Source organism: Macrosteles quadrilineatus, unplaced genomic scaffold, assembly GCF_028750875.1.
Source record: "Macrosteles quadrilineatus isolate MER2022 unplaced genomic scaffold, UCM_ALF_1.0 Scaffold_2__2_contigs__length_208266976, whole genome shotgun sequence".
NCBI lineage: Eukaryota > Metazoa > Arthropoda > Insecta > Hemiptera > Cicadellidae > Macrosteles > Macrosteles quadrilineatus.
The window spans coordinates 32,556,919-32,686,506 of NW_026542595.1; the positions used below are offsets into that span (position 1 = coordinate 32,556,919).

Below are 129,588 nucleotides of genomic sequence, written 5' to 3' on the forward strand. Positions count from 1 at the left end.
TTTCTATGTCTGCTGATTAATGTGTCGATGATGTTAGGATTAAATCCATTATTGACAGCTATATATTTGATGACATTTCTCTCATTCTCAAAGTTTGCGGTACTAAGTGGTACTGATAGTAATCTATGTACCAAACTATTGTAAGCTGCTAATTTATGTGCTAGGGGGTGGTGGGAGGTTTCATGGATGGTTGTGTCTGTTGCTGTAGGCTTCCTGTATATGTTGAATGAAATATTTTCTTCGTTTTTTATTAAAGATAAATCTAAAAAATTAAGTTTGTTGTCAGCTTCTAATTCAGTGGTGAAACCTAGTTTAGGATGAAAGCTGTTCATGTAGTTGCTGAAAAGTTGAAATTGCCTGTTATTGCCATCGTACAAGGTCACAATGTCATCCACATATCTGTAGTAAAAAATTATTTTGCTTTTGTACTTATTTTTGTCATTTTTCCACAAATGTTTATTTTCAATGTGGTTTAGAAAAATTTCTGCAAGAATGCTTGATAGGGGTGACCCCATCGCAAGTCCTTCATTTTGAGAGTAATATCTATTGTCAAACTGGAAATAATTTTGGTTTAATACGGTTCTTAGTAATAACATTAGTTCATTGATTTCTTCTGTGTTTAAATTGGATTTATTTTTTAAATTGTCTTGTAGGATTTCTAGTGTTTCACTGACAGGAACGTTGGTGTATAGGCTACTTATATCTAATGAAGCTAACGTATATCTTGGGTTCAATTTGATGGTTCTTATTTTATTGATTAGATCTAAACTATTTTTCAGGCTGTGGCTGTTTTCTCGAACTACATGTGTTTTGACGATGCATTCTAGTTTTTTGGCTAATTTGTAAGCTGGAGCGGGCATGTAATTAACCAGGGGTCTAATTGGGTTGCCTTCTTTGTGTAGCTTTGGTAGGCCTTTTAGGCGGGGAGCTTGGGGGATCGACTGGCGGACACAGGTAATTTAACCTTTTATTGTATGTCTTACCGATCCGGAACAACAACAATATAAAATTGTGTTACACATTATATTTTCCCTAAAGTTACCATAAAACATATAAATAATTAGTTGTTCAAACTCTGTTCAACACTAAATGCAAATGATTCAGTTTGGATCAGTTTCTATGGTTGTCGATATTATGGAACCCACCCAAATATGGACAGTAGCTAGGACATAAAAATGTTCCTTTCATTTATGATAACCCAACCTAACATAACCGCCGCAAAGCGCTGTATAGCCTATCTGTAGCCTCCGGATAATACTTACCAAAGTACCGATTTGAACTTTGAATAACTTAGTTAACAAACATAGCCTAGAATCTATCACAAAGGGGAAAGAATGTTGACTCACCTCACTTAAGTTATGGTTAGACCAAGGAACATTATCACGGCAGTATGGTAATTGCCTCCAGGGTCCACAACTCTGGTCTCTCTTTCTCCCTCATCTGCAGTGATGTCGATGGCAATGTCGTCCAGAAAGGTTAGTCCTCTTAACTTATTGGTTCAAGACAATATTTAAAATAGAGACCAATTTGGGTTCAGGTCAAATTACAGCCTTTGCTCCAGGATCATCTATAAAATTAACATTGATGTCATGAGCAATGAATTATATAATCCAAGTCTAGTCTTACACCAAATACAAACAGCTCTAGAATATTTGACAGCACATAATTTTACGTCCTACACTCATTCCAATGAATATATTTCTTTAACCCTTCCAGGGCTAAATTAAATGAGGGGCTGGAGCTTAATTATTTTTGGCCAAAAATCAAAAACTAAAGTGGTTGTGTTTTGTATTTATGTCACATGAAATAATTCATGGATCATAGAAATATTTTCCTTAGGGCTGAACTAATTTTTGTACAAAAGTTATGAAGAAAATAATATTTGATTTGACGGATATATCCGTCTTTGACCCACAAAAAACATAAGGTGGACGGATATATCCGTCCGCCGCCCTCAGTGATAATCACAAAATATGAACACTGCCAATAATCTTGACTATTCTTGTGGGCGGCAGACGGATATATCCGTCAACCTTAGGCTATTCCTTCCCTTGTTTTATTTTTTATCCATAAAAATGTGTCTATAATTCTGAAGTAAATCTAAACCACTCAGTTCAACTCCTGTGTCCTCAATCCCATTCCCCGCTAAGACTTCCACTAGGCCTACGTAAAGGCTGTTCTTCAGGTTCATCATATCCATCACATTCCATATTATTATTTTCACTGCCAAGTATAAAACCCCCCTCAGACATACTTTTATTACCGGTAAGCATCTCAATTAGGTATATCTTCAAATTTCAGATGGTTTGCATTAGTAACTTTAGCTCAAAACATAAAAATAATGTACCAAACATAAAATGTAAACATCACTTACTATCAACCATGTGTGAAGTGACAGCAATATTTACTTACGCACACTGTATTGTGCAAAATAGCCGAAACTGCTGCGGCAATTATTATTGCCAACCACAAAAACAAAATAACCCATTTATAATGCAGTGTAATGTTTATTACCCTATTATAAACATTGTATATCAATTAGTTTTTTGGACGGATAACTTCCGTCTTTATCCCAGAAAAGAAATTTCTTGGGACGGATATATCTGTTTTCAGCCCGGAAAGTAAACAAAGATTGACGGATATATCCGTCCATAGCCCTGGAAGGGTTAATACTTTCTTTCTTATTACTTGGCGACCATACAAAGTAGGTACTGTACCGTATTTTAAGCCAAGTATGAATGGAAATGAGTGTAGGATCAGGATGAGTGGCACGATCTTGTAGTCTTGTTAGTGACTAAGGCCGACATTCCTTAGACACAGCTGTTAATTAATAGCCCATACAGCTAATGGCAACTAAGGGACCTACGGTTTATAGTGGAATCCGAACCACATTATTGCCTTGGTAGGCTATATACGAATTGGTCTAATTATCAGGATAGTACTGCGGATAGTCGTAGTACTCACTCGTGCGGACGTTAATCCACACCAGGGAGTATCGCATCCACAGTGCATGCATAAGCAATTTGTGATTTGTGATTCGTAGATATCCACAATTCGTGACCTCCTAGTAGCTGGATTACAGGACGACGCCACCCGTCCCAGTCATATTGATTATTTCATTCAATAAACTTAGGCCTAGGCCTATATCAATTTTGGGTAATGTTAGGGTAAAACCTAACCTAACTAACGGAATGAAATATTCAAAATAGTCTATGTATTAATATCTTTCATTTGAATGAATGTAGGACATAAACTAAAGTGCAGCCAAATATTTTTACATAAACAAATTCTTAAAGTTTACATTGGGTCAGTGGGAAAAAGAGACAATCCTAATAGCCTAGGGATAATGCCTATTCAAACATTTGCTATGTACAATATTGCTTGATGATCCAGAATTAGCCTACGAATAAGCTGTAAGGTAAGTTATCTTAGGTTCTTGTTGGTGACTTACCTAAGTTAGTGTCTGGTAGGACTACTTAATGTTATTAAGTTATCATGTTGATTAAGTTTTGTATCCTATAAAAATTAACTTATTTCACATTATTCCTTAAAAACTATTGTTTGTAACACTCGAGTCATCTATTTTCTTGTTAACAAGGAAAGAAATAAAAAAGATAAATATTTACAATATAAAAGTTTTTAGTCAATCCCAGCCAGCTTGAAGATGTCCGTCGGAATTCGCAATTCGGAATCAAATATTGCGACTCGTGAGTTGAGGAACTGAACGATGAATTAGAACAACTCCTTTTCAAGAGTAGCTCCGAAGAACGGGTGCTTGTCGATATACTGGGACTATTTCAGTGTCGACAAAATGAAACTATTTCATTGTCGACAATATGGGATGTCGACAATTTGTGGTGTCGATCATTTGCGACGTCGGTTATTTGGGATGTCGGTTAAGTGGGAATATTCCAGTGTCGACAAACTGGGAATAATTCAGTTTCGATCAATTTCTACGTTTGTCGATATTATGGAACCCACCCCTTCAAATTGGTACAGCCATCGATGTATATAACCTAACATGTCAGGTTATATCGGGTACAGCTGTAACGAACCATAACTTAATTCAAGGAATGAATAACAGTTACAGCTGAAAGCTGTGAGAATTTAATACACATCAGAAGTAACAGTTACCTCGGAAAGTGCTCCAAGAGCTTTCTGCGCATGCGCACCTCTGCCCGTGGGTACAGAACGTCGAGTGTAGTGTGTTCCTGTTCCTGTACCTGTTGATGTTGACTCAGACACTCGACGTTCTGTACCCACGAGCACCTTCGCCTCCACAGAGCTCTTGGAACACTTTCCGAGGTAACTGCTACTTCCTATGTGTATTAGCTTCTCACAGCTATCCGCTGTAACTGTTATTATTCCATGAATTTAAGTTGTGGTTACAGTTGACAGCGACAGCAGCAGCTGTACCAATTTGAAGTACGTCTACGCCTACGTGATTAAATAATAAATTCAACTTGGACAATGTAACTACGAAAATGGTTATTTTTATTGGGGAAAATAAAAATAGTAAATAGATCTATGAATATGTAAAATGTTTTATGCTAGAAATTATGTTTACATCACAGTGTTTTAGGCGAATTTCCCAATAGGGGAGTAAGTTAGCTATGTAGGTGGCACGGTAAGACCTAGACCCGGGACCGATTTCCTTTTTCATTTTGATGTCCCCAGAGGCCAAAAACACCAATTTTGATGACATTTCGGTTTGAAGTTGTAAAGGTGGGACAAACTTAAATGAGTTTACTAACCAGCATGATCGGATCATGGGAACGGGCTTTTATGGGATAAGTTTTTCTGATTTTTGACCCACAAAAGAAAAAATTCCGAATTTCTCTCTAGACCCTTTTAAAGAGCTTAAAAAAAATAAATAATTTACTTAGTAGCCTACATATATCAAAGTTGTTTTGTACGGTTAATGGTAACGGATAACATTCAAAAAATTGTAAACTTCCTGATTTTCTTCCTTGTTCACATGGGAAACTATATTCCCATGTGATTCTTATGGAGAATATTTTAAACTGTTGTTTGCTTGTTTATGGACATATTTTAATCAAACTTGGCAATTTCTTTTTTATTTTATACTAAGCTAAGTGTAGTGGCACCACACTATTAATATTTTACTAAAAAACACACTTTATTAGTTTCTTTGTAGCATCAAACCTAAGTACTCGAACCTAATGTTATAGATTTGATTGAAAATCAATCTAGACAAATGGAAATTCGCTTAGTCGGCAGGTTTGCTTGGTTGGCGGGGGGAGGTTTTCTTGAAGAGTAGGCCTATTTTAATAATTAATTGTTACTCCCATTAATTAAGGTAGTTAAATTATTAATTTATCGTCACTCTTTACAATCCACAATTGAATTAACTGTGACTAGTAATAAATATTTTAATTAAATATATAGGCCCTATACATTTTTTTTTTTTTTTTTTTTTTGGTAGGAAGGTGTGAATGCATTTACGCACACCCTTGCTCCTGCAAGGGTAGTGTGGGACTAACAGAAACAGACTACCCACTAAACACACCTCCCCCCTCCCTCTAAGATGGCTGGGGAGGGCGGTCACAGCGTAGCAGGATTTGGTCATGATTTTCCGCAGCCTTTGTGAGCTGACTCTGTGAACAAGAGAAATTTTACGAACAAATTCTTTCTTAAGCATTAAGAACAGTCAGTAATTGTTTACCTAGACTTTATCCTTTGCAATTTTTTCCTTTGAAACATATAAAATTATTTTTTTATAAAGATAGAAGACCAGAAAATATTTGTGAAGCAAGAGGTAATAAAATGGGGTTTTCTTTTCTTTTAGGCATTGTACAAATGCAGTGGGCATCGTCAATATATACAACTTAGCCTAAGGAAAACCATGCAAACAAAGCACTCAAAATAGGTCTGCCTCACTAATTGGAGATATAAACAATCAGGTCGCTAGGGCCTATCGTATTTCTTGAAGGAAATAATAATAAAGAAATTTGTCTATTGTCTATGTCACTTTTAAGCGTATTTCTAAGTAAAAGATAAAAGAGACATGTAGGGATAAAAGAGTGTCAGAAAAAGTAATATTGGGGTGAGGGGATGGTATAAAAACGGAAAGTAAATAAAAGATACATCTAATAACACTTATAACATATATTTACACTTATACTGTTAACTCACAAGACGGTAGATATACTGTACATAAAAGATGGTACGGTAAGTGCCGATCCATCTTTTATGTATATTTACCATCTTGTGAGTTAACAGTATAAGGGTAAATATATGTTTTAAGTGTTATTAAACGTAACTTTTATTTACTTTCCATAAATTTAATAACACGTACAAAGCTGATCAAGAAGTTATTTAGTATAACATCCAAAAAAATTACAAAATACAAGATCGGGTAAAGGGTGGGAGTAGCCAGGTAACAAGGTAGGTAAATAAATTAACGTTAGGTTAGATTATTGTTTATGTAAAAAATAACCTAGCCTACAACATAACATTACCTTATGTGGTCGTTATCACCTCTACAACAGAAGAGCACCTCTTTAATCTCAAATGCTTTTCCGAAGAAATTATTTAATCGTAATATATTCTTAGAAATTTGTTTTGAGTGACATATATCTTCCTAGAGGAAAAAATTGCAGGTCTAGGCAAACAATTAACGAACAGTCATAAGGCATTCCTGCCAGGATTCTCCATATCCTTCTGTAAACAAGATAGAGGAATTTCACATATATACATAAATTTCTTAAGCATTAAGAACAATCAACTAAAATAAAGAATACATGCATAAACTAGGCTCTACCACCTAATTTGAAAACTCAGCTATGCGTAACATAGGCATACATTCTTATCTATCGTTTCAAACTTTGAAACGAATTCCACTTCAACGCTTCCATTTATCATCGAAGTAGTAGCTTTCATTTTTGCAGGGCAGTAACTATTTATTTTCTTTGTTCCCTGAATTTTCATGGATCGTTTACGCTGACACTCAGAAGACAAGTGCGTTCGGTAATTACCCGAACGATGACACTGATAGTATGTCACTTTCTTGTCTTTACTTCGGTAGCTACCCCTCCTGTTAATGAACAGAGATTTTTCACTTTCTTCATGACACTTCTTCCACTTTAAAAATTCATTTTCACTAGTAAATGTAATTTTCTCTGATTCAACATTGATCTGATGTTTAGAAAGTAAGTGTTCATTTAAATTGGCTGTCTTACCAAGGTCTGAACTACATATCGCACACTGAACAGTTTGTGAACAATTGGGGTTTCCATCATTAGGGCTGTATCCGTTGTGAACATTATCATAATGTCTCTTCAGAGAAAACCTTTTAGTGAATGTCTTATCACACAGTTCACACACATGAGACGTCATTCTAAGTTATTAAAACTGAATCACTCAAAAGTTCATAACAAACTACTTACACTTAAAACTTCACAACAAAAATTCTACACACACATTCGACATTCCAGTTGACATTTAGAACCTAACTTAGGCCTACTCTTATAAATAGATAAGTTATTAATTTAACTATTTCAAAGGCAATAACTTCGACCTAAACTCAACTGAAAGGCCCAACTTACTTAAAATAAACCTAGACCTACCACTACAAAAACTGCAATCTAACAAATTCACACACAAACACAACTCAACCTAACCCTCTTTCTTGAGGAATCCGAAAAATATAGGTTAAGTGAACACTTAAAACTTAATAAATAATTCATGCACGTAAAACATTTAATTGTCAATACCTAATAACAAATCAGCTTCAGCACACTCACAGCACTTTAATTTTCATAATCATAAAACACCTTTTCAAGCAGCTCAAGTCAAAAGTAAATAAACAGTAAAGAATAAACACCTTTTCCTTTACAAAACCAAAACCACAATGCACAGTTTGACAGTTTGCTTGCAACTGCTGCAACTGTTGAATGAAACAACTATCTAATCAGGACCAATACAGAGTTACAGTGAAGCTATTACACAAATAGCTGTTATCCCAGGAACTGTTCCAAGGACTACTGTGCATGTGGAAGAGGAGGTGCTCGTGGGTACAGAACGTCGAGTGACTCAGACTGCTGTGCTGAGTTGATGTGTTTGAGTGTTTGTTATGTTTTGGGGTTTTGACCGTACCAAACATGGTGCGGTTACACCATAGTTACATGGTGTGATCTAACCATGTAACTCCTTCTGGTTGTCATTTTATAATAAATAAAAATAATAATTACAGTAAGTAAGCTATTCGTGGCTATTCACCCTTAATTGGAAGAATTTTGGGTTGGATTGGAAATTGTCTAAATTGCGTTGGTTTTACAATGGTTTTACTGTTTTACTTAGTGTTATTAGCGACGAGTAACTTATAGTGTTGTGTTGTGACATTTTGGAATAACTTACAACTTTGTTTAGTTGTAGACAGTTGTTAAAGTGTTAAAACTTACCTGCACTAGGCCTATACTTACTACTATGGTTAAGCACAAATTTACTTTCAAGGTATGTTAATGTTAAAATGTACGCAGAGGATACGCGTCCGGTAACCGGACGTGGATTAGGCGTCCGGCAGTTGCTGTCATAACCTAACCTAACCAACCAAACTTGCTGATAATTAACCCTCCAAGTGTCCATAGTTTAGGCCTTAATGTCCACCTATTTTTGGCGCATTTGCAAGGTTTTATTAAAACGGATCTGAGAAGCTTAAAACAATGTTAATTCTAATGTTCTATATACCATTTTGTTTGGAAAATCATGGGCTTCGATATTATATATAAAACATAAGGAACATTAAAAAAAAAAAAAAATTTTTAGGTAAAAAAAATATAATTTCGAAAATTTTCAAAAAAAAAATAAGTTTGCGCTCAATGAAATTGTATAAATTATAGGCCTATAAATATTTGAAAATAGCCACTTTGTTCTAAATTTTATGAGGATTACAAATATATAATAATATAAGGAAGTAGATTTGCAAATAAATAAGTTATGGGCAAAAAACTGATTTCAGTACATAGCGTTTAGCTAAGGCTAGGGCCACACTTGGCGACTTTGTCGCGGCGACAAAGTCGCGGCGTCAATAAATGAAAGTGCGTAGCATTAAATTAAATGGAGGCGGCCACACTAAGCGACTCGCGACCAGCGACCAACGGCGACAGAAAAACAAACGCGACCGGGAGCGTTTTTCGGTCTCGGCGACAAATACGCTCCCCGTGTTATCTTATGGCACCGGCCATACTAGGCGACAAGTCGCTCGCTCACACACCCTTTGCTGCTCTATTTTCATGTCTATATTGTACAGTTATGGACATGCAATTGTTAAATATGGTAAATATGCTTTTGTAATACCAATATTGTCATCGACAAAATAAGTGTTGACATGTTAACATGTGTGCTGTAGACTATATGAGATTTAACTCTTCTGGTATATCAGGCATCCAAAACCTCGTGTATTTTTCAAATGTTGTGTGTCGTCTTCAATGTCACTAGCTCGCCAAAGATATGTTCATCCAAAATATTAATATAAATTTACAAAATTAAAACATGCCAATCATAAACGATAGTTTTAGGGAATTCACTCCATACCTGTGTTTTCTCTTCCTTATGGCGAATTTTCGCTATAGGGAATAAGCTATTACCTTAGGTTGCATGGTAAGACCTAAACCCGGGACCGATTTGATTTTTCGTTTTGAGGTCCCCAGAGGCAAAAACACCCACCGTTCAAATTCATATATACGTATATATATATATAAGTACATATGTATGTATTTACATATACAGTGAATACGTTTAGGTCTATGTGCCAATTAGCGCGATAACTTGAGAAAAAATGATGAGATTTTAGTGGAATTTGGTGCAAATGTTAAAACCAACGTTAATTCAAACGTGCTCGCAAATCAAAATGATAGGACCATGGGAAAGGGAGGTTTAAGGGGCTTTAATGGTGTATAAAATTGTGTTTTCTAATTTTTGACTCTTAAACATAAATTTCACAATTTCCTTCCAAACTGTTTTGTTGAGCTAAAAAAATGATTTTGTTAATTGAAGCGTTGTTGTAAACCTAACGGTTACGGAGATAATTTAAACAATTGTAAATTTAAAATGCCCATTTTGATGAAGAATAAACTGCTTTAGTTTGCTTGTTTATGGATATATTTTCATAAATTATAACAATTTTTAATAAATATTTTTAATTTCATACTACCTTACTTTATTAAGGTTACCTTATTTGTCACAGTTAACCTAAGCATTCATTTAAATTCATCTTATTTAAATAGGAAATAAATCCAACAAGTTTAAAGTGAATATTTTAGTGGAAATCTAGCCAAACAAATGTAAATTCGCTTAGTCTGCAGGTTTGTTGCAGCGGGGGTATTTAGATATAAAATAAATAGCAATAGCAAGTATTAAACTGTGATTTGACGACGTAGACGTCCACATTGGTTTTCAAAACATAGTTTAACACATTAATTTAGTAAAATTTGTATTTCTTTTGTTGCAGGCAAATGGTTAAAAACTATAACGTGACCTAGTACGAAATATAAAGAGGCGCCGGTGCACGTATGAAAATACTATAACGATATGATTTAATTTGTAGAAGATTCACTTAAATCATATGGTACTGCAATTAATAGTAAAAACATCGATTTATTCTAAGGTGGTCAAAAAATATACAAAAACGGTCATAGATCCTAATTTATTTCCATAATCAATGACACGATTTTGAAAATATAATATGTATAACATCTCGAAACTCTATTTTACTGGTATGGTAAAAAAGTAAACTGAAAGGTCGAAATTGTCGCCTATTGTGGCCACCCCCAGCGACTTTGTCGTCGCGACAAAATCGTGGGAAAAAAAGTCGCCACGACAAAGTCGCCAAGTGTGGCCCTAGCCTAAGAATGCATAGCCTAACCATAGCTAGGAATCTGGCTGATAATTTACATCAATATCACTACCTACTTCTTCAGGATCATCAACCAGCACTTCAAAACCACTTAAATCTTCTTATAATGCACCACGTATATCACTACTTTTGATTTTTAACACTAAAACAATGATAAACGTAATAAAACACATCAGTCATCGGTCCGGGGGAACCTAGCTGTTTACAAATACACGCACGTCAGCTGTCTGCTACAATATTTTCGGAACTAAAATGAATAGCGCTTAGAGACAGACCTCTGGAGAAAGCTTAGAATATTACGGAAAGAACGATACCTAACTCGATCCAGTTCAATCCGATTCAGTCAGTCATAGAGCCTTCGCCGTAAACGATGTCTGCGTGTCGAAAAATCGACAAGTAACACTACACAAAGTGTGCTGCTTGTCGAATTTTCGTCAAGTAACACTGGGAGGGTTAAAAAATCAAATGAAGGATCAATTCTCTTCATAACATAAAATTATAAATGCCAAAAATTCTAACAAAAGATGAACAGTTAAGAAGAAATTACATTCAAAGCAAAATCTGCGACAAAAAGTTAAAGAAACCGATGAGTTTCGAACCAGGGACCTCTAGGATATCAGCCGAGCACTCTATCCACTACATCACGAACAATGCTGACCGAACATCGTATCGTTGTGGTAATGGCGTTCCGGGACCCCACAACCCGGTGACGTCACTACCGGACGCCTAATCCACGTCTGGTTACCGGACGCGTATCCTCTGTGTAAAACGCAACTAATTTTAAGGTTAACTTATAACTTTCTAAGTTAGGCTAGCCTAATCTTGAAAGAAAACAAAGCCTCTCACTAAAATGGGAAATTATTTAGATGGGGGTGACCAAGCGTTCTATAGTAAGTTATATATCATTGGAAACTAGATTTTTACCTGAAAATAATGGTGCAAAAATTTTTCTGCTGCCTCAAAAACTGAATTTTTACTACGATTTTTTGAAGTTTATTACTGTAATGCCTCTTGTCGGCTGGTCTCTGTCGCCATAGCTTTACTGTGAATTGACTGACCAACACACAAACATGAACAATTGAAAGGATCGTATAGGGAAGAAGAAGAAACCTAATATGACAAAGAGTAAGTAAGTTTATAAAGAGGACAAAGAGGTAGAGGCATTTATAAATTCAACTGAGCGTTGATTATGAACTACTTCAGTTCTTATTTAGACATGTGAGGTGGGTAGGTTGGGTGTTATGCGGACTCGTGACTGTATTAAGTGTTTTGAAGTTAGGTTAGATTAGGAAGGTAAAGTTTAGGTTATAGTGAATCGAGTTGTTGATTTATATTATCTCCAGACTGTTTGTGCACTTTGTTAAAAGTACTACAAACACAATAAATAATAATTTCAAAAATGCGCAGCAATTTAATAACTTCTAAAATGTGAAGAATCTTTCGAATGGTATATATATTATTCTCATCTGAGTTGATTATACGTGCTTTTTTTACCGCTAAAAAAATTTCGGCCCACATCGTCACCAGACGACTTTGGCCATTCTAAGCATCAACGTCAGATCGTCACCAGACGACGATCGGCCACTGCTAGGGTTAAATTGGGAATAAATATGTCTTAGTTATGGAAATATTTTAGTAAAAATGTAATCAGACAAGTTGAAATTGGCTTGGTCAGCAGGTTTGCTGCGGTGGGGGTATTTAAATTGATATCGTATTCCATCGAAGGCCTAGGCCTAACTTGTATTATCGAGCAAGAAGTAAGTTACTTAACAATTTAATCAATATCCAAATCTTAGCCAAACAAAAAACCAAACTTTGTTTTGTATTAATCTACACGGTTTTCCCGTCATTTTGAGTAGGCTTACCCGCACAACATATTTTAAATAACAATTTTTTTGCGTTTTTCCGTTTTTTTTGTTGTTATTTCCGGTCGCAAACATAAATTTTTTCATTTATTTTATAATTTTTGAAAAATGTTAACCCCACAAAAATTGTTGAACATTTTTTTGTAAATGTTTTATATGTTACATTGAAGCCCATAATTTTCCAAACAAAATGATGTATAAAACAGTATCCTTTACATTGTTTTTAAGTTTCTAAGATACATTTTAATAAAACTCTGCGATTGCGCAATAAATGGGCAAACATTAAGACCAAAACTAGAGACACTTGGAGGGTTAAAAAGCCAAGTAGTAAAATAATTTGCATATCCTTTTCTATTAAGATTCGTGTACAGAGCCTTGATTTGTATAGGCCTACAGCAATGGTCTTACTTATCTCTGCGGTCTAATTATCTCTACTTATCCTACTTATTTCCTATAATCAATGACAAAATTAGAGTGAATAAAATAACCTCATAGTTCTATAGAATATTTTTATATTTAACCAGCTGTTATTTAAAACAAATTATATTGCACTAAAACAAATCGAAGATTACAAAGATTGATTTAAAATATAATTTGAACATCCTAGTATTTTACTATGTATATTTAATTAATCTGTTATCTCACCCCTAGCCAAAATGGCAGGCATTCCAAAATTTGATTTACTGTATGTGAAGAAGCACCAATTTCACAAATAATGGAAAGAAATCTGTATTTTTAAAACCGAATTGATTGTTAACATAGGTTCCGCAATTTTTTACATCAACAATATTTTTTCAACCCCGTTAACAGGGTTGGGGGTAGGGGTGACTTATTTTTTTCAAATAGCAACCCATATTAAGTGACCCCTCATTTTGAAGGATTTGTCAAAAGAAACACAATGACGTAAATCCGAGGTGAATATCTGACCCCTAGCCAAAATGGCAGATATTCCAAAATTGGTGTTTTTTTACAAAAATTAAATTTTGGGATACACGCCATTTAGGTTAGGGGTAAAATATCTACCTCGGGTTTGTGTCATGGTTTTTTTTTTAACAAACCCTTCAAAATGAGGGGTCACTCAATAGGGGTTGTTATTGAAAAAAATAAGTCACCCCCACCCCCTACCCTGTTAACGGGGTTGAAAAAATATTGTTGATGTAAAAAAATGCGGAACCTATGTTAACAATCAATTCGGTTTTAAAAATACAGATTTCTTTCCATTATTTGTGAAATTGGTGCTTTTTCACATACAGTAAATCAAATTTTGGAATGCCTGCCATTTTGGCTAGGGGTGAGATATCCACCTCGGGGTTGCTTCATTGTGTTTCTTTTGACAAATCCTTCAAAATGAGGGTTCACTCAATAGGGGTTGCTATTTCAAAAAAATGAGTCACTCCCTACCCACTACCCTGTTAGGGGGTTAAAAAATATTTTTGATGTAAAAAATTGCGGAACCTTCCTTAACAATTATTGCAACGAACAGAATATTTCTATCTATTTCTGTTTTAAAAATACAGATCTGTTTCAATACTTAATTTACACACTGTATACGAGCTGTTGGCCCGTCCTACGTACGGGAATCGAGTAGTCCATTAAAACTGTATATAGTTATTTGCTTTTTAAATAATATAATATATAAGACTTACCGTCTTGAAGCAATCCAGTTTTAGCGAATTTCCCTATAGGGAAGTAGCTATTACCGTAGGTCTCATGGTAAGACTTAGGCCCGGGACCGGTTTACTTTTTCATTTTGATGTCCCCAGAGGCCAAAAACACCATTCGTTCAAATTTTTATATATGTATATATATATATATATATATAGATATATATATATATATATAGATTTATATATATATGTGTCCGTGAACACGATAACTTGAGTAATTTTTTTCCGATTTTGATGAAATTTGGTTTGAAGGTGTAAGGCGGGATAAACTTGAATGAGTTCGCGATCCAGCATGATCGGACCATGGGAACAGGGTTTTATGGGGGGTTTTATGGGGTAAAAATTGGTTTTTCTCACTTTTGACCCTCAAAACACAAAATTTCCCAATTTTTCTCTAAACCTTCTTAAAGAGCTTAAAAAAACAAACAATTCAGTATATCAAAGTGTTTTTGTACGGTTATTGGTTACGGAAAAAACTAAAAAAATTGTTAATTTAAAATTCCCATGTTATTCTTATGGAGAATATTGTAAAATGTTGTAGTTTGCTTGTTTATGGATATCTTTTGATCAAACTTGGCAAATATATTCATTTTCTACTAATCAATAATTATTTTACTTAAAACACACACTTTATTAGTTTCCTTGTAGGAGCAAACCTAGGTACTCGTTAAACCTAATGTTATTTAAATAGATCGATTGAAAATCAATTCAGCCAAATGGAAATTCGCTTAGACGGCAGGTTTGCTGCGGCGGGGGTATTTGTACTCAGTGTACAGCTGTTTCGGCTTTATAAAGCCATCTTCAGCACATTCTTCCAGAGGTCAATTCATTATAAATATGCGAACATTCTGGTTCTTGTCAACTTTTTACAACACATTTTACACAACATAAAAGATGAAAACATAAACTTTGGTAGGCCTACCCTACTTGTATGTCGCGACATAACCTCACTTTTGACATGTGCTCAACTGACAGACAACAGACTACAGGCAGTTTCGATTTTTTCTAGATGCTTTATGTTGTGTAAAATGTGTTGTAAAAAGTTGACAAGAACCAGAATGTTCGCATATTTATAATGAATTGACCTCTGGAAGAATGTGCTGAAGATGGCTTTATAAAGCCGAAACAGCTGTACACTGAGTACAAAAACTGGATTGCTTCAAGACGGTTAGTCTTATATATTATATTATGTGATCATTGTTATTTCCCAACCTTTCCTCAAAAATTTAAGTAGCAAAAAATATCTTCATAAGCTTTCTTTTGAAAACTGTAGCTTCGATTCGTATACAGCAATGGTTATAGAATCTTACTTATTCCTATAATCAATGACAAAATCACAGAGTAAATAAAATAACCTCATAGTTCTATAGAATATTTTTATATTCAACCAGCTGTTAGTTATAACAAATTATATTGCACAAAAAAAAAAAAACTAAAGATTTTAAAGACTGCTCAAAAAATAAATGAGAACATCTCATATTTTATTATCTATATTTAAATAATCTGTCATCCTCTTACCGAATAAATGAACGTATTAATGATTATAGCATTACACATAGTATGAATAAGTCAATCCTACGTATGTAATTTCATTTTTATCCAAATTCTGAATTTGTGTCGAAAACGCTGAATGTTTACAGATGTTACGTTAAGCAAATGGTATGATAGCAAAAGCTAGTCTAGAACGTTTACGTCAACTGCTAGACTTTAAAAAAATTAAAACTTAATTTCTAAAAACTGAAACCCTAAACTAAAATTATGGCTTTGACATTCCCTAGTTCTCAAAATTATCTTTCTTTCAACACAAAAATCGTGAAAATCCATCAAGTGGTTGATTCAGAATCGTGAAATAAAAAAAACCCTGTCACGTTTTAATATACATGACATGTATGACATGATACCATCATTAATCTAAGTTGTTTTTTTTCAGGTCAGAGAGAAAAAGTGTTAAAAATCAAGATGGTTGAGAATATAAGATTGAGGTCCAGGGAGTCAATAGAAAAGATTTACCTAAGATTTATGAATAAAACTAAAAGAAAAGCAAATGTAGTTTGGATTGACTATGAAGGAGTGCCAAAAAAGTATTGTACTCTTGATCCTGATCAATTTGTGGATGTGAACACTTTTGTCTCTCATCCCTGGATATTCGAAGATGACAGGACAGGGGATAAGTTGGCTGTCCACAACAACTTTGTTTTCTACCCTTCAAATTGGGCTGAAGTGATTCGACAGCAAGTTCCAAATGCCCCAGCAAACGTAACACCATGCAGAATAATTGTACCTATTCGAATACCTGTCTACAGTTTACGCAATCGCTGTTTACAAGTTGTAAGAGACAATATAAACAGAGATTTGATTGCTAACTTGGATGAGCTGCAGCTTCCCAAGTCTGTTAATGATGACTTGAACATAATGCTTTATAGAAAATTAACAATAACCTGAGAAACTGTCTAAAAAGTAAATTTATATAAATTTTGTTATTTGTACCCTACTATATTTTTATCTCCCCATATATGAATTTGTTATTTTATAGTGATGATATATATTTTATATTAAAAGTGAACTGACCAGTTTTATACAAATAAGTCTATCATTTTTATTCCTAACAAAATAATTCACATCAACACAAAATTTGTCAAAATAAACTGATTTTTTTATAATTCCTCTGCTTTTAAAGAAGATTCCTCAGACAGAAATCTTTTACTGGCTTTCAAACAAATAATAAATAAATAAATAAATAAACGGCATCAGCAATCTGACACATAATTTCTCCCAATAGCTTGTCTACAACCTTAATCATGGGTAAGTGATGAATGTAACTATCTATCTTCTAGGCAAGCATGTTTCTTTAAAACCTTTTTTCTCAGCTCGTGTGCATCACAGGGAAAATCTATGCATACTGTTAGAAAGATATTTTCCTGTAGATGTGCAGAATCTCTCTAAAAATTAAAATAGGCTCAATTATAAGCACAAAAAATGAATTTGAAATTTAAAAAAAATAACACGGGCTTTATGAGTTGCCATGCTGGTGACGAAATAACAACGAAATATAAACAGAAAATCAAAACAAAGGAAGAAATTACAATCACATGTTTTATTGAGCGGAGCAAGCGAAGCTCTTATACTACACTCCTGCTTTTGTTTTACAAATACTCCTCCTGAACGGCTGAAGCGATCTGCACCAAATTTAGCACAATCATAGTAACCAACCATGGGAAGGTATAAATCTGAAATGGTACAAATCGGACCACAGGGATTTTCCCTACGTGAATTTAAAATTTTTGAAATTTAACATGGGCCTTATGGGCTAATTGGTTGCCATGGCATTATTTGCGAGATAATAAAAAGGTAAACAAGAGTCGCAACATATGTTAGTCAACGAATCATCTAAATAGTACATTACAAATACCGTACAGAGAAAAAGGGAAGAATGATCGGATTAATATCATTGAGCATAATTTATTACAAAATGAATAACCAATAATTAATTAGTGTTGCCGGAATAAGGCTGATGCACCATAAACATGAATCCAATTAGCCATTCCATTTACGTGAACAAAATATATAGGCCTACAATTGAGTTTGTATACTGCAAGTATAGACATTCCATTGACGTGAACCAGACGTACCGTTGACTTATAGCAGTAGACCACTGAGCTAAAATTATAACTGGAGGTAGCACTGCGATGGCAGAAGTCTGTCAAAAGCGTGTCGCTGATTTTGTTAGGTTGGTATAGCAGCAGGTTTTTTCATCCAATAAGATGGCTTCTATAACTAGGTTTGCATAGCAGTGAGTTTTTTCATCCAATAACATGGCTTCTTTATAACTCACACCTCACGCAAACATGGCGGCTGGCGACACGCATCGTTGACATTCAGTGCTACCTCCAGTTAGAATTATAGCTCAGTGCAGTAGACATAGCAGTTAGGCACTTCATTTATGTGAATCAAATTAACCATTGCTTTGGATCCTGCAAGTAGACAATTCATTTACGTGAACCAAAATGCCATTGTGATTGGATACTGCAAATATACATTCCATTTAAGTAAACCTGAAGTAAGCCTATCATTGGCTTTGGATACAGCAAACAGGCATCTTATTTGTGTGAACCAAATGGACCATTGACTTTGGATACTGCAAGTAGATTTCTTATTTATGTGAAGCAGGTGTATCATTGATTTATGATACTGGAAGAAAACAATTTACGTGAACCAAATGTACTATTAAGTTGAGATATACTGCAAGTGCAAGTAAACAATTCGTTTACGTTAAACAGACGTACCATTGACTTTAGAACCTGTAAATAGACATTCACTTAAGTGAACCAGGCGTACCATTGACTTTGGATGCTGCAAATAGGCATTTTATTTATGCGAACCAAATGTATCATTGGCATTGGATTACTGCAAGTAGACATTTAATATATGAGAACCAGATGATACATAGACTTTCGTTCCTGTAAGTAGACAATTCATTTACGTGAACCAGACTTATAATTGACTTTGAATACTGCAAATAAATAGATTATTGACATTGGATACTGCAAGTATTTAATCTCATTTACGAGAAACAGATGTACTGTTGACTTTAGAAAAGTATTGGATTAATATGCTAGCTCCGCTCAATAATGCAAGCAGACAACTGCATTGTACACCTAGTTTACAGTGTGGGGTGAAAATAGAGAAGCCTGTACCTTTGACATGCTTTGACTTACAACTAGACATTCCATCCCTATGTTAAAGCTGTCGCCAGTTTGAATTAAATTTGTCGTAGTTGATGTGGGCTACCAACAGATTGTGCTGATCTAAGTGACTAATTTCTCTCGAATACACGATGATTTTTACCAAGTCAAACTAATGGAATCACTCATTAAGATCTATATCAACTAACTGCTATGAACCATCAACTTTGGCAGCAACAAAAAATAAGATATAATTTTAGACACGCATACTGTGACTGGTTCACACAACTACATGTTTTTAATAAAAAAAATGGCGACAACTGGTCCATATAGATGGAATGTCTACTTCAGTATCCAATATTCAATGCATACACACACACATTTTTGGTGGAGTTTTCGACCACTGGACGACCACTAGTCTATATAATAATAGGCAAGCATGTTTCTTTAAAATCTTTTTTCTCAGCTCGTGTGCATCGTAGGGAAAATCTAAGCATACCGTTAGAAAGATATTTTCCTGTAGATGTGCAGAACCACTTTATAAATTAAAATAGGCTCAAATATAAGCGCAAAAAATGAATTTGAAATTTTAAAATTTAACATGGGCTTTATGAGTTGCCATGCTAGTGACAAAATAACAATGAAATATAAACAGAAAATCAAAACAAATGGAAGATATTCCAATGTCATGTTTTATTTACAGCATGGGGTGAAAATAATTTGAACCATAATTTTTACAGGAATGAGGTTGAACAATTTCGCTTAGAATTATAAAGTCAATACATTAACTCCTGATTCCAATTTTTCTAATTTAAAAACTAATAGTTCATGATTAACGCTATCAAATGCCTTTGATAAATCCATGAACACTCCCAACACGAGCTCACCCTTGTCAATTGACTCAATGGCTGATTCGACAAAGCTAACAATCGCTGTAATAGTGGACTTATCTTTCCTAAATCCGTTTTGAATGTCTTCTAGGATTGAATTTTCTTCTAAGAAGGCAGTTAATTGATTAGAAACAATTTTCTCATAAATTTTAGATATTGAAATTAAATGAAAAAAAAAATTAAATGAAATGAAAAAACAAAATGAAATGGAAAAAAAATGAAATGGAAAAAAATGAAATTAAATGAAAAATTCTTTATTTTACCAGACAAAGCTAGGGCCACATGGCACTCTCTTACACTTAACCTGACAAACTTAAATATAAATAAATAAAAATACAATGAAATTTCTTAATCTAATATAAATATATATATTTAACACATCAAGAACACAAAAATTCAAAACAAAAATTCAATTTAAAAAATAGTAATTATTATAAATAGAACATACAAATGAAAACACGTTCACACTCCCATACGCACACGCACCAGTAATCGCGCAAAGACGCAGAAGCCCTAGGACACGCCAGCCGAGACCATTTGCTCAAAGTAGATATTTTTTAGTGCCGCCACAAACTGGGAACGTTTATCAAGGGATTTAATGTGTAGGGGTAGGCTGTTCCAAAGACGGCAAGCAGAGTGGCAAGTATTGGGTGTAGCAGTAACAACAAAAGCCCTGTCATAAGCGGTGGTCACATGATGAGGTATATGCAATGTGATCGAAGAAGAAGTAGGAAATTCATGAACTACCTTGAGACACAAATTTAAAATCTGATGTAAAATATTTCGGGGAGCCTGATTTCAAAATTAAAAAAGACCAATGACAAAATTTTGATGGATCTTTGATAATTTAATTTCAAGATGTTTGCCTCAAGGTTGTATGAAGTGATATGCTCCTCACGTCGCAGACCATAGACAAATCTCAAAGCGTAATTCTGAGACCGCTGGAGCATACCCGCCTGAATCACAGTCATGTCATTGATCAATGAGTTGCAGTAACTGAAGAGGGGCAGTACAAGTGATTTCATCAAATAAAGTTATGTGTGTTGTGACAAAAAGTTCTGCAATCTTTTCAGTGAATGTATGGAGGCAAAAACCTTTTTTCGTGCGTCCGTAACTGCAGTGTCCCAAGTAAGTAATGTCCTTGGGGCACACCGCATGTAACAGTCATCCAGTCTGATCCTGTGTCACCAACCTCCACACATTGCTGCCTATCTGACAGATAAGATCTCAGCCATTTAAGAGAATTCTGGGAAAACCCCATTGCCCTTAATTTCTGCACCAGCAAGTCATGATTAACACAGTCAAATGCTTTGGAAACATTAAACAGAGTTAGAATCGTTCCTTGTCGACGCTCCATAGCTAGTCTAATGTCTTCAGTCACTCGAAGGAGTGCTGTTTCTGTACTGTGCGCTGATCTGAAACCAGATTGATAGTCAGATAGAATGTTATTTTCAGTGATGAATTCAGTGATTTGATAGTGTACGATCCTTTCTAGGCCTTTAGATAGAGCGGGCAAAATACTTATCTGCCTGAAATCCCCAACCAGGGTTGGTGCTGAGATCTTTTTTAGGGGACGGACGATGGCAGACTTTCAAAATGAAGGGAAAGAACAGTGCCTCAAAGATGCATTACAAATGAACGTGATATTAGAAAGGATTGCAGAGTATGCTTTGATAAAGTGGATAGGTATCCCATCAGAACCGACAGCATTGCTTCGGATTCTGCGAATAGCCATCAAAATATTAGATTGAATAAGTGGTTTGAAATTAAACTCGGGATATCCCAGGTGCGGGGTTGGAGAGTTGACTAATTCATTCAAGTAACTATTGACTTTATGCTGATTGGTATTTTGACTGCTAGAAGAAAAGTAAACATTTAACTCATTTAGAGGGATGTGTACTGGTTGAGAATCAAATTGTTTCCCAAGCCCAAGACTTTTAACTTTACGTCATAAAACTCTTGATGGCTGTTTTTTATTTAAAAAAAGTGAATGAATGTATCTGAGTTTGGAGTTTAGCAAAAGCTGTTTAACTCGATTACAAAGATTGCAATATTGTTGTTTTAGTTTGCTATTGTTGGAGTGCCTACCTCTTCTACCTAAGCTATCACGTTTAACCATCAAACTTTTGATTTCAGGGGTCATCCATGGAACAGGTCTTCTTTTTGTCACGCGCTTTGTTAGGATGGGAGCATGTTTGTCAAAGAGATTTAATATGGAAGAATTTAGCTCCTGAACCATTTCATCGACAGAATTTAAATTTTGAATGAAGTGCCACGGAGTTTGTTGAACGTCTAACATGATTTGTGCCACATTCATATTTTTAAGATCCCGATATTTAATAAGCTTTGCTTTGGGTTTAGGAGATTTGATTGAGTACACACAGAAAATGAGGTCATGTTTGGATATTGAAGGGACTGGAAGCTGTCCATGGTGAATGATATCTTGATGATTGGACACTACGATTAGATCTAAGAGGGTATCAGAATTGGCTACATGATGTGTAGGATCGAGTGGAAGTACAGTTAGGTTACATGATTCAAACATAGTAGTCAGCTGTCTGTGTTCAAAGTTATGAGTCGACGATAGTAAGTCAGTGTTGAAATCACCCATGATCAAAACATGACTGTATCTGAACATTTCATTAAGCAAGGCATTTTCAAAATTGAGCAGATGCCCTGATGATCTTGGTGGGCGGTAGCACACTCCTAGTAACAGCGCATCTGCTCCAGATAAACTAATCTCAATTAATTGGAGTTCTGGCCCAGCCGAGTACTCCGATGGTGAAGAAAAGTTAGTTTTTAACTTTAAATCCTCCCGGATATACACCGCAACGCCACCGCCCTGTCTACCAAATCCTATCATTTCGCTGCAGCACATATCCAGGGAGAGACACCTCATTTGAATGAATACTTGGCTTAAGCTAGGATTCAGAAATGCTAATTAAATCAAAGTTTCCAGGATAAAAGATTTCTCTAACCTCATCAATGTGAGCACGCAAAGACTGGGCATTGATGTGCGCCGCTTTCAAGTGTTTGGGATATGGAGATAAGGAGCGAGAGAGACAATCAGCGGTGGACAATGTAGGGTGTAGGATGGGGGAGGGGGGAGAGATAAGCGGGTCGCTGTGGCGAGCACTATGCGGCTGTGGACTCGCTATCCCGGGTCGCAACGTCACGACAGGCGCACCCAAGACCACTGCACAAGCTGCGATCACTGATACATACTACTTACTTTCCGTGTCCGGAAATCAGACTTCGCTTTTCCAAAAATTAGCTACCGATATGGCTTTGTCATTTGCATGTAAAAGATCATCTAATGTGCAAGACTGGTCTAGGCGTGGGCAGATCAGCAGATGGCCAGGATCCTGAACAGCACCACACACGCACAAGATGTTTTCTTTGTCTGGTAAGAGGCCCAATTTCTGCATATTTGTCTTGCATTTTGGTACCTCGACCCTAATTCGATTTAGGGTCTTCCACACCGTGTAATGAAGGCCTCCACCAGGAGACTGATACACACTCACACGCACACATACATACATACATACTGAAACTAAAGAAAATCCCTATACAAAACAAAACAACACGCTTGTGTGGCTCCGCTAAAAAATAAACAGAAAAATATGATTTTGTGCAAAAATATAATAGAATATATACACACTCAAAACTAAATAACAGATAATTCAACAATGAAATATATTCAATTTCCATATAAAAAAAATATTCTCCAGTATAAGCACTAAATATGTATATATATATTTTTAATTACTATTAAATGCATTTCCGTTTTCTGTAAGTTGATGGGAAAATAATACATTATTGATAGATAATTTAACTGTGCCAAATAATATCCTCATCGCTAAAGTAATAAATATAAATAAATTATTAGCAATAAATTAAAAATATAAACCAAACATTGACTTTTAACTTTAGTTCATTAATATAACAAATAAACTACGTAGTACTACATATTGTCAGACTCAGAATATTTAAAAAATGAAAAATATATATAAGGAGTCCCGATAATCCGAACTTCGGTAATCCGAAAGTCCGCTTAATCCAAAACCAAAAAGTATATTTGTTATATATATAGCCTATATATTTTTATTACAATTTTTAAAATTTGAAAATTTTTTGAATTTTTTTTTAACTGTTTTTGTTAGCTGTACCTTGTCAAAGTATTCTGTAGCGGCCGGGCGAGATAGACTTTTTTTTTAGAGTATTTTAGTAAATATTTCACCATTTTTGTTATTAACATTTTTCATTTTCGTCCGCCAAATCACAAATGGATTTTACTAAGTGATAATGCTGCAGCCACTAGGTCTAGCCCTAAGTAATGTGAAAAACAATCCCGGGCTCGTGCCTGCGTCCTAAGACAAAAAAATTTGAATTTTTTTTCAAAATTTTCCAAAAAAAACAAAACGTTTAATCCAAAATATTCGGTAATCTGAAATGGGCCCGGTCCCAACCATTTCGGACTAACGGGACTCTACTGTATACATTCATACCCATGTTGCAGTTAGACAAAAATCATGCAATTCATTGCACTTCTACGGTGATTTAGGTATCAAATATCCAATCCAAAGATCTTGGTGATAGCAAAGATATTGGTCCATAATTACCAATATCTGTAGCCTTTTAGATTTAGGAATTGGAATTACTTTAGCAATTTTTAAATTGTCTGGAAAATGCCACTAACAAAAGAGGAGTTTATTCAATGTGAGAGAATTTTACTAAGCAGCTTTCTTACAAATGTTATGACTGATATTGTAATACCGTCGTCATGGCTGGAAGATAGTTTATTTTAGCATAGCTCACTCACTTCAACCTGGAGACGAGTTAGAGTAGCGAACGAGCTAACCTGAAGGCTCGAAGTTGAAGTTTCAGCCAGGTTGAAGTTCGTTTGCTACGCTCACTCACCTTTTGGTTGCAAATTAGCTGTTGTCATAAATTAAAAAAAATAATAGTGCTGCACCCTGTTGGTAATCCTTGTCACTTTAATGCTATTGAACATCATAGAACAGAACCAACTTGTTTAATTGAAACAGCTGTTAAGTTTCATTAATTCCTTTTAAATATGACAAAACCATAAGGTTAACATGGGAAACTCCAGAGCCACTGGGGCGGGAAAGCCCGATCAGAATAAAAAACTACTTAGTTTTCCTATTTAATGCCCAAAGAATCGGTGTACCGAATTTCAGCCTCCTATGTAAATGGGAAGTGGGAGAATTAGTGATGAGTGAGTGAGTGAGTCAGTGAGGGTTTTGCCTTTTATATATTTAGATACAATGAAAAAAATACTATTGAATAAGTACTACAGAAAGTATGGAAAAGATGTTTAAAACAAAAATGTTGAAAATAGAGAGTCTGTTACATTATTTTACTTTTAATTTTACTAAGTGGCGATATAGAAACAAATCCTAGACCTTCATACACAGTTGAAAATGATTCTATGAGAAAGGAACAGTGTCCTTAGTGCCTAAAATATTTCAATTGACTAAAGCCACACATTAAAGCTTTACACAAAGACTTATCGGATCTAAAAATCTTAAAATCAAATTTACCAAGCAAACGCTCAATCAGAAATCTAATAATCATAATAAGATCACTACAATAGCATGCCACTCTTCTGAAGCAGGACCATCTACTGATAACCCTTACAGATTGCAGGCTATATAATTCCAGCAACAAGAGATCCCCACTTATACGGCCTTACTACTCATATCTTGACGTAAGCAGTGAGATATTATTACCGGAGTGCAATGAAAATAAGTTAACTTTATAGTTTACAAATCATACTGTTCTAACAAAAGGTATTTCTGATAGCCTTACTATTAAAAGATCTCAACCTTATAATAAAAAAAGATTCACTGGGAATGACTCACAATTTAACACCTCCACCAATACCAGCAGTGTTAGCGTTGATAACTCAGATAAAGAAAAACTAAAATGTTTAATTAGTAAAAAATATCATTCAGTGAAGGGTCTTAAAATTTACATTAGCAAATCTCATCCAGAGAATAGAAGGAAATAAATAGTAGACAAAATAATCAACAACAGAAATAACAAAAATACCCCCGCCTCAGCAAACCTGCAGATTAAGCAAATTTTCATTTGCCTGATTGGATTTACATTAAAATGCCTCCTTAAATCATATTTATTCCCTATTTAAATAGGATTAGTTAAACAAGTACTTAGGTTTGCTGCAACAGGGAGGGTAAAAACATGTTTTGTGTTGTAAAGTGTTACCGTAATAGTTAAGTAAGAAATGAATGTATTTTACCAAATTCGATCAAAATATGTTCATAAACAAGTAAACTACAACAGTTTACTTATTCTCCATAAGAATAACATGGGAATTTTGAATTTACAATTTTTTGGAATTTTCTCCGTAACCATTAGGCGCACAATAACGCTTCAATATACTAAATTGTTTGTTTTTTTAAGGTCTACAAAATGGTTTGGAAATAAATTGTGAAATTGTGTTTTTAGGGTCAAAAATGGGAAAAACCTTTTTTTACCCCATAAAAACTCTATAAACCACCGTTCCCATAGTCCGATAATACTGGTTCGCGAACTCGTTTGAATAAATGTAGGTTTACACGTTTATACCAAATTTTCATCAAAATTGGATCATTTTTGCTCGAGTTATCTTGCTAAGGACACACACACATATATATAATCATTTTTGCTCAAGTTATCGTGCTAAGGACACACACACACATATATATATAAATATACACGAAATAATAAAAACCAGAGTACCCTGAAATTCATTTTGATTTCAACTTAAATATTTTTATTCAGTTTAAATAAAATTGAATTTCAGTGTACTCTAGTTTTTATTATTTCAATTATGTATTAAAAAAGTAGCCCTAAAAAGTGAACAGAACTATAATATATATATATATGAATTTGAACAGATGGTGGTTTTTGCCTCTTGGGACCTCAAAACGAAAAAGTAAATCGGTCCTGGATCAAGGTCTTACCATGAGTACTACAGTAATAGCTTATTCCGTATATGGGAAAGTCGCTAATAAAGTCAAAATATATATGTACATCTAATAGGACAAACAATTCTCTACAACATAACGAAGACAAAATAACAATGTCCAAGCCTTCAAGGAGTAAAAATATTCAAGATAAAATAGACACATTTGAAAATACATTTAATATAATTTTGAATAGTGAAAATGCACCGAACATTGAATATTTAAATTCAGTTGTAGTTGGGTTAGTATCGGAACTTTCTAAAACAAATAGAAATAATCATCTAAATGGACCAAAACATACTGCACAACAATTTTATGAGGCTAGGAAAAATAAAACAACATATGCACAAAAAGTATTCAGAAACATCAAATCCTCAAAGAAAATCCAAACGCGATCGAGCTAGAAGACGAGAAAAGTATAATCAACTGATTCAATATTTATACTAGCTACAATGAAAGGAAAAAATTTGTGAGAACTGTACCGGTACTTTCTGATGAACAGAAACTATGTAGTATTTAAATAAGAGAATTACAAGAAACCTTGTGAAATAGATGGTCAAAAGAAAATAATGGAATGTCAAATTCATCTTACTAATATTATAAATGTGAAAGTTTGAGTGTTTGTTTGTTTGTTTCAAGTTCAATCACGCATTAACTAATGGACGAATGGGGCTGAAATTTGTCATGATGATAGCTCACATTCCCGATTAACAAATAGGCATATTCTTATCTTATCTCAAAAATCCTTTCGGGCTCCGCACCAGTGGATCTGTAGTTCTCTATGTTAACCTTATGAGTTTTCATATTTGAAGGGAATTAAAGAATTTAGTCAGCTGTTTCAACGAAAAAAAGTTGGTTCTACGATATCATAAACAAAAATAATTAAATATAGACCGTCAGCTGTGCTGCGGTTACCATAGGCTCTGGCGCACACCCCTGGAAGCGCCATATTATTACGGTGTACACGCTACGTAACTACACGCTCCTATGGTAACCGCAGCATGGCTGACAGTCTATATTTAATTCTTTTTGTCTATGATGATATGCAAAAGAATCAAAAAGGTATAAGATTCACCAACAGGGTGCAGCACTATTATTATTTTTTTTGAATTTATGAAAACAACTAATTTGAACTAAGCAGCAACAAAAAAACTGTGATATTCAACCAGAACTGTCAAAGTAGGTATGTTTACAGTAATGTTTATGTTTTTAAATTCATGAATGATTTGTGATATTTTGCGAATTTTTCATGATTTATTTTTCTCTATTGTAAGGTAAAGTGGTAGAAAATTATGTCTGTGGTAGAATACTATAGTATACCGTAAATTTAAAGAAGCAAATTTTATAAAACTGTCCTCCCCCATTGAAAATGCAAAGCTTGAGTATAATAGCGATAAGCATTTTATACTTATATGCCAACCCCGTACGAAGAACGGGTGCTCTGTTAGTATAAAATAATTTATGAAACTTTACAAAGCTCATTGGACACAGAGGTTGAAGTCAAAATTACCTGCCAAGAACTTTCACAAGCCTTGAAAGGAATGAAGATTGACAGTTCTCCTGGCCCTGATCAAGTGCTAATAAGAACCTTAAAGACATACAATTGTATCCCAACAATATGTACCTAATCTTACAAATAATATGTTGAAATTTAATTTAGTCCCAGAAAGTTTTAGGGAAGCAAAAAAATTTAATATATAAAGGGCTTAAAGCTCCTGCTAATTGGAGACCAATTTCAGTCTGTTAAACTCTTAGAAGATTGATAGAGAGAGTGCTGGAGAAAAGAACAAGAAATTTCATAGAACTTAACGGCAACCAAAGAGGGCTTGTAGCTCAACCTGGAGGCTTCATTAACCTAGCCCTGGTCAATGGTTGTTTACAGGATGCAAAAACAAATAAAAAAGACTGTATGATTGCTATGTTAGATGTTTCAAAGGCATTTGATTTTATTGGTCCCGCACAATCTATATAACTATAAATGATATTTTAAATAGTATTTCTGAAAAATAAATATCTAAAAAATCTGGATACAACATTAATTCTAATTTAGACAATATTAGCCTTTGCAGATGTCAGATGACATAAGCCTCGTTTACACGTATCGACTTTCTGCCGTGCGCCGTGTACGGCACGACATCGTGTTTATTCAATAGCATTGCTGTAAATGCAACCGTTCACACGTATCGACCACGGCACCGCGCCGTCCACGGCGGCCGTGGACATCACGACCTTCTTCAAGCGACGACGCGGCGTCGCGCCGTACTCGACCTCTTGAACACCATGGTCTCTTATGGATGCGTTCACACAGGTCGACGCGGGGCCGTCCCGACTCGGTCTAGCGCATGTGCAGACATTGTTTATTTCAGTGTCTTCCTGGATTCGAGAGGTGTAGTACATCCATCACAAAAGGCGGAATCTTCCACTTTTATAAAAAATTGTAAAAATAACTTATGTGAACAGTTTACAAGTTCATAGTATTATTTGCTATAAAACATTAGTTTTTAAACAGTGAATTCATGCCTTATAAGATGGGCCACAAAGCTCGTTTGTAAAGATTAACCAGATTTAGTTGGAAATGAAGTCAGCTTACATAATTTGTATGATACATAAAATTCACCTTTTAACGCAAAAAGTGGGAGTAAGGCATCGGGTACGTTACGAGCGGTGAACGGCAAGCGGCGAGCGGCAACCTGAGCGGCGGTAGTGGCTACGATACAAATTTCCCCAGTTTTATGAGTCAGTTTAGTCGAAAATGGTAAATAATGCTTACCTGCAAGACGTATTGCAACTTTTTGTTGCTATCTGACAATTGTTTGTCTTTAAAGAAAAACTTAGTTTTTAGAAAAACCTCAACCCTATATTTGTTCCATTCTTTTATGGTGACTGAAGTGTTTTACAACTTCTGTACTGGTCATTCCACAAAAATTCCCTGGACTGCACCTCACGTATCGACCCGTATCGCATGTCTGCTGTTGTTTCTCTGTTATTGTAGGCCTAACTGAAGCAAGACTCACCTGAGTGGCGAGCGGCATTTTCGCGAAAATCGTTTTTGACTTGGAACCATCGAACCATGACCGGCACTGAGCGATGCCGCTCACCGCCGCTCGCCACATCGTGGCCACCCTCAACAAATTTACACGCAACTAAATGAGACCCGATGTCCGAGGTTTTTCTCAAACTGACTCATAAAACAGGGGAAATTTGATGAGCGTTGTAAATGTGCCGCTTGTATCGTAGCCACCACCACCGCTTACGTGTGCCGCTAAGGTTGCCGTTCGCTGCTTGCCGTTCACCACTCGCCACTCGTATCGTATCCGAGGCCTAAGTGTTCTGTTTCTTTAAGTAAGCCTCCTTGCACTTTTACTAACAGTTCATCGAATAAAGCAACTGACATTCGAAAAAAATAATTATAAAATTTACTTTTGTTCTTTCTTAGAAAAGAAAAGAACTGAAAAGAAGAACGAATGCTCCTATTACTGGCCTTTGCACGTTTATAGGGTGTACCCACTTTAGCTTATTACGCCTCCATTTGCTTTGACAATGTAGCAAGTATAAAAATAGTATACTTGTTTGGTTATCCATTTTGACAGACTGAAGAAATGTGGCAAGAAGTCATTTTCGCACGGCCCAAGTCGTGTTGTTCACGGCGCGAGTCGTGTGGTCCACGGCGCGGTTCAGGAATGCACGGCGCACGGCGAAAAGTCGATACGTGTGAACGAGGCGATAGTGTTATTCTCCAACACAGAAAATTCAATGTCTAAATTGATTAAGACAACAAAAGAACTACTTTCTCATATTGACCTCGATATTAATATAAATAAATAAAAAATTAATTAATCTTAAAAAAGGAAAACTTGTTGAAGAGGACATCTACATTGAAAATGAACTAAATCAAATTAAATTCAATTAGGTACTCTAAAACTGGGGTAAAAACTAAATATCTTGGAGTAAATTTTGAAAATGAAATAGTTTTTGATTGGTGTGAGGTTATACAAAACTTTCGAAAAGGTCTAGAAAGATTAGTGGGAACAAATGTTTTAGGTCCAAATCAGAAATTGAATATCATAAATCAGTACCTCTGGCCTAGACTAACATATATTTTGCAAGTAATGCCAAACAAATTAATAAGTATTACATTTCTTAAGGACATATATACATTAGAAGTGCAGTAAAAGAAATTCTCACTCTACCAAGTCACACACCCAATTCTTTCTCATATTGGAAGTAAATTATAGATTTTCATAGTCCACGACTCTGTGCATGTATTGTTTGTATATTTGACTACGGTAGCTGTACCCGCAGGCTTTGCCCCGTTTAACTTCTTAATTTTCAAGATGACCTCATTTGCATGGCTCAATCACGTCCTGGTTGAAGTTCGTTCGCTACGCTCACTCACCTTTTGGTTGAAAATTAGCTGTTGTCATAAATTAAAAAAAATAATAGTGCTGCACCCTGTTGGTAATCCTTGTAACTTTAACCCTTTGATGCCCAAACATAGATGTAGATAAGAAAATGTTTTTTATTGTTGATAACTACACTCTTTGGTGGCTAACAAATTAGAAAAATATAAGTTTTAATATTTTTGAGGTTTAATAAAAAAAATAATCATGAGGAAAATAATACTCATTGGGTAATAAAGGTCTTAAAATAAGCAAATTAAATCGACAAGAATTGTGTTTTTATTAAGATTTTATTTGTTATATCAAAATATAGAGTGATATTCATACCAAAAATTATATAGCAAATAATAATACAAATACTTGCTAATGTTAATACAAAATTTTTAAATTGCAAGGGAAAATTTTTTGTCCACAAGGGGATTTTTTAAAATACATTTTATAATATTTACTTCACATGTTCAAGCAAAAGTATGTAAAAATACAACTGTCCACTGTCCATATTGTTTAATAATCTAATCAAAAGAATATTATTTGTAATATACTTAACCCTCCAAATCTTCTAATTCCTCGATATCAGACAAATCCCCTCGCAGCAATTCTTCTATTTCAGAGTGTGTATGGTATTGTTTATCCATATTCACGATCTAAAACATAAATATAATACACTAAATTTAGTACGTTATAAAAATATAGGTTTTAATACAATATTATATTTTTTATATTGCTGGAAGTGAAAATATCAAAATATAAGACATCTTCATTAGACCTGAGCCGCAACTGCCCAATGAGTAAAATTTTACTCATGGGATTTTTACATCATAACATTTTTATAAACATTTATAACTTGTGGTAAATTACATTAAACTAATATCAATACCTATGAAATATTTAACAAGAAACATATTTTTTTATTTTAGTAAAAATGAAGGAAATTACCTAAAAAAATATCCAAAGTTGAGCTTCTGAAGAAAGCAGGCAGAACAGAGCATGGCACAAAACAAACAGACTTTTAGTTGAACCAGATAGTTGATCAGGAATTCCAGTGCTGCCAATACCATTTGAAAACATCATAGGGTATAGTGAAGGAAGTTAAAATATAAACAAGCAAACAGTTTATTTATTCTCAATATAAAAACATGGGAATTTTAAATTTCCAATTTTTTGTAACTATCTTTGTAACCATTGTGCATAGGTACAACAACGCTTCAATATACAAAATTATTTCTTTTTTTAAGCTCTACAAAATGGTTTGAAGAGAAATTATGAAATTTTGGTTTTTAGGGTCAAAAATGGGAAAAATCAATTTTTACTCCATGAAACTCCCATAAAGTAAAGTTCCCATAGTCTGATTATGATTGTTCGCAAACTCGTTTGAATAAAAGGTTGACATGTTTGTACCGAATTTCATCAAAATTGGATAATTTTTTTTGCCCGGGTCCAGGGCTTACCATTTTTTTTTTTTTTTTTTTTTTTTTTTTAAGGGAGAGGAGGGCAAATGCTTTTATGCACACAGGTAGCCAGCCTGTAGTGTGAGACTCCTGAATCTACCACAGACTACTCACTAAAAAACCCCCTCTACTCTGTTGGACACAGACCTGGAATTGTTTGTCACATAACTTCAAGTCAGGCCAACATGTGACCTAAGCCCTCAGGGCTCTCACCGTTTTTGGCATTTAGATACTTTATGACCTACACCGCATCCCGGTCAAGGTCGAGCTTCTTGGCGTGGAGAATACCCTGGATGTAATGTGACACACAGGTCCAATTGTCCTCACCCTCCATCATCATCGGTATGACCGTGTCCACTGACAGCAGTCCTATTAACTGTTGAGCCTCCAGGCGGGGCCTTTCCCAACGGTGGCAGTGGAAAAAGGTATGTTCTACGTCATTGGGAATGCCTGGGCAGTATATGCAATCGGGTGACACGGCTTTGGCTATCCTGAACAGGTACGACCGGAAAAATCCGTGACCCGTCAGAAATTGGGTGAGGTAGAAGTCCACCTCTCCGCACCGCCGATTAACCCAAGGTTCGACTTGCTGTATCAGTCGCCTGGTCCAGCGTCCCCGAGTCTCCTGTTCCCAGCTCTCCTGCCACAGCTGGTAGGTGCGGGTGCGTTCCTCTGTTCGTGCCTGGTCCTCCCCACGGCGCTGATAAATTGCCTTTCTCTCCGCTGCCAAAAGTTTGACGGGGATGACTCCAGCAACCACCAGGACGGCGGGTTCGGACACTGTTCGGTAGGCGGATGCAACTCTTAGTGCTGCCTGACGCTGCACTCGGGCGAGCCGCATCCTATATACCTCCTTATTGAGAGCGTCTGCCCACACCTCCGCACCGTACAAGAGTACGGACTGAACAGAAGACATCAACAGCCTTCTACGGCTGGACCGAGGCCCTCCGACATTGGCCATCAACTGGCTAAGAGAGGAAACCACCGTAGCGGCCTTGTCCGCCGTACGGAAAAAATCTGATCCTGCCAGCTAAGCTTGCTGTCCACCATAACCCCAAGGTACTTGACAGAACCAACGGTCTGGACTTCGACGGCCCCTACCCTCAACGGTTGGATCCGTGGTTTCAATCCGTTTTTTTGTTAATATTTTGATCTCAGTTTTGCTCAAAGCAAGCGGGAGACCTTGGTCTGCCTTCCATGCGTTTATGGTACGCATAACTCGGTTCAGCTTTAACTGAGCCAGCTCAACGCTACGTGCAGCTATCAAAACTGCAACGTCGTCTGCGTACCCAACCAAAACAGTTTCCTCAGGCATTTCAGACCACAGGAGGCTGTCATACGCGACATTCCAGGGGTCTGGGCCGAGTATGGAACCTTGGGCAGCACCGGAAGTGACACTAATTGTCCGTGGGCCTTCTGTAGTGTCATATATGAGGAGGCGGAACCGGAGATAATCCTCTATGATACGCATGAGGTATGCCGGAACGTGGAAGGTTGACGTCTGTCTACAGGTTCTCTGGCTCTGGTATCAAGTCTTCTGGCTCTCAATGCTGACCGACGCAATTCCGCAATCTCGGCAGTCCACCAGTACACAGGTCGCTTATTGCATCGGGATCTCCTGCGACCTGCGAGGCATGGACTCATCGCAAGCCGAGACGATCAGTCCCATCATGGATGTAACTACCGCCTCTGCGTGAGCCACGCTAGTTGCGGGAGGAACCACCGGCGTTCCTTGTAAGATGGCTTCATTGAATTTTTCCACGTCCATTTTTTTAAAATTCCATTGGACGGGCACTTGACGAAACGCGGCTACTTGTCTCTGATGACCATCTAGGACATCAAAAATTATGTGCTGTTGGTCACTGGCCATGTAATCCTCCAGGACTCTCCAGGCTCTGATCCTTGGGAAAAGAGACTCTGATGCAAGGGTAATGTCTGGGATCGTTCCCCGCATCCCAGGGCACCGGAAAGTTGGCTTGTTGCCCTCGTTGACGACAACGAGTCCGGCTCTGGCAGCAAAGTCCAGAATGTACTTGCCCCGGGACTTTGTGAGGGTCATTCCCCACTCGACAGCCCTAGCATTGAAATCCCCACCCACGACGACGTGTCCTGTGGTATTGCGCACGCTCTCTTCCAGGTGGTCTATCTTCTCACGAAAGTCACGGATGACCTCATTGGGAGTGAGGTAGACACTAAAGTAAGTGACATCCCGGCACCGAACCCAAACGAAACCTCGGCCCTTCGCGTGACCCCCACGCCCAGAATGCAGCAGTACCAAGGCTATCAGGGAACCAAAAAGATGGGTCCCTATCACGGTACTGGTACTGTTCGCTGACTAAGAGTGCGTCGACATCGTGTTTTAGGGCAAGCTGACATAGAAGTGCGTCAGATGTCCTGGATCGCTCAAGATTGCACTGAAGGATTCTTTTCTTCGTGGGAGGGCTTTCGCTTGCTGTAGTGCAGATTTAAATACACTACACTGTGAGCCACACCTTAAGAAAAGCCGTTTGCCCGCCAAGCTCGGGGATAGCTTTCTTCAGGGCTTCAACAACATCAACCTCCGTCGACACACAATCAATGTCTCGAACCTCGACTGATGTCTTTGGCTCAAGAGCACGGACGGTGCCCTGGCCTTCAACAGCTGCCTTCAGTTCGGCAGTAAAGGCTGCTTTGTCTTTCGACTTACCCAGTTCAAGGAGAACGTCCCTGTCCCAGATTCGTCTAATCGACCCTGCTCTGCCTTAGCCTTGGCCTTAATTGCACCCAAGACCTCGACATAAGATCTCCCCCCTGAGGGTTTGACCAGGATTGCCGCCGTCCTGGGCTTTTTTGGCCGGGACTTTTTCGGAGCAGAGACCGAGCCGGGCCCAGTTTGGGCCACGCCGGTCGGCTGTGCCTTCACTGCCACATTCTTAATAGAGGCGACCTCCGCCCGCCTCAATTGCCTCTTCTCCCTTCGGGAACGGCGTTTTTCCCACGCAGCCCCAGGTGTCTCTACAACTGACCCCTTTCGGGAACATCCCTGAAGGGATGCCTGTACTGGTCGTAGATAGCTGTGGCTGTTGGTTCTTCACAGGAGCCGCAGCTATGTCTGAAAATGATCTGGGCACAGCAGACAATAGGTCTGTCTGAGTCGCCAGGGCTTACCATGACACCTACGGTAATAGCTTAGGTAATAATAATATGGGAAATTCGCTTAAAATGGCCTTACTACAGGAGAATAGATAAATTCTCCTTAAAATAAAAATGATATCTGGTGTTGTACCAGTACGAAGCGTACCAGGGTGAAGCCAGGATGGAACCTTATGCAGACACTGCAAGGAGCCTGAAACGCTTCCGCATGTCGTAGGCTCTTGTCCCTTTAGTGCCTTACTGCGTAATGCAAGACACCATGCTGTAAGATCAATGATCGCAAAAGAACTACAAAAAAAGTCTGGCAAGTAGTAGAAGAAATACATTGCATTGAAGATGGTGGATCAAACAGAAGATTGGACATACATTTTAATATATGACACAAAATCTAATAGGAGGATTATAATTGATCCAAACTATAAGGTTTAAAATATAAAAAAAACCAACTTAGAAGTAGATGAAGAAAAGAGCAAAACTGATACTAAATGTGAAAGTTATTTAAGAAACAAATATAATCTAAATTCTATATCAGTATAAAACAATGGTGTTAAAGTGGTTCTGTTTGCTGATAAATAAGATTTCTGCAGTGATTGATTGACACTCAAACTTAACAATGTACTCATCCAAACTACTACTTTGCCTGAAGTCAAATTAGATTCACCCTGGTGCCAACACATAAATTTCACAGCATATTTTTTCATCGTTTTGCAAAATGAGGTAAACTTTGTGTTGGTTTATTTTATTTAAAATATACTATTGTATAATAATTAGATTCAACTCAAAAGATACATTATTTTACTCAATCCATTATATTTACAAAACTGGTAAACATAAACAATTAATTAATGAACACATACTTTAAAACTATACATCAACTCTCCCAAGATCACACTAAAAAAACAGGCCGTAATGCTCATCAAGCATGACGTCAAGATAGAAGACGGCAATGACGTAATTTTGCCGTTTGTGATCAGCTGCTTGTTTTAATCTTTCAGTGGAATATAAATAAATAAATACTTATACGTCATAGCCGTCTTCTATTGTGACGTCATGCTTGATGAGCATTACAGCCTGTTTTTTTAATGTAAGGGAAGTATTTGGTCTGAGTGACGAGTCCAAGTGAGTCCAGTGTCTGTCTTGACTTTAAACATAACATTTCCTGTTTTTGAAATTATTTTCCCTTCCTTCCATTTTTCTTTTGAAGAATAATTTCTCACCAGTCCAGTACTCTCTGCCCCACCTGAAAATTTCTTTTCAGCTTGTGTTCCGACGTAGTCTTTTTATTCCATTCTATTTTATCCGCCATCACATTAAGTTTCGTTCTTATATCCCTCCCAAACATTAACACATAAGCGGAGAGTCCTGTAGAGTTTGGAGCTTTGCGTAACTGAGTTACAAGTAGATCTATTTTATGCTGCAAGTCTCCCTTTTCTTCGCTCATGGCAGCCAATGATTTCTTAACAGTTTGGACGAATCGTTCTGCTTGGCCATTGCTTAAAGGGTGAAAAGGTGCACAAGTCCTATGGCAAATTCTATTATTGCTTAAAAACCTTTGAAAAAGTACACTAGTAAATTGGGAGCCGTTGTCTGTTACTATCATTACTGGCAGTCCAAAAGCTGTGAATATGTGACTTAAATTTTGAATGCACCAATCTGAAGAAGTGTTTTTTGTATGTATAACCTCCAACCATTTTGTATGGGCGTCAATAATTATGAAAAAATAATTTCCATTTACGGGTCCACAAAAATCCAAATGTAAGCGATGCCACAGAGCTGTAGGTTCTTCCCAAGGGTGGTGGTTTAATTTAGACGGTTCATTTCTTTTCTGTTTGCATTTGTCACAGTTATTAACCAAGTTCTCTACATCAGTATCCTAGTTTTTCCAATATAGCCTACTTAACTTCGTGCCATAGCTTCGACATGCCTAAATGCCCAATTTGTAGTTCCTTGAGAACTTCTTTCTGCAATGTGTTAGGTATTACAACTCGTCTACCTCTAAAGATGCAACCTTTATGTAAACTTAAGTCGTTATTTCGGAAACCAATATTTTCCAGATTTTCTCCATTTTCTAGTGCTGTAACTATTGTAGCTAGTGCAGGGTCTTTCTTTGTATGCTCTGCAAATGTACATTGAGTGAGAGGAAGTACTGCTATTTGATTAATTTGGAACTTGGAATATAAGTCTTCGTCATCTTGAGTTTGTTCAACTGGGAAACGAGACAATAAATCTGCGTTACAGTGGTCTGAAGTTCTTCTATACTCAATTGTGTAATCAAACCCAGCAAGGAAAAGTGAGTAGTTCAATAATCGAGTAGCTGACATTGCCGGTAAGCATTTTGATGGATGGAATATGGAAACAAGAGGTTTGTGGTCCGTCTGAAGAACAAACTTTCGTCCATAGCAATAAGCAAAGAATTTCTTTACCCCCCAGTAAATTGCTGTAGCTTCTTTGTCTATTTGACTGTACTGTTTTTTTCTTTTTGATAAAGATCGGGAAGCAAAAGCTATGGGTTGTTCCGACCCATCAGGGAACTTATGGGAAATTACTGCTCCCAATCCATAAGGAGAGGCTTCAGTTGAGAGTATTAGAGGAAGTTTTGGGTTGTAGTGTGCTAGAGTGTTTTCATTGGCTATGTGCTTTTTAACATTGATAAAGCTGTTTTCACATTCTTGTGACCATTCAAATCGCTATCCTGTCTGTAGCAACTTATTCAATGGATATAGTTTTTCGGCCAGTCTCAGTATAAATTTGTTGTAGTAATTAGCCATGCCAATGAAAGATCGTAGTTGATTCACATTTCTAGGTTTTTCTGCCTCTATAATTGCTTTAACCTTTTCTGAGTTTTTTTTCAGCCCGTTCTCATCAATCGTTTGTCCCAAGTATGTTATTCTTTGTTGAAAGAATCTACATTTGTCAAAATTTAATTTCAAGTTATGTGCTCTAAGTTTTTCTAGGACAGTTTTTAATCTCTCTATTGTACTCTTGTAATCTGTACCTTGAATGATTATATCATCGAAAAAGCATTTAACTCCATCAGTTCCTTGTAGTACCTTATCCATGAATCTTTGCCACAGTGCTGGTGCTACTTTCACTCCAAACATCAACCTGTTTACTTTATACAAACCTTTCTGAGTGCTTATTGTTTGTAGCATAGCACTATCAGAATGTGTAAGTAACTAACATCGAGAGTACAGAAAAATTTACCTCCATTCATCTCTGCAAAGATGTCCTCAATTCTTTGTATTGGATATTTCTCATCACGGATAACTTTATTTAATGTAGTCTTGTAATCTGCACATATTCGTACCGAAACATTAGGTTTTACTACTGGCACAATTGGCGTGCCCCATTCAGAGTTTTCGACCTTTGTAATAACAGCTCTTGTTCCAGTCGATCGAGTTCTTCTTCCACCTTTTGTTTAATAGCAGGGCACTTGCCTCGGCTTCACAAATATTGGACCACAGCCTTCTTTTACATTCAGGTGTCCTTTTTCAATTTGGAATGCAACCAATTTCCTTACTGAATATATCCGAATAACTGTCAAGAACCTGTGTCAACTCAGATGAGTTTTGATTCAACATTCTAATATCACCAATTTCTAAATTAACTTCTCTTCTGCAGTCTACCAAATATTGGTTCAACATCTTGGTCGATAACATATAGCTTTCCAAAATATATCTTTTCTTTGTACTGGAACCTAACATATACTACTCCCTTAGTTTGTATGATTTCACCTGTATATGTGCGAAGTTGTACATGTGATTTGAACATTCTCTTATTGATATCTATTTTCTTATAGTCCTGAAATGAGATTGAAGATAGCGCTGCTCCTGTAACAAGTTCCATAGATAATGGTTTTCCTTCAATTTCTATTTTTATAATAAACTTATCACTATTATTTACTTGGAGTTTATAAGATTCATAGGTAGTATGATCTAACTGTTTTTCATTCTCTCTGTCGTCTAGTTGGTTGATTGGTTGTTTTCTTGGTCCTCCCATACATACTTTTTCAATATGCCCTACTTTGTTACATTTATTGCAAAATTCATTTCTAAACTTGCATGTATTTGCTCTATGGTATTTATCTCCACACCGATAACACCGTCCTTGTAGAACTGAAAACTGTGAACGGGAAGGAGGATATTGGTCTTTGTTTGTTGCCTGTACAGTGTTCTTGCTCCCAGAGTATCTGTCCCATTTTCTTTGTCTGATTTTCTACAACCTTGAGCACTGGAACTTCTGGTGGTTCTGCTTGAGCAGTCATCATGTTGCTTTCAGTTCTCGAAGCTTCCAGTGATGTTGCAAGTTAAAGTGCTTCCTTAAAAGTAGTTACAATTTTCTTCTGTAAAAGTTGTCCTTTAATATCATGGTCGTGAAGTCATCTTACCAATTGCATGCGTAGTAACATATCAGTTACTGACTTTCCACAATCACAGTTAAACTGACAATCTTTGGACAGTTTCTTTAATTCCATAGCAAATTCAATCATTTGACTCATTCGGCTGTTGTACTCTACACACAAAGCAATGTTGTAATGTTAATACACTTGGTAATGGTTCTAAATGTTCTTTCAAAATAGAAATTACATTTTCATAGTTCATCTTGTAAGGGTCATCAGGGGCAACTATGTCTAGAAGTCGTTCATGTAGCTTAGGTGAAAGTGCATGTAGTAAACTACAAAGATTTGTTTTTCTCTTCATTTACATCTTTAAGTACAAGGAAATTTTCAAATCTTTTAATGAAATTCCTAAAAGATTCTTCTTCATCATAAAGAACAAAACTAATGTTTGATGTTGTGCTTGGTTCCTTGTTATGTGGATTTTCTGCTGTAGTCTCTTTATTATTGTGTCGAGTCTTTTCATGTCTCAAAGCTGCTTCTAAAACGATGTACATTTCTTCTGTCTCACATATATACGAGGGAGGCTAGATCATCTTGTTCTTCATCTTCAGTGGCTAGTTCAATTTTGGTTTGTGCTTCTTCAAATTGTTTCCAATACGATCTTAAACTGTCTAACCTCACATCTATCTCTTATCTCTGCACTTGTCATTTTATCAGTTGATTTATTTTCTACAATTAGATTAAAGGCTTTGGAAATTTGCCTTTTTGCAACTGATCTCAACTTTTTTATATTTCCTATTTCCGTCATCCTCGTTGCCATTTATTGTATAATAATTAGATTCAACTCAAAAGATACATTATTTTATTCAATCCATTATATTTACAAAACTGGTAAACATAAACAATTAATTAATGAACACATGTTTTAAAACTATACATTGTATACCTACTTAATTTTTTAAGCTTTTGATCATTAATAATAGCCAAGGCAAATTAGACATATGCTCCCCAAAAAATCGTCTAAAGCTGGAAAGTGTTTTAATACCTTTTGGGGGTCCCAAATAAGACTCCTGTGAGTTTGCGACGGATTCTGACGTCTGCTTAAGTCGAAAAGGGAGTCGAAAAACTATGAACATTTTGCACTTTTTTCAGTTTTTCAATTATAACTCCTAAATAACGAATCCTAAGGAAAATGTTGTTCAAAGGTGTCTTTTAGTGCATTTAATTTTGCGTCGATTGGTGTTAAATACGTCAAAATCGGCCGAGCCGTTTAGCCGCTGTAGCTTTTCAAAGTTGGGATATTTTCATCAACATGGCCAAAAGGTTGATTATTTGACCAGTTTTTGGCTTACAACTCCCAAACGACGCATGCTATACAAAAAAGCACTTGTAGTTAGTTTGGAAAACACAAAATTCGGCTTAGAATTATGATTATGAATTACTAGATAGTTTATTTCATGGTTATCATCATCCAGAGGTTTATCCAAGAATGTGTGAAGGGAAGGGTAGCAAGACCCCCTATGTAATTTTAAATCTAATATTGTTATCTGAGGTTACAAAAATTCTAGGATTCGTCCTAAGCTCCCATTTATACGATCCCATCTCTGGACACTCCAAAATGATGTTAAGCGATTATAATATATAAAAAGATATTACAACGATGGAATGACATATTATGAGCTATAGCAACTGTTATGACCCAATAACTATGTTAGAAACAAAAAACAAGGTATAAAATAGAGTTTTAGACACTAGAGCAATCTGTGACTGGCTTAGACAACTACATTAGTTTTTAGTAAAAAATTGTCAGCAGCTGATCCATATGTTTTCTTCTGAATCCAATAGTCAATGTTATTAGTTAAGGACGTGTTCAGACCATCGATCTCTATTAAATAGAGACCGATGGTTCAGCCAAGGCCCCACTAGAAAAATAGGCCATGCTGCAGGATCCATGACGTCACACTAGTGGATAGATTCATTGATAGATTCACTGCCATATTCCCTATGTTTTCGGTAATAGGCTGGTTGTTTGCCAGATTTCAAAGGTAAGATTTTAAGCTTCGGAAACTTGACAAGCATCCGATCTAGTGTTAACAATCAATAGCGGTTAAACAGTGAAGCCGATCTTAATGAATTGGAAAACATTCTACGCAGACGTTTATGATCTTCAAACTAACTACAGGTACATTTTTTCTATAACATGCGTTAGAAGATGTAAGCCAAAAACTGAAAGATGAATACAGGGATAGATCGTATATAATGGGAGGTTGGGATGAATCCTAGAATTTTCGGAACCTCAGACAACAATTTTAGACTTAAAATTACACAGGGGTTCTTACTCTCTTCACACCTTAGATAAACCTCTGGATGACCATCATGGAATAAACCACTATCAAATAATTCATAATCCATTTAAGGACAGGATCTACGTTGTAACCAATTTTAGAAAAATTTCCCAACTTTAACTTCAATACTTTTTTTAATGAAATGGCGACCATATAAAGTAGGTAACAATCAATTACCGTTATTGATTAATAAAAAAAAAAAACACTTTACGCAGAATTTTGTGTTTTCCAAACTAACTACAGGTGCATTTTTGTATAGCATGCGTCGTTTAGGAGTTGTAAGCCGAAAACTGGTCAAATAATCAACCTTTTGGCCATATTGATGAAAATATCCCAACTTTGAAAAGCTACAGCGGCTAAACGGCTCGGCCGATTTTGACGTATTTAACACCAATCGACGCAAAATTAAATGCACTAAAAGACACCTTTGAACAAAATTTTCCTTAGGATTCGTTATTTAGGAGTTATATAATGTTAAGTAGCCTCGTCCTGGGAGGTGAAATACCTAGCCCCCAGAGGGGAGGTAAATGCTCCGTGTTGGTATCGGCATTTCAAGTTGGCCACAGACATGGTCGACTGGGCATCGGGTCCCAGTGACATTCCTTTATCCAGGATGGAGGGGTGTTTAGCTCTAGGAGAGATGGAAGTACATCATAATCTCTAACCTACCTGTGTCTGTGGTACTTTGGGCTTCGGCCTGCTTGTGGTGTGCGACCAGCATTCAGTGGGCAAATCCTCGACTTTGGAAGTAACCTTTCCTGGAGGTGAAAACGGGCAAGTACCCGCAGCTCACGGGGACACTCAAGGGCAACGTAACTTTCCGCAGTGTGAGGGCAACGGTTTGTAGGTACTTATGCAAACCTATCCCTGTCTCTGAGCACGGACGGTATGGTTATCTTGAGTGTGGGGGGTTCTTCCCGGAACCTCAATTGAGTCAAGGGTGTCGCCACCTCTGGTGGATAGGTTCATCCGGGTGGGTCCCACTTCTATACCTGCCTCCTTTTGGGAAACCCTGATGGCCTGGCAGTGATGTTGGGTCTGACGGGCAAACGAAGTAGATCGGGTGCTGGGTCCGAGCCCGCCAGGGGTATCTGGGGATCTATCGCTCTGGATATCTCTGGTTCCCAGCAATGGGTCAGGCCTCGATCGGGCAGCGGTGTAAATGGGAGGTTGGGGTTCCCCCCGTCAGCGTGCTGATGGTCCCCTTCCTCCTGGCTATTGATGGCGGGTTCTGCCTGTCAGGGATGAGATAGGTCCCGAGTGTTGCTTGCACTAAATGCGTCGGGGCGCTCTACTATGGACCTCTAGGTTCCGACCTAGTGGAACCCAGGTGGAGTGACGCTTAAACAAGCAGCCGGAATCCCTGGTTAGGATTGAGGGGCAACCCTCTTTCCGAAGGGTCTGCTTCGGCAGCCGGCGAGCCTGATGACCTTAAGTCATCCGCCCATGATGTGCTAAAGGTTGATGCGTAAGCTTCGGCCTACATCATGGGGCCCGGGTATGTCCTGTAGGATAGGTACCGGGTAAGCAGTCAGGGGGCTTCGGCTCTCATGACAACAAATAATAATAATAATAATAATAATAATAATAATAATAATTTAGGAGTTATAATTGAAAAACTGAAAAAAGTGCAAAATGTTCATAGTTTTTCGACTCCTTTTTCGACTTAAGCAGACGTCAGAATCCGTCGCAAACTCACAGTAGTCTTATTTGGGACCCCCAAAAGGTATTAAAACACTTTCCAGCTTTAGACGATTTTTTGGGGAGCATATGTCTAATTTGCCTGGGCTATTATTAATGATCAAAAGCTTAAAAAATTAAGTAGGTATACGATGTATAGTTTTAAAACATGTGTTCATTAATTAATTGTTTATATTTACCAGTTTTGTAAATATAATGGATTGAATAAAATAATGTATCTTTTGAGTTGAATCTAATTATTATACAATAAATGGCGACGAGGATGACGGAAATAGGAATTATAAAAAAGTTGAGATCAGTTGCAAAAAGGCAAATTTCCAAAGCCTTTAATCTAATTGTAGAAAATAAATCAACTGATAAAATGACAAGTGCAGAGATAAGAGATAGATGTGAGGTTAGACAGTTTAAGATCGTATTGGAAACAATTTGAAGAAGCACAAACCAAAATTGAACTAGCCACTGAAGATGAAGAACAAGATGATCTAGCCTCCCTCGTATATATGTGAGACAGAAGAAATGTACATCGTTTTAGAAGCAGCTTTGAGACATGAAAAGACTCGACACAATAATAAAGAGACTACAGCAGAAAATCCACATAACAAGGAACCAAGCACAACATCAAACATTAGTTTTGTTCTTTATGATGAAGAAGAATCTTTTAGGAATTTCATTAAAAGATTTGAAAATTTCCTTGTACTTAAAGGTGTAAATGAAGAGAAAAACAAATCTTTGTAGTTTACTACATGCACTTTCACCTAAGCTACATGAACGACTTCTAGACATAGTTGCCCCTGATGACCCTTACAAGATGAACTATGAAAATGTAATTTCTATTTTGAAAGAACATTTAGAACCATTACCAAGTGTATTAACATTACAACATTGCTTTGTGTGTAGAGTATAACAGCCGAATGAGTCAAATGATTGAATTTGCTATGGAATTAAAGAAACTGTCCAAAGATTGTCAGTTTAACTGTGATTGTGGAAAGTCAGTAACTGATATGTTACTACGCATGCAATTGGTAAGATGACGAAATTAAATGCACTAAAAGACACCTTTGAACAACATTTTCCTTATGATTTTTTATTTAGGAGTTATAAGCGAAAAACTAAAAAAAGTGCAAAATTTTCATAGTTTTTCGACTCCCAAAACTCAAGCAGACGTCAGAATCCGTCCCAAACTCACAGGAGTCTTATTTGGGACCCCCAAAAGGTATTAAAACACTTTCCAGCTTTCCTTAGTAGTCACTGGTCCTGTTTATAGTTCTTCCGGTGCTGAAAACAATCTTAAATCTACACTGACTGTACTTTGCACACTACCACTGATTGAATATACAGGGTGTCCCGTAACTCTCTGGACACATGTATATAGCGTTATTGCTTAGATCAAGACAAACACATTTCACCATAGGAACATGGGTCTGTGGTGTCTAGTTTACCGAATGTCGGCATTTATGTGTTTTTTACAAAAACATTAATAACTTCTAAACGGTTTGAGATACAGCGTTGGGATTTTGCAGAAATGTTAATTTTATTAAGGCTTATCTTTGTTTAAAATTATACTAAAAAATCAATAACCGTTTTTAAATGGCAGCCATTTAAAATATTTGATGCGAAATTTCACGAAAACCGTTAACGAAAAAATTGCAAGGTACAAAAAAGTTAGTAAATTTTATGTAGTTTTAAATGATACCTTATTTGTTAAGATTGGATAAATAGTAACAGAGAAATGTCTTCTTTTCCAAATGCATGACCACTTTTCTCCATTTAAACAACGCTAATACTCCTTTTACATTGTTTAGCATTGTTTAAATGGAGAAAAGTAAAATTGCATATATGTATTAAAATTGCAAGGGTATAAAATATTGTTTACCTATATAAAATAGTGCCATATAAAAGGAAATTTCATGTAGATCAATTTAAACACAAAAGTTAGGCATTTATTTCATAAATTACATTTTCTATGAGTGGCCCTTTTTTACTCAGTTATAATTGCATGATACTTGTTAAATAACTCAAACTTAAATAAATACTTGGAATGGTTTAATTGTAAGCCGAAGAACTTTTATTTATTTCCTATTTCGTCAATATGTTCATTCAATAAACCTTTTTGTAGTAAACTTCAGAATTATGGATTCATCATTTCACACCAGGAAACTATATTGTAGGACTATAACTATTATTGTTATGTTGAGCTAGTTTCTAATAATATAAGTTATTTTATTCTGTGCAGGCCTATTTGTTCCCAGTGAAAAGAAAAACTACTACAGTACATTTTAAAGCCAGCGTTTACTTTTTACAGGTCTTTTATTTGGTATCTGCCATTGACACTCATGATTCACTCATGTGCAGCCACAGAAAATATTGGGCATGACTATTTTAAAACTGTTATTGAGTTTGTTAACTCTGGGAATCACTCATGGAAGGTAGTTGATTATTATTATTTTTGAATATAAGAAAGAATTGGGTGTGTCACTTGGTAGAGTGAGAATTTCTTTTACTGCACTTCTAATAATTTTATCTATACCCTCAAGATATGTTAATATTAATTTGTTTGGTGTTACTAGCAAAATATATGTTAGTCTAGGCCAGAGGTACGGTACTGATTTATGATAAGAATGGTCCTCTTCCATAGTCTTCTTAAGTGTGCTATTACCTAAAATGGTTTATCTCGCATATGTAAAATCCATCTTGAGGAATCAAGATTCAAGAATTTATTGCAACAAATTACAAAAAGAATATTTTGTATAGTTGAGGTCAATATGAGAGTAACTTAGGCTAAGAAGTCTCAGTAATCTGCAAGGATAAAATGTCCAGTGGTTAGCATATCAATTCATGCTATTTTCTCTGAGGTACTGGTATAATGTGATTTTGTGGGGACCAAAGATGTAAATAACTACTGGATTGCGCTCTCAGTGGCGTAGCGGGCGCTGTTTTTGGTCTCACTTCCCCCACTCTCTACTGGCAAGATAGCGGCGGGGCGGCGTACCTCACGTGCATGCTAGCTGTCACCCATTTCAACACTTGTTTGACGTAACAACAGTGTGCGGTTTTTTAAAACTATGATTAAAATTTATCAATCCTTATATATAATACGTGAAGGCGATTTCTACGAAACACTACTCCTCCGTTAATAATGGACGGATTTTTACAAACGACGTGTCAAAATAAAGTATTTTTTGTGTAGACGCCCCCTTTCACCATTTCCTGTAATAAAAATCCTCGGTCTTTGCCCCACAGGCCATCAAAGTTGGAGTTTCTCCCATAAGATTAACATGGGGGAATCTAAATATTTAAATGGAAATTTTGTCCCCACTAATTTGAGAGAACGGCTGGGCGTAGAAACTTAGTAGAGGTGTCCAAAGAAAGGTATTGGTCTGTAGATGAGTTATCAAAAGAAAAACTAAGTAAAATCCCTTAGGACTCTGCCCCAGAAGCCTTTAAAGATCCCTCCACAGAGTTGTTTACATGTTGGGCATGTGAATAATACTTTGAAACAGCTGTAAATTGTATCTCAAACAACACACATTTATTGGGAGTACTGAATTCTACCAAATAAGTATTTGAATGTTATTATCTGGATTTTAAAATTGATTTTATTCTTTATCATGTCATGTTTTGCAATATAAAGCTCCATTACGAAATCAGTGGAAAATCCTTCTATCGCAGGAATTTTAAAATCATTTCTTATTGAACTATCTTATATCTGTTGAACGGGTTGGTGTCTGCCTTTTTCACCGCCTTTGCCTAAACATTTTATCATATTATTCCACACATATCAAATATTTATGTAGAAATATCTGCTCTTATCGTGTCTAATAAAATCCAAACATAGAAACCTTGCCTAAAATGGTCCCTATTTTGACAAATTATTTGCAACTGCCTATATGGCGCACTGGGTTGGTAACATTATTGAAAATAACACGACATTTTGGCTGTAAAATATGGTACAAAAAGAAAATACTATTTAAGCAGCTACTGACATGACATAAAGGTATATTCCTTTAAACTAGATCACATAATCCTTTATAAGACGTTGATTAACAATATGTAAACGTCAATATATACGTTACAGCCAATTTATAGTATTTTTGTTTTTTGGAAATGTCCCATTGCTATGTCATTTGCATTATTTGTTGCCAATGAAGCCGCAAGGCCGTATGAACTAGGAGGCACCTAACAGTTCAAGAATAAAATCCAACTTCACTTCATTCCACTACACCTAACATTCCGTAGAGAGATTATATTGACAACTTTATGTTATTGATAAGGCTGAGACAACTAACTGCCATCCCCCATGTCAAGGAATTCAAGCTTTAACAGTAACCCCACAATCAATTTTTCAAAACTATGCTAGAGGGTTCATTCATTGGCACAGAAGTTCGATATGAACTGACGTGACGTGACGAAGGAAAAATCAAACTTACACTGTAACGGATATACCTCCCTTTGAAATTAGAATATGTCTTCCCCAAAAATAATCTCTTTTCAAATAAAATCATATTACACTGATGAAATCACGGAAGTGTTTAACTACAAAAGATCCACCAAATACGATTTTAATACTATTTAAAGGTTCTTCCAAAGGAAGAGATACCAGATAATATAATAATAACTCCGATGATGGTATTGGGAATATTTTATTCATTGAATGATCAACCAAATTGGCAACTAACGCAATTAATATCATTGTTTCTTTACACTTATTACTCTTTAAACAATGCTAAATGCTCAATATATATATATATTTAATCCAATTTATCGCAGTTAGTTAGATGAATTAACGTAAGCCTTGAAAATAAACCGTCGATTTTGACGGGTTTCACCTAGTATCTTTAATTATACGCTAAGTATGTGTTTAGAATGGTTGTGTCTTGTTCCGATTGCAACTTACTTAAACTTGGTGAGTCGGTGGCTCAGTTGGTAGCGTCACGGACTTTGGTCCCAAGGCAGTGATGTCGTGGGTTCGGATCCTGATCACTGCCACTAAAATAACAGAAAGACAGTGGCATTTTGTTTTACGAGTAAAGTACCAAATCTAATAGATTCTAAACAAGGTGTCTGAGTACCTAAGTGATTCCTTAACTTGTTACAGCATGTTTAACTTAACTGAATTTTGTTTTTATTTTGTTGATAGGGCTAAACTAAAACTGTACATTGTAAAACATGCACAATGAAATAAATGCGTCCGGGCTTATTTTCTCAGAGGTCAGTCAACACTATATTTTATGATGGTAGGTCGGGTTGATATTCATTAGGTATAATGTACCTTATTCATATCATGTGCGATGAATAAAAAAAAAAGAAGACAATTTGAGTTAATTACTATACACAACTGACTGATTATGTAACTAAATTTTAGCTCATTAGGGCACACGAAGAAGTTTTTACGGCAGTTAAGTACGTTTACAATGTATTAACTTGTTAGCTTCAGCATAAAGGATACTTTAATACAAAAAGACTATTTGTAGCCGCGCGTGTTCCCATTTTGCGGGCACTATTTTTAAGGGGCACGTCAAGAATATTTCTTTTGAGAAAGACACCCACGAGGTCTGCGACAGACGCTCACCAAAATGATTTTATTCAAAAATATTTAATGTTGTTTTCATTAATAAATCGAATGTGAAATGACAAATGTTGTACTTACTATCCTTTCTTTGCAATTACATATTATTTTACCATGTATAGTTTTTAACTAGTCGTCATGTCGGTTGTGTGAAAAAACATCTAAAATCAAGTTTAGTGAATGTGTAGTTTTAAAGAGTTCAAATGGGTAATTCTATTCAAGAAACAAAACATACATTAAGTTTTTAATTGTAAAAAGAGTTTGACATGCATTACCAATTTTTAATCTCTACATATTTAAACAGAGCAGCATCTAAAAAGGTGTGTTTTATACGGTGAGTGTATGGGCTGCGCCGGCTTCTGCCAGTAGAGAGTGGGGGAGCACCAGACCGCGCGGCCAACACTGAGCCAGCGATCCATGAGTTGTTTATATCGTTGGTGGGGACAGGCAACTGATACAAAAACTATTTTCAGACTTTAGAAAAGAATCCTCTGAATTATGACTAACCCCAGAAGTCCTTATAAGCTTTTTCAGAATTTAAAAATCCAAACACTCACGTGACTATACTGTACATGTATGAATTAATAAATTACATACACAATATAAAAAATAAACTCCTGGATTTATTCACATTCACACACAAGTAAAGTACAATAAATGAAACGATTTTTATATGCCAAATCACCGTTTGACCTTATTTGAAAAAAGTCCTTTGTACACAGGTTTAAAAATGTATAATAAACTACCGGTATATTATAACAAAATTTTGGCTAGGTTTTTTTCTGTTACTTTGTACTTTGCATTTTTCTAGTCTAGGCTCAATTTTGTCAATGCACACATTTTCTATATGTTATCACATGTAAAAGAATGTTATGTGCAAATAAATAATGTCTAAATTAAATGGTTACAAGTTACAAAAAGGTTAAAAATTGACATTTTTCAAACATTAAAAGGTAGAGCAACAAAACTTGGAATGTGGTCACTGGACATAGAAATCATTTAAAACATTATTCAGTGATATGCTATGTCCTCAGGGGGACGGCCCGCTAGGAGTAAGAAGAAAATCTTTAAGTGTAACATAGGTTAATATGCACATCAACTTAAAGATATTTGTAAGTAAAATACAATGCCGTAAACTCCAACGGAAGGCAGAGTTAAAAATGGAAGCCTATGAAAGATTTCTTCAATTTTCAATATTGGAGCGCCCGCTAGAAGTCAAAAGAAAATCATAAATGTAAGCATAGCTTGATATGCATGTCAAATTAAAGATCTTTATTGGTGGAATAAATACTGTATCACAAACCCAAACTCAAACGGACAACTGAGTCAAAAATAGAAGCCGTTCAAAGATTTAAAATTACAAATTCCAGAAATCTTTCAATGGCTTCCATTTTTGACTAGGTCTTCTGTTTGAGTTTGGATCGTTTTAAACATAATATGTTTGCAGCACTTTTAAACTTGAGTTCACAACAAAATGTTTAAGACTTGCTGACAACACCTGATGTCAAAATCAACATATCTCTTGAACATTTTTGTTGGGTACAAAACAAACTACGCTGTAGGTTGAGTATACTTTGTTAAATACTTTGATTCTAATTTCTCCCAATGACTGTCTGGTTGGTTCTACAGGCGGGACACAATTTAGTGACAGCCCTTGGTCAAGAAGCACATATGCTGGCAGGGTCACATCTATCCCGAGGACTACCAGTAAGGCATCCTGTCACATCTCCCATCCCAAGCAAATTTGATGCTAGACAACAATGGTCACATTGTAAAAGCATCTGGAGTATCAAGGACCAGGGCAACTGCGGCTCATGTTGGGTATGTACTTTAATCACCAGGACAACTGTGGCTCATGTTCGGTATGTATTTCCTGCCAGGGCAACTGTGGCTCGATCATTTTAAGTATGTATTTTATAACCAAGGCAACTGCTGCTCATGTTGAGTATGTACTTTAATCACCAGGACAACTGTGGCTCATGTTGGATATGTACTTCCTGACCAGGGCAACTGTGGCTTGATCATGTTAAGTATGTACGTCATGACCAAGGCAACTGCTGCTCATGTTGAGTATGTAGCCTTCTTAATCACCATGACAACTGTGACTCATGTTAGGTATGTACTTCCTGATCCGGGCAACTGTGGGTCGATCATGTTAAGTATGTAGGCCTTCGTCAAGAACAAGGCAACTGCTGCTCATGTTGGGTATGTACTTAATCACCAGGACAACTGTGGCTCATGTTGGGTATGTTCTTAATCACCAGAACAATTGTGACTCATGTTGGGTATGGTCTTAATCACCAGAACAACTGTGGCTAATGTTGCCAATGTTGGGTAGGTTCTTAATCACCAGGACAATTGCGGCTCATGTAGGGCCTACTTCCTGACCAGGGCAACTGTGTGACTCGATCATGTTAAGTAAGTATGTACCAAGGCAATCTGCTGCTCATGTTGGGTATGTACTTAATCACCAGGACAATTGCGGCTCATGTTGAGTATGTACTTCCTGACCATGGCAACTGTGACTCGATCATGTTAGTAAGTATGTACCAAGGCAATCTGCTGCTCATGTTGGGTATGTACTTAATCACCAGGACAATTGCGGCTCATGTTGAGTATGTACTTCCTGACCAGGGCAACTGTGACTCGATCATGTTAAGTAAGTATGTACCAAGGCAATCTGCTGCTCATGTTGGGTATGTACTTAATCAACAGTGGCTCACTTTGGGTCTTCAAGACCAATGAAACTGTGAGTGAGGGAACTCAAATGACTTACATAATCAAATTGATCACTTTAGTTCACAGTTTCACAACAGCCTAATAAGAGTTTGTACATGTACGTCATTATGTTTAACTATAAAATACTGTTTTAAATTTAAAGTTTATTTTATGTGTTACTTCAATTAATTAACAACAGACTTGGAAAAAAACAAAAGGTGCCAAAAGAAACAGTGCCAACTCCATGTTGGTCTACCTTATGCCCTTTTATAAACTAGTTAAAAAATAAAAAAAAATTTTAACAGCTAAGCTTGTTACTTGTTAAGATTGCTACACGGACATCGCTATTAAATATTTTACTTTAATCTATGTATATTGTTAGTTTTATTTGCTTTTATTAGCAAAGTTGTTAAATAACAAATTTTGTCTTTGGCTTTTGACTAATGATTTTACCCAGAACGGCATTTGGTTCTAGACCCATCAGATGTTTATTAATTGGGCTATCAATTAGTTATGCTGTCTAACAAAAGTGTTTTGTTCGATAGTAACAAGACCAGGGTGTTAACCCTTACAAAAAAAAAAAAAAAAAAAAGTATCAGAGACTTTAAACACTTTAAAAGTTTTTTTTTACTGTCCATCTCCGCATTTTAAATCAGTTATTTCATTGAAAATTCACCTTTCTTTGTAATTTCCAGGAAAGAAGTAAATATTTTTGTAATAAAATTTGATATATAAATGGTTATTTTTAGGCTGTATCAACATCTTCTGTAATGTCGGATCGAGTATGCATTTCTTCCAAAGGTCAGGTTCAGGTGAACATTTCCGCTGAGCAGTTGACAGCTTGTTGCACAGATTGTGGGACTGGTTGTAATGGTGGCTACCCTGACAAGGCGTGGCCGTACTTCTGCCACCACGGCTTAGTGACCGGGGGAGATTACTTGTCTCAAGAGGTAGGTAATAGTACATATTTAAAAAAGTAACATTTCAACAGTTACTAATTACATAAAAATACCCTTACAACAGGAACCCTGAAAGACTAGGCGAATTTCCATTTACCTGGCTTGATTCAGTGGCGTAAGACAATGAGCGGCGCCCCGCGTCGCCCCCCCCCCCCCCCAACTAAGTACATGTGGATGGTACCCCCCCCCTATCAAAACACCACCACTTATGTTTTACTCGTTTATCTCAGCAAAAGCTGTGATCAAGGCAAATTCCAAAAACTCTCGCAGACGATTATTGATCGCCTCCATTGGTCATTGAAACTTGTCATCGTTTAACATGATTGTGGCAACATCTTGTACATCATCCGCAGTGTTGTAGACATCATGATTGTCTCCCGCGGTCTCAAAATAACGTAATATTTTTTTGCGATTGCGGCAATATCATGAATACATTCTTTGGTCTTGAAGACATCATCTTTGCCTCCCGCAGTTACAGAAACATCACCATTTTTCACGATTGCAGTGACAATCGGATCTTAGCGCCCCCCCTGGACCTCAGCCCCCCCCCCCCCCGCACTGCGGGGGTGTTATTTACGCCAGTGGCTGGATTACCGCTATAAGGTTTCTTTAAAGTTGTTAGATTTATTTTCTATTTAATTTCCAGCATCTATCTATACTTATTTAATACGCAAGCAGGTTTTTTGTGACAATTACTTCTCCGAAACTACTAAACCGATTGACATGTTTTTGGTGTCATTGGAAAGAGCGTAACGTGAAGTTGTGCATGAAACTTTCTTTTTAGGGAAATAATTAGAGATAAAAGGCCCTGGGGCCTTTTAAAGTTTTGTATTTCTCCATAAGATTAACATGGGAAACATACATTGTTATGAAACTCCAGCTGTTGTCATAAATTAAAAGTGAGAAGAACATATGTTAATTGTAAACAGTCAATAAGATGCTAATTTAACAGTTTGCTACAAACATTTAATGACTTGGTTGAATGAAGAAACATTTACTATTTGAATTCGGGTTGGCGTAAATATTACAATGGAAAAAAGTGAGAGAGCCTGGATAATTTTATACACCTACTAAAAAGAAAACTTAATTAACACTGTGCTGCTAAGTTATCATTGAAAGAGCCGATTTGCAAACTGCGGAAACATAAGAAAGTCATAGAACACCACCAAGGAGAAGAAATAGAAATAGTGTCGTTTTTTTTTAGAATTTATAATCGTTATTATGGACAACCTAATGCCGCTATGAGTAAGGCTATTTGTAGAAAACACTAAAAACCAGATCAGCTTTTGAAAAATGATAAGATATTTACAAGAAATGTTGATTAAATCGATCTGTTATGTGCATCTTAAGTATTTCCATAATCTTTGAGTCAAATCTTTTAGTCATCAGAAATTATGACTGTTATTCGTTTTAAAATAACACTTGTAATACTTGGCAATTGCTCGAATTCGAGCAACAAGGACACATTTAATTTCCAGCATTAATTTTAATGATTGGATTTGTTTGCTGCTGCAGGGAAGGTAATAAGGTGTGTTTTTTTAAAGTTTTGATAGCTTAGTATGAAACAAACAAATCTACCATATTTGATGAAAGTACATCCATAATCAACTAAATCACAACAGTTTATTAATTATCCATAAGAATAACATGGTAATTTTAAATTAACACTTTTTTTGGAATTTTTCTGTAACTGTTCGTTAGATATACAACAACGCTTCATGATACTAAATCATTTGTTTTTGTGCTCTACAAAATGGTTTGGAAAGAAATTGCAGTAGCCCCAGAAATTTAATAATGACTAATTGGTTTCATATTACCTGTTGTCAGTTACAAATTGTAACTTTTGCCAATGCTACATGTATCAACGAGCTGTCATTTTCAAGCACACAGATTAGGAATAAACATTGAAAAATCCGCTTGTATAGCTTCGTTGTCGGTTTTAATTGAACGGCATTACACCTAAGCTAAAATTCACACAAGAGATAGAAAAAAAAACAACAAAATTAACTTCTTAGATTTGACAATAGAAAAAATGACAACAAATTACCATACAACATCTTTTGGAAACCCACCACTTCCAACTCAGACAATTCATGCAACCTCCTACCATCCTTACTCACAAAAAAAGCCACTTGCAATAGTATGATTTGTTAGAGAAGATAAATTTATATTCTTGTCATATAGTACATGCTCCAATCTTTAGGCTATCAAGCGTCTATGTAACTTAGGCCTAAATGACTTCTTCTTTTTCTAAGAATGAAAGTATTATTCTTCCTATGTCCGGAGCCGGCTGTGAGGTTATGTAATGTCCTCGTTTCTACTTCATGTGTGTGTGTTGTGTAGTAACTATAGAAGACAATAAAATGTTCCATATCCACACCATTGCGCGTTATTAAATAACCCTAAAATGATTCACAGATTGTTAATGTCCCACTAAACACTGAAAATTACAAGATAGAATTGGATACAATCAAATTCATCGTCGCTTAAAAAATGTAATCTAATTGATAAGCTCATCGCCAAACAGATCAAACGAAAAAGTGAAGTAATGTATGTGTTGAATTTAACAAAAACATTGAGCACAGTCTCAAGAGACACCTGAAAAACCATAACATCACTTTATCCTTTAGAACAACAAACAAAGCCAATCAAATCTTAAAGGACAATAGCCACCTCAAACAATTAGATAAAACCAGCTCAACACAGGGTTGGTACTGATTTTGGAAAATGAAATTCCCTGACTTTTCCAGGTTTTCCAGACTGATATTATACTTTTTCCAGGTATACCGTAAGACAATATCGAATAGTCAGAATCAAGAATTATTAGAAAAAATGTAGTCCTAAATAGTTTACTCATAAAACCAATAAGAAAAGAATTAAACATCTGGAATCTGGAAAAGTAAGAGTACCAACTAACATAACCTCGCACTTTATGTTCTACTTGGCCTTGACTTGACACTGGCAGATAGACGATATGGTGCTTCTGATACTGATATATATCGATATTTTGCTTGCGATATCATCGGTTTATATCGGAAGAAACATGTGATATTGGAAAAATAACTACCATGCTTGTACCGGAGACAAAAAGTAGTACCAAACTAAACTATTAAATGTTTCAACTAACAGGATAAATATTTTTCTATAAACTCCTGCAAGTGCAGTTTTTTTTTAGTTTATTAAAGGTTGAATCAGTATTGGTATAAATTGTACAATGAGGCAGTATCGTATTGAAATTGAAACGATGAATGTCCTTCCACGCATCACGGTACTAACTAGCTCGGTTCGTTCTTTTAAAGCCAGTAATCAGAGGGTGAAGATAGAATGTCTGTCTATGTTCGATGTTTTTTATATCGATGGTAGGTTCACGATGTTTTTGTTACATCGATGTTTTCGCCAAACTTTGATGTTTTTGACCAAGTATTGAGACATAGATGCAAAATGTAGCATATCTGTAAAAAATGAAGTCTTTCAAGAGAAATTCCAGATTTTTTCCAAAATTCCCTGACTTTTCCAGACCAACAAAATTCCCTGACCGTACCAACCCTGTCAACAGGAATCTACAAAATAAATTGTGCCAAATGCCCGAGTTTTTACGTTGGACAAACGGGGCGAGCATTTAAAACCCGTTATATAGAACACCACCCAGACCCAAGGACAGACACACTGAAGTCAACATTTGCACAACACCTAATTGACAGTTATCACAATATGAATGACATCAACACCGGTCTAGATGTCCTAACTGTCATAAGGGAAGTAAAATGGATGTCTTCTAAATTTATAAATCCATAAAAACCCACATTAAACAGTCTGTTCCCGATTGTGTAAGGGCAATGTTTTGTACTCTTGATAGGCCTATCCAACTAAAAGTATTACCTATTTATTTATGTGTTTTGTGTTAAGTGTCATGTGTGTAAACCAACAATGTACAAGCAGATTTTTTAATGTTTATTCCTGGACTGTGTGCTTGAAAATGGCAGCTCGCCGAAAAATATAGCAATGACGAATGTTAATATTTGGAACTGACGACAGTTAATATGAAACCAAATTAGTCAAACTACAACAGTTAATATTTTCTCCATAAGAATTATTAAATATACCGTTTTTGTTCTCTGCTACCTTTGGTTTTTTTGTACAATAGACAGCAGCACAAAATAATTTGCATTTTTTAACTCTACACAATGTTTGTAATGAAAGTTGGGCATTATCTTATTGGTTCAAGTTGAAGAGGAACAACTCCTAAACAAGTCCAGCAATTTTGTAAGAAATTAAATCTGGAAAATAAAGTGTCATATTTAATATCTTTGACAGCCATAAAATTGTGTACTGTATTAACATTATAAAATAACACCTTTATAATAATCTATATAATTAATACGCTACATGAAACTTTGTCGGTTAACCTCCTCCGCCATTTCTTAACCGATTTTATCCATTGACGTCTCATTGGAAAGAGCGTGTCACGTAGATTTGCAAACTGGCCTTACATTTTTGAAAAAGTCCCTTGGCATCTGCCCCATTGGCTTTGAAAGTTCCCATGTTATCCTTATGGAGAACACAATTGTTTACATTTTGATCAGCTGTATAATTTAGTTGCTGTTATTTATTTTTCAATTCAATGAAACGCATTGAGTACATTTATTTACTACAGTATTTGAGTTTGTGTAAACATAACCCCCAAGACGGATCGTGTTAGTATGATTGTATCTTAAATTTGTGCATTTATCGTTGTTTTGTGTAGCTATAATTTGTTTATTTGTTGTTTTTTCTTTTAAATTCCTAAGACGTGACGCCAACGAAACATAGACAGGAGGCGTAATCGTGATAACGACCGCAGCTACAGAACAGTGACGCGTAATAGGCTTAACTCATCAAGTCAGCACCTGACCCTGGACAATCTCAACTATTAAGTTATAAATGCACCCTAACACTACCCCAAAACGACTTTTTGTTCTCAATTGGCCCTCTATCAATGACCTGTGTTGCCTGTACAGCGATGCATTATGAGAAGGAGAAAACCGGCCAGAATGCTTTAGGTTTATCAATAACGAAGATAAACATGGTCTGAGTTACACACCGGCAATCTTTGAGGTGACTATTTTAAACTCATTAAATATGACTGTTATTCATTTTCGTTTTGAAATAACTCCTGTAATACTTTGCAATTGCTCGAATTCGAGCAACATGTACACTAGTAATCATAATTAGGTTTGAACAAACTTGTAAAGTTTTTGTCGTATTATTCTTTGTTCTACAGCAGACTGCAATGTGTAGTAAGATGTCAATTTTTATAATAAATTTTAATTTATATAGCAGAATTCGCTAATAGACACAGAAATAATTTTATAATCCTAACAAACTAGGTGAAACTGTATTGCTTTGCAGGGTTGTCAGCCATATGAAGTGCCACCCACTGGTGTTGAATCTGACATTTACCTTGTATGCAGTCCTCACAAATGTACAAACAAGAACTATTCAGTCCCGTATAAAAAAGACCTGCATTTTGGTGAGTAAAGGAGTTGTGAAGTGCAGTACCTATGCTTACTTTTATTCTTGTTTATTTAGTTGCAAATCAACCTTTTTTTTAGATAGATACTATTTAAATTCAAGTACTATTTTAAATAATATTGTACTAGGATAATAACATAATGAAGATTGAAGTGATATTGGTAATGTTTTACTTGATGGATGATAAAGCCAATAGATAAATAAGATAGCTCAAAGAAATAAAAACTAACATTTTTCAATAATTTGCTTTCAGTTAATGAAAATGAATGAATAAAATACTAAAAGCAGAATGATACCCTGATTTTTTCTTATTCTTATTATTACAGTACTACAGGGTGTCCACAGAAATTTTGTCATCAATTTCCCTGACTTTACATGACTATCCATGACCATTAACCATTGATTTCCATGACTCACGAACTTAACTCAAAAATTATAATATACCATACACACACAAATAATACTGCCTAGACAAGTTATTTCACAGAAAATATTGAAATATGTATTAACAGATAACAATGGAGTACAATAGGTACAACAATGAACTAATACAAACTCAAAACCCATAAACTAAGACAACTGTATAAATTGAAATTGAGGTACATTTGTGAAAAATTCGGAAAAATGCTAAAATAGTCGCGGTTACGGCCGACTAAAGCATTGAAAGGTCCCCTGAAACCCATCCATCATTGGGGATTTCCATGACTTTCCATGACTTTTTGCCTATTTCCATGACTTTCAATGACCATAATTTTTTTCCATGACTTTCCATGACTATCCCTGACTTTCCAGAATGTGGACACCGTGAGTACAGTATAAGTGGTCTAAGACCTTGTCAAGAAGGGGGGCTACCGGGGAGGTGTGGAACAAAAGGAGAGGGGTCCAGGGTTCCCCTAGTGAGAATTTGGTATTTAAAAAGCCATGTTTTTAGGAAGAAATATATTATATGTTTATATTCATTTTTTCAAGATTCAATAAGGGAGGCTCCCCCCTCCTTAGAAACGCCACTGTAAAGTATTATTATTATTATTTGGACTGGATAAAGAAAGAACAATCAATAGTAGCTGAATTATCTGTTTAAGTTTTATATTGAATCTATTCGGGTTCAAAAATAAAAGTGGGTACCATTTTAGGAAAAACTGCATATGCCTTGCCTAATGACGAAAGGACAATTCAAGCTGAGATAATGACTAATGGACCTGTAGTTGCGGGATTTACTGTGTATGATGATTTCTTCAGTTATACTTCAGGTACAGTAAGTTTTACTTGTTTGTAATTTTGTACTTATATTTTTACCTCGGAGAATAGAGGGTTGTAGTTGTTTTACAAGAGGTTGGGCAATATGTAGGATAATGCAATGTTTGCTATTCAATACATGGTGATTCACATGAGGTGTACACTTTCTATAGCATATACAAAGTTACAAATATTTCTTACTTAATCAAAGATAGAGAATGCATTAAAAATGTTCTTAAATCCAGAAAATCAATTCATAGCTACTGATTTTACATGTACTGTAGTTTGTAATTTGTTGACAGGAGTGTATAGATATGTGAGAGGTTCAGAGGTGGGGAGTCATGCGGTGAGGGTGCTTGGCTGGGGAGTTGAGCATGGCACTAAATAATGGAACCGAACCTGGGGTGACAATGGTTATGTCAAGTTTGTAATTTGTTGACAGAAGTGTATAGATATGTGAGAGGTTCAGAGGTTGGTGGTCATGCGGTGAGGGTGCTTGGCTGGGGAGATGAGCATGGCACTAAATACTGGTTCATCGCAAACTCCTGGAACCGAACCTGGGGTGACAACGGTTATGTCATGTTTATAATTTGTTGACAGGAGTGTATAGGCATGTGAGAGGTTCGGAGGTTGGTGGTCATGCGGTGAGGGTGCTTGGCTGGGGAGATGAGCATGGCACTAAATACTGGCTCATCGCAAACTCCTGGAACCGAACCTGGGGTGACAACGGTTATGTCATGTTTATAATTTGTTGACAGGAGTGTATAGGCATGTGAGAGGTTCGGAGGTTGGTGGTCATGCGGTGAGGGTGCTTGGCTGGGGAGATGAGCATGGCACTAAATACTGGCTCATCGCCAACTCCTGGAACCGAACCTGGGGTGACAACGGTTATGTCAAGTTTGTCCGAGGCATAAACAACTGTGGTATCGAAGAATTTGTTACTGCTGGATTAGTAGCACCACTCTAATCATTGGACAGTTCTACTACATTGATTCTAAAACTTGATCAATAGTGTTTATTTAGAGAGAGAGTTCAACTCAGTATTCGTGTATCTTTGTTGTTACCCTGCTGAATGGAGTAAATGGTTACTACGGCAAAAAATAAAGGGTTGTTTCATAACGTGAGCCAGTGGATTGTTGTCATACTCGTTCACAAATTTTCCCCTAACTCTTAAATTGCAATATGTAAACATGCACACCTGAATTTGACTGCTGATTTGTATGTAATCAACAGTTTTTGGAAACTCTAATATGTCATGTAAATTGCCGACAGTTGCAACAAAGAATGATTACTAACTATCTAGTAAAGTACCGTGCTGTACCTAAGAATCGATTTAAGTCAAAAACCAGTACTAATACCAACTTTATAAAAGGATTACGACACACCACTTATTTTAACTCTTTGAGAAATCATTCTTGTTAAAATATTTCTTTATTATTAATTAATATAAATGCAGGAAAAGCAATGGACAAGAAAATGACGAATAAAGTTGTATAAATGTATGTATGTAGTTCAATAACATTGAATTAGAATTTACAAGAAATTATTGTATAAACCCATTCAATTCAAGGTTATGTTTTGTCTGATTATTGCAGATTTGGCATCTCAATTCCCTTAAATGTTCATTTTACTCTAATAAATAGCATAAATAAAATCAATATATCGCTATTTCTCTAACAAAAAGGAAAATACCTCCATCGCAGCAAATCTACAGACCAATTTAATATGTAGTAACTTACCTTTATTGAAACAGGTTCATAATTTTAAGAAGTGTACACTTAGCCTATATCCACTCTCTATATAAATAACATTGGCACAATGAGTGCTTTGGTTTGTAGTTACTAAAACACAGTGTTTTTAATTACATTTTTAAAATGCTACAATGACATTGAGAAATTTGCCAAATATGATTAAATACACCCATAAAACAAGCAATATACAGGAACTGATTTATTCTATTTAGGCCGTCGACACACGGGAAGACTGTTTTCCAACTGAAATCGGCAACCAGTTGGACAAACTAGTCGCCTTCGTCCCGACCAATGTAGTTAGGTGGGACAGTACACACGGTGCGACTGCGATGCGACCAGTTGAGGACCAGTCGGCGATCAGTCGTTAAGCAACCGGACCTGCCGGTTGCTAGGTGATTTCAGTCGCCTGGTTTGAACAACTTTTCGCATATTTGTATTGCGCTTTTCAAGGATCAGATATACCAACTGCGATAACTCTTCGTAAGCACTTTTTGACATCCTGTGTACATAGACTGAAATTTTGCGTCTGTTTCTTGTAATGCAGCAGCAGCTACAAAGAGCCTACATTAAATATTTGTTTTAACATAAGGATGTACCCAACACCTTCTACTCTACGCTTTCTTGATTGTTTACAAAACACCAGGGCTTCTTCATCACTATTACTCATTTCAAACACCATACACAGTACACAGTATCGTTATAACAAAATTAGAACTCATTCACTGTCTCAACTCAATCATAGTTGCGCCCGTGTGCAGATTTAACCAACGCAACTGCAACCGTAATCGCGTCACAAAACAGTTGGTTCAACTTTAGTTGGGTTTCAGACTTCCCGTGTGTCGACCGCCTTAGGGATAGCAAACAGAAGAGACAACATACTGTTTTTGCACCTTAACCCATTGGCGCCGACTTACAAGCGTTACTCATACAGCCGCTGCAGGCCCGGCGGCTGGCTTACAAGTGCCGCTTGTGTCACCGCTACGCAGCACCACTACTGTAGTTATTTTATTATTATTTTCCCCTTTTTGTTTCTTCTTACATTTATGATGTTTATATCTTGCTTATTGTTTTATGTAGTTACTCATTTATTTTTGCGAATAACAAACAAGATTGTGTAGCCATGGAAACCAGATATCACCCACAATCAGCTGCAGTAAGGTAAAACAAACTATTGTTTTCTATGTTATTCCTTATAAAAGTAAACAACTTGTAATTTTTCAATTGGGGGGAAAATATCCAAATCATAATACAATTGTAATTCACTACACATAATACTAACACTTCTTCACTCTTGCTAATCCATCTTCTAATAAACCTCCAGTTACTTACATAAGCAAAAAACCACAAATAAAGGTTAACCATAACAATAAACAACAACAAAAAATACGTAAATAACAGCTGGTCATGTCGGCAATGAAGTCTTAGGTTGTGAAGACATTCGCTGGGCTTCGCACGGAAATTGATATCACAAAAATGGCTTGGCTGCAATATCTATTTTGCATAGCATATGTAATCTTTGATAGTAGTATCATTTGGTGTTTGGAGCAATCTTGGAATTTATAAATCAAGTTTACTTTAAAAAAATTGTTTTTAAAATTTGTATTTTTGTTATCTTTATAATTTGATTTTTTTTTTAGTTTTACACTCTGATTATTCAGTTACCAATTTTTTTGTAGGCCGATACAATTTTACTGTGAACAAAATGGCGAATGAATTATTAATTTATTACCTAAGGTTTTCTATCTTTAACAATTAGAGTAAAAGTCTACAAACTCGGTAAAATTAATTGCCGACAGAGGGTGCTGCAGGCAGCGCATTAATTCCTTTCTAATGGGTTGGTAACTAAAATATGTGGGATAAAACAAATTGAATTGTGTTTTAACAGAAGTGTTGTTAAACATCCCTATTTTGTAATATTAAATTTAAAAAAGTGAGCTGCAATTGAAAATCCTGCTACTTGTGGAGTTTAATCTACAATACGATTTTCTGCCTATAAACTAAATAAAACTAGTGATGACTCGGTTACTGATTTTACATCACGTTTGATTTTAGTTTGGTTTTGGTTCGGTTTTTTTCTGTTCCCCCATACTATTATTATTAGCGAATTTCCCAAATAAGGAATAAGCTATTACCGTAGTACTCATGGTAAGACCTGGACCCGGGACCAGTTTACTTTTTCGTTTTGAGGTCCCTAGAGGCCAAAAACACCATCCTTTAAAATTTATATATATATATATATATATATACAATTCCACCATAAAACCATGGTCTGATCATGCTGAGCTGGTTTGCGAACTCGTTTAAATAAATGTAGGTTTATACATTTGTACTAAATTTCATCAAAATCGGATGATTTTTGCTCGAGTAATCGTGCTAACAGACAGGCACATAAATAATATACAGTATGTGAATTTTAATGGATGGTGTTTTTGGCCTCTGGGGAAACAAAACAAAAAAGAAAATCGGTGGGTCCAGGTCTTACCTATAAGTGAAATTCTCTAAAATGCAAACAATAATGCTTGAGGGTTTTTCATTTTAAAGATAAAATATCTACAATATCATATTTCAAGTTTACGGAAAGTAAATAAATGAAACCTCTTATAACACTTAAAACATATATTTACGCTTATACTGTTATTCACAAAGTGTTATAAGACGTTTCATTTATTTACTTTCCGTAAATTTAATAACACGTACAATGCTGATCAAGAAGATATGTATATTTCAAGTTATAATATGACTGGTGATTAGTTACAAGTTTAATATGAAGCCATAAACAGTTTTGTGGCAAAGGTCTATGGCCAGCGGCAAATTGAATGTTCACAACAAAAATACTGCATGAGTGAGATTTAATAGACAATAGACAAATAGACAGACATCTTTATTAGTAATTAGGTACTTCAAGAAATACATTAGCGACAAAATACAAAAATAGGAAATTTCTCTTGCTTTACAATAATTATTTAGGTAGTTTCTTTGGTTTGCCATGCCTATGTTCTTTGGTCAAAAACTCCTCCTTGATTGAGCACACTGGTTCATTTACAAACCAGTACCAAGGTTCCCTTTTCATGATAGGTTTGTCATGTGCAGAGAGAGGGAATTTAGAATTTTGCAGCCAATATACGATGGTTTCTAACTGAACTGTGTAGTGTGGTGGATGGGAAGGCTGTAAATGCTTTAACTCAATAGCCCATTATTTATATAGAACTATTTTATAACTATTATTATAGAACTAATTTCCATGATAAAATTGTTTTGGGATTTGTTTATAATTATCGTAGTAATAAATAATGGAAGTCTTAAAGAATTAAAAGAATGAGAATGAGTTTTGGACTGATAATGGGTTTGTTATAATTAAACATCTGATAAACCTTTTATTTGCTCCTAACTAGGGGTGTGCGAAGCAGCAACAAATTTTTTATTCGAAGCAATGATTCAATTCAAAATGTTTTCGATTCGAATCTATGCAACTCGGTTCGAAGCAATACGGCATTTTTCTATTCATACTTGTCAATGGAGTAAGAAACTTAGACAAAGAAAAGAGAAAAATTTATAGTTAACCCCTTAACCGCCGTCTAACTAGCCTAGTCAAAATCCGCCATTGCCACTTATTTTTGCCGTTTTTTGACGATTTTTACTTGTGATTTAAAAAATTGTACCAGTTGTTTTTTTTTAAAGAAAATAGTTATCAATGTTGTTTGTAGACATCTTCAAAAACATTAAGCTTTAACAATACTAAAATTTGAGATTGGGGGGGGGGGGTTCGGGGGTTTCTTGAGTCAGGCCTATAATAAAAATTAGGCCTACAATAAAGTCTACAACTCTAATAAATCGTCATCCTCAAGCATGTCACCAGCCATTACGACTAATATTTACTACTTATTCAACACTACCAAGAAAATAACCACCAAAAATCACAATTATAATGACACGCATAATGTACGTGAGCATTACGTAAGCTTCCGCAAGCACGAGTTTTACTGAAACTACGAACGGAACTGATCGGGACCATTACTGACCTATAATACCACTAAAATCCACCAGATTGCAGCACTAGTCAAGCAGCACTGTCAACAACTTGTTTACGTACGTATATCAGAGATAAGGCGGGAAGTGAGCTGTTAAAAATAAAACACAACAGCTGATTACGTCAACACGAGATAACTCGTACGTGGCGGTTGCTCTGAAAACTAGTATCGCCCGGCATATCTCGTGCGTGGCGGTTAAGGGGTTAATGTAAAAATTATTTAAAAAACAAATATGTTCTAAATTCTGTATCAGTAATTGGCATAATGATTTGTGCAAGAGGGACTATTACAACAATTTTTGTTGCATTGTGATTTAGCCTCCGGATAACCAATATTTCAATAAAGTGGTTTAAATACCTGCATAAAAGTTATCCAAAATGTTGCTCACGGCAACCGGTTTCAACCCGCAATAGGGATCTTCAGCTCAATGAAACAGCTGATAAGGATTGGACGACTGGATTCCACTGACCACCGGCAGTCTAAACTATACCTTCGCCGGGGATGAGTCGTAGCAATAATTTCGGCCGTGTCTTCAATGTTAAATGTCCGTGTTTTGTGTTTGTGACTATGTGTGCATGTTTTTTACGCCTTTTGACGACCTTCCCAAGAAGAGAAAAAATGTTTTGACATCCTGATCGGCCTGATGAAGATCCCTATTGCGGATTGAAACCGGTTGCCGTAAGCAACATTTTGGATAATTTTTGTTGAATAAAAAAAATCTTCCATCAAAATTTAAAAATTAAATAATCATTAAAGTGTTAAAAGGATAATGTAAAATCATTCAAAATCATTTATATGGACAACATTATTAATCTAAGTAACTTATTATTTAGATCATAAATATAAGTTTATTATTACTGCGTCTAATAGGCAAAGTTTATTATAATAATTAATTTTATCAAAATAAAATAGGCTAATTAAAATTTACCACATTTGTGTAATGCAATTTTTGTTGATGTGGTTTTAGGCCTATTCATTCATCTTACTTATATTATAAATGTGAAAGTTTGCGTGATTGTTTGTTTGTTTGTTTGAAGTTCAATCACGCATTAACTACTGGACGGATTGGGCTGAAATTTGGCATGATGATAGCTCACATTCCCGATTAACATATAGGCATATTTTTATCTCAAAATCCTTTCGGGCTCCGCCCCGGTGGCTCTGTAGTTCCCCTTGTTAACTTTGTGAGTATTCATATTTAAAGGGACTAGTGTACATGTTGCTCGAATTCGAGCAATTGCAAAGTATTACAGGAGTTATTTCAAAACGAAAATGAATAACAGTCATATTTAATGAGTTTAAAATAGTCACCTCAAAGATTGCCGGTGTGTAACTCAGACCATGTTTATCTTCGTTATTGATAAACCTAAAGCATTCTGGCCGGTTTTCTCCTTCTCATAATGCATCGCTGTACAGGCAACACAGGTCATTGATAGAGGGCCAATTGAGAACAAAAAGTCGTTTTGGGGTAGTGTTAGGGTGCATTTATAACTTAATAGTTGAGATTGTCCAGGGTCAGGTGCTGACTTGATGAGTTAAGCCTATTACGCGTCACTGTTCTGTAGCTGCGGTCGTTATCACGATTACGCCTCCTGTCTATGTTTCGTTGGCGTCACGTCTTAGGAATTTAAAAGAAAAAACAACAAATAAACAAATTATAGCTACACAAAACAACGATAAATGCACAAATTTAAGATACAATCATACTAACACGATCCGTCTTGGGGGTTATGTTTACACAAACTCAAATACTGTAGTAAATAAATGTACTCAATGCGTTTCATTGAATTGAAAAATAAATAACAGCAACTAAATTATACAGCTGATCAAAATGTAAACAATTGTGTTCTCCATAAGGATAACATGGGAACTTTCAAAGCCAATGGGGCAGATGCCAAGGGACTTTTTCAAAAATGTAAGGCCAGTTTGCAAATCTACGTGACACGCTCTTTCCAATGAGACGTCAATGGATAAAATCGGTTAAGAAATGGCGGAGGAGGTTAACCGACAAAGTTTCATGTAGCGTATTAATTATATAGATTATTATAAAGGTGTTATTTTATAATGTTAATACAGTACACAATTTTATGGCTGTCAAAGATATTAAATATGACACTTTATTTTCCAGATTTAATTTCTTACAAAATTGCTGGACTTGTTTAGGAGTTGTTCCTCTTCAACTTGAACCAATAAGATAATGCCCAACTTTCATTACAAACATTGTGTAGAGTTAAAAAATGCAAATTATTTTGTGCTGCTGTCTATTGTACAAAAAAACCAAAGGTAGCAGAGAACAAAAACGGTATATTTAATAATTCTTATGGAGAAAATATTAACTGTTGTAGTTTGACTAATTTGGTTTCATATTAACTGTCGTCAGTTCCAAATATTAACATTCGTCATTGCTATATTTTTCGGCGAGCTGCCATTTTCAAGCACACAGTCCAGGAATAAACATTAAAAAATCTGCTTGTACATTGTTGGTTTACACACATGACACTTAACACAAAACACATAAATAAATAGGTAATACTTTTAGTTGGATAGGCCTATCAAGAGTACAAAACATTGCCCTTACACAATCGGGAACAGACTGTTTAATGTGGGTTTTTATGGATTTATAAATTTAGAAGACATCCATTTTACTTCCCTTATGACAGTTAGGACATCTAGACCGGTGTTGATGTCATTCATATTGTGATAACTGTCAATTAGGTGTTGTGCAAATGTTGACTTCAGTGTGTCTGTCCTTGGGTCTGGGTGGTGTTCTATATAACGGGTTTTAAATGCTCGCCCCGTTTGTCCAACGTAAAAACTCGGGCATTTGGCACAATTTATTTTGTAGATTCCTGTTGACAGGGTTGGTACGGTCAGGGAATTTTGTTGGTCTGGAAAAGTCAGGGAATTTTGGAAAAAATCTGGAATTTCTCTTGAAAGACTTCATTTTTTACAGATATGCTACATTTTGCATCTATGTCTCAATACTTGGTCAAAAACATCAAAGTTTGGCGAAAACATCGATGTAACAAAAACATCGTGAACCTACCATCGATATAAAAAACATCGAACATAGACAGACATTCTATCTTCACCCTCTGATTACTGGCTTTAAAAGAACGAACCGAGCTAGTTAGTACCGTGATGCGTGGAAGGACATTCATCGTTTCAATTTCAATACGATACTGCCTCATTGTACAATTTATACCAATACTGATTCAACCTTTAATAAACTAAAAAAAAACTGCACTTGCAGGAGTTTATAGAAAAATATTTATCCTGTTAGTTGAAACATTTAATAGTTTAGTTTGGTACTACTTTTTGTCTCCGGTACAAGCATGGTAGTTATTTTTCCAATATCACATGTTTCTTCCGATATAAACCGATGATATCGCAAGCAAAATATCGATATATATCAGTATCAGAAGCACCATATCGTCTATCTGCCAGTGTCAAGTCAAGGCCAAGTAGAACATAAAGTGCGAGGTTATGTTAGTTGGTACTCTTACTTTTCCAGATTCCAGATGTTTAATTCTTTTCTTATTGGTTTTATGAGTAAACTATTTAGGACTACATTTTTTCTAATAATTCTTGATTCTGACTATTCGATATTGTCTTACGGTATACCTGGAAAAAGTATAATATCAGTCTGGAAAACCTGGAAAAGTCAGGGAATTTCATTTTCCAAAATCAGTACCAACCCTGTGTTGAGCTGGTTTTATCTAATTGTTTGAGGTGGCTATTGTCCTTTAAGATTTGATTGGCTTTGTTTGTTGTTCTAAAGGATAAAGTGATGTTATGGTTTTTCAGGTGTCTCTTGAGACTGTGCTCAATGTTTTTGTTAAATTCAACACATACATTACTTCACTTTTTCGTTTGATCTGTTTGGCGATGAGCTTATCAATTAGATTACATTTTTTAAGCGACGATGAATTTGATTGTATCCAATTCTATCTTGTAATTTTCAGTGTTTAGTGGGACATTAACAATCTGTGAATCATTTTAGGGTTATTTAATAACGCGCAATGGTGTGGATATGGAACATTTTATTGTCTTCTATAGTTACTACACAACACACACACATGAAGTAGAAACGAGGACATTACATAACCTCACAGCCGGCTCCGGACATAGGAAGAATAATACTTTCATTCTTAGAAAAAGAAGAAGTCATTTAGGCCTAAGTTACATAGACGCTTGATAGCCTAAAGATTGGAGCATGTACTATATGACAAGAATATAAATTTATCTTCTCTAACAAATCATACTATTGCAAGTGGCTTTTTTTGTGAGTAAGGATGGTAGGAGGTTGCATGAATTGTCTGAGTTGGAAGTGGTGGGTTTCCAAAAGATGTTGTATGGTAATTTGTTGTCATTTTTTCTATTGTCAAATCTAAGAAGTTAATTTTGTTGTTTTTTTTTCTATCTCTTGTGTGAATTTTAGCTTAGGTGTAATGCCGTTCAATTAAAACCGACAACGAAGCTATACAAGCGGATTTTTCAATGTTTATTCCTAATCTGTGTGCTTGAAAATGACAGCTCGTTGATACATGTAGCATTGGCAAAAGTTACAATTTGTAACTGACAACAGGTAATATGAAACCAATTAGTCATTATTAAATTTCTGGGGCTACTGCAATTTCTTTCCAAACCATTTTGTAGAGCACAAAAACAAATGATTTAGTATCATGAAGCGTTGTTGTATATCTAACGAACAGTTACAGAAAAATTCCAAAAAAAGTGTTAATTTAAAATTACCATGTTATTCTTATGGATAATTAATAAACTGTTGTGATTTAGTTGATTATGGATGTACTTTCATCAAATATGGTAGATTTGTTTGTTTCATACTAAGCTATCAAAACTTTAAAAAAACACACCTTATTACCTTCCCTGCAGCAGCAAACAAATCCAATCATTAAAATTAATGCTGGAAATTAAATGTGTCCTTGTTGCTCGAATTCGAGCAATTGCCAAGTATTACAAGTGTTATTTTAAAACGAATAACAGTCATAATTTCTGATGACTAAAAGATTTGACTCAAAGATTATGGAAATACTTAAGATGCACATAACAGATCGATTTAATCAACATTTCTTGTAAATATCTTATCATTTTTCAAAAGCTGATCTGGTTTTTAGTGTTTTCTACAAATAGCCTTACTCATAGCGGCATTAGGTTGTCCATAATAACGATTATAAATTCTAAAAAAAAACGACACTATTTCTATTTCTTCTCCTTGGTGGTGTTCTATGACTTTCTTATGTTTCCGCAGTTTGCAAATCGGCTCTTTCAATGATAACTTAGCAGCACAGTGTTAATTAAGTTTTCTTTTTAGTAGGTGTATAAAATTATCCAGGCTCTCTCACTTTTTTCCATTGTAATATTTACGCCAACCCGAATTCAAATAGTAAATGTTTCTTCATTCAACCAAGTCATTAAATGTTTGTAGCAAACTGTTAAATTAGCATCTTATTGACTGTTTACAATTAACATATGTTCTTCTCACTTTTAATTTATGACAACAGCTGGAGTTTCATAACAATGTATGTTTCCCATGTTAATCTTATGGAGAAATACAAAACTTTAAAAGGCCCCAGGGCCTTTTATCTCTAATTATTTCCCTAAAAAGAAAGTTTCATGCACAACTTCACGTTACGCTCTTTCCAATGACACCAAAAACATGTCAATCGGTTTAGTAGTTTCGGAGAAGTAATTGTCACAAAAAACCTGCTTGCGTATTAAATAAGTATAGATTAAAGAATTTAGTCAGCTGTTTCAACTAAAAAAGTTGGTTCTATGATATGCAAAAGCATTAACAAGTTAAAAGATTTACCAACAGGGTGCAGCACCATTATCTTTTTGCATTTATGTCAACAGCTAATTTGAACTAAGCAGTAACAAAAAACTGCGATACGCGATGAAAACTGTCACAGTGTAGGATTGTATACAGTTATGTTTATGTTTTTAATTTTGTGAATAATTTGTGATATTTTGCGAATTTTTGATAATTGATTTTTATCTATTGTTTAGGTGAAGTTAGTGGTAAAACATTATGGCTATGATAGATGTCTAATACTATATATAGTATACCGTAAATTTAAAGAAGCAAATTTTATCAAACTGTGTCCTCCCCCTTGCAAACGCAAAGCTTGAGTATAACTGCAATATCTGAAACTTTCAATTGGTTCAAAATGATGAAATGAGAGGATAGAATCAGACCTAAATACCCCCGCCGCAGCAAACCTGCAGACTAAGCGAATTTCCATTTGCCTGAATGGATTTACACTAAAATGTCTACTTAAAAATTTTACATTTATTTCCTAATTAAATAGAATTAGTTTAACAGGTACTTAAGTTTGCTGCATCAGGGAGGGTAAAACTGCTTTTTTTGTAAAATGTTAATAGTTAGTAATAAATAAAAACATTTTCCAAATTTGATCAAAATATGTTCATAAACAAGCAAACTACAACAGTTTACTTGTTCTCCATAAGAATAACATTAGAATTTAAAATTTACATTTTTTTTTATTTTCTCCGTAACCATTAGGCGCATAGTAACACTTCAATATACTAAATTATTTGTTTTTTTAAGCACTACAAAATGGTTTGGAAAGAAATTGCTAAATTTTATGTTTTTTGGGTCATAAATTGGAAAAACCTATTTTTACCCCATAAAACCCCCCGTAAACTCCCGTTCCCATAGTCCGATCATGCTGGTTCGCGAACTCGTTCAAGTTTATCCCGCCTTACACCTTCAAATCAAATTTTATCAAAATCGGACAAAAATTACTCATGTTATCGTGCGGATGGACACATATATATATATATGTATATATCTCTATATATAGATGTATAAAAAATTGAACGAATGGTGTTTTTGGCCTCTGGGGACATCAAAATGAAAAAGTAAATAGGTCCCGGGCTTAGGTCTTACCATGAGACCTACGGTAATAGCTACCTATAGGGAAATTCGCTAAAACTACAAGGAATACATAGCAGAAAATAAAATACAAAATTTATCAGTCTGAAACATCAATTATTACTAGTTAAGTAGGTATCAAGTAACAATTTTTCAGACCTGTGTTATTTTTAGGATGATTTTAGAGTGACTTGCTTTGGCTATTACAGTAGTAAAACATGTCCCACACTGCTTACACTTAACAAAAATTCTTATCATTTGCAATGTCAAAACAAAAAATTATAAAACAAAGCAATATTTACAAGTAAAGAATTAATTAAATAAGGCCTTCACAAAGGAAACGCAACATCAATGCGCCCCTGTATTGCGGGTATTGTGTTGACTTTCAGCAGGCGTTTTTCCTGTATGGATACTGACTCCCTCATAAATCAAATAGTTTTTTGATCACTACTGAATCGAATCGCGATTTGATTCATCAAATCGAATCGGAATTTCGATGCATCGCACACCCCTTCTAACTCAAGGCTAATAAAAAAAGGTTGCCTAAGACGTGCATGACGCCAAATCATGTCAATGCATTTTTTGTAATGTCCAATGACAAATAAATGATTCTGATTCTGATCACCTGCCAACCTGGCAGAGCTGCTTTTAATTCACACAGCTGACAACTGTCAAATTCAATGCTATTGTTGTTTGTTTTGTATACGTTCAGTGTGGATGAGTAAATTTCTTTCTGGTTTTTTTTCTTCCGTTTTATATTATTTTACTTTTTCAGTTTTATTTTTCATTCTTGTTTTATTTTGCTCTGTCTTATATTCTTTTCCTGTTTATAATTTTTGGTTTAACTAGCTTGGTTGAAATGCATGGTGAGCGATGTGCTGTTGCAGTGTCAATAGTCAAATGTAAACATAGTGTTTAGAGTTACATAGTGACAGACCTAAAATAGTTTATTATTGGTTTCCCAAGGACGAAGAACAATGCAAACAACAGGGCAACAGGCCTACTGCTGCAAAAAGGCAGATCAATAATTTAATCCTCGTATTCCTTAATTTGTTCTGAACATTTTACTGATGACAATTATGAACGAGATTTGAAAGCAGAACTGTTAAATTTAGCCCAAATAGGATTCTTCAGCCAGGTGCATTTCTATCTGTCTACCTATGTTTAAAGTTTCAACAACAAGAATAACTTGTCAAAATTTTAAGATAGTAAATGAAAGTTTTAATGAAAATGACATGTATCAAGTACTTTATTTAGTTGTGCTAAATTATCTCTTTGCTTGAAAACAAGGTTGACAGATGGAAATACACTTAGCTACAGAACCCTCATCTCTAGGACTATAAATCAAACAGTTAAGTTATAAAATCTTGTTTGTAATCATCAACAGTAAAATTTGTCAAACTAATCACGGAATTACGAGGATCAAATTATTTACTCAACTCTTTTGCAGCAGTTGGCCCATCGTTTGCATAGTTCTTTATCCTTACATTAGAGAATCTATGATAAAATATTTTAAGCATGTCATGAGTTTTTATTTGGCTATTATTGATACAGAATGTACCAAAACATCACTCACAAGGCATTCAATCACTTTATTTGACTTAAAGTATAACACTAAACAAGAAAAGTTTACTCCATCGCACAGACACAAAAACAAACAATGAGAACAAAATATTTAACAGGTGTCAGCTGAGTGAATTAAAAGCAGCACTGTCCGGTTCGGCGGGTGACGTCATGCATGCAACTTAGGCAACCTCTTTCATTAGCTTTGCTCCCAACCAACTAGGCAAAATGTTTGTAAAATAACCAATAAACCGACTTTTTATGTCATTTTTAATTTTTAGGTCAATTCTGGTTTTTTGTGGAGAGCCTGTACACAGATAACCTACTGAGATCCCTACTTAAAAATTAAAGACATTTATCATCAAGTGTGTGAAGTATGTTAAAATACCGTAGTAAATTAAAGTTCTGTTTGGAAATGGTGCATTCAGTTTTAAAAAGTCCAAACTAAAGCTTACCGAGGCAATGTTAGTGAGGGGAGCGGAGTGCAGTGCTACATTTTTAGTAGGCCGCATGGAAGGCTAGTGCTCAGGTACTACAATTATAGTAGCCCGCAGCAAACATGTTAAACACATCCATCATATCTCTAAGCCACAAGGCTTAGGCATTGGTACTTACATTCATGAAAATTTTAAAATTGTAGGTCCTAATTAAAAACACATCACAAAACCAAACTTAAAATGAACATTTTTGTACCCCGTGATTAGGACAGATTAACATTTGTGTACTGAGTGCAAAAATCCCATCTAGTCAAATGAATCTCAAAACAAACCTCTAGAAATATAATCTGTATCCAAGCCAAACTTTATCTGATCCCTTACATGGGATGCCTACATATATTATAACCAACAGATATGTACTACCTGTAATCTATATTAAAGTTGTTTAAACAAACAGTAATTTGGTTTCAGTGGACATTACTCTGAATTTTGGTATAACCGAACTTACTTATAGTACATGGGAATGCTGATAACTTACACCCTTTGTACTTATACTACTACATTAATAAATCCTTATCACTGACTTTTTTCTTGGAAAATACTGACACAAGAGGAAAACAATAGGAACTGTTGAGAAAACTATAGACAAGAGCAGACTACGGATCACTGTACCGTCCCTGCACCAGGGCTCGTAACAGAGGCCCCACCTCGTTGGGGTCGTGAAGAGCTTCTACAAGCATTTTCTCCACATTCCTCATTATGGCTACCTTCTGATTTCCTTTCAATGGGTATACTATCTGGCCCGTTGGTCCTGCCTGTTAACAGCAAGATGAACTATCAAACATATTGAAATGTCTACAAGATATTTTCAGGGCACACTGTCCTCTTACATCAGTGGTAGCAGTCAGCTTGTATTAATGTTAACTTACCTTGTACCAGAAGTTGACTGATACAGTGTAGCCGTTGTGCCTGAGACACTCAACGTGATGCCACCAATATATTGGTATATAGAGTACGTCCCCAGGACCCACAACTGCTTCTTGTCCACTCACCTCGGCAAACTTGGGGAATCTTGTCAAATCTGGTTTATCAAAATCAACCTGAAATGTAACATACAGTAAGTTACTTAAAAGTAAAATAATTTATGAATAAAAATACTTTTAAAACGTGGCATTTTTAAAAAGTATTTTTATTTATAAATTATTTTCTACTTTTTAAAACGTTTTTATTAGCTCGCTTTCTTGTTCGGTACAAATTTTGCAATCAATTTTATACTAACTTCCCGATGAGCTAGAGACTTGAAACTTGAAACATAGCTCACAATTGGATGACAATGCAATATTAAATCATTTAATTTTCATATTTCCCTTGTAGTCCAGGAGCTGAGGGGGTTTGAGCATGCATAAAAGTAGTACGTAATGTTATTGCTGATTATTGTAATATGGACTGTGGTGATCAAAATTACGTATGTCGCCTATTTCAAAAGTGGTCGATAAGGTGGGGGGGAGGGGGCAAACATGGCGGTTTGCGCTATGCGTTAAAACGCTGATATTTCGAAAACGGTAAAAGATAGAACATTGGTTAAAACGTCGTTGTAATTCTAAAAATGTGGACTACAATAATGGTTATTGAGTCCGAGGTCGTATCTCTATAAATAAACAAGTTATTGTATAAAATATGTAAAAATGGACTTTTCGTGTAGTTTTTTTTACCGAAAGTAGAATTAATTTGTGAGTGTCGCAAAGAAGTAATATCAAATATATTTGCTGATAGTTGTAATATGGACTGTGGTGATAAAAAATACGCATGTCGCCTACTTTTCAGGTGGTCGAGAACTTGGGGGGAGGGGGGCAAAGATGGCGGAACGCGCTATGCATTGAAACGACTGTAGCTCGATAACGGTACGAGATAGGACATCGGTTAAAACGTAGTTTTAATCCAAAAAATATGGCCAATAGAAAATGTTGTGGAGTAAAAAGTTGTATTTTAACTAATAAAAAAGTTATAACAATAATAAGTTTAACAAAATCCACATTATACAGCTATTTTCTTCAAAAATCATATGGATTGTTGATAAAAAATAGTGTAATTACTCAATTATTCGGCTAAATATTAACTAGATGCATTTTCTTATAAGAAAAAATATATTATTACGAATACATATGGTTTAAAATGTAAAACACGGCCTCCAAACGCTTTGGGGTTCGTCCGATAGGTTGCGTCATAATTGCTGCGCAGTGGCACAACTGTTAATCCTCCCAAAGTTCATTGCCTTAAAACTCAGTGATATCGGGGTTGTGAAAGTATTTGTACAGTTTAAGACTACTGACATTTATTGTGTTTTATTTATACAAATAACATTATTTTATAACTTTTAATAGTTATTTAAATATTTTAAATTTCAATACATTTTATTTTAAGTTGCTTACGTTTTTTTAAATTGTGTGTGGCTGGTTTTTATATACGTTTGTTCTTAGTGACTAGTGGATTAGGCAATTTTAAAGTAAAATTTCACCAACTTACAAAAGTTAGGTACCTATTTCAATTCAACAAATAATATGAACAACCAGTGTAATTGTTATGGACAGAATGAAGAAATTTACCGTATTTTTTATTATAAGGTATTTACTTTTGTAGTTATGTTTTTTATTTCATATAACTGTATTTAATAAGAATCTGTTACATAATCATATTGTAATAACCTATAACATTATAATTAAAATTGGATTTGTAGTAGTAATCTATATTATGCATTTGATTGCGGCGAAACCCCAAGTATTATACGTAGTTTGGAGGCCGTGTTTTACATTTTAAACCATATTTATTCGTAATAATATTTTTTTTTCTCATAAGAAAATGCATCTGGTTAATATTTAGCCGAGTAATTAAGTAATTACACTATTTTTTATCAACAATCCATATGATTTTTGAGGAAAATAGCTGTATAATGTAGATTTTGTTAAAAACTTATTATTGTTATAACTTTTTTATTAGTTAAGATACAACTTTTTACTCCACAACATTTTCTATTGGCCATATTTTTTGGATTAAAACTACGTTTTAACCGATGTCCTATCTCGTACCGTTATCGAGCTACAGTCGTTTCAATGCATAGCGCGTTCCGCCATCTTTGCCCCCCTCCCCCCAAGTTCTCGACCACCTGAAAAGTAGGCGACATGCGTATTTTTTATCACCACAGTCCATATTACAACTATCAGCAAATATATTTGATATTACTTCTTTGCGACACTCACAAATTAATTCTACTTTCGGTAAAAAAAACTACACGAAAAGTCCATTTTTACATATTTTATACAATAACTTGTTTATTTATAGAGATACGACCTCGGACTCAATAACCATTATTGTAGTCCACATTTTTAGAATTACAACGACGTTTTAACCAATGTTCTATCTTTTACCGTTTTCGAAATATCAGCGTTTTAACGCATAGCGCAAACCGCCATGTTTGCCCCCTCCCCCCCCACCTTATCGACCACTTTTGAAATAGGCGACATACGTAATTTGGATCACCACAGTCCATATTACAATAATCAGCAATAACATTGCGTACTACTTTCATGCATGCTCAAACCCCCTCAGCTCCTGGACTATTGGGCTACGCCCCATGGGCTTGTTTTTATTAGCTAGCTAGTCGCTTTCCTACAAATTTTGATATCAATTTTAAACGAAGTTCCAGATGAGCTAGAGACTTGAAACATAGCTCACAAATGGATGACAATACAATATTATATAATTTAATTTTAATATTTCCCTTGGGCTACGCCCCATGGGCTTTCAAATTTTCCATGTTTACATTTTGAAAGAATGTAATATATCAATTAATTTGAGTCAGCTGTAAATACTTAAATTTGACAGTTAGAAGAGCAGAGGTTAAGAGGTACAGGTTCTGATCCCGAGATATTCTAAAAATATAAAACAAGCATTTCAATGTAAAGATAAACATCTGATTACAGATAGGCTAATAAGGTTTTGGTTATGTATTAACAGGCCATATAAAATAGATTTAACATATTTACACATTAAAGACTAAAAATTATAAAATTATTTATAAATAAAAATACTTTTTAAAAATGCCACGTTTTTAAACGCACTAAAAAGTATAAAATAATTTATAGATATGTTGAGAGAATAAATACTTGTAAGATTTAAAAGGAAAAACGTGGGTGCATGCAATATATCATAATAGTTCAATAGGTGAAGTTAATTGTAAATTAGCATGCCCCCACGTTTTTCCTTTTAAATCTTACAAGTATTTATTCTCTCAACATATTTATAAATTACTAGTGGTCATCCAGTGGTCGAAAACTCGACCAAATATATGTAGGCCTAATGTACACGCATTGACTATTGGATACTGAAGTAGACATCCCATCTATATGTACCAGCTATCGTCATTTTTTTAAATTATAAAACATTGTAATTGTGTCAGCCATATAGAATGTGTGTCTCAAATTTTAATTTCTACCTTATTTTTTGTTGCTGACAAAGTTAATGGGTCATAACAGTTGCTATAGCTCATAATAAGTCATTCCAAAAGTTGACTTTTTTTTCTTTTTTTTTTAAATAGGTTGGCGGCCTCTTTTAACCTTGCATTTGCCCGTCCACATAGACTACAGATCTGTGCGTGGAACGTATCCAGCAAAGCAAGGGGAGAGCCGGTACAGTACAAAGGTGAACTGTACTGATAAAAGTTAGTGGCAGTGACCAGGATCCGAACCCACGACACTTCTGCCTTGGGCCCGAAGTCCGCGACGCTACCGACTGAGCCACCGACTCACCAACTTGATAAAAAAAACATAGTTTATTCAACAGAAATTAGTAATTATTTAGATCAGCGCAATCTGTTGATGTGGCTCACATCATCTACGACGAATTTAATTTAAAAACTGGTAACAACTTTAACATGGGAATAGAATGTCTATTTAAGTCCGTACTGCAGTAAGTGAAATGTACAGGCTTCGCCTCTATTTTCACCCCGAGCTGTAAATAAAACATGTGATTGGAACTTCTTCCATTTGTTTTGGATTTATGTTTATATGTATTTCGTTGTTACTTCGTCACCAGCATGGCAACCCATAAGACCCATGTTAATTTTTAAAAATTTCGAATTCATTTTTTGTGCTTATTTTTTAGCATATTTTAATTTATAAAGGGATTCTGCACACCTACAGAACAATATCTTTCTAACAGTATGCGTAGATTTTCCTGACGATGCGCACGAGCTGAGAAAAAAGGTTTTAAAGAAACATGCTTGCCTATTAATATATAGAAGATTTTATACTTTTTAGTGCGTTTAAAAACGTGGCATTTTTAAAAAGTATTTTTATTTTTAAATTATTAGCCTTTAATGTGTAAATATGTTAAATTTATTTTATATGGCCTGTTAATACATAAACAAAACCTTACTGTAATCAGATGTTTTTATCTTTAATTTTAAATGCTTGTTTTATATTTTTAGAATATCTCGGGAGCAGAACCTGTACCTCTTAATCTCTACTCTCCGAACTGTCAAATTTAAGTATTTACAGCTGACTTAAATCAACTGATATGATTACATACTTTCAAAATGTAAACATAGAAAATTTGGATGCCCATGGGGCGTAGCCCAAGGGAGAAATGAAAATTAAATGACATAATAATATTGCATTGTCATCCATTTCTGAGCTATGTTTCAAGTTTCAAGTCTCTAGCTCATCGGGAACTTCATTTAAAATTATTGATATCAAAATTGGTAAGAAAGCGAGCTAATAAAAACAAGCCCATGGGGCGTAGCCCAAGGGAAATATGAAAGTTAAATGATATAATATTGCATTGTCATCCATTTGTGAGCTATGTTTCAAGTTTCAAGTCTCTAGCTTATCGGTAAGTTAGTATAAAATTGATTGCAAAATTTTTACTGGACAAGAAAGCGAGCTAATAAAAAGGTTTTAAAAAAGACTATAACAGTCAAAATTTTTTAATAATTATTATTGATTAACATTGATAGTAACATAACAGTCAGGTGATCTGATCTTTATTGAACAGAGGCTTCAAAATGTGCTTTAACCAGGCATGAACCCAGAATTTTTAAAAAGTCCTCCAAAGCTTCTAAACGTAGCACTTTCAATATTCATCACTTATTCAATTTGATTTATTCCAGCTGTGAGGCTGTGTAAAAAAAGAGGTGTTCAAGAAACGTAAAATAAATAAAAAATTATTATTTTGGGTTTTCAAACAATACAAAATAGAAAATATATTTACCTCCAAACCCTGCCTCAAATTTACAAAGCATTGAGGCAAAGACCTGGACCAAGTACAAACACAAATACAGGACTATGAAATTGGTAAGAAGGATGCCTGTGATTTGTGCATGATAAAATGCCGGACATGTAATTTTAGAATAGGAAAAGTAGCATTTACCCATACTACACCCATAACAGGATATGATCACAGCATAAAAATATTTCCTTCGATGAAGTTAAGCAAATCTCCTCTCAAACGTTAGATTACTAGTCACCAGAATGCTAATGCTAAATACTTGGGACAAAAATTATTTTCACTTGTATTTGAATAAAAATTGAAATTGTCAGAAGAGTTTTCTACAGAATTTTTTATAACAGAACATAAACAAAACTGGCGTTGGAATGTCTTTTTTGCTTTGTGGTATAGTTTTGGCCATTTAATAACTAGCAATAACAAACATGCTACTACTGTTTAGCAGAATAGAAAACTGTAGTTTTTTATAAATACTCCAACTTAGTTTATTTATTACACTCAGCCTGGGGGCCTCCTTGGGGCCGCCTTATCACTGCATAGGTATAACCAAAGACAGTCCTATAAGATATCCTACTAATATTATAAATGAGAAAGTTTGGATGTATGGATGTATGGATGTATGTTTGTGACAAGTGAACGCGAAAAATACTGGTCGGATTGGGCTGAAATTTGGCATGATGATAGCTCACATTCCCGATTAACATATAGGCATATTCTTATTTCAAAAATCCTTTCGGGCTCCGCCCCAGTGGCTCTGGAGTTTCCCATGTTAACCTTATGAGAAATGGAATTATTGAATCTTAACAGCTGTTTCAATTAAACAAGTTGGTTCTGTTCTATGATGTTCAATAGCATTAAAGTTACAAGGATTACCAACAGGGTGCAGCACTATTATTTCTTTTACATTTACATAATTTATGACAACAGCTAATTTGCAACCAAAAGGTGAGTGAGCGTAGCGAACGAACTTCAACCTGGAGGCGAGTTAGCGTAGCGAACGAGCTAACCTGAAGGCAAGTGAGCGCAGCGAACGAGCTCCAACCTAAAGGTGAGTGAGCGTAGCGAACGAGCTCCAACCCAAAGGTGAGTGAGCGTAGCGAACGAGCTCCAACCTAAAGGGGAGTGAGCGTAGCGAACAAACTTCAACCAGAACGTGATTGAGCCATGCGAACGAGATAATCTTGAAAATTAAGAAGTTAAACGGGGCAAAGCCCCGCGGGTTACAGCTAGTTAATAATATTTATTTAAAATGCCACTAACAAATGTGATGATCTAACCTACTTGAAATTAAGTACTGGTACTAATGGCATTCTTTACCTGACTTTGTCTGTCATACGGATGATAAACAGGATATGGATAAAAACATTCAAACTGATCTGGAGGAAAGAGGATGAACCTTTTGAGTCCTCGGATCTGAGCAAACATGTTTTGTTGTTCATCATAATGACAGGGTGTCACATTTCCTGAAATAAATAAAGATATTACTTTCAAGGGCAGTAAGCACTATTTCTATTGAACACATTGACGAGGTCCACAATAAAAACAGTATTAAGAAACTAACAAAGCCTGACAAGATGTTATGAGTGGGGCAACTCCACCCCAGCTGTCCACTGTTTATATCTGCCACCAAGCTCGAGGAGACATCACCTTAAACTAGGGTAAACCCATCATCCTAGCATTGCAGTTCTAATTTCTGACTCCCAGCACATATCAAGTACAATTTTAAACCGTATTTATTTAATGTTTTGTTTTCACTACACATAAATAAATAACTGTAACAAAGGAGCCAAACTTGGTGAGTCGGTGTCTCAGTTGGTAGCGTCACGGACTTCGGGCCCAAGGCAGCGATGTCGTGGGTTTGGATCCTGGTCACTGCCGCAAACATTTTATCAGTACAGTTCACCTTCGTACTGTACCGGCTCACCCCTTGCTTTGCTGGATATGTTCCAAGTACGGGCAGTTAGTCTATATGGATGGGCAAATGCAAGGTTAAAAGAGGCCGCGAACCTCTTAATAATAAAAAAAAAATTATTAAGCTCACCTAAATCCCTATTACTATGAATGCAATACCAAGATTTGGATTTGTATTATAACTCTTAATAAACATTTTTGGGCCTATGTGAGAATTAATTTCACTTAACCAAAGAATGTCGACAAAACTTAAAAATAATTCAAATGTGTAGTTCTATTTGTAGCTAAGGGAATTATATTTTAAACTTCTTTTCAATGGAATGGCAACGAAGCTAATGCATATTTTTTACTTGATAATAAATGACAGGTAGGCCTAAATGTGATAATATGGGTTGTAAATTACTAACTCTGGCTGACGATTGGGCCATTAACTAAATAAAAAGTCAAGCAATTCATAACATGATAATGATAAAAATCTTAACATTTAATAATTGTGTTGACATGATTTTTGTGTGAAGTAAAACCTCAATAACAAGACTTTCAATAGCTTACCACCCCTGATAATACAGTGGAACCTTGATAAGAAGACCCTCGATAACAAGTGTCATTTTCAAATCCCCTTAAAATTATTTGACCCCTAATCACATGTTATTACAAATCTCGATAAGAAGTCAACCTTGTTAACAAGTCTTATTTTACAATCCCCATGAGCGTCTTGTTATCAAGGTTCTACTGTAAGTGTAATTTTGTAGGATACACCACTTGGTAACCCCCTTGATTTTGTAATACCCTTAATCACTTGTTATTGCAAGCCTCGATAACAAAACTGAATTGGTAACCAAAGCAGTTATATTTGATAATCCCATGAGAGACTTCCTATTGAGGTTCAACTGTATATGCATGTCTCATATGCTATTCATTTTAACATTTTGAAATATAGTAAAGAGCCTTTGGCTGGTGATAACATATCTTTAAACTGTGATTAGAAAACTCTTCACAAAAATTATTGAAAAGGTAAACTGTATGCAGGCAATTGCCCTATGGGACCCCATAAGCATGTATTTAAAGTGAATGAATTATAAAGTGAGAATGTTTCAATATAATTATTGGTACCTTCCATTCCAATAAGGAGCAAATTATACGTTAGAGGACCCCATCCATGTTTCTTTTGCTTTTCATTGATCCAGTCCCAACGAAACCCTAGAAAATCCTTTACAATCTCAGGTCCCATTGTGTTGTCTAGCATTTGCTGTAAATATAACCTGTAAATTTAAAATGCCAATTGTTACAAAATTGCTTTATTTTTTCAATTCCTAGTTCATTTACTGGGTTGTCAAATAAGCCTGTATACACAGGGTGTTACTTAACTCTCTACTGACCTTTTAAGGGATTATAGCTGGGTTCATAAGAAATTTAAATATCACATGTTCAAATAGTTGTAAGTCAATAATGGTTACCCATAGAGCCACTAATTTGTATTTTTTAAACATTGTCTTTTGTTCACTACTACATTTTGTGACAAACAAATCAAAATTTTCCAAATTAAAAATGTGACATTCTAATTCTTTGAACAAGAATAACTTTAAAATTGTAAATCTAATTAAATAAATAGAAGAATGGGTTCTGTTTTATTGGCATTTAAAGACAAATGTAAAAATCCCCACCCTAGCACTGAAAACCCAATAAAAAAACTGAGATATTTTGTGGTGCACGAGTATTACTGTAGGTCAATGTATGCTGGCTAAATCGTATACAATGTGGCATAATAGTTTCATAAGCACTAATAGGCTTACACCACAAAATGGTCATATCGATAATTTTGTATTGAATTTTCAATGTTCACACATCATTACATTTGTCTTCAAATTTCCAAGAAAAACAGTAGGCCTATTCTGGTGTTTTTTAATAAGATCCATGTTTTTCTGGATATTCTTGTTCAAAGAATTAAAATATCAGCCATTTTGAATTTGACATTTTGGAAAATTTAGATTTTTTACTTTTTTTAGTGATACAAGTATTAAAACCCTTTGAGCGCCATAAACCAATAGGCCTATATCGGCTTTTGTCGCAGTCGCGTCAAGAGCCGATATATCGGCTTTTGCCGTGGATGCGAATATGGCTGAGCGGCTATATATCCTGAGGTGAATAATATCGCCATATGTATCAAATGAAAGCTTATGAAATTAGGAAAAAGAATATATATTTCTTATATAGTATTGCATATAGTTTAGTAATACAACACAAGCGATAAGTCACACAGTTTAGAAGGCAGTGGCAGGACTGGCGCGCTGAGTTGCCAAATCACATGTTTTGGCACCATGCTGTCACTAGCGGCTAGTCCCTGCCCAACAAATCTGTTCGGGAGCGAAACTTCTACCCTCCCTCCAGCCCAGCTGTTATTTGGAGGCTTCTGATTGGCTGAGGGAACACCATTACTGCAACGATACGGCAGGATACCATCGGCCTCGGTGGTATAGTGAATAGAGTGCTGGGCTGATGAACTGAAAGAGCCGGGTTCGAATCTCACCCGTGGCCAGGGCTGCGTTAAGGGTCAGTGGAGCCCTGGGCAAACCCAAGAGCAGCGCCCCCCTTTTTTCCTAGTGCTGGCAGGTGGTGGTTTGGGGGCTCCCAGTGGGCGCCCCCAAACCACCAGCGCCCCTGGGCATATGCCCAGTCTGCCCGTTTATAAAAGTGGGCCTGCCCGTGGCACTATTATTTTGTCTCAGATTTTTTCATTATCAGCAAGTTTGGTTAGGTTAGGGCAGTTCCTGCAGGGGGCCCATGCTTGCGTGGGTACGTGGCCTGGCGACCACGCGGACCCTAGCTCTTGACCCCCAGAGGGGAGGTAACTGCCCGGTGTTGGAACCAGCACTCAGGTAGACCACAGTTATGGACGACTGGATGTGCCAGCCCCTTCGGGGGAGCCCCCAGTGACATTCCATCATCCAGGTTGGTGGGGTGTTCAGCTCTCAGTGATGCCGCTTTTTGCCGCCTCTCCTCATCTGCCTGTGGCTGTGGTTCTTGGGCTTAAGGCCTTTTCACACCGGGGTACTAACATTATGACGTGACTAACATTATGTGTGGCATATCCTCGGCTCTGGAAGTAGCCTTTCCTGGAGGTGAAATCGGGCAAGTACCCGTAAGCTCACGGGGACACTCTAGGGGAACGTAACTTTGCGCAGTGTGAGGGTAACGGCTGGGCGCACTCCATCAGCCAATCCCTGTCTCTGAGCCCGGAAGGTATGGTTATCTAGAGTGTGGGGGGTTTTCTCTGGAACCTCAATTGAGTTAAGGGTGTCGCCACCTTTGGTGGATAGGTTCATCCGGGTGGGTCCCACTTCTAAACCCGCCTCCTTTTGGGAAACCCTGAGGGCCTGGCAGTGATGATGGGCTTGATGGGCAAACAAAGTAGATCGGGTGTTGGGATCAAGCCCGCTAGGGGTATCTGGGGATCTATCGCCCTGGGTATCCCTGGTTTCCCAGCAATGGGATGGCCTCGATTAGGTAGTGGTGGAAATGGGGGGTCCCCTTCCTCCTGGCTTTGATGGCGGGTTTTGGCCTGTCAGGTATTGGATAGGTCCCGAGTGTTGCTTGCACTAAATGCGTCAGGGCATTTCATTATGGGCCTTCAGGTTTTGTACCTGCTGGTTCCAGGTGGAGTGATGCTTAACCAAGTAGCCGGTATCCCTGGTTAGGATTGAGGGGCAACCCTCTTTCCAAAGGGTTGCTTCGGCAGCCGGTGAGCCTGATGACCTTAAGTCATCCGCCTATGGTGTGCCAAGGTTGGTGCGTATGCTCCGGCCTACACCGTGGGGCCCGGGTATGTTTAATTATAGGTACCGGGTTTGTAGTTGAGGGGCTTCGGCTCTTTCAACAAAACAAAATGGAATGGAGGTTATGGCAGTTTAATTTTATAACTAAAACATTATAAAATTGAATTTGAACCATTTATAGTTCTATTTTATGAACAGAATTATTTTTTCGATTAAACCTTCATTTGATTTTTCATTATCAGCAAGTCTGGTTAGTTTAGTTAGGTTATGACAGTTTAATTTCATAATAAAAAATTATAAAATTGAATTTGAAGCATTTATAATTCTATTTTATGAATTAAACTAATTTTTCAATTAGTAAACCTCCATTATAGTCAATCAGAAGCCTCCAAATGACACTGTTGGCAAAACTAATCCTGGAATTAAAATTCAGCTGGAGGGAGGGTAGAAGTTTCGCTTCCGAACGGATTTGGTGGGCAGGGACTAGCCGCTAGTCCACGCTGTCTGGCAGTGTTTTGTTATGTACACAGTGAAGGGTTAAAACATCTGTTTAGTAGTTGTAGTAAACTTTTCACATGAATACAGTAGTCTTTTGTTGTTGAAGTGAGTAATAATGAGTCGTTTCATTGTAACGTAATGCGGGCGTGCACCCTGAGTGCTACATCAGTCACAAGTGTGCATAAGAAACAAAAACTAAGTTGTAAATATGTAAATACCCCCTTTTTCAATTTTTAATTCAAATTGTGTGTTCCTTTTAATTTTTTCAAGACTTGGTTCATTTTTAATTCTATAGTTATGATTTGCCATCTCCAGGACAATTTGGGATCCAGGTAAATGTTTAAAACTTATCATATTTTTAAAATGTTTTGTGTTTTGTAAAAATTCTATATAACGGACTGGTTTTTATATATAGATAAAAAAATTTATTTTATTTTTTAGGAAGGTGTAGAATGTGAAAATATAATATGTAAATAAGTGAAGAGTTTTGAAATTTCATCATACTGTTCAAAAATAGTTTATATATACTGTATATAAGTTAATTATTTGTATTAGGTACTATTTTATTTACAAGAGTTTATATATACTAGTGTACATGTTGCTCGAATTCGAGCAATTGTTAAGTATTACAGGATTTGCAAACCAATAAAATCATACTTAGCTACCAACATTTCAACAAAAACACGACCTACCTTCCCTGTAGCAGCAAACCTAAGTACTCATATTAAAATTAACTTAATGTTATTTAAATAGGGAAAAAATGACCATTTTCAGGGAATATCTTTGTATAAATTAAGCCAGGTAAATGGAAATTTGCTTAGTCTGAAGGTTTGCTGCGGATACACAATTTTAATAACAGCAAAGATTGAAGAATCTGAATTATTACTTATATCCATGAATTTATCTAACAATTATTTCCTGTAAAATATTATTACAGCAGTTCAAAAATATTGAAACAAACTCGATCAACAAATGATGTAACTGAAAGAATTCCATACTAATGACATTAACATATAGTTTGACAGTTCCATTTAATCAATGTTAAATGTTTACATTCGGGCATAGACAAAAATGATTCGGGCGAGTGACATATTTTATTAATGTTTATGATCCCTACCGTTCCTGTTCTAATAATCATGCAGTATTTAATATGTTTGAACCAGCTGTGTGGAATTGTGAAATCAAAATTAATTTGACAGTTAGTTCTGCTTGTTTACATTTTTAAATTTAATCAGCTTGAGCTACGTTTAGCAAAACTAAAATTCTTTTTGAAATTTTTTAACTTTTGGTCTATATATGGAGCATCAACCTCAGAAATAAATGATTCTAAAATAAAAACAATATCATACAAATTAATGAACTCTATAAAACTTAAATCATTCACCTTGGACTTTAACCCGCATAAATTGTAGGCCACTAATTTTAAACTACCTATCTTACTTAAAGTACTTGTTGAGTCCGTCCGACGTACTTCTGTGGCTGGATTGGCGTACACCCCTCAACCCCGCACTGCCTGGGAGTAGCTCGCTGTCCCTGGCCTCTGATGGCTGCTGTCGCTGGTCGCTGTCACAGCATCCCTTGGAGTCTCGCGCTGCCTCGTGGTCGGCCCCTCGTCCTCGGCTGCACGCTCCATGTCCAAAGGGGGATTTGCTAGGCGATTTATGAACTCCGAGAAGTCGTGGCGAAACATGGAATTCAGCTTTGCAACTCCGTCCTGCCTCCCTGCCATTAGCCTACCCTCCTCCCACGTGAACCTACACTTGTCTATGGTTAGGTGATCATATACCAAGGGCATCCGCCGGGTCCCCGCTACCCTCTCGACCTCATTTCGCACTGACACTCAAGGTTTACGCTTTACTCGCACCTCCTTTGGGAAATCACGGAAAACTGAATAACCCGTGTTTTTCAATTGTTTCACCCGAGTCATAATATAGTCAATGTCAGAGTCATAAGGCAAGTGAGCGATTATTGTATCTTTTAGGTTTCCTAGAGGGTGGGTCCTGTTAATACATACTTGATTGTGACCGAACATATCACCACAGAATTTGCCTACTATATACTTAAAGTCCGTTGTTCTTTCACCCCACTTCAGTCCCTTGAATATCAGATTGTTCCTTCTGGATCGACTTTCTAAATCTAAAAGTTTATCCATAATGACTTTATTTTGTCGCTTAAGGTCCCTTATCTGTTCATTTTGTGAAACGTTTTCTTCTTCCAAATGTGACACTTTTTGTGAGAGGTTAACCAAGTCAGATTTTGTGGCCAAATTAGACAATTTAGAGTCCAGGAGATCGGACATAACATCTCTGAGAGAAGATCTTAACTGTCCATTAGTTAACTCACCAACTTTCTCGTCGTCGTTCTCCATTATTCCCATCATCAAACCTGTAGAAGAATCCTCCGGTGATGCTGGCGAGGAACGCGATCTCGGACGTTTGACAGGTCTTCCCGAAGGCGAGAATTAATTGATTATCTTATTGTTTGTCATTAACACAACACTATGTTCGCTTAAATATCACTTTTGATGCCGCAAACACGAACCAGCGACGAGAATCACCGTAATGTTCACGACACGAACCCACGACAACTTTTCTGCCACTGACCACGTCGGCGATTTACCGATAACCTGTGGGACAGTGAATGTTACAAACACTGTGAGCCACGCAGGCGCAGACCTAGTAGTTCCCGATTTATATGCAGCAACGGTTAGTACTGCTAGTTCGCAAACATGTGCCTCGGTTACCTACAGACTGGCGCGTGAGCTTGTGATGATGCTTGTAGGTCTGGCTGCAGGCACCAGGCACCTTGCATGTGCGTCGCAAACATGGGCACATTTACCCACACATTGAGGCGCTTCCACGTCGAGCTGTTCGCGCGTCACATGTGCGCGCACAAACGCCCCAGTGTGTGGTCCGCTTGAAGTTGGTTGATTTAATAAATTGGCGTGCTTTTATCACAGGGGCGGCTCCAGAGGGCAGGCCAGGTAGGCCCGGGCCTACCAAAAATTTTGGTAGATATTTCAAAACTATAAATAAATTTTATTATATGTAAATAAAGGAAAATCATTCAAACTAATCATTTTTCATTTAATTTTAAAATTCCTCCTTTTTGTGGGGAAAGCCCTTCAAACCTCTTGTTCCCAATCAAACTCGTTCTTGATCCTTGTCAGCCCTACCCAAAAAATTATTCCTCGAGCCGCCCCTGTTATCACAGGCTAAAATATTACATTTTTTAATTATTTAGGTATGGATTTCAAGTACATTTTTCTACATTACAAAAAATATTATTTGTCTTTTTGTATTGATGAATTTTGAGGTAAAATAAGATATAGGCTAACAAACAAAGTTTCAAGTAGAGTAGCAAAATTAATAACCATAGACAATTAATATTAGGGCAAAGCTAAAATCCTACTAATAAAAAAAAATAAAGTTTCGATGTAGAGATGGATGTTTGTGACAAGTAAACGTGAAAAATACTAAACCACCCTCCATATATCCAAGTAGTAGTTGGTTGGAAGGGTTGAAATTTGGTATGATGATAGCTCACATTCCCACTATTAATTATTTTTGCATTTATGACATAACCAAATTTTCTTAAACCGTGTCCTTTCCCATTGCAATCGCAAAGCACAAGTATAACTGCAATTTAAGCATTTTATAACTATACGCCAACCCCGTACGAAGGACGGGTACCCTGCTAGTATAAAATAATCATTTTCTTATAGAAAATTGTTAACAATGTACTATAAAAATTCATTAATTCTTCGACTTACAACTCTTATTGCTTGAACTGGCAATTGTAAATTGCCAGGTTAAAATTCCCATCATAAATTGAAATTCCACTGAAACTTAAATAATAACAGCCAAAATTAGTTGTAAATAAAAGTGAGTTTCCTTTATATTGCTTTTAAAATGGAAACTACACCAGGCATGGCTTGGTCCCCAGGTGCTAATGGCACAATAAAAAGGCCAAAAGTGTCTTTTTGACCCTCGCTCATTTTCCAGCCTCGGCTTCTTTTTGATTTTAATAACTTAAGCTTGCGTGGAAAAGTGTAGAGATGAAATACACTATTATGAGGTCTAGTGAGTAATTTAATAACCCATAGCACGCCTACCATTCATCTCCTTCTCTCCAGTCTTGTAATCTTCTGTGAAACTCTGACATTTTCAAGTTAACTCTTTTTGATACAGGTTTGAAGTCAGCTAAAACTTGAGGAGACACTTTATTTGTATCAAAATACTTGAACTTGTGGTTACGTGAGACAATAACTGTGCAACTGCTGGATCCAATACTTTCTTCTAAGTAGTCAAGATCCCACTTTAGAGCACTCTTCACTAATTCTGATCCAGTGATGACAACAGGTTTCTGAAATTAAAAATTAGGTTAGGTAGTCTGTGTGATATTCAAATACTTTAGGGTGTTGGAAATGCCTGCCTTTTGTTATTTGTAATAGTCATACTACGGACGATGTGAATGTATAGTCCAATTTTGTTCCATGTCTTGTAAACATTGATGAGAAATACAGTTGCTTGTTTTATAGTTTAAATTAGTTGTTCATCGTAGTTTTAACTTGGATTTTCCCTAAACACCTCCACTTGCAAGAATAATTCAAGAGGTTATGGTCGCCAGCATCGTTTTATGTACATAACAGTGTTGGGAAATCTAGTCTACTACGTACAGTAGACTCCCTCTTATCCGGACTCCTCGGGACCAAGGCCAGTCCGGATAACGGTTTTTCCGGTTAAACCGATGTCCCCAAAGACTCGTTAAAACGGACCATCTAAATGCATACTGTATACAGTATTTGACTTATTAGGAGAGCATCGTATTTAGACTTGTGATCACCGGTCTCAAATCTTTCCCACGAGAACAGTCGTTTCAATACCACCCACTTCCTGCCGATCTAGTGAGGTTTTAAACCGATGTGCTGATAAAAATTGTCAAGTTAAAGAGATGTCATTTCCGCCGAGTGTAGTCCGGTTAAACCGATGTCCGGTTAAAAGGTGTCCAGATAATAGGGAGTCTACTGCACATGGTAAGAACAATTTATTCTGACACGATTTTCTGTACATTCATCAGGTGAAATATATAACCCTCCGTGAAAGAAGACTATCAACAACAAGTGGGTCTACCAAATAAAGCGCAATCCTGATGGAAGTGTTGACAAATTTTGGGCGAGATTGGTCATCAAAGGATGTGCGCAAAGACCCGGTATTGATTATGCTTAAACCTTCAGCCCGGTTGCGTGTCTGGAGGTCGTTCGATCAATATTGTCCATCGCAGCTGTTGAGAAAATGGTTCTACGGCAGTTTTGACGTCTCAACTGCGTTCTTGTACGGAGAAGTAGAAGAAGAGATTTTTATGAAGCAGCCTGAAGATTCAAATGGGACAAATCGTGTTTGTTGTCTTAAACGCAGATTATACGGCCTGAAACAGGCAACTCGATGTTGGAATAAACGGTTTGATGACTTCATGAAAGGCTTAGGATTTCGACAGAGCCGTGAAGATCCCTACGTATACATTTGTACTACCCCTGCTGGAAAAATCATTGTTGCACTCTATGTCGATGACGGATTAGTCGCAGCGACTACTCAGAATGAAATGGACTCATTTATTGGGCAACTTTGTTTACAATTTGAAATTGTTGCTAAAGAAGTGTCATTCTTTCTCGGACTCGAAATTATTCAAAGTGATGGTGATATATTGGTCTGCCAATCAGCGTATATCAAGAAGATAATTTCTCGATTCAACATGGAAGGATGCAAGCCAGTTACTCCCATAGAGAAGCTCACTGCTCAAACACCAGGGAAAGTCTCCGATTTTCCATACCGATCGGCAGTTGGAGCCCTACTTTATGTTGCTCCTGGTACTCGTTTTGACATTGCATTTAGTGTAAATATAGGTACCTAAATACAGGATAAATATAGGTATGCTGACAGTAAAGCACATCGGTACAGAATATAAACTAGCAGATATCTGACGAAGCCTATACAGTACCTCGACCTAGACTTCAATCCCTTGTGAGAAAATCTTGGACCCTCGGCATGACTATGCAAATAAGTGTTGAAAATGCATGTCTTTAGAAATTTGTAATAGCCTAAGTTACCTACTTTAAATTATGTGAATTTTTAGGGCCTAAATACTATCAGCTGTCTGTTTTGTTAGTCAAATTTTGTTCCATGTCTAGTAAAAATTGATGAGTAATACACTCGCTTGTTTTATAGTTTAAAATAAACTTAGTTTTTCATCGTAGTTTCAACTTAGATTTTTCCCTAAACACCTCCACTTAGGAGAATAATTCAAGACAGAGAAGACATCAACTAAGTCTATTTATTTAATTGTTAACTGTATATATTCACCCTAACTTACCAAACTTATTTAGGCCCTAACTTAGGCCTAATGTTGTCCGGGTAAATATCCAGTGAGCAAATGTTTATAAAAAATGGTTATTCGACCCAAATCTGGGTATTATTTACTAGCAGTGCTTATTTTATTTATTTATTTTAGCTTCCAATGGTCTAGAACCAAAATCGTGTACAATGATGACATCTTTAAGTTATTCTAACTTAACTTAGGCCTAATCATTACAAGTGACATGAGGCTATACAAATAAACTAGATAAGTCAGGGTGCACACAGAGAAAACCTCTACAACCTAGGGGAAGGGTGGGTTTAGCCTAATTTTTTTTAATTAGGGTGGAGTGGGGTAAGTGTAACCACGTTTTGGCATAGTTCAGCTTTGACCTCAAATTGCCATCTTGTTATACATGATATAGTTCTGAAAATTTGAATGCATAAACTTTGACTAATGGGCTTTAAAACAATATGCATTGTTATTGTTATATCTTTTTTGGTAAAAAAAATGACTAAAAATTTTGTGTTTTGTACACTTTCCCAGGGTTCGGGGCAAGTGTAACCCCTGCCTGTTAAAAATATATAAAGCATTGAAAAAGAGACATGGGGCAAGTGGCCAGATTCCAAATCTTTTGCTGATTCCAAGACTTTTTGACTTAGGCCTATTAAAATATCTTAATTTTTACTCAAGTTACGAACTTTTTCGTGAACCTCTTCTAGCGTTTTGTGAAAAACACAAAATATGCAAAACGGAAAGATTACTTACTGTTAAACATAAAAAACACAACATTAAATGGTACTTAAGATACATGGTTTTTAATGTTGTTTAACACTTAAAGTGCCGTTGACATGTTTGAACATGAAAATTGCATTTATTTCAATGTTAAGCAATGGCGGGAATTCCCGTCATCAGCACCCAACGTGTTAACATGTGTAGAATAAATCTCACAGTACGGTAATTTTTTTTTTTTATTTACAGTTGGGCTAGAAAATCCTAAATTATAAAACGGGGTAAGTTTAACGTAAAAGTTATATAATCACTGAAGCAGTTCACTCACAAACAATTATGTTTTTCTTCTCAAACCAACTTACATTAACTCAGTAACAATATATGTAAAATATTACCTTATCTTCTAAATTCCTAACTTTATATTTACAACAAAGTTGTTTTTTCTTTACTGGATATTATATGAGTTACACCCTGGTTACACTTGCCCCAAATCAAAAAAGCCACTTGCCCCGACTGCAAAATTTCAGGGGTAAGTGTAACCACGCTTGTAAAATCTAAACAATAGGAAATAGCACAGATCTGAAATTATATTCAGATTCTACATGCAAAAATTAGTTTGTAAACAAAAAACTGTCAAATTTACATTAAAAATGTGAGTATGAAAAATTGTCAAAGTTTGAGGTCGGCAATTGCTGATGGAGTGGAAATGTAAGCATTTTTTAAACATTCTAAAACTATTACTTGCACATATTTTATATGCATCTTATGGCTAAATATAAGTTAACAAAGGAAGGTCCAAGTAACAAGATATGATAGTATTTTGGTCCAAAATTATCTTATCAGTTGAGTGATAAGTTTAGCCGTGGTTACACTAGCCCCCCGGTTACTCTTACCCCACTTCACCCTAGGCATAGTAAAGGGTAGACTTCCGTATCTGTTGGCACAAACAGCCGAATGAAAATATTGATTGGTTAGTAAGGTAAGGGGGTAACCTAACCTAACTAACCAAATGATATATCGAATGAAACAATCTAATAATCGATATTTATTCGTTTGTTTTGGACAGATATGGAAGTCTACCCATTGTAAAAAGATAGGTTAATCTATGATCCCTAGTCTTAGTAGTCCTAATAATAGAATAGGCTAGGCACTTGGATAGAGGAATGTGAGGAAATGTTTATTTGGTTCTGATGTAGAGGGAAAAAATAAGTTACTCACATTTTGGGCAATCAGCTCATCGACTTTGGGGTCATCGTGAGATAACCTAGGTATGGGTTCTAAATTCATGTTGTAATAATCACGAAATTGACTTTGATCCCAAGTGTTTGTTAAGACTTTCCATGTCAATGACAGTGCTGAAGAAAAAGAGTAGCTCCACACATTAAATTCGGAATCTATTTATTTTTGCTGCCCATATTCACTTAACAACCCAACTAAAATCGTTGCTTATTATTCAACGGTACTAATTACTACACCTAACCCAATATTCCAACCCTGCCCACGTAAGAGTAATGCTCTTCCTTTCATCTCGTCAGGACGCATTAAACATAAAAAGTGTGGATAAGTTACGATGAACAATGACAACTACTACTGATACTGTACTTTATTTTTAAAATCAAAATCACTCATTTACCGGGAACCGGGAGGGCCTATTCCAATCACATAAAACGTCGTCGTCAAATCAAAACAAAAGCTCCATTAACCTAAACCCTGTTACTTTTACAAGTACACCAACACACTCGACGTTCTGTACCCACGGACAACTCTGCTTCCACATGCACATTGGAACAGTTCCTGGGATAACAGCTATTTGTTTGATAACTTCACTGTTTAAATTTCTTGGGGGGCCTGTTTCATAATAATTAACTACAAGTTACAAATTATTGTAATTTGTAATTTCCATTAGTAGATTTGCATTGGGCGATCAGCTGATTTACTAATAATATTGCAGTTAGTAGTTTGTATTTTCTTATGAAACAGGCCCCGGGTTAGATAGTCATTTCGGTACTTTCCTAGGGAACATTCATTACTATCGACATAGATAAAACATACTCCCTCGATGATTTTTAATCGAAATATCGATGATTTTTAACCAATATTTTTGTTTCCCTTTACGATCCATTAGAAATTTACAGCTGATCTTTAAGTTTATTTTTATTTTAAATAAGATTTATTTTAAAGAGTGACGATAAATTAAGTTAATTACCTTAATTAATGACGGAGTATTCATTTAAGAATTTAAGATGAAAATCATTTCATTTCATTTCATTTCATTTCATTTCAATTAATTATTAAAATACTTTTCAAGAAAACGAACTCTGGTGTAAAAAATGATCTTTAACATAAAACATCCTACTAATATTATAAATGAGAAAGTTTGGATGTTTGTGACAAGTGAACGCGACAAATACTGGTCGGATTGGGCTGAAATTTGGCATGATGATAGCCCACATTCCCGATTAACATATAGGCATATTCTTATTTCAAAAATCCTTTCGGGCTCCGCCCCAGTGGCTCTGGAGATTCCCATGTTAACCTTATGAGAAATGGAATTATTGAATCTTAACAGCTGTTTCAACTAAACAAGTTGGTTCTGTTCTATGATGTTCAATAGCATTAAAGTTACAAGGATTACCAACAGGGTGCAGCACTATTATTTCTTTTACATTTATGACAACAGCTAATTTAAATTTAAATTTAAATTAGTTTTTTAATTTAAATTTAAATTAAATTTAAATTAGCTGTTGTCATAAATGTAAAAGAAATAATAGTGCTGCACCCTGTTGGTAATCCTTGTAACTTTAATGCTATTGAACATCATAGAACAGAACCAACTTGTTTAGTTGAAACAGCTGTTAAGATTCAATTAATAATTCCATTTCTCATAAGGTTAACATGGGAAACCCCAGAGCCACTGGGGCGGAGCCCGAAAGGATTTTTGAAATAAGAATATGCCTATATGTTAATCGGGAATGTGAGCTATCATCATGCCAAATTTCAGCCCAATCCGACCAGTATTTGTCGCGATCTCTTGTCACAAACATCCAAACTTTCTCATTTATAATATTAGTAGGATGTTTTATGTTAAAGATAATTTTTTACACCAGAGTTCGTTTTCTTGAAAAGTATTTTAATAATTAATTGATTACTCCGTCATTAATTAAGGTAATTAACTTAATTTATCGTCACTCTTTAAAATAAATCTAATTTAAAATAAAATAAACTTAAAGATCAGCTGTAAATTTCTAATGGATCGTAAAGGGAAACAAAAATATTGATTAAAAATCATCGATATATCGATTAAAAATCATCGATAGTAATGAATGTTCCCTAGGAAAGTACCGAAATGACTATCTAACCCGGGGCCTGTTTCATAAGAAAATACAAACTACTAACTGCAATATATTAGTCAAATTGTACAAATAAGTAGGGTTATATATTTAGATGAAACTCTTAATCTCAGGGTTCTAGGAATGTGCCGGCTTAAAGTAGGCTTATGTGATGTTGGATAGGCATAAGCCTAATGTTCATCACAAGTTATGTACAGTTCAATTTACACTTTTGAAAAGAAGAAAGTTCAAATTTTGAATTTAGTAAAATGATAATTTAGGTTAAAGTTCAAAACGGCAAAAGTCAATAGAAATTTTGGAATGTGAGTATTTAGCAAAGTACTAGTTCAGTTTGATCTCACCCAAAAGTTTATAGTAGTCTTCTCCACAAATATATTTCTTGAGGTAGAAATGATATGTATTAAATAATTGAGAAAAATCTTGATATTTTAAATACTGTAAAGTTAAATCACCAATTAAAATTTTTAAATCATCTTCCTGTCTTGCTTCTTCATTACTTATTCTCAATTGAAAAAAAATCTTGATTCTTGATGTTCAATTTCATACATCTGTTTCAACAATTAGTTCACTGGTTTCTTGATGTCAATATTCACTGTTACTTTTATGATTGGTTGGTATTATATGAAGAGTATTTTAATTACATTTTTGAAAGTGAAAGAGAAGAATAATTTTGTAAAATAGTTCAAACTGTATAAATAACTTCCAGTGATTATAAATTTAGCTTATTAAATAAATGACAGTGTTTGATGAGAATGTGAAATATGGAAATATATTTAGAGAATTTAGATAATTTAGAGGTATGAATTTAGCTAATAGTAGGCCCAGGTATTTGGATACACAACACATGGTTTATTAACATTCAACTTATATACAAATTCAAAAGTAAACAATGAGGATAATTTTGGAACATCTCAAAGTACAATTGCCTCACTCGAGAAACCATTCCTCACTCGCCTACAGCTCGTGAGTAAGTATTTCTCTCGAGTGAGTCAATTGCTCACTTTTCTCACTAGTTGCACAAATAACTATTGCCGTACGGTTTATACTTTGCCGCACATCAGGACTCCAACGAAACAACACAAAACAGCGTGGTTCTATTATGCATGTAATCCGTGTACGCTTGGAAATAGGTTGGCAACGCTTAAAGATATTAATACTATGAGCAGCTGATTGACTATTATAACTACGATTTAACCTGTCATTTCGTGTTTATAGTTTCGGTATTTCTGAACTTTCTGGACTTTTCTTTTAGACGTTTTTAAAACATTCCTACGATCTTAATAAACAAGAAAATACCTTTAAAGCATTTTTTTAGGCGCGAAAACCACTTCAAATTACAAAAACATATGGAACTATATTCTCAAAACGTGGAGCATATTTCTTGCCGAGGAAAAATAGCGGAGTGATACGGACCGCGGGTACTACTTTCTCTAGGGCACGATTTCATTTGTGTCGCCAGCTGAACCTAAAAACGTGTTGTATAGTGTTTGAAAGACTAATTATTTATATGCTTTATAGTCACTGTAGGAAAAATATAATGTGTAACACGAGTGAAAAAGGTCTTTGCTGCACTCGAGATCATTCCGCCGCGTGCCTTTTCACCACTAGTTACACAAATAACTAATTAAGTAGCAGAGAACCCGTCCTTCGTACGGGATTGGTACTTAAGCTTTCCGTTTGCAATAGGGGAGGACAAAATTTGACAAAAGTTGCTTCTTTAAATTGTTCTTTAAATTGTGTTCTTTAAATTGACGGTACTATAATACTACATCTACCATAGCCATAATGTTCTACCACTTCACCTAAACAATAGAGAAACATAAATTATTAAAGTGTCGCAAAATATCAGAAATTATTCATAAAATTAAAAAAATAAACATAACTGTAAAGAATCCTATTTTGATAGTTTTCATTGTATATCACAGTTTTTTGGTACTGATTAGTTCAAATTAGCTGTTTTCATAAATGAAAAAAATACCAATAGTGCTGCATCCTGTTTGTAAATTTTATAATTTTTAATGCTTTTGCATATCATAGAAGGTCCGTGAAGTTGGCGTACCCATTATTAGTGTATCCACTTTTGATCATACCAATCGTTAGTTCATCGTTAGTTCTCGATAGTTCCCAAATTTTTTCGTTAGTTCTCAAAAAATAAAAAAGTTATAGCCGATTATAAGTGGGTACGCTAACTTCACACTTCCGGGTTCTAGCACGGGCCGTATTCTGAGGAGAAATGTTTACATCTATATACCAATCGTTAGTTCTTCGTTAGTCCTCGATCGTTCACAAATTTTTTCGTTAGTTCTCAAAAAATAAAAAAGTTATGAGGCATACAAAGTGGGTACGCTAACTTCACAATTGTACAATTTCCAGCGGGAACAGTTTTTTTACTATCTATATAAATAAAATTAGAGTTTTGTCTGTACATTGCTCAGAATTATATACTTTTAGGTTATTTTTACGTTTTTTACATTAAAGAAGCAGAAACGAGCCTTATCTCAATTTCTGTCTGTCTGTCTGTCTGTCTGTCTGTCTGTCTGTCTGTCTGTCCCTTTGTCTGTAACACTCAAGATGGCATTTTACGCAATCTTCTCCGTGAAAACCAGAGTTTATATCAAGATCCAAGTCATTTTAATATATTCACTGGATTGGCGAGAGTGTCTTTAGTGATTTAAATATAGCCTCACTACTTTGTAAATAAAATTACGGACGTTCAAAAATGCAATTTTGTGCGATTTTTGTCAAAATTTCGTTCAATTTTTATCACATAATCGTCTATGAAGTAACGAACAGCTGTTCGGATCAAGATTATATTTTCTAGCTGTCAATGACATGTTTACAAATGTTGTTTACAAATACCACAACTATTTCGAATCACGTTTTGAAAGCAAATCCCAACCAAGTGAGATTAAAAACGTTTTTCTTACATAACGGATTTAATTAATCGCAAGTGCAATAATATAGTCTAATAGTGTAACCGTAAATGAAATTAAATAACTAGACATCGTCCAAATCGGAACCAGAAATTCTTTGAGTATAAAATGTTTCTTGAGTTTTGACAACCAGAAAGAAGAAGACCATGAATCAGTGTTGTATAGGGCTGTGACACTGAAATGATCGTCGCCAATAGCTTACAAAAAAGGTTTCCACTCATTGACGGCGCTTCAATGGCGGTTGTGTAAAGTGTAAAGTAAAAAATCACAACTGCAGTGGGTGATTGTAACAGAGGTTTAACAGAGGAAGTACTAAACTCGCTTTTCTAATGTGTCACTTTCTGTTTCTACTCACCGTGTGATGCAATCGCTGGACCATACAGCCAATAGGCCCATAGCTCATATCTTGGGTACGTAAGCCTACATATTTATTCATAACAACCTTTTTGACGACAATCCTTGATACCGGTACTTTTCCATAGAATACATGGCCTACCTACTTAATAAATAAAATTACAAATGACCAAAACCCCAACATTGTGTGATTTTCGTCACATTTCCTTCTAATGGTAACTAATCATTGTTTAGAGAATGCGTAATCTATTAAATAACAAAAAGTTGTTTGGGTAAGGTTGCTTTTTTTTCAAACTGACACCGATAAGTTTACGCTATAACTTTTTACGAGAAAATCCAAAAGCAAGCGATCAATAACCTCGGGACTAGATATTAATGTATTTAATTGGTCGGATGTACTATAGTTCTTAGGTAGGTTCTTACGTAGGTACTGGTTCTTTTCCTTAGAACCGTTGGTAGCTTCTAGAATCATTTTTACGTAGGTACCAACACATCACTGTAGTTTACAAATTAGTTATCGTTGGTGTTGCACCTTATTTATTAGAGCCGTCCGTATTCAATTTAAGTGATGTATTAACTCTGTATAAGTTTTGCTTTTTCTGTCTGGATTCCAAATCTTAGCTTACCCGGTATGCTAAGAAAATGATAACCTATTTGAGTAAAACATTTGTTGGGCAAACCATCATGAATTGTTTACGCCTTTATATTGTTTATGTATCAATAGTTCGTGGCCTTTGTTGGATTGTTGTATTGTGTTGTTTTGTTGTATGTTGGTAACGCATTAATGTCCTTATTTCTCAGTGTTTCACGGAATGGACAAGAGCACCTTTGATACTGAAAATGTCAACCGGAATAAAGTGTTAATTGGTGAGGTCGAGGTAGTACTTTAAATACGTTTAAGTTAACCGATGTGGAAAGTAACTTTCAATTATAGGCCTACTTTAGGGCTACGCTTCATGGATCTATAAAACATTTTTTAGTTTAATCATTGGACATATGGACCAACACGATCCGGGTGACATTTAATTGCGAAGCATTTATTTTGGCTTGAACTGTCAGATACTGTATTTGCGGAGGTTTATATATAATAGTTTTGCCAGCATATCTGCAAATATGCAAACTAATTGCTGTTCTTAATCTTAATATAAGAAGGTTTCAACTAACTACTATAAGATCCCCGTGCGTAGAACGGGCACACAGCTAGTAAATGCCTATATCTATATACCAATCGTTAGTTCTTCGTTAGTTCTCGATAGTTCTCCAATATTTACGTCAGTTCTCAAAAAACCAAAAAGTTACGAGACATACAAAGTGGGTACGCTAACTTCACAATTATACAATTTCCAGCGGGCACCGTTTTCTGACTATAAAAGAATACAATAAAACTTTATTTATACATTTCAAACAATTCAACATATGACTATGATTTTCAATCAAATATAAATGTTAAAAAAAATAAAATGAAAGCTCAATAGAGCAATGGGGGAATTGCGGCACCATCTTCAAATTGAATGCTTCGAATTTTTCGTCTAGTTCCCCGTAGCCTTAGCGAAACTGCTCGAATGATGGAAAGCTGGCTTTGGATCCTCAACCATCCGATAATTTGGGAGTATGGTTTTCTCCATTTTACAGCCAGGGCTTCGCTTGTTCTCCTCTGAAACGCTTCATATTCTTTGTGGGGGACTCCTTCCGTGGAACATATTAATGGTGTGAAGCTTCCTCTGATGTCTTCGGCTGCTTTGTCATATTTATTGTGTTTCTGAACGGCATGGTTTCGAGATATTGTTCCCCATTCTTGGTTGGCGTAAGAGGGAGCGTCAGCATTAACAATGCGATTATCAAAAAACGCTACTCTCTCAGCCTCCCAAATACCATTAACTTTAAAATCAGCTTTTAAAGCAGGCACATTGTTTGCAGGGTCAGCAGTAGCTGGTAATAGCCGAGTTCACACATGCCTCCCCTCCGGTAATTAGTAATTACAATTAGTAATTACAATTAGTTTTTTTTTTTTTGTAATGAGTTTTTTTTTTTTTTGTAATGAGTTTTTTTTTTTTTTTTGTAATGAGTATTTACAATTAGTTTTTTTTTTTGTAATGAGTTTTTTTTTTTTTGTAATGAGTATTTACAATTAGTTTTTTTTTTATGAGTAATGAGTATTTACAATTAGTTTTTTTTTATGAGTAATGAGTATTTACAATTAGTTTTTTTTTTTTATGAGTTATTAAAATTTTTATATGTAATTAAAATTATTTTTTTCGATAATGTGTAATTAAAATTATTTTTTTCGATAATGTGTAATTACCAATTAATACACATGTTGTAGGTGGCAGAGGGTACTCCTACCCCTTCCTTGATTTTTTAAGTGTAATTATTCTTTACATCTTGAGAAATCATCGTGATGTTGCTTCCCACACACTAATCCCAGGCGGGGGGTACTCATCCCCTCCAGTGTTGTGATCTTCTCACAAAGATAGAAAGGGAGCCTCGACAAGCTCTCCCTTCGCCACCCTCACCACATGTTTCAATATGATTTATGACGTCTAGACACGTGGGTGCGTTGGACTCAACAGAGAGGGTTCATCGCAGACACTATTACATCACTGTCTTAGCTAAGCTGAGACAGTATGGAATAGTTCTAATTATTAGTTTGTTTGTTTGTTTGTTTTTTTTTTTTTTTTTTTTTTATTTTTATTTTTTATTAATTTACATTATTGAGGAACCAGGAAGTCAAGCATTTAATATATTATATCTAACTTAATCCTACTAATACTAAAGCTATTGGAGTCCTCGGCTTCTTATCTCCGCGTCCAGGTTTACATATCGCTGCAACGCTATCCTTACCGTGTCCTGCGTGTGAGTGTCGCAATATGTCCGTAATTCCCATTCAAAGGCCACATCAGTCATCGCAGACATCAACTGTGATATACTCATTGTCTTCATTAAGGATTGCTCCCATCGTACTTCAACCTCGATGCAGGCTTCGATTAGAGTCATCTCACCAATATCATTGATGACATTGTCTTCAGCCTCCGCCGAAATAGAAGCATCGATTAACTGTTCATCATTAATATCACTTCCAAAGGACATCGTGATGTTTGCTGGAGTGTAGGACGAGAAATGACGCCAAGATGAGAGATCTCCGCTCTCATCCCCTCCCCCTCATCCCCATCAACCCCCCTCTCATCCCCTTCCTTCCAAATAACAAATCCCAGCCCTATATTAAAACATCATTCTGCTTCCATTACTCGTGTAGTGCGGACGGACTAATCACCAACCCACTTCTACAGTCGATAGGTGCATAGCAGCATCGAGATTTTGGATTAACCTCTCAATCATAAAATGTAAGTACATATCATTATGTATACAGTACTATATATTTATTGTTATGTATTTCATATTTAAACAAATGTAAAAAAGAAGTGACTAGAATTACTCCAGGTAATTAAATTTACTAGGAAGAAAAAGAGATAAATATATAACTTAATATCACACTTGGATTAAAAAGTTTGGATTTAATTTATATATATATATATATATATATATATATATATATAATGGTAGTAATACTATAAAGTAACAATATTACGAAAATAAATCCAATCTATCGTGAACTTAATATTATACTTGGATTAATAAGTTTAGATTTTAATTAATATAAATAGTTGTAATAGTACTATAAATCAACAATATTACAAAAAGAAATTGACTAAACAGAAGTGCTCTGATCGTAGCAAATAGTGAACGTAGAAAACTAATAAGATCAATTAACTAAAATGTATGAAATTAAAAATATTTCTCTTGGTTGAAAAAAACATTAAAATATTGCATCAAAGGTTTTTAGTATGTATATTAAAAGTATTTATTTATGTTTTCAGATCATGAATAATAACACCGTACGGCGTAGTTTCACTTGTGCCCTCTGCGACAAGGCATTTACGCGGAAGGACAATTTGATGCGACATACTAGAGTCACTCATGGTGGTACAACTGAAGCCTGCTCTACCTGCGGGACAACATTTAGGCGCAACGATGACTTAAAACGTCACATGCTAAGCACACATCGCCAACAGCCACAACAACCGGAGAACCCCGCATTTAGACAGAACATTGCTATTACTACCACAAGTAATCGGCTTGTACCATCATCCAGCGCTCCCGACTTCATCCCAAGACCTGGACCATCGATTACCCCAGACTACATTCCAAGACCAGGACCATCGACTGCCCCAGACTGTCCGATGATAGCACAACCCACTGTACCTCACCTTATAGGTACGTTTTAAATAATATAATCACCAATAAACTGTACAATCGTTTTAATTAAATATAATTCGATACATAACCTTTAGTATGATAGCAATAGAGTATTGAATTATCTTTGAACTCTATTGTTAAAATACTAGTAGTAATTATATGCTTTATTCATTCATTTTATTTCAATACCAATTATTTCACAGTAAAAATATGAAATATATATTTATCTTTTGTCACTTTCCTTGTAGGCATACTATAACAAATCAATATATCATATTTCATTTTATTTCAAAACCAATACGTTTTACTATTTCACGGTAAAAATATGAAATATATATTTATCTTTTGTCACTTTCCTTGAACAATAACAAAACAATATAGTATATAGTATATAGTATATTCCTTATCATTACACTCTTTTGTTTAAAGTAAAAATATTTTTTTCATTAGGTTTTAGTGTACTTGTTCTTTTCTGCTTACTGGAAACGTCAGCGGGGCCGAGTCATACTCGGTTGTGGTTAATTGGGTTTAATCGTCAAAACAATACCAAAAATAGATATTTTATAATTTACGAAAATAATTTTATTACAAACAATAGACATCCAATCGCTGAAATAACAACAACTATATAACGTAAAAATACTATATGCAATTAAATAAATTGATATAAACTTCTATGATCTTGTTTATGTTTACGAACTACTCACACCGAATTGTTAGGATTAATTTTTTGTTGGTTTGTTTGATATAGGCTACACATGTGACGGTTGCGGGAAAACATTCTCCAGGAAGAATATCTTACGAACACATGCCCGCTTCAGCTGCAGAATTCATAGATCTGAGACAGCACTCAATCAGCCCTCACCCGCCTCACCATCCATCAACCTGTCATCACCTCAGTCGACTAGTGACGAGGATGATACTAATGACCAGGTCGAGATTCCTGACAATTTGGCTCCACAAGGGTTCGAGGAAATTGAGACGGCGTTCAAAGGTCGGCTTAAAACCTATTGTTTATCCGAGCCTGCCGAAAACACCGTATCACTGCTGGAGTTCCTCAATGACATTCGAGATAAGGTAATCACACTCATGCGGACTATATTAAATCACACTCATGCCATTAAGTGTAATATATTTGTAGAATGTGAATTTGTAAATGTTCATGGTGATACATGCAGGCGAGCTTTCAAAACTAAAAATGTACCTTTTTTTCAATCGTCTCACATTGACGAATTAGTGCAAGAGTTTATTCAAAATGTATTACTAGAAAAGGAAACATGTGAAATGAAAGGATCTGGCTGGAGCTTTATCAGGGTTTTGGACATGCAAATCCGTGTAAATGTCTATAGCCCGCTCAAAGGCAGTTCTTTCATTCAACTGCCGCATGATATCACCATTAAAAAAGCAACGGTTAATGTGCTAAACGATGCGGATGAACGTTGTTTTGAATATTCAATACTTTCCAAATATTTTGATAATCATCAACATCAACTAACACCTAACATGTTCACAGCAGAAATTAGAGAAAGAGCAAATTTAAACTTTAATGACTTAATTTTCCCTGTAAGCCTTAACCAAATCCGCACGTTTGAGCGCAATAATCCAGGTGTTAGTGTTAATGTGTATGGTCTGGATAAGAAGAAAAAGAATCATTTCATGGACCCGGACAAACACATTGTCTACCCTCTTCGTGTCGCAGATCGTGAGTTGGTCAATCACTTTGACCTACTCCTTATAACAAATGATGTCACCACCCACTACGTTTGGATCAAGAGCTTTACGAGATTGGTTTCATCCCAGCTGACTCTAAGAGGACATCGCCTTTACATATGTAAGCGCTGTTTTGCACACTTCGATAACCAGCCAACGAAGTTAGGTCTTAGAGGAGAGGAACGTCTTTTGGAGCATCAGCGATATTGTTTTAACAATGCTCCGTTAAGAACTGATCTTGCGGAAGACAAAACAATACATTTTAAAAATTTTGAACGCACTCAACGAAGTCGATTCACCATATACGCTGACTTTGAATGCGCACTCGTACCTCTTGAGCCTGAACAAACAATCGATCCTCCGCCAACTGTTCCACCGCCAGCATGGGATCCCGCATTAGCAAGAGGAGCACGTCGACACCGACCTGGTGAAATGCTCAATGCCAGAAATGTCCATGTACCATATGCATACGCCTATTACATTCGAGATGATAATAGAAATGTAAGTGAAGGTGACACTGATGACAATGACCATACAGCTTTGACGTTCTCCAAATTGCGTCTGTACAGAGGTGAAGACGCCGCCCAGCACTTTATCAAATCGATACGGGATGACGTACAGAAGATTGGCGATATAGTGTATGGGCAACGTCTGCCGAATGACCCTCCACGGTTAACACAGGTGGAAGAGGATTCTTTCCGCGAGCAAACAGTATGCTACATATGCAAGCGAGAATTCACAATACTCGACCCCCGTGTGAAAGATCACCAACATTCTCCTCCCTATACTTACAGAGGAGCAGCTCACCGTTCCTGTAATATCCGCCACAAGGAACAGGACACTATCAACATTTATCTCCACAATTTATCCAATTACGATGCTCACTTTATCATCAGAGAGCTATCCGTTGATAAAGGAAATATAAATGTACTCGCAAATACGGAGGAAAAGTATATCACATTCTCCAAACGATTTAAATATCCGGGAGCAGGTCGGCAAGGTGGTCTCAAACTACAATTTGTTGATTCCTATAGATTAATGTCAAAAGCATTAGGGACATTAGCATCAATCCTGCCGGCCGATAAATTAAAAATTACAAAATCACGCTTCCCCAATCAAGAACAGTTTGATCTGCTTAGGAGGAAAGGGGTATTTCCGTATGAGTACATTTCATCGATGGAGGTGCTCGAAGAAGATGTCCTTCCACCAAAGTGTGTATTTGGAGAAGGAGTGAGTGATGCGGATTACGAGCATGCGCAGCGAGTATGGGAGAAATTTGACTGTACGACCCTCGGACAGTATGCTGATATCTATTTGGCGACTGACGTATTGCTATTAGCAGATGTGTTCGAGGGATTCCGAGAGATGTGTCTAACACATTACGGATTGGACCCAGCGCGTTATTTGACACTACCATCATATGCTTGGGACGTAATGATGTTCAAGACAGATGTTATCCTTGATACCCTACAAGATATTGATATGTATCTGTTTTTTGAGAAGGGTATTCGAGGTGGACTGACCCAATGCGTTACTAGACACGTTGTTGCCAACAATAAGTTTACCAGAATGGAAACAATTGGCAATGACCGAGACGGTCAGAACGCAGCAGCATCAAGTGAATATTGCGATGAAAGAGATGACGATACATTTATAATGTATTATGACGCAAACAACCTTTATGGTTGGGCAATGTCGGAACTGCTCCCTCATTCCGAGTTTGAGTGGTTATCACGTCAGGAATGTGACGACTTGGACATTGGAAGAATTCCAACAGATGGTGAATATGGATATGTGCTGGAAGTAGATCTAGAATACCCCAGAGATCCAGCACTGCACGATCGACACAGGGATTTACCATTCTGTCCCGAGATATGCAAAGCGCCGATTAACCAACTCCCATACTCGTTGGAGGAAATTATCAATAGTGGAGCAGGAAAATCGAAGAAACTAATGGCCACACTGATGGATAAGAGGGAATATGTAATTCACTATCGCTACCTACAACAAGCTATAGAGAATGGATTACGTGTAACTCGAATCCACAGAGTGATTCGTTTTAAACAGTCGGCATGGTTGAAACCGTACGTGACTATGAATACCGAACTTAGACAGCGTGCTGCAAATAAATTTGAGGTAGAAATGTTTAAACTTATGGTAAACGCTGTCTACGGTATGAGTCTTCAGAATGTGCGCAAACATCAAGATTTAAAGATTGCATCATCCCGCAAAACATATACAAAGTATGTAGCAAAAGCTAATTTCAATGACCGTATTTGGTTAAATGAGAACCTTGCCATACTGAATATGTCAAAAGTGCGGGTAGTACTGAGCAAACCCGTCTACGCGGGGATGTGCATTCTGGACCACAGTAAGAGGTGGATGTATGGTTTCCACTATGACATGGTAGATAGGTATGGAATCGATAGAATATCGATGATTTACATGGACACCGATGGCTGCCATTATTCAATACGTACTAAGAACGTATACCGCGACATGTTTGAACATTTGGACGACTTTGACACCAGTAACTATCCCCGGAACCACATTTGTTACGACGGAGGAAACGCTAGAGTTCTGGGGAAGTTTAAGGACGAAGCTGCCGGTGTGGCCATTAAAATGTTCATTGGTCTGATGTCGAAGCTGTATTGTTTCACGTATAGCATCTTAACGTGTGCGCCTGAAGGAGACAACGGAGATGGTGCCAACTGTATACCGCCGCCTGTGAAGAGAGCAAAAGGGGTAAATAGAGCAGTAGTGAAGCGTGATCTCACCATAGAAGATTATTTGAATTGTCTGTACAATAAAACTACTAAAAGTACAGACAATCAACGTTTTCAAAGCCGTCACCACATTTTATACACTGTTGTGGTGAAGAAGCGCTCAATGGCACCGTTTGACGACAAACGATACGTAATGCCAGAAGATGGTATCAACACGCTACCTTGGGGACACTATGCAATACCACCATTAAGGGTACCACAGATACTTGAGGGACCTTAACTACTGCCACTGACCCTTTAGTGGATACGATACTCTCCAATTGCGCCACAACCTCTGTCCCCATCATAACTGATATATTATTATTGATTAGTAGACCAAGGTCCGCATGAGTGTGATATTAGGTAGAGTTATTTATTGAACAGTCTTCATTAGTATTAGATTTTGAATACAATTCAAATATGTTTGGATGAATAAATTCTTAAATTTTTTCCACTTTAAAGTCATGTGTAAATATTTCTAGTCACTGACTCCTCAAAAGTATGCATATATTTGTAAATAGTATTTTAGTTAATAAACAGATATATTTATTTCACAAATTCTGATTGTAATTATTTTCCTATCATTCATAGTATAATATTAGACTTTGAACAGCATTCATAGACTCTGAACAGAAATATTTTAATAATAAAGGGGAAAAAATCATTTTGTTTTCACATTTAAATAATCAGAGTCTATGCGCTTTAAACTAAAAATATGATAATAATGATGATGAACACAGGTAATAAAGTATAACAACTGAAAATATTGTTTGACAAAAGGAAAAAGTGTATTGGTAATAAAAAAAAATATATATATTTAAAAATATATATAATTTACAACAGTACAGTGATTAGTTTGTCTTGTGATACATTTGAGTAAAGAGTCTTTTGACGATTCTATCATTACGATCAGTAGTGTGTTCATCAAAGAGTTGAACAAAATCCATCATCTTCATACTGAAGTGTGTGCTGCAATACAGGAAAACCAAACAGTAGTGGGCGCAGACTGAAGACGTATCACCTTGAAGTCGGTATGGATTGTGCAGGTAATGATGAGCGTTGTGTCGCAGGAATGTTTGATATAGTGGTAAGTATGGCGGTTGGCCGTAACTATCAAAATATTCAAGCATCCCTTCTCGATTCAAATAGAAAGCCACCCAGTGAGTCCCACCTTCATTGTGTGGATCAGTGTTTACAATTATTGCAGTGTGTGGTGAGATGCGTCGTGGGATTCTGTCAGCAGCGTAGACTCCGACATTGCGCACAGGAAGTGTGGCTAGATATTTTTCAATCTGTAGCGTGTTCATTCTACAGTATCATAACCAATAGTAGCAGTAGATGCTGTTTTTGTTCTACTGGTAGAGGTGCTAAAACAAGAACAGTAGTAGGATCTCGCATCTCCGCTGGTATCCACACATTCGTCCAAATTTGTTGTCAAATGCAGCCAACCACGTATTGCGACACAGTTGGTGAGCGCACATCGACTGTTTGTAGACTTGTGATTTCGACATCGTAAAACGTTTGTTGACATTAAATTATTGATTGAAGTGATTGATTCGCAACCAATTGCACCGATATCGATTACATTGGTAGTAACAAAGTCCATCACATGATGACGCTTTAAATATTCTTTCTTTTCCAATCCCTTGACATAAACCGTCGGTCTTTTTGATATACAATCAGTCAATTTGTTAAAAAGTTCGTAGTACGCAATATCACCGAACTCCCATCGTAGTCCGTGGCAGTGTTTTGTGAGCCAGTAGCTTTCACGCAGTTTTTCATCTGATAACTCTGATCGATCGTAAGGTGGTTTAGCAATATGATGCATAAGTAGTACGCCGGTGTCGGCTTCCAAGACGCAAACTTCCTTCAGTGTATATTCATTTTGATTGTCCTTGAAACATTGAATGTCCACAATGATGGGTGATGATATATTCAATTTCTTGAATGCTCTGCGTAAACGGTCCATCTCAAACGAATGTTTATTGAAGACTGATCGATTAACCGCCAAAGTCCACAATTACATTGCGCTGTCGATCAATCTCGATAACATTGTCAAACTCGGCATAAACCAAACAGTTGACAGTTTCGGTAAGCGCGTCGTCAAATCCGAGTTCCATTCGAACACTACTGTTACGCACCAGATTCCAATGTGTAGTGTCACTTGCAGATAAATCTGGTGTTAGGTCGAATGCCATCAGAAAGTATCCTTGACCAAAATCTTCCCTACTGATAACAGTGCCGGCATCGCTAAAATGTACACCAGAACCGGAGAACATCGAATGATATGCCATAACATATTTATCCTTTGATTTTTCAAAGTGGGGCTGTAACGGTTTTGATGGAACTTGTTCTCCGTCAACATATAGACAAAAGAAGTTTGTTTTAAAATGTTCGAAGTTGTAGGGATTCTTTTTAAAATCTCCATTGTATGCGGCGTTTGTAACCATTCCCACTATGATGCGTTTCGGCACTTGGCCGAGAAACATATTGTCCAAAGTCTTGTTACGTATTCCAGAGGGTAGTGTGAATGTTTTCAGCTCCACTCGTGTGATTGGATATTTTGCCGTACCAGTCTGGAGTGTTTTACTGTGCGCCAACAGTGCGGTGGGACTTATTTTACATCTTCGAATCCAGAGACTGATATCGACAATATGTACCTTGAATTCACCAGCACTGGCCATAATGGAGAATGCATCTTTTGATCGAATAAATTTAAATCTCAACTCTACGCCATTTAGCATGAACTTATTCTGATTGCAAATATCCACATGCAAATTTCCGAGCATATCAATCTCACGGCTTTTATTAGTTAGTTCCCGTCTCGCTTTGAGCCCTTCATTTTCTTCCGCGCAATCGTTCATGTCAATTCCATCGTCAGTGTACCAAAGACTGCATGTTAGATGTGATTTTCTAGCATCGTATCCATAGTTCATTAACGTTTCAACATACGCTCGATATGCGTATGTGTTGTTTTGGGGAGTAACAAGTTTTTGATTCATAAACATATCAACTTGACTGAATAGTGAGTGTAACCAGTTATTGACCGGCCCAACTGTTTTCGCCTCTTCGTCAGTAGTGACCGCAGTTCCGTTAGATTTAACAATAGACGCGGTCAATTGTATCATTGTTTGTGAAAGGTCAGTGTATTCATCACCATTACCCGGAACTACAAACGCTATTGGCGCATCATCGGTCAATGTGGATATTGGTTTGTACTGGACCCATTTGCCACTTTCAATACTCGTCTGCGTAGGTGGTAAGGAGAATAAATCCAGCTCGGTTTTGACACACTCACATGATTTTTGATGTAGGAACGACATTTTTTTTTTCCTCCTTCTTTAACTAACTAAAAATATCAATAGACTTCAAATTTTTACTGCGACGAGTACGTTTCTTCGGCAAAGTCACCTTCTTCCTTGGCTCTACTCCTCCTCGTCGTCGTATCCTCCCTACTAGTCTCTTGTGTTTCACTCCTCCAACTCTTCTTCTTCTTCTTGATGTAGACGTCCGCACCCTAAGAAGTTTAGCCAACGACTGTGGTGTAACAGGCTTTCTGCCACGGCCACGCATTGCGCGTTTCGCGTTATTCTTACGCGTTACGCGTCGTTTCCTCGCGCCAATGTCGCCGCCTCCGCCGCCATTAAGCATAATACGTTCTATCTGTTCGTCAGCTTTACGTTTCAACGATCCAGTAAACTCTCTAAGTCGTAAGTTGGCGGCTGATTTTGGATCTGTAATTTTACCACCTGCCAGATCGGTTAGGAATCCAACACTGGATCTTAACGCTTCTTGTCCCACCGATTTTGCTCCGGACTTGATCAGTGGCGCGATAGTGCGAATCATACCGCCCAGAAAACTACCGATTCCATGTCCTCGCTGATATGGTGCACCGTGAAATACTCGATCGATAGCACCGCCAGTCTGTTGTAATTGTTGCCGTCGGTAGTATGCCAAATAGGGATCATTCAGATTGATTATCATTATTGCTGCTGTTGCTGCTGCACTCTCCTAAAATGAAGTTTCACGTACGACGTTCCAAACATGAATGGCAGTTTTTTCCCTGTGTGATCCCTCAAGTCGATTTCCACTGTTTCAAATGTGGATTTCATAACGGGTACATAGTGCGGACTTGTGAATGACACTGAATTGTACGAACCGTACTTGTACGTATCTATATTGATGTTGACTATATTCAATAATGGCGCTGTAGTGTCGCCGATAAATTGTGGCTCTATCAAGTCGCAATACACATAAATGTGCGCTGGAATACCCAATGCGAGGTTTGGTGCTTTAGAACCAATCAATTCGGTAATATTGGGTTTTAATATATTTTTCTCGTCATAATCGAAACCCAACTGCTGTGATAGTTTTTCACTCAGACTCACATTCGATACGTTTTCGTTCATGATCCTGAGTTTAACTCTGTTGATTCTCGTGTCGTATGAAAATTCCATATAATCGTGGATGTCTTCATGTTTGTTTATTGTATTCAATAGATCATCAAGATTCCTATAGTATCCGCCTGTAATTTTAACAGCGAACTGTTCTGTATCACGGATAGTCGATCTCGCTAGTAAACTATCATACTGAAATCGTATTGTTTCGTCATCAACATTGTTTCCATTCACCACAAATGAACAAGGATAGTGAATGTCCACCAAAGCCAACTCCCACTTGCCGTCTAATTGGATGTGTTTGGACAAGTGTGTGGTATAACTGGTCACTGTATTTTGTGGGAAATATTTCATAGAACTATTGCTGGGCAATGTCATAAAAAATTGACTGATACTACTAGACATGCTGTATATCGTGCGCAGCTACCCAAGAGTTAAACTCGTCTCCGTAACCTTCCCACTTCACTAGGTATCGCTTACTGTGTCCTCGACCTTTAGTCTCTATTATTTTATCAATCTTAAACAAGTGATTGTCGGGTAATGTAACTTTTTGTATTTCCTCTTCATAAAACTGTCCATTCAATTCTTCACCATTGAGATCGGTAAGTGTGTACAAAGGTAGTGGCGTAAACACATTCACTCGATGTATCGAAAACACTTCTTTACTCCAGTTTGTCTCGTAGCCTTTGCTAAATCTCCCTTTCTCCCTGGCTATTCGAACTGTATCACCTACTTTTAGTTTTGGTTTCACTCGTCGTGGTATCCTTTTAAACATATGTTTTAATACATTGTAGACGACATGTTTGTCACCACCGTCCACGTCTACAGGGCGTAGTCTATTGCCCAAACTCCTGTGCACACTATTGTTGTACGCATTCACCAATTCATCCAACACATTGATGTAACGATAAGTGTTTTTATGAGTCAAGTATCGCCACATACGAGTCTTCAAGGTCTTATTAACTCTTTCGATCACGCCGCCTTTGATATCAGGATTTTGTGTGGTTACATATTTAATTTTATATTTTTTAAACAATCGTACGGTCTTTCTACCTGTGAATTCACTCCCTTTGTCGGTTTGTAAGCACGTTGGTGTTTTATTTGCTTCTTTGAAAATATCGTCAAAAGCGGTAGCCACCTCAGCACCTTCCTTCTTCTTTAACGGCCTAACATAAAGACGCTTACTAAACACATCAATCACTGACAGTAAGTAGTTAAAACCATCATTGTATTTGCTCAATCCTCGCATATCGTTTAAATCCGCCTGCCATAGTTCATATGGTCGAAACACCATATAAGGATTGCGTTTAAATCGTTTACGGACTGGTTTATGCAAAGTATAAGTGTCTTGTGTTTGTAACCAATCAACTATTTTACGTTTGGAAATATTTTTCTCCCTCGCTCCTCGTACTAACGGAGCTACGCCGCCATACGAGGCAGGATCGTTTGGATTATAATACAACTGTTCCATTGTTTACGGTTCGTACGGTTCCCAATTGTTGAGTGACTGCACAATCGAATCTTGAAGTACCTCTCTTCTCACTGCACGGTGATCAGCGACCTGCCTTTGTGGATACGGAGCGTGACCCACCCGCCTGACATATGCAGACTGTAAACGATCTGGTAATAAATATCTCCTTCGCCCTGTCACTGACAGCGCGGCTGCCCCCCCTCTTGTCCCATCATCAGGCTCATCCATTGTTTCTTCTACCGAGTCATATACTGATTCATCTGTTGCCTCATCAAACGTTAAATAGTCCAACGCTTGTTTGTTATGTATATATTCTTTAGGCACATTCATCAGTTTCAATGCGCTCAATATTTCATTCCATCCTGGCGGTAATGAATGTGCCGCTCGAACTCGTACGATTGCATGTGTCACATCGACTAAATTGGATCCTGGTATTTTGTTACCCTGTATAATCACTTCAAAATTATCATTCCAGCTAATCAAACTGTCGTCGCGTGTTATGAAGCGCAATAAGTTTCGAGCGCTATCCTTATAAGTCTTTGAAAATGTTTCAACAATTTCCTCTATTTGTCCAGGGTAAACACGTCGCTTGTTATGTTCTTGCTGCCCATACTGTCTGTCTCTTTCACCAGCCTCGTTAATCTGATCACCTAGTTTGGTGTTCACAATGGGGATACTAACTGGTTCACGATTACTTGACGCTACGTTTAAAAAACGATGTAACACTTGACTGTACAACTTCCATTTATCACTATCATTGAGTTTTTTATTATTCATTATCTCTTCCATTTCGTCATCCAAACTTTTGTATGAACGTTCAGTTGAAAGTGACTGTTGATTAGCCGGCGATTTTAAACGATCAAATAACTCTTGTGGAACAATGACCATTTTTCGTGCATGCTCCATTGTCGTGTAACTCTGTGTAACTTCACGCACGGTGTCTCAGAATAGAATGACAAATCTTTATATGTATGTAGACGTAGGAGTCACCTGATTAATACAACTTTTAGTTATTTAAAGCTGATTGTACAACTGCTTGCAACACAGTACTTAATAATAATGGGATAATAGTTCCACCTCCTTTTTGTACTAAATATTTGCGTTTTTTATTCCAGCATTCACCTCGTTTTACAATTCGACGAAGAGTAGTCTTGTGTCTTCGCAATTTTTGTTTTATCTTGTCTGATAGAGGAACGTTACCTCGTAACACATTGTAAATACATTCACAAACTGTACGAATAGTACTCAAGTTACACACTTTTAATAGCCCTTTGCGCTCTTTTGGAGTAGCATCTATTAACACTTTGAGAAGCGCTCTGTCCTTCCTCAAGCACGACATGATGATAACTAAATTATTTTGTTTTCCTATTTTGTTTTGGCACATACACAAAATGATTATCATCATCTGGAAATATATTACTCTGTATTCGCATATCGTCAGGTGTTGATTGTTTCAGATCTATCAATAGGTAGCCATGTGGTTTACTTGTTGCATCGGTATACGCGTCCTCGATAAACTTTGAGTTTTCTGGATGGATTTGTCTAGCTAAACACTTGATCTGCACCCTATCTCTAGGATTCTTAAAACATACTAAGTAATGCGCATTTAGTGATATGTCTCTCTGGCCACGTCCTTGGTGGAAAATATTTTGAGTTATAAAAAACACACTAATATTCCTATGGTGACAACCTTTTGTAAATAAATCAACCACTATGTTGTTTGTTTCTCGCATCATATCATCTATTACCACAAGTATCGGTTGATTACCGTCAAAGTCTTCCATGTTTGGTAAACCTTCAATGTATTTTATTTTTGAGTTTAATGAATTACCAACTCCTCCTCCACCGCCACTACCATAATGCCAGTATATGCTAGAGAATAATGTGTCACACATTTCTGAAATATTATCAATAAACCTTGAGACAAACACTGATTTACCACTACCTGAAGGCCCCGCCACAATGGCGGAGAATGGGTGTAACCACTTCAAAGTCATACTAACTACTGATACCAATCACTCATTGCTTTAACTATAGTATTACCTTCGGGTATAAGTCAATCATTTTAGTCATGTGTTTATGTTTGCAAATAAATCAAAAATTTATTACTTACAAAAACTATCAAAATCTACATAGGTTATTTTAAGAATATATATACATACATTTTTTTTTATTTACGTCTTGATGTTTTCTTGCTTTACAATATTTACACAAATTCCAACGGAGTGAATGATGCGCCGGGCCTGGGTGAGCGTTTCACCAAGCGAAGGCGATCTCCGAAACCGTTGTTGTAGCGATCGATGTCGGCATTGCTCACCACATCATTGAAGCGTCTCGGCAGATAGACTCTCAGGTAGTAGTCATCTCCCGTCTGGGCCTCAAGGATGACGATGATTGTCTCGCCGAATGGTGTAACCGCTCTCTCCATCATCGTTATTAGGTATGGAACCTCATCAATCAAGTCGGTCAGTCTGGTGTATGTAGGCGAGTTGTTCTTGCAGGTGTTCAATGCAGTCTTCAGGTCCATCGGTGTAGCCGCCTCAGTGGTCATCACGTTGTCCATCTCAGCAATGTTGCTCATAGTGTGTGTGTAGTGGAAGCTGACAGTGCTGGTGCTAGTGGTGTGGTGTTGATGAACTGGAGCAGACTGGCATTTGTCTCAGACAGACTGGGGCTTTTTATTCCGATCAGCGGCCATTTTAGTTGGTGGGAGAGTGGGGAAGGGGGGGATTAATAATGAACGCAGCTGTTTTAACACACGTGCTAACAAATGTCTAGAAAAAAAGAGTTGGTTGTCATATGTGGATAGTTTATGGGCACATGTGTTCATTAATTCCTATAAACATGTCTATTGCTTTTTACGTACCACACGTTTCTTTGGTTTTACATCTAGCTCATCACTTTTGCATGGTGTAACAGTTTGAGTTAATCCCGTGAGTTTTGGAGCACCAGTTTTTTTATCAACCCACATGTTTTCGATCTTTTCAATTGTTTCATTAACACTCTCTTGCACTGTTTTGTCTTTGTCCAAATATAAACCGCACATGAACTTCATGTCGACACCTTCATACACTTCCATTTTCAATAAAACACTTCCTTTGTTTGCTGGATTTTGCACTGCGTACATATTACCTTTATCCATCCATGATACTATGGGACAATCCGCTGGCGGCTTGGGTACCCATCCTGACTTTTCCATCTTGGTCTTAGCCGGGGAACTCTTCCTTTTCTTCGTACTACTTGTACTGTTTGTGATTGGAGTCTGTTGAACTGCGTTGTCCGTCATACCGTCTATCTCTTGCATAAATGATTGAATGTATTCGTCAATGCTGCAAGAGGGATTCATACTCACACTGTTCGGCTGCTACACTGTGACTGACGTGATATGCAATGAGTTAGGGTTGAGGTGAGCAAGCCACTGCAGGTGTGCCAACAGAATATTTTAATAATTTTTCAAAACATGACTCGTGGTTTAAATTTTGACACTCTCTTATATGTTGTAACCTTAGCAGAATAGGTTTACGTAATAATGTTTCTATCTGTTTTATTCTTAGTTTAAAACGAATACTATCTAAATGTGAGTAGCATCTTCTGTCTTCATAGTCCGCAAAGTAAAATATAGTAACTATTGGACTTGAAAAAAATACACTTTTCTTATAATTTTTCGTCATATGTACGCTATTTTTGTCATTGGTTGATATTAAAGTTTTCCTCGTAGAATGTGACTCTTGCACGTACTATCGCACTTTTAATAAAAAGATTCCAACGTAGATCATTATTGATTCGTTTAGTTTTTTGTAATTTACTCATAGATATATTTATTACCACTCTTGCACTTCCATACATAATTATGTGTGTGTGAAAAATATCACTAGGGGGGGGGGGATATTGCAGCACTACTCCCACTACTTTCTCAGTTGGAAAGAGTGGGGGGCTCATAGTGCTCTTACAGACACGGTCATTCGACATTCCGTCATCAGGCTAGTAACATGTCTCACTTCCCTAGTGACATATCTGACGAACAGTTAGTTTCTGCTTGTAAGGCCGCAGAAGAAAAATTTACCACGGAGGAATATAAACATTTGGATGACGAGTCGTTGGAATGGACCATACGATGGTCAAACACTTCGAGTCAACCTAGAGATGAGGGTGAAGCTCAGCAACTGGAGATCATCAAGCAAAATCTTCGATATATGAGTGCTGAGCTAGAGCGCAGAAGAAAGCTGGAGCGTGAAGAAAACCGCATGATAATGAAGATGACAGATGAAGAGTTTCTGAGATGGTTGAATAGATAGTTAGTTTAAGATTTTGTAATAAAATATTAAATAAATAGTAATAAAAAATATATTAAATAAATAGTAATAAAAAAAAAAACAAACAAAAACAAACAAACATACAAAATAAACTGTTGGTCCACAATCCACAGTGATGCGGAAATAATCTCTCACTAGGAGAGAAGTGGTGTCCCATCGTCCTTCCCTCACCACCTGTTTCAACAGATTAACGATGTCTAGACAGGGTGATTAATGTGTGTGTGGGAAGGAACGATGGGGACACCCCTTCTCTCCTTGTGGTGACTGCCACTATTGCATCACTGTCTTAGCTATGCCAAGACTGTATGGAATAGTTCTAATTATTAGTTTGTTTGTTGTTTTTTGTTGTTTTTTTTGTTGTTTTTTTTTATATATATATATATTTTTTATTATTATTAATTTACAAAACTTAATTCTACTTTAATTACTACTTAAATCTACTCCTCCGTGTCTTCTCTCCGCTGTATAGATGCGATTATTTCTTCCACCATGGGGATAAGGGTTAGTAGGTTACTCAACCTAGCCTCCTCCTCGTCATCCCTAGGTTGAGCTAACCATCCTTCATTTAGTTCGGTTGTTGCCTCCAAATGTATTTGGAGCAACTCCTCCATCGACAGCACATTGATGACGTACTGTTGGTCTTCCCCCTCCTCCTGCTCGACGTTATTATCCTCCAATTCAATCCTCGCTTCGATGACGTCAGCACTCGCGATAACCTCATCATCCGTGATGGATAAATTACGCTCGCCATGCGTCTGCTGAGTCGCCGCGGTCTCCAATTCGGCGTGGTGTCTTGCCACTGCTTCATCAGCGGCAGCGATGAGTTCTTCGTCGGAGAACATGTTGTCTGTGAATGCTTGTAGTGTGGAAGCGCCGTAGCTACTCCCCTACACCAGCGCTCCAAGCGGCAGTGTTATGACACACACACGCACACACACACACACACACACACACACACACACACACACACACACACATACACAGGGAAGGGGAGGAATATCCTCCCCCAGTTAGTTCCTCCCCCATGTGTCAACAGATTGATGAAGTCTAGACATGGGATTAGTGTGTGTGGGAAGCAACATCACAATGATTTCTCATGATGTAAAGAATAATTACACTTAAAAAATTAAGGAAGGGGGAGAAGTACCCTCTGCCACGTACAACATGTGTATTAATTAGTAATTACACATTGTCGAATAAAAAAAAAACTAATTGTAATTACTCATTACAAAAGAAAAAATTGTAAATACTTATAACAAAAAAAAAAAAAAAACTAATTGTAAATACTCATTAACAAAACAACTAATTGTAAATACTCATTATCCATAAAAAAAAACTAATTGTAATTACTCATTACCCATAAAAAAAAAAAACTAATTGTAAATACTCATTACAAAAAAAAAAAACTCATTACAAAAAAAAAACTAATTGTAAATACTCATTACAAAAAAAAAAAAAAAACTCATTACAAAAAAAAAAAAAACTCATTACAAAAAAAAAAAAAACTAATTGTAATTACTAATTGTAATTACTAATTACCGGAGGGGAGGCATGTGTGAACTCGGCTATTACCAGCTACTGTCAGCTTCTCTCATAATAGGCTCGACTTCAACCCCTTTCCAGGCCATATTTGCTATCGCAGCACAGTGGTCTCGATGTTGATCATGCCCATGTTTGATCAATCCTCCTTTTTTACAATTTAATGCATGTGTCTATAAATGCTTATATCTTTATACCAATCGTTAGTTCTTCGTTAGTTCTCGATAGTTCTCCAATATTTGCGTTAGTTCTCAAAAAATGAAAAAGTTACGAAGCATAAAAAGTGGGTACGCCAACTTCACAATTATAGAATTTCCAGCGGGCACAGTTTTCTAAATAAAAATGCTTATATTTATATACCAATCGTTAGTTCTTCGTTACTTCTCGATAGTTCTCAAATATTTACGTTAGTTGTCAAAAAAAAAATAAAAAATTACGAGGCATACAAAGTGGGTTTGCTAACTTCACGATTATACAATTTCCATCGGGCACCGATTTCTGACTATAAATGATTATATCTATATACCAATCGTTAGTTCTTTGTTAGTTCTCAATAGTTCTCCAATATTTACGTTAGTTCTAAAAAAAATAAAAAAAGTTACGAGGCATAAAAAGTGAGTAAGCTGACTTCAAAATTATAAAATTTCCAGCGGGCACCGTTTTCCGACTAAAAACGCTTATATCTATATACCAATTTTATGTTCCATGCACTGTAATTTGATTCATCTTCACACAATGAAAATAAAAGTAACACTGACATTAGAATAACTATCACATTATGATTCTCTCGAAGAGAAAGGATTGCTTATCAGTTCCAGGATAGCGCTTATCTGTGATATCCGTAATAGTAGTTGCAGGTGTCACTCGGTTAGATTATTTTTTAGGAGTGATAATTTTGATTACGGTATCAAAATGATTAACAGTTGAATATGTTCAGTTAATTAGAACATCCAAAAAGACAACGCTTCCAAAAATTGGTTTTAGATAAGCAATGAAATCATATTTATACCTACTTAGTTGTGAGAAAAGTGCATTTTATAAAAAAGTCCATCATGGAAACAAAATAAACTATCCATCAAAATGAAAACCAGAGTCTGCTAAGTAAAATGGTATAAAGTAATTTATAAGCAGTGATTATTTGAATTGGACTAAGCAGATAAAATATGTACGATCAAAGAACTTCTGTTTGGTTAATTGAACTAATCGTTTGTATTGTTTGTATTTGTTTGTGTTCGGTATTAGTATTATAAAATTACATCATTAAACGTAACACGTAACGAGTGACAGTTGCACGGATCGAGACTGGAAGGTCATACGGACTTGAACAAACTGGAGACTGGAGTGGTGGATGGAATAAATGTGTACAACACATTACTAGCATGGCGTATTGGGTATGGCGGAGTCGAGACAATATTTATTTAGTTGTATAGTAGTATACTGTAAGCATTTTTCGTTGAATATGAAGGTGCGCGCTGGAAATCAGAAGTATTAAATAAGTTTATCTATTCATTACTGGCTATACGTCTATTTATTTAATTTTTTAGAACTAACAAAAAATCGGTGAGCTATCAAGATATTACGATTAATGTTAGGATATAGGCACTTTTAGTCAGACAAGGGTGCACGCTAGGAATGATTTGGGTGTGAGGTTAGCATAACCACGTTTAAGCCCTTATTGCCTTTTAATTTTTTAAGAACTAGTAATAATATTGGGGAACTAACAAGTAATAACGAAGAACTAAAAATTGGCAAATAGATATAAGCGTTTTTAGTCAGAAAACGGTGCCCGCTGGAAATTTTTTAATTTTGAAGTCAGCGTACTCACTTTGTACGCCTCGTAACTTTTTTATTTTTTTGAGAACTAACGTAAATATTACAGAACTATCGAGAACTAACGAAGAACTAACGATTGGTATATAGATATAAGCATTTATAGTCGGAAAACTGTGCCCGCTGGAAATTCTATAATTGTGAAGTTGGCGTACCCACTTTTATGCTTCGTAACTTTTTTATTTTTTGAGAACTAACGCAAATATTGGAGAACTATCGAGAACTAACGAAGAACTAACAATTGGTGTATAGATATAAGCATTTATAGTCAGAAAACGGTGCCCGCTGGAAATTGTATGGTTGTAAAGTTAGCGTACCCACTTTGTATGCCTCGTAACTTTTTTATTTTTTGAGAACTAACGTAAATATTGGGGAACTATCGAGAACTAACGAAGAACTAACGATTGGTATATAGATATAGGCATTTATAGTCAGAAAACGGTGCTCGCTGGAAATTGTACAATTGTGAAGTTAGCGTACCCACTTTGTATGCCTCATAACTTTTTTATTTTTTGAGAACTAACGTAAATATTGGGGAACTATCGAGGACTAACGAAGAACTAACGATTGGTATATAGATGTAAACATTTCTCCTCAGAAAACGGCGCGTGCTAGAACCCGGAAGTGTGAAGTTAGCGTACCCACTTATAATCGGCTATAACTTTTTTATTTTTTGAGAACTAACGAAAAAATTTGGGAACTATCGAGAACTAACGATGAACTAACGATTGGTATGATCAAAAGTGGATACGCTAATATGGGTACGCCAACTTCACGGACCTTATCATAGAACCATCTTTTTAGTTGAAACAGCTGACTAAATTCTTTAATTCCCTTGATATGAATACTCATAAGGTTAACGTGGGGAACTAAAGAGCCACTGGGGCGGAGCCCGAAAGGGTTTTTGAGATAAGAATATGCCTATATGTAAGCGAGAATTTGAGCTATCATTTATGCCAAATTTCAGCCAAATCCGTCCAGTAGTTAATACGTGATTGAACATCAAACAAACAAACACACAAACTTTCACATCTATACTATTATATAAAAATCTAACGGTGTCTGTCTGTATGTGTATTACCACAGTATTACTAATAGGCGCAAAAACTACTGAAGCAACTGGGCTTAAATTTTACAAAAATATAGTTACCATACCAAGGATCATTATAGGACTATTCACAATTCGACACTGACCGTGGGCTTTGCCCCTTTGGCTTTAAAAGTTCTGTGGTGAGGATTTTAAAAGTAAATATTGATTGGTCTCCATGGCTGCCATGAGAACAAATACAATGTTTGCAATTTGCTATGCCACCCAAATGTAAACAAGCTGAACTGTCAAACCACATTAATTCACAATAACCACAGCTGACTTATAAATAGGCATATAATATTGTCTACAATCATGTGACATGTTTATTTATTCTTATATTTGATGGTTCATTGATTATTGAGTTTATGAAATAAGTCAGATTGTATATCTGTTGCTGTATCTAACCCTAATTAATTATTTAAAATTTCGCTAATGTGTATAAGGTATTGAAAGATTTTGGTGCACAAAATAGTGAAATTATAAAGTTTATATTTATTTCAATCATTTTAACATTTTTCTTCAATTAACATGTGTTTAGAGTAGGGCACACACCTTAAAAATTGAAACTTTTTCTCAAGGAAATAATTAATTGTATATTTCCACCATTTTGAAAGAAATATTGTTCACACCATTTCCTTTTCACAAATGTTTAAATCATAATTTCATATTACTACCCATAGATTGGTAAGTTATGATGTTTTCTAATCCAGAGGTAGCTACTACCTATCTATATTATAACTTTTGACACCTCCTGTAGATTTCACAGTCTATTCTTATAATGAATCACTTTTTATTTTCAGCCAAGTTCCTCTTAACTTAACCTACCCTCGACATAAACATTGTTTGAATGACGTTAATTTCCTAATTCTAAGCTGATATACAAATATTTCAATTTAAAGACAACAATAAAAACCTAAGTTGTATATGCACTTGCCTTTGGTGCATGAATAGTAGGAGCTATAAATAGTAGGGCGAAGTATATTTCTGTTTGTTTAAGTCACTGAGCTATAATTCTAACTGGAGGTAGCACTGAATGTCAAAGATGCGTGTCGCCAGCCGCCATGTTTGCGTGAGGTGTGAGTTATAAAGAAGCCATGTTATTGGATGAAAAAACTCACTGCTATACAGACCTAGTTATAGAAGCCATGTCATTGGTTAAAAAACTCACTGCTACACAGACCTAGTTATAGAAGCCATGTCATTGGTTAAAAAAACTCACTGCTATACCAACCTAACAAAATCAGCGACACGCTCTTGACAGACTTCTGCCATGGCAGTGCTACCTCCAGTTATAATTTTAGCTCGGTGGTTTAAGTAGTAAGAGTGTTGATGTTTTTGTTTGTTCACATAGTATATAATGAGATATTTTTATAATCAATGCTTAGTGAGCAATGCTTTTTAGAAACAAGATCACGTCTTGTTTCATTTAATTCAAACTGTAATATTAACCAGATGTTGTAAATTATTGTTTGTCTTATCAGTAAAAGCTTTGAGTTTTTTATTTCTTTTATTGTTTGAAAATGTTTTTTTATGTAATTAGTAAGTTAAAAGTTTACATTTATTGAAATTTAATCTTATTTTACTCTTTTTTCATGTCAGATTTCATAAAGCACCATATACATCAACCCCGGACGAAGGACGGGTCCTCTGCTAGTTTATAATATTAGTAAGATATTAAAATCCCATCACGTACCTACTTCAAATTGGTTGTACTTGTACAGCTGTAACGAACCATAACTTAATTCATGGAATGAATAACAGTTACAGCTGAAAGCTGTGAGAAGCTAATACACATCAGAAGTAGCAGCTACCTCGGAAAGTGCTCCAAGAACTTTCTGCGCATGCACAAGCTGAGGTTCCCGTGGGTACAGAACGTCAAGTCACCTCAACACAAATTTTTTTTTATGTTTGTTTAAACATTTAAATTTTGTTGCTGCATTTTCGGCAAGCAGAAGCTTTTGACATGCGCTGTGGCTACGAATACGGCGACCGTAATCACGGCCTCCTTTAACTATACAGGCCGTGGCCAACGAGAATTGGCAACGTCGCAAGTGGTGTTGTAACAGCTGTTTTGTTTGGAAACAGCTAATGGTATTTGTGTAATTCATCGATCTCTATTATTACGTAACAAGCAACAGAGCCCGTTGTGGCTAAATACAACGGTCTCTAGTAAAATAATGGTTATGAAATGCATACACCACTTTACTCACTAATATTAATGGTACAGATTAAGCACTTTAGAATCACACACTTAACATAAGGAGCACACTTTAAACAAAAATGCAAATTGTTAGTAACAACATTCAATCAAAGAAAAATCAATTAAATAAAAATGTACCAATAAGCTGTTCAATTAATTATTAACACATGTTTCGTATTAGTAACTATGCATAATGGTAAACCAATTATTACCATCTATAAAATTGATTGTTTTTTCTTTTCCGAGTCGGGTTAGCTCTTTTACCCGACCGATTTTCATAATTTTGGCCTTAAACTAAAGGTATGGACGCACCACAGATTTGCCATCAAGCATCGGCATTCATTTTAACATATATTTCGAGTTATGCACAAACTGCCTCCCCGTACATTTCTTATGGGAGTTAGATTTGGGTTTTCGAGTTCATTTGGCTCTTCTACCTGACCGATTTTCACAATTTTGGTTTTAAAATAAAGCTGTGCAAGCACATATTTGTCATCAAGTATAATCATTCATTTATCTAATGTATTACTCGACAAACAAATTTAATTTTTTTTACTTCAATTAATGATGTATTTCAGCAGTTCTAATTACATTACCCTATATGTTTTGGTCTAAGAACCTTAAGTGAAATACCAGCTTTCATTTGAGCTATTGATTATTAAGATCGGACTACCTAAAGCACACTGATGAATCATGAACCAACAATAATTATAATCGTTTTAGTACTAATCTGCAATCAATGATACGTTTATTTGAGTTATTTTATATGTCTTGGTCTTAAAATACTTCTAGAAATAATGGTTTTCATTAGAGATGTTGATAGTTTCAATCAGTAAAGTTCAAGATACTGTATCGCTCAATCATAAAACATAAATTTGCTTATATCTTGGATATGGAATTTAGTTTTAGATATATTTACTCAATTCTAATGACGTTATCTTATTTGCCGTTCTCCAAGATTATCCAAAAGCAGGTTCTTTTCACCTAAGAACCTTCAGTGAAATGCCAGCTTCCATTTTAATGATTGATTATTAAGATCGGACGTACCTAACGCACACTGCTAAATCACGAACAACCCAAATTGATAAAAAAATGGAGTTATTTATCATTGATTTATAGTCAACGATCTTGCTTGCAACCTAAACAGTAACTGTCGACTTTGACGGGTGTAACCTAGTAAATCTTAAAAAAATTAAACATTCATAAATATTTGCAAATCTACACGAATTAGGCTTTCCAATGACCTATTAGTTATTAAAATCGGTTCTGTAGCAGTGTAGATTTAATTGTACAAAGTTTAACAACATCTTTAATTCAGTATTTTCTCACCACTATAATAGGGAGGTTGCTTAACGTTTTTGCAAATAACTTTGAAATGGTGAGGAAACCCGGCTTAATGGAGGTATAGTTTATAGTGGAATCCAAACCACATTTTTGCCTTGTAATTAGCGGTGTAATTATCAGGATAGTAGGCCTAATACAAATCGTCGTAGTACTCACTAAACGTATGTACCAATCATCACAAATGTTGCACCATAAAAAAAGAAGGATACTGGAAGAATAGCTTTGAGTGATGTACACATATTTCTTATTTTGAAAGACCTTTATGTTGCAATATGTTAACACTAGAGTTTGTCATGATCGCCGACTTACTATGCTCAGACGGTGCTTGTCCATTGGCTTCTGCTGGTGGAAGTGGTGCTGGTGCAGGCAGGGCCGGGGATAGTAGCTAGTAAGGGCTAGACCACTCCGCCGGTGTACCTGAGACCTGCATCCCGCTCGATTCACCCTGTGACGTCACGTGGTTGTCAGCCGCGCCTGTACTATGATGGCAATGCTCGGCAGCGCGCGTGCCCTGTTTCGAATTAAAATTCCCGCTAAATTTGAAGACCTATTTTATTAACCTCTGGCATTCTTAAAGGAAATTAAATTGTCTATGGAATGGTGTAACTTGTTCATATGAATATTATTATTTATTATTGAAGATCAAGAAGAATTGTACTAGACTTTGAACATGTGGTTACTTTAATTATGTTTTTGAAATGAATATGAAATATTTAACCAAATAAACAATTTATTTGTGTTCCCTAAGGGTTTAAAAAAAAAAACCAATGCTTTTTTCTATAGTAATATTTCTATTCAAAATTATATTCAAGTTTATTTATTTTTACAATTTTTAAGACGAGCTTACTAAAATTAGGTTGAAATAAAAAAATATTTGGGTGGTGATGTAAATATTTAATTAGAATCTCCTATCATGTTTTTTAACTTTTTTAAATGTAAACTAAAACTTTTTTAAATTTAAAACTTAAGTAGTTTTAAAATTAAAACTAATGATTGTTCTGTGGAAGTTTTGATTGTTTCAAACAAATTTGCTTATCGAAAAACCTCAAGTAATTAATATACAGGGTGATTGGTACTCAGTGTGACAAAATTTTTTTGGTGTAAGTACAAAGTTAATGAAGTGTGATGATGCATATCAAATGTTCCAAGTCTAAAAATTAGCTTCCCAAAAAATTATTTTATGTTTTTCAAAAATAATCATGCTTTTAAACTTAATGCAGCGATTTCTCAATTACCTGTATATTAATTTGAGTAGATAATGTCATTTTCGTGTTCTACATTAAATTTTGAACAAGAATAATAGAAAATGACAGAGGATCAGTTATAAAAACTCCATTGTAAATAGATTCAAAGATAAAAATTAAGATGTTTGATAAAAAAAAAAAAAAAAACAATGGTCTATTGCATTTTTCACACCCTGTATACAAGAAAGTGTCGGGATATGTTAAAAATAGCTACTTCCCTATAGG

The 129,588-nt window shown here is 36.0% G+C and overlaps 3 protein-coding genes and 1 long non-coding RNA gene across 5 annotated transcripts in view; 1 reads left to right on the top strand and 3 right to left on the bottom strand.

Moving 5' to 3' along the window:
* Positions 1-3,580, bottom strand: part of LOC128987619 (uncharacterized) — a 6,254-nt gene extending 2,674 nt beyond the window's left edge. The window contains exons 1-2 of the long non-coding RNA XR_008490256.1: positions 3,452-3,580; positions 1,347-1,567 (exon numbers count right to left, since the gene is read on the bottom strand). This is a non-coding gene — a long non-coding RNA (uncharacterized LOC128987619). The remainder of the gene's footprint in view (positions 1-1,346; positions 1,568-3,451) is intronic.
* A 32,972-nt stretch (positions 3,581-36,552) lies between these two features.
* Positions 36,553-61,451, top strand: LOC128987106 (cathepsin B-like cysteine proteinase 4). The gene is given in 8 exon segments (XM_054407805.1): positions 36,553-36,669; positions 46,640-46,763; positions 51,533-51,724; positions 53,371-53,571; positions 58,969-59,089; positions 60,225-60,341; positions 60,928-61,052; positions 61,055-61,451. Coding segments are annotated over 8 exon segments (1,125 nt in total). The 5' UTR covers positions 36,553-36,664; the 3' UTR covers positions 61,295-61,451.
* A 10,415-nt stretch (positions 61,452-71,866) lies between these two features.
* LOC128987103 (hypoxia-inducible factor 1-alpha inhibitor-like) lies at positions 71,867-96,338 on the bottom strand. 2 transcript variants are annotated; one of them, XM_054407800.1, is made up of 6 exons: positions 95,788-96,338; positions 91,601-91,851; positions 84,329-84,477; positions 82,622-82,767; positions 75,955-76,125; positions 71,867-75,859 (listed from the first exon to the last, which is right to left on the bottom strand). In XM_054407800.1, exons 1-6 carry the CDS (start codon positions 95,854-95,856, stop codon positions 75,689-75,691), a joined length of 957 nt encoding a protein of 318 aa, XP_054263775.1. In that variant the 5' UTR covers positions 95,857-96,338; the 3' UTR covers positions 71,867-75,688. The 2 variants fall into 2 exon arrangements, with proteins under 2 accessions (XP_054263775.1, XP_054263777.1); XM_054407802.1 differs by having other exon boundaries at positions 71,867-75,840; positions 95,788-96,333.
* A 15,597-nt stretch (positions 96,339-111,935) lies between these two features.
* LOC128984049 (uncharacterized protein F54H12.2-like) lies at positions 111,936-113,258 on the bottom strand. The gene has a single exon (XM_054403332.1). The coding sequence runs from the start codon at positions 113,256-113,258 to the stop codon at positions 111,936-111,938; it is 1,323 nt and encodes a 440-aa protein (XP_054259307.1).
* Between the last annotated feature and the right edge of the window lie 16,330 nt (positions 113,259-129,588).

Bases quoted from the DNA above. Each gene is read 5' to 3' on its own strand.
- LOC128987103 (XM_054407800.1), bottom strand. From the start codon at position 95,856: ATGAATTTAGAACCCATACCTAGGTTATCTCACGATGACCCCAAAGTC. The intron at 84,478-91,600 runs GTAGGCGTGCTA...TTAAATTTACAG, and splicing joins TGGAGAGAAGGAGATGAATG to GTTATATTTACAGCAAATGC. The intron at 82,768-84,328 runs GTACCAATAATT...TATTTATTTCAG, and splicing joins GCTCCTTATTGGAATGGAAG to GAAATGTGACACCCTGTCAT.
- LOC128984049 (XM_054403332.1), bottom strand. From the start codon at position 113,258: ATGTCGTTCCTACATCAAAAATCATGTGAGTGTGTCAAAACCGAGCTG.